Raw genomic sequence first — 137608 nt, forward strand, 5'->3', positions numbered from 1 at the left:
TGAACAAGCAAATGCGCCACATCAATTCAATGACGACCAGTCGGACATCGAATGTTTAGATACCAATAATTAGGATTATTAAACGTAGACTGGAGGGGTGTTTGGATCCCCGGGATAAACTTTAGCCCCTGTCACATAGAATGTTTAGATACTAATCATGATTATTAAACATAGAATATTTACTAATTAGTCCTCTCTCATTCACCGATCGTTAACAACGATACATGGAATCTTATTGTTTGGGGAAGGTGCGAATGAGATTATGGAAACGTGTGGCTCCTTGGCCAAGACATTTGAGTGTATATAACTGAGGAAAATAGAAGCTAGAATTTTGCATGGACATTGGAGAAAAAGAAGCAATGGAGGCATCGAGGAACATGGAGAAGAAGATGGAGCAACTGGCGACCAAGGCGAAGGCCAGGCCGATCAGGCTGCGTTTGCCAGGCCGATTGGCCCAGCCTCCTTTGGTGGCCGCTGCCGCCCCCATTTGGATGGAGGTGAAGAGGTGCGATCCTCTTCCCAAATCTTGGGCAGTGGGCCGTCGTCGCAATTCTTGCAAGTTCATCATCTACTCAAGTGATGAGGAGGAGACGCCCGAGTACCAGCTGTCGGCGGAGTATGGAGTTGATAGTGACTGGGAGGACTACGACGAAGAAGAAGATTCCAACAGGTACTGGGATTAGGCCTCTTTTCAGAAGAAAAGAAAGGAGGAAAATGAACACCGTCAAGGCAAGGGCAAAGAGAAAGTTCTAGTAGAAGATGACGGGCCAGAACTGGAGGAGCATGATTGTACGTGTTGTACCGCTTGTAGGAACAACATCCACTACCTCTTCGATGCCATTGACGGCATCAAGCGTCAATTGCAAGCTCTGGATCGGAAGGTTGAAGTCGATTATTGCCGTCAGGTGGATGACTTCGAGTTCTTGCAGAGGAAGGTGGGGAAGCTCTTCGAGATGTGCGGCAATATGAGGAAGAACAGAGCTAATGGCGAAGGAATCAGCGTGGGTTCCTTGGGCGAGGACTGCGGGAGGCATCACTCGGAGCGTTCAGTTGTTTTTTTTTCCAAAGTTTCAGTTTTGCATATCTTCCTTTTACACTTGAATTAATAGAATGTTTTTATTTATTGACACTTGTATGTAATCTTTCTTTTATCACGTGCGTGCGCACATGCACTTCCAGTAGTTGGAAAAAAGCATCAACGGATTTGGACAACAAATGCGAAATCTAAACACGTTTAACATTTCCAAAATTCGAAATCCTCCACCCCGTTTTCCATTTTGTTTTTATTTTTGCCGAAAATTGGGTTGGCGCCGGCATGCAGCCACTTACCGCCAATTCTTTCCTTTCCCTCCTCCAACTTGGTTCCCGAATGCGCACTCGGTTCCCGAATGCGCGTGCGAAGAGCTGGACCCACTATGAAAAGTACTCTACGCTTTTAGAAACAAAATCTACTCATTGTCCCCTGCCACTCCTGTCACTGCCGAGTGGGCCCATTCGCCACCAGGCCCACACGTTAGTGATATCTGGCCTACATAACTACCGGCGGTGTGGACTCCCGCTTCCAAAGTTCGCTTATGACCCTTCTTCTCTGCCCGCTTTCAATGCGAAATCTATCTCCCCCAACACGTCCCATCGCAATCCCGCACGTGCGCCTCGCTCCCTCTGCTCCGCTTCCCTTCCCACCTTGGCTCACCACAAGAAGATGCACAACCCTAGTAGGCAGGTGCGCGACAAAGCCACCGGGCAATTCAAGAAGAAGGGACTTGGCACCTCCACCAAGGCTCGGCCGAGGCGCTCGATCCCTAAGGAGCTGATGCAGAAAAATTAGATTTAGTATACAGTATATTTCATTTCATGATTTAGTGACATGTTGAACTTTGCGATCTCATGGTAGGTGCGAGTAAGCAGGCCGCGCGACCCAGTGCGAGCCTGCCACATCTTCACCGAGTGTACTCCCTCCGAGGACGAGCGGGACGTCCAATATGACTGGCCATATATGCCAGCAAGTCTCAAACTAGTATGTGTTCTTTATTTTGAATAAGTTCTAACACTATGTGTTGCCATGTTATGATCCTATTAAAACTGAACAACACTTTATTTAGTTGTGTGACCCTATTTTCCCTGTAATGAAGGTCGCTGGAGATACCTGCGAGGTCGTTTTCCCAAAGATGTCATGTACAATGATATTCACTCATGGGAGCGATGATGAGCTGAACGATGGACCTGAGCTGTCTGGTAGGCAGGTGATGTTCCTACCCTTTAAGTTAATCATCAATTGGTTTCTATTATGTGTTGTTTTGGTTTATCTAGTAGTCAGTTTATCTTTTTCACATGCTAAGTAACCCCTTCTTAAATGTCAGGTGCGAGAGATGGCAGAAGAGCTTTGCATTGCTATCAAGCGCAAGCTGCAGAAGGGCTATTTCTACATTCTGGAAGGCAAGGACGACTAATGTGGAGGAGGAAGTAGCTTAGTCCTTGTTGATGTAGAAGTATCAGTACTCTTAGTTATAAGAGTTATGTTAGTTGATCATGTCGTGGATGCCTCTTCTTTATTTTTGTATCATGATAGAGGCATTCCCCAAGTTTATTTTGGTAACATGAGAGGCATGCACCTACTATATCAAACTCAACCCAGTTCGTATGAATTAAGTAATTTTTATGTATGGGAGCTCTATCTTGTCTGGTTTAGCATTTGATAAAGTTCATCACCAATGTAGGCGTCATCAGAATCATCTTCGTCTTAATGTTTTCCAGAAATCAAATGGACATTAGTTCACGAAGTAAACTTTGCAAGTCCAAATTACACAAAGAAAATATCTTCGTCTTCTCCAGGTATATTGACTGGAGCAACAACTCCATCACCAATGTAGGCGTCATCAAAATCATCTTCGTCTTCTGGTATTTCCGCATGATCCGTTTCAGGCATGGGCACAACCTTTTGAAGTACAGATGCATCACTTAATAACCCTTGCACGTCTTGCCTAATCCAGTTTGTCAAAGCCTCCTGATGGTCCTCAACATTCATTTGTTCCACTTCTGTGATAACCAAGTCCACATTTGTATCACCAACACTGTCCTCTACTTTCGGCATGGCAAACAGGGTCCTAGGTTTCATTTTGAGGACACCGCACCATTTAGTACCTTTCTTCCCACCTTTCACATAACACACTTGCTCCGCTTGTGCTGCCAGGATGTATGGATCATCTGAGTAGCGAAACTGAGTGGTATCAATATCAATAATCCCAAATTTATCTTGACTATACCCTCTGGATTTGCTCTTATTTGGTGCAGGAACATCATACCAGTCACACTCGAACAATGTGACTTCATGCTGTTTAGCAAATTAAAGGGTGATGATTTTTTTAATCACTCCATACCATTCCATGCCATCATTGCCCTTGACGACAACACCACTGTTCTGTGTTGATAGATTTTTCTCTACATCTGATGTCCGGAAGAAAATACCCATTGATGGAACACCTGCTCCTCACAGTAACTATTTGTTCTGGACCACGAGATAGAGAGTAAATCATTTCATCTGCTTTTCCCTCTGGATGTAGGTTCCTGATCTACACTCAGAAAATTTTGGAAGATATGTTACGAACATATATAATCAAGTGTGATGAATAATATTGAACAGAAATATATATGACTCACTTTACGCTCGAACCAATGTACAAATTGAGCCTTGTGCCTGCTATGAACATTATGCGTGTCGGTTTTCCACAATTCGTTTATGTGCAAACTAATGAAACAATAATCTTATGTCAGTTTGATATTGAACACAATATAAAAAAATAGGATTACATGAAGCTTACTTTATCCATGGAGTGGCCTCGTCACAGTTGGATATTATGTAGTACCTCATCCTGCACAAGTCAGCAGGAGAAGGTATCTCCATATTGTGCCTATGATGACTAGCTACCTTTCTTTCTAGTGAAGTCCATGCTCGCAAATACACTTAGACCAGCAGGTGGTTCACTAACAGTGCTCCTTTCTTGTCGCTCTGGCCGATTCAGCTTTGTACTAACACCTTCAAAGAACTGAGAACAGAATGTAAGGCACTCCTCCGAGATGAACCCCTCTGCTATTGAACCCTCTTGGTACGCTTTGTTCCTCACATAGCCTTTGAGGGTACGTAGGTACCTCTCAACTGGGTACATCCATCTATAGGAAATAGGGCCCCCGAGTTCTGCCTCCCAAGCAATATGAACAGGTAAGTGCATCATGATATCAAAAAATGCTGGAGGGAATATCATCTCAAGCCTACAAAGGGTCTCTGCAATCGATTTGGTAAGTTCTTTCATCTCGGTTTCCTCAAGCTCCTTTGAACATACCGAACTAAAAAACCTGCAGAGCTCGATCAATGGGATCACTACTTGCTCAGGCAATATTTGGCGCACCATCAAGGGTAAAAGTTTTTGTAATAAAACATGGTATTCATGACTTTTAAGTCCATCAACCTTAAAACCATTGACATCAACACATCTCTTGATATTTGAGGCACAAGCATAAGGCATCTTAACACATTCAAGAAAATTGCACAGAATTTCCTTCTGGTCATCACCTAACTTGTACAACACTGGTGGCAAAGCGTATTTTCCTTTATCGTTCGACTTGTTCCTCCACCACCTGTGGTCCGTAGGCAAGAAACGACAATGGCCCATATAGCAATGCTTTGAACTATATTTTAGCCACAAGTAATCGGTATCCTTGTGATAATAAGGACAAGCAAACCTGCCTTTGTGCTCCAACCAGACAACATCGCATATGCAGAAAAATCATTAATTGTCCGAAGTTGCATTGCATGTAGAGTAAAATTTTCCTTTTTTTTCCGCATCCCAAGTATCAACTCCATTGTCCCATAACTCTTTAAGCTCATCGATCAGAAGCTGCAAATATACATCAATGTTAATTCCTGGAGATTTAGGCCCAGGAATTAGCATCGACATCATCCAATAGGATTGTTTGAAGCACAACCAAGGAGGCAGGTTATAAGGAATCAGGATCACTGGCCATGTAGTGTAAGTCACATTCAACATACCAAATGGATTGAAGCCATCCGATGCAAATCCCAGCATAACATTACGTGGATCACTTGCAAATGCAGTATACTTGGCATCTACGTGCCTCCATGCCTTTGAGTTAGCTGGGTGCCGCACTTTACCATCGTCAACCAATTCTTCCTTGTGCCAACGCATATGCGCCGATGTTGTCTCGTTCATATATAATCTCTGCAGTCGAGGAATAAGTGGAAAATACCTCAGTATCTTATGAGGTAAGAGCTTCTTATTTACTCCACCAGTGCCGTCACCACCACACTCTAAATATGTATCTTTCACATTTTGGACATGCGTTCAGCATGTCGTACTCTTCTCCACGGAATAACACACATTCATTAACACAAGCATGAATCTTTTGGTAGTCCAATCCAAGGTCTCGAACTACCTTTTGAACTTTGTCCAGGCTATCTGGGACACAATGGTCCTTGGGGAGCACATGGCAGAATAATAACAGTACTTGCTCTAGAGCATTGTTGCAAATACCGAACATGCACTTAATCTGATATAGCCTCACAGTAAAAGATATTTGGGTAGCCTCCTCACAACCTGGGTACAGTTCTTTCCTAGCTTCTTCCATTAACTTGAAAAATTTTCTTGCTGACTCATTTGGCTCCTGATCACCTCTAATTTCACCATGCATGGCACCACTAATTAGCGATGAAAGCAGTTCAGTGGATGACACGCAATCATCATGATCACCTTCTTCACCTTCACAAATGTCCCAATCATCATCGTTCATAACAACATGTTTAGCAGATCTGCCAGTATGATGCTGTTTTATGTAATGTGGATCGAACCCTCTGGTATTCAAGTGCAACTCAACAACTTCTTTATTTTGATATGCCATGCGACGACATCGTCTACATGGATAGGGCACAGTCTGTCCTGGTAAGGAGTCAGCATCAAAGGTATCTTCAATGAATTTAGCAACACCGTTTTGCCACGCAGCATCTGTACGTGACAATTCCATCCAACTACGATCCTCATGTTCATGTGTCATATTGCAAAAAACCCAACTAATAATATTTTAAGCTCAGGCTTGTAGTATAATACTATACAAATCCTGAATAACCTGCAAAAAATATAGGTTACTCCATCGGTATTATTACTATCAACTAGTATTATAAAAATTGAATGAATATATGTACTAATAATTGAATAACTCAAGTTTTTCAGCATACACATTAATTAATTAATTAATTGCGATAGGTCCGGATCGATTTTATACCTTGCATTGAGAGGATGGAATCTGACAAGGCCCGTGTCATCCCATGCGTCAAGAGATCATAGAGGACTAACAAGGGGAGCCTTCAATTCCTTGGCACTAGGCAACTGGCGAGCTAGGGATTGGAAGACGACGTACGGCAGGCAGCGACCGCGCGACGAAGGGGAGGAGTAGTGCGAAGAAGGAGGGGAGGCGACGAGAATGTGGGGGACTAACAAGGGGACTCTTCCTTGGCACATGGCAACTCACGAGCTAGGGAAGACGACGGCAGGCGGCGGTCGCGCGGCATCATCACGCGAGGAGAAGCGGAGGAGAGGAGTCGTGCGAAGAAGGAGGGGAGGCGATGCTACGACAACATAGACCAGGATTAGGCCTCTCAGCCCGTGAAAGAAAGGCCTGCCATATGTGTGGGCCAAAATAAAGGCCCACGAACATAACCAAGCTGGCGGCACCCACAAACTCATCTATTGCAACCATGCGTTCCCCTATATTGCAACGACTATATATTATTGCAATAGCACCTCCTGTATAGCAATGGTTTTAGTATTTGTTGCTATAACCAAGATTTCTTTTGCAACAATACCATTTTCGTTGCTATATCTAATACTAGTTGCAACGATTCATATTAGCATTGCAATATCTAAGACTCATTTGCAGCATTGTATATTTTTGTTGCAATAACCGAGATTTCTTTTGCAACTACACTATTTTCGTTGTAATAACCAAGATATCTTTTGCAACAACACCGAGTTCGTTGCTATATCTAAGACTCTTTTGCAACGCACGATAGTACTTATCGCACCGTTTTATAATCGTTGCAATATGGACAACTAATTGCCACCACTATAAAATAACGTGGCAACACGTTGCTGCAATTACAACCAACAAATATTCGTTGCGATATAGCGTGCTTATTGCAACGACTAAGTTGTTGTCGCAACGCTACACAAATAGTGGCAATATGACACCCCTATTGCAACCAAAACGGACTATTGTCATAATAACCCCTATGTATTGCAACGAAAGTCGCCTGTTGCAAAAAAAGTTGGTCGCATTAGTGATAAAACCTTGTAGTGAATAAAGAAAAAAATGTAATTACATCACTCACAAAAAGATACATCACTCACAAAAAAGATACATCATATTTATTACATTAACTCACTCCTCATTTATTAAAAGTTCACAGGCCCCGGCCAACACATGAAGCACAACATCAACAATACCTTTGGCCATAGCTCGTAACTCTTCATCGGAAGGCATGCGCCCTGCACCCGAAGGGGAAAAAGGGAGCATCAGAGTTCTATTCAAATGAAGCGTATGTTGAATTCTCCACTTGTATATTATCTACATCATCTGGACACGAAGGCTTTTTATAAATATATTCAAGGAGGCCTATGACCCCCTCATCCAAGGGTTGAGGCTTCAAATCCAGCAGACTGGTATTAAAAGCACTATAGGGATCCGAGGTTATCCTCTCTATGCGCCGCATGGCGCATGTCGCAGAACGAAAACGAAGGGTGTTAAAACACCTAATGAGATCACTAGAAAATCGAGAGAAAAAAGATTTGGCCTCATAGTTATGTTCCTCGTATTTGCGAATCTTGTAAGACCAGAAGCCATCAAAGGAAGCACTGAGATGGCGAGCGTGCAATTTTTCCCAAATGCCAGAGGACATGAAGTAGTTATCATAATGTAGCATGATGGGAACCACACCTTCGGTAACCTGCGCAGGATCCGATGAGGGGACCTGTGCAGCAACTAGCTTAAGTTAGTTACATCACTTTACACATAAATTGTTCAGAAGGCACTCTCAGCTGTCAAAAGGCATCACACCTCCGGATGGGGCTCAATAGCAGTAGAAGCACCACTTGAAGTAGTGGTCGCTGCAGCGGCGGATCAAGGATCAATATCAACAGGCTTCAGAGGGTCCACAACAGGGGCAACTAGCATTTTGGGGGGAGCTGAGGGAGTCACATTAGGATCCACAACATCGGATGATGGGGCTTTAGTGACCTCGGCAACTTCTTGTTCGTTGCGTGATGAAGGCCCAGTAGTTATAGGCACATCAATGGATGGGGGCGCAGGCAACGTGGTTGCGTTTTCAGGTTCTTGAAGCTTCTGAATCCAGTTATCTTCAAGTCCCTCGGAGGTCAAGGCACCAACACGTTCAGCACATTTCATTTGAAGGTAGGCAGAAAGATCTGCATGGAGACGAGGCTGCAGCTACACAAAACACGAAATATAAGAATTTAAGAATATGAAGAACAATAGAGAAATCTAGTTAACAACATGACAAAGCAACCCTAATTAGAAAGATGCTCAATTTCTTCGTGAGTCAACTGGCCACCCCTCCTGTTGAAGAAATTCATCATAAAGTTCTTGGAGATATTTTTTGGAAGAACGGGCAAGTGATCGGTAGAAAGCTCCATGTCCGAAGGCCACACATGGGACGCTTTACCAAGAAGACGGACATAATTCTTACTCAGCGACTTTTCTGATGAAGAAGCATCTGCAGGGAACAATGAGCACACAGAATGTGCAAGGGCTCGGACACCGTCGACAGCGCCAAGCTCATTGTACATATTCCTAGTTTTGCATAGCGGTTCCACGCAGACGCTAACCCAATCATAGAATTGAAGAATGGAGCAAAATTAAAGAGGAGGGAGTCCAATTAAAGATTTCCAGGACTCGAATTATGTCATCACGCAAGCCCTCGGCACCCTTGACGTGAGAAGTGTGGTACTTAGAATTTCTCTAAAGGTGTAACATTCGTAAAATTTACTAACTCAAATCACCCGCTAAAAATTATTTTAAAAATCTTTCAACCGTTGAGCTCCCGAAAATCTTTCCCTTCCCGGTGACCCCGCCATCCCGGCACCCAACGTCGACAGTCATCTTTCTCTCCCTCCACAAATTTCGCCACGTGCCCGCCAAAATCCGTCGCGCGTGCCCGACCGATTCCGTATTTTTCGCCGACTTCCCCTCTCTTTCCTTTTCCCTTTTTCCTTTTTCCTTTTTCCCCTTCGTTTTTCCCCTTTTCTTTTTCTTCTTCTTCTTCCTTCTCTTTCTTCCTTCTTCCTCCTTTCTCGTTCTCTCTTTCCTCTCCTTCTTTCCTGGCGTGCGCGCTCCCTTCCTTCTGGCGCCTAGCGCCTGGCCCGCCCGCGCCTGGCACCGCTCGCTTGGCCGCCCCCTGCCGCACGCCACCCCAGCACCGCGCGTGCCCGCTCACCCCGCCCCACGCGCCAGCCACCACACGTCACCCCCTTCCTCGGTGCGCCTCCCCACGCCGGTCGTCGCCCCTGTGCTCCTCGCCAACCGAGTCCAGCCCCTTCACACGGAGCTCCGCTCCGGCACGCCACCGGCCGAGATTCCCGGCCACCATTGAAAGCTCGCCGGCCACCGGCCCCTACCACTCGACGCAACCCCCTCCCACCTCCTATAAAAGGGGTCGAGCCCCTGCCGCTCCCCTCCACACCCACTAGCGCTGCCTCCCCCTAGCGCCGCCCCTCCTCCAGTACACCGCCTGCCTCGCCAGAACTCCGGCCCCCCTCCCAACGCCAGCCCCCTCACTTCCCGTCGCTGATTCGCCAAGGTGAGGGCCAAAATGGAGTCCCCACAGCCTCCTCCACCTTTCCCCACCGCCAATCCTCACCGTCGGTGAGCTTAGGCCATCCGCCCACCACTGGGGCGCCCTCCCTAATCTCCCTGTGTCTCTACCGAACCAAGGAAGAAGAAAGCCCCCCAATTTCGATCTAACCCCCTCCTTTTCCATATTCACAAACCAGCCCTCCCACCTCTTTCAAAGTTCTCTCGTGGATATGCCCTTCCACCTTCCAAAAATATTCGCAAATATGTCCCTTGTTCTCGTAGTTTAGTCCTAAACCTTGTTTTAAGCCCCTAACACCCCGTTAACTTGTCATTTCATGCGCCAAACTTCCTCCAATTGATCCTAAATTCGACCACAGCATCCTCCAATATACCTCCACCGAGGCATCTCCAAATTTCATGAAAATTCTCATTCCTTCTATTTTCCATTCGCATTCTCTATTCGAAGCTCAACAGGTTAAACTTTAATTTTCTATTATTTATTGTGTGCTCGATTGTGTGTGCCGTAGATCGCGGAGCACCCGAGGAGGAGCACGAGGAGGAGTTTGACCATGAGCCTGAGCTCAAAGACCAGCACCTTGAGCAGGAACTCCCGGAAGGCTTTGAGGATGGCAAGTCCAATCTCACCCCTTTGATGCATATTTATCCTAATTTTTCAAACACAACCTATTGGCCTATTTTATAAATTGCATATTGTTTTACCGCTGAAACATGGTTGGATAGTCACTCCTTGATTGCTATGATTATTCCTTGATTGTCCTATAATTATCTCTAAATATGATTTGCTCTATTTGGATGATAATTACTGCTAGAATGCTTAGGACCTTGTTACTTAATTCAGTCATGACTGCAATTTGTTTCATCAAAGAATAAATGTGTGAGTGTTCTTAAAAGGGAAAATGGGTTTTCGGAAATAAAGGAAAGAAATGCTTAGATGAGATGGATGGGTGTTTCTTGTGTGAATACCAATAAGTTGGGCTCGTACCTTAGTGGTTGAGCAGGGTTGGGAGATATCCATCTTGTCACAAATTAAGGACCGAGTTGATGTGTCATCTTGCCTAACCCAACCATCGTGCAACCACTCAACCGTTGTATGCGGCAACGGCTTAGCATAAATCCCACTAGCTAGTCTGTTAGTCATCAGGAGAGCTAGTGAGCAACGGGAGACCATGGAGAAGAAGTAAGATCTTTGTAACTTAGGTCCTGGTTAAGACCTCATTGGTAGGTCATTAACCCCTCGGTTGTTTCCGTGTTGGCTGGTCAGGCTTAGCTAAGGTGGGTAATGGCTTTGATAGGATCTGCACTGACACTAAGGTGACCGCGCTGCGGTACCCGACTTGTGGGAAAAGTGTACAACCTCTGCAGAGTTAAAACCTATCCCAGTAGCCGTGTCCACGGTACTGGGCGAGTTAAGGCTTGGTCACATAACTAGTACTTGGAGATGGATAATTTTCATGACGTGTGTTGGATTTTGGAAGTGTCCGACAGTTGTGCCGTGAGCTATCGCGGACGGGGAGTATGGTTGCGTTAAAACTTGGATCCTTTGCATAGGATCAACCCCAATTATTGATTCGGTTACCAAACAAATGTTTGTGAAAACCTTTTCAGAAATGAACCCTTGCATGTGTTAAAATCTAGCTTTATTGCAAATAATCCTTAGCCTTATCCTTGATATAACCTGTGCATATTCTTGATTGTATCCCCCTCAGTGGATGGGATTGGACTTGTTGAGTACTTTTGTACTCACTCTTGTTTTGTTGCTCCAGAGGAAGACCCGGACTTCATCGCCGAGGATTTCGAGTAGGAGGTCGCTTCTACACCCAACGCTGCCTGTGGTGTTGGCCTTTGCAGAATGCTTCCGCTGCCACGTAGTCCCGAGTGCTGTCTCTTGACAGTAGCTTGGCTCGCCGCTATTATTTATTTGCTTATCATTTTGGTGTGGCTTTCGCGCCCACTCCCTTGGGAGTTGTATAGTTTTTGAACCATCTGTTGAATAAATGTGTTATCAGCCTCCTGGAACTAATATTTGTATCATATTTAGTCTCTACTTATGTGGGGATGCTTCAAAAGGTCTCTAGTTCTCTCCGCTAAGTCTTTCGCCAGCGCCTCGAGGTTCTTCTTCATGACATCACAAGACGAAAAAGCATAGTTAATCTTCTCCTGCAGAGTTTTGATCCCATCTTGAGCCTTGGCAATTTCTTCATCAGCTTTAACTTTATTAGCTGACAGCTACTCGTTGAGATCTTCTCTAAAGCCAAATGGGTTTCCAATTCAGCAACGCGATGCTTGGTGCACGGCAACCTCAGCAGACGAGATGGAATTTTCCTTTTCTTTGGCAATCTTGCAAGAGATACATCGAGCAGCAGTAAAACTCTTTAGGGAAAGCTCCCCGCAAGCACCAACCATTGTTTCCAAATCCAAATTACCAAATCTATCTTCCTCATGAGGAAAGCAAAAACTATCTCTGACCTCAGCAAGAAACTGTCATTCGTGACCACCACTCCGAAGGGACAAGAAATCAATCATTTTACAACCAATAAGCCTAGCATCATTTAGCACGCTGATACAAAGAGCGGCCTCTTTCGGGTCTTCCTGGGTGACCAAGAAACCACTACTATCAGGCTCCACTTCATCTTCAGAATCATTGTTGCCTGAGGCGGCCGCCGAAGGAGTAGCAGAATGATGAGTCCCCGAGGAAGATGATGAGGCAGACGACTCTGAGGTAGTAGAAGAATCTTTCTCTACACCACGAGGGCTAAGATCAACATATTTGGATGGAGCGCATTCAGCTATAAAGGAATCAATATGTAATGACCTAGATTAAATAAGCCGAGTTTTAAATCTTAAGACAAGTCCCCTAGTCTGGTCAACTCAGCCTCCTTTGGAAATTCCGGCTGAGTGTGAAAATCGGCCCAACCTGGCACCTTAGAGCGGGTTTATCTTTGGAAAGTTGAACAGAGCATCAAGAAATCCCTTTGTAAAAGTTGGAGAACTAAGTTTCTACAACAACTTTGTTAATTGGACCTTGGTCCAATTCACCTCCGAAGTTTCCCGAATCAGCAGCTCAAGTCAGCGCAGAACCCTGAAAACCAGCCAAGCTACTGTTTTTCCTCTAAGTCCTGAAGACAGGCGTTCCTCCAAACTTTGGAGCTTTGCATCTCCAAATCCACCATGTTTTTGAACTCGGTATTTTTGCAAAAGTTGGACCTTGGTCTGTGTGCTATAACTCTTGTAAAGAAAGTCAACATGGTGCGGTTTGGAAATTGGGAGATCCAGAGGTTTGAAGATGGGCCTAGCGAGGGATCTCACAGATCCGTCGGCCAGACAGTGCCAGAGCGCGCATGCGCCGCGCTCCAAAGCGTCGCCGCCACGTGGCGTGGCCTCACCAGCGAGCGCCGCCTCGCCTAGTTGCCAGCCGCGACAAGATGGAGCAGCGCGCCTCTTTCCCAGTCTCGCACAGAAGCGCCCTGCAGGCCCCTCAGCCCTGTCTCGTCCCGCCCGAGGCCTCGCCTCCCGTGCGCATCCGCCCACCCAGATCCTCGGCCACATGCCCCAACGCCTTCCGGCCCTCCTGTCATACCCCGGCCGCGCTACCCGCGCGCGCGTCCCGCGACGCTGCCGCCTCCGCCAACCGCCGTGCAGGCAGTGATAGCTCCTCCGCCGCCCCGCCAGTAGCGTGCTCCGACAGAGCCACTAGTCCCACGCATGCTCGCGTCACACCGCTCGCCCTGTCACCTCGCCTACAGCATCCTTGCCTGCAGTGCCCTTCCCTCCCTCCTGTCCGCCAATGGTGCCGCCGCCATGGATGGCCGCAACCACACACGCGCACAGATCTAGCAGGGCAACCAGCTCCAAATCCTTGCTGCCCAACCAGGGCAAGATTGCGCCCGAGCTCGCCAATGGAGGCGTCGACCAATCGCCGCCGTGACAGAGCACTTCTTCTCCCTCGATCTTATCCTCGCGCCCGCTTGAGCTCGCTTCCTTCCTCCGAACTCCTCGCGCAGCTATAAAAGGGGTACCGAAGCTTCTTACTAGAGTTCCCTTCACTACCACCACCTTTGCCGCACTACTTGCTCTATTCTTCTCCACCGCACTAGCTGCCGCACACTCCTCTGCTTCGCACTCAAGCGCCGCCTGAGCTCTTTGTGGAGCTCCCCCTTCCGCCTAACACCGTGCCTTACCGACCCCACCAGCCGCTTCGCCATCCTTTCGCACAGCTCTAGAGCTTGCTTGTTGTCCACAAGAAGCACCACCGCCATCGGAGCACCGCTGGACCTCACCACCGCCCGAAGCTTACCGCCTTCCGCCATTCCACTTCGGCTTGTTTCTTCCCGACACCGAGACCTCGTCAGTGGGACCGGAGGTGAGCTGCTGACCCCTGTCCATCTCACCCGACCCTGTCCGCCTCGCCCAAGTGCTGTCTGTCTCGCCCGACCCTATCCGCCTCGCCCGAGTGCTGTCCGCCTCGCCCAAGTGTTGTCCGCCTCGTCCGAGGGCTCGGTTCTGTCTTTTCTTTTGACTGAGGGTATTTCTGTAAAATTTGGAGGACTCCTCTGTATTAAATCTGAGGATCCTGGTGTAGTTATTCCTTAAGTCTAAGGGGCAGATCATAAGTTGCCCCCGATCCGACTCTTTTAACTCGTTTGGAGTCAGCAGAAGCTTGGAATTTCATCTTAAATCGAGGAAAAATCAGAAAAATATGAAATCACTTGGGTTGGAATCCTCGTTCTAAGTAGAATCCAATAAAGTGGGTTTCGCACCTTTTCCTGTAGTTTTGCTATAGTTTTTGGGTTAAATCCTTGCAACCGCTGTTGAAATCACCGTCTAAGTGTCTCACCCTTGCACTGCATTTCGCGTAGAGCTGAGCCTCACAGACGACACCTACGAGCTTCACCCGGCACCAGAAGACGACGTTGTAGCTGAGCCGCCGCCTGCAGGAGTTGAGCCCGTGCACACCGAGGGCCAGTTCGCTACCGCCCCGCTTGAAGGCAAGCCCCAGAGCATAAATTCCTATGTTTTAATTACTTGCAATACATTGCTTGCCTTGTTTGTGCATCTACATTTTAGGAGTTGTTTGAAACTGTAGATGCATGACTTAGTTTCCCTTTGATGTGAACACTAGTACGATAGGCCGAGTAGTCGCAATGCTTAAACAGGACTCGGTAAAAGTCGAGTGATTTCCTGTCACTCGCGAGTTATGAGAGTTGCTTGCTCTCCTTTTTGTTAGAACTATAAGGACGATGGACAAGGCAGGGCTCAGTGAACTATTTTGGTGGTCGGTGGACGGCTCCGTCTGTCTACATGAAATTGGTTTAAGGTCGAAAGATCATGGTGTTCGTGATCAAGTGTTTGAAAGTACTACTAATCTCATACCTAGTATGGGATGGGGAAGCCTAGTACCTGATTGAACTGGGGCGTGGCTTATACCCCTGTTGTCCCTAGAACGAGGTTCCCATGGTGCATCATGTGGGTGCAAGTGCGGTCACAGTGCAGCAATAGGCTGGGACTGTGGAGCATTGCATGAAAAGGGAAGTTTGGACCTGACACGTGCCTGGGAATTGATGGGGATGGCTGACAAGTGAAGCGACCCTTCGAGGTGCGCGGATGTCGTGAGGTTAAGAAATTTGAATCGATTCGTCTGCCTCTCACAGTTTGGGACTGCTTGATCGTTATGCTACACTGAGTAAGATTGGAAGATGATGGTGATCTAAATATTGTTACTTGTTTAACTGCTTGGAAACCATTGCTTGTTTAGTATAGCTGCTAACTTAGATTGGTAAATGAACTTAGAACTGGAAGCTAAAATATTGAAAGTAAGGACCTAATGTAGTCGCTTTTGGCAAAATGACCCCTCAGCCAAAGAGCCTTGCATGTCTAGAAGCTGGTGGATTAGAACCATCCGTCGGTTAAGTCTTTTTGAGCATAGTTGCTCAGCCTTGCTTGTGGCACATCTTTAAGGTGATGTTGAAGCCCCTGAGCTTGCTGCTTGTGGCACTTGGCCTCCCTAGCTTCCTCCTGGGTGGACGGTCGAGTGGGATCCCATCTCGGACGGCGAGGATGGGACTCATTGATGTCATGATCGGCCTCATCGTGACATCCGACCTCGGCGCTAGCTTCCGTTTGTTTACTTCCGCTGCTTAAGAACCCTGCAAACTTGTTTAAATTTCGAATCTGTGTTGAAATAAATTAATGTACTCGTTTAATTTGGATGATCTATTGTATTCTCTGGAACCACTCACCTTCGTGTGAGCTATGCTTTCTCGGTCCTGTGTAGTGGTTTATCGGATGAAATCCGACGGACTGCCGAGTTAACTTGATTAAAGCACATGATCGCATGTCAGGTGACTTAATTGTGTTTTAGCTGAGTTAATTAGGGCGGTTCCACCACACAATATTCACTTCATCTTCCTCATCACTCTCTGGCTAGAGGGGGCTCAACAGAATGAAGAGAGACTCTGTGGGAGAGGATGCCCTAGCATCAGCCAGTGGCGTAGAAGGATGAACTTGATGGGGCTAGGCAACAATAGCACCACTGCCAGGACGAGGATGACTTGAATGCCCAACTTCTTCACCACTACTCCCCTCGAGCACATGCTCGTCGGTACGAGCTTTCTTTGGTGCACGAGATGGTTTCGAGCTGGGGTGGCGACCCTTCTTCGTACGCTCAAGGTGCTTTGTAATTCCAAGTTTCTCTTTGACCATTAGGGGGGGTTGGGTTTGAAGCCTTGGCACCTTTAGCTGCCTTCTTCTGAGCTTTTTTCTCCAAATGCAAAATATTCTTCTTCGTCGCCTCGCAGACAGGAGCATTAATCTTAAAGAAGGAAAAAATACGGTTCCCCCAAAATCCACCAAACTTTTCCTACACTTCCTTGCATTCTGAAGGGGACTTCACCCCAAGAATGAAATCACCTCATTCCTCGGCCTTTACGGCATTTACCTATGCAAGAATAATGAATAGATAAGCAACAAAGTGTCGCAAAAACAATTAGACCCAAGTTTAAACAAAGGAACTCAATGTCTTGGGTGAATCTGAAGAATTTAGTCCAGTCAGGACAATGGTTAGGGCCATCAACTTTGGCCCAATTAGACTCAGGGATCTCCCAGCCGCCTTGGACAAGCCACACACCAACCATATGATACTCTTCAACAATGTCACGAGTGTTATACTTGCGAGCAAACAGATGAAGCATAGAGATAAATTCGTCCCCTTCGGAGCATGGAAGAAGATCAACTTTGTACTCTTTGTGCAGGGCAAGAATTGTCTTGGTAATAAGATGATGAGGATTGCCATTATTTTATGCTTCCACTTCATGACATAGCAAGTGCTGGTGCCAATCATTAGGCTACTTGTTACGATAGGCGGCTACAGGGGACACCACAACAGTGTGCTAAATGAAGTTGAGACATCCAAACTAAGCCTCCTTTCCAATAACAACGCCATAAACCCCACTTATTGATTCGGTTACCAAACAAATGCTTTGTGAAAACCTTTTCAGAAATGAACCCTCGCATGTGTTAAAATCTAGCTTTATTGCAAATAATCCTTAGCCTTATCCTTGATATAACCTGTGCATATTCTTGATTGTATCCCCCTCCATGGATGGGGTTGGACTTGTTGAGTGCTTTTGTACTCACCCTTATTTTGTTGCTCTAGAGGAAGACCCGGACTTCGTCGCTGAGGATTTCGAGTAGGAGGTTGCTTCCGCACCCAACGCTGCTTGTGGTGTTGGCCTTTGCAGAATGCTTCCGCTATCGTGTAGTCCCGAGTGCTATCTCTTGACAGTAGCTTGGCTCGCCACTGTTATTTATTTGCTTATCCTTTTGGCATGGCTTACGCGCCCACTCCCTCAGGAGTTGTACGGTTTTTGAACCATTTGTTGAATAAATATGTTATCAGCCTCTTGGAACTCATATTTGTATCACATTTAGCCTCTACTTATGTGGGGATGCTTCAGGTGGTATCAGAGGTGTCGTTGGCTGTAGGACACGACCATTAGGATCGGAAAAGCCTTTTTTGACAAAAATAAGTGATTTACAAAATTTCTTGCTTCCCCTGGTCAATTGCAAAACTGATTTACACCTCGATTCTTTCTAGATGGCCGAGGAACAATGGGTCAACAGCCACTGCTTGGAGGAGCCTGGTTTTCCTAGGTTGCTGTTCGCCTGCATGGACCGCCTCGGCACTTATGAGCGTTCGGAGTACACCAGCAGGGAGAACGAGGACCATGGGACCCTTCGATGTGAGATGATTATCTACGTTGGAAGGAGTAGCCGCTACCCTGACATCCAGCCATGGAATGTGACTGCCACCGGCTTTCGGCAGAAGGACACTTACCAAGTGGCAGCCCAGAAGGCTCTGCGTTTCCTGTGCTAGATTTATGAGAAGCACGGCCGCACTCCAATGAGATTTTACCCGCCTGTCAAGAAGAACCGCCCGGTCTGGCTGGCCCGGGTGAGGACTTTGGAGGGACGTGGACAGCGCGAGGATGACCCTACCGTGCTCCACATGGCTGCCTACCTTCTCACCTTGGATGAGCTGTCCGACGAGCAGGTTGCAAAGCTGAAGCAGCAAATTCGTAGAGCCGAGGACACAGAGGTAATGGTAAGGAGACTCCAGGTGAAGCTGGCAGCAGCCGAGGCACGAGCTGCGACCGCCCAAAGTAATGAGGCTATCACCATTGAGGCTCTTAAGGAGGCTGAGGATCGACACTCCCAGGAATTGAAGGAATGCCATCTCACGAATCGTGCAAGGAGGAGGATGCGGGTTTTTGAGGATGAGGAGGTCCCGATCCTGGATGGGACTCCCGTAGCCCAAGGACCTGGCAAGCGGAAGAACTCTAATGGTCCGCCAGCACCACCACCTACAGAGACTTTCGGGAGAGGCTCTGAAGTCATTAGGCCACCCTCGGTGGAGGAGGATGTGCTGGCACTCCTCATTCTGCTAGAGGACCACTTCGTTTAGGGTGAAGACTCGCCCCACGAGTAGGATGCCCAACCTAGAGTTGCACCCCAAGCAATGAAGCGGTCTAGAGTTTAGAGTTGTACCCTAGTTGTGTTGTTGTACCGGTTGTGTAGTGCGTGTTTTGGCCTCACCCCAAGTGTTGTAACTGCCCCGATAAAATAATAAAATTGTTTGTGCTTGTTGTTTGTTAGTCTATGTGCTTGTCGATAGGAGGTGGATTCTATCTTTTCGAAAATACAAATTAATTCACTAAGCATCACTTTAAGTCCAAATCCAAGTCTCATGAAATTTTGCTCAATCTGCAGATGCCTCCCAAGCGTGCTACCAGGACCTCTCCAAGTCAGGCCCATGCCACCCCCAGTGCAGAAAGACAGCTGGAAGGGCAAGGACCACCACCTGCAGTGCATCATGAGGAGCAGGAAGTGAGTCAGCCTGAAGGCAGAGGAGAAAGCCAGGTGGGAGCATAGCAACCACAACCCCCACCGGTCATTGATTTGGTCCAAGTGATGAACAACCAGACCCTTCTACTGGAAGCCTTGGCCAATGCCATCACTCGCCAGAGGCAACGCGGACAGAGCATGAATGAGAAGTTGGTGGACTTCCTCCGGACCAAGCCACCCACTTTTGGCGGGTTCGTCAACCCTCTGGATGCAGATGACTGGCTGCAAGTTATTCAGAGGAAGCTGGAGCCATTTGGATGTGAGGGCAGGGATAAGGTTCTGTTGGCTGCCCATTAGCTAACTGGGAGAACTCTAGCCTGGTGGGGGAATTACTGTGCAGCTACCTAGGATGCCTCCACTATCACCTGGGATGAGTTTGTGACAGCATTCTGCCACTATCACATTCCAGCGGCCACCATGAAGCGTAAGGAGGATGAGTTCCGTGAACTGCGCCAAGGCAACAAGTCCGTGGAGGAGTACACCTACCAGTTCATGGAGCTGGCCCGTTATGCTCCAGAGGAAGTGGACAAGGATAAGAAGAAGCAGGATATGTTCAAGAAGGGCTTGAATGCAGAGCTGAGGACCCTGCTTACTCCTCAGATTTACCCTAACTTCAAAACTTTGATGAACATGGCCATCCTGACCGAGAGAGCCAAAGCAGATGAGTGGAGGGACAACAAGCACCGGATCCTGGAAAGCAAGGCTGATGAGGACATAACCTGCTCGGATACAACCACATTAGTAACTTTTGATTCATAGGTGAAACAATTCTTTACCATGATTGTATTTGATACATTTGATGAATCGATCTTGCACCATGATGTGTGTTCGTTGTCAATTTCAGAAATACATACATGGATCAAAAATAGTGTTAAACACACATGGAAGGTATGGAGGACCAAAGAAGTAGATTGGGGGCCAAGTCTAAGTATTTCCAACGTCCTCCACCAGGCCACCACGTCACTTTTGGCCCAAGGAAAGAAAGAGATCCAATCCAACACGTTTTGGCGCTGGATTCGGACTGCAGCTCTACCCCAACTTGCAACGGCCGCCACGACCTCATCCGGACTCCGTTTTGGGCGTTCAAGTACTCCTTGGAATTCTTATGAAGTCTATTTTCATATGGATCCGGACTCATGTCCATATCTATTCTGAGGCGGCCGCAATCATCGAAATACTACCGAGAGGTTTTCTGTCCAGAGGTGCTACGTCGTCTTATTTTGGCCCAATGGGTCGTGTATCAACTTGGATCCATTAGGGACATGTTCTAGGGTTGGAGCACGACCCCAACACCCCCCTGGTCGTCCTCCTAGGTATTAATAAGGATTAGAGCTGCCACAAACAGATTGGGTTTTGTTTAGATCAAGTTTAGCTCTCGCTACTTGCCTGTAAGCGCGCGTGCTGGATCAGCCGCCCGTCTTGCTGTCTTCGGAACCCCACCTTATTGAGATTGAGTTGGAAACTTTCATCTTCATCTAGTAAATTCAGTACTTGTTATACTTGTTCTTGCTAGTTCTTCGATTGCTTGCAGGACGAGTGCCCTAGTGGCCGGGTGACGCGCTCCACAAGATCGCGGCAGCCATTGGAGGTGGTGTATCGGTTGCTAAGGCGCAGCTTGGAAGGCTGTAGTCGGGCCGTGAACGTCGTCTCCATCCACCAATCGAGTTATCTACACCTCTCATCGAAAGATCGGGAATCAACCCTAGCGGGTTCATATCAAAGGCCCACCAGTAGGACCGATTCCAGAAGCCAAGAAGCTTCAGCCACCTAGTACCCAGGTCCCAAGCTCCTATGCAGTACCGGACCAAGTCCCAAGCATCCGGTTCTCATCAACCTAGTACCCCATTTAGGAGCCAGAACCCTGTCAAGGCCCCACAGAATAGTGCCAGTCAAGTTACCGGGAACAGAAGGGCATGCTTTAACTGCCGTGAGCTAGGGCATTTCATCGCCAACTGCCCATATGCCAATAAGCCAGCATCTCAGCCTTCTCCAACTCTGTAAATGGACTGAGGGCAGCATTGTTAGGAGCTCACTGTGTTCCAGTCCATAGCAACAACAACCCCAGCAACAACAACAGCCAACAATGAGGCCGCTCTAGCTGTCATTTTGATGAGCCCGCGTCAACCATATCAGCGCGCAAGAGGCTCGAGAAGCTCAAGGCATGGTACTCGGTGAGTTCCTAGTCAGCTCAGTCTTGGCAACAATACTTTTTGATTCTGGAGCATCACATTCTTTTATATCATCAAGTTTTGTGGACAAGCACAACATACCTACAGTACTACTAAAGTTACCCCTACTAACCCAAATGCCTGGAGCTGACATTCAGTGTCAACTAGGTTGTTCCCGGGTAAGGATCAATTTAAGTGGGGTAGAATTCTTAGCAGACTTAGTGGTACTCAAGTCTAAAGGAATAGATGTGATCTTTGGAATGGATTGGTTAAGCCTACATGATGGTCAGATAGGGTGTGCAGATAAAATAGTACATCTAACCAATCCGGATGGTGTGCGAGTAACTTGTCACACTCGGGGAAGAGGACCAGACCCGATGATTTTTAGCATGGAGGCCAAAGCCATAGAAGAAGTCCCGATAGTTGGTGAATACCCTGATGTTTTTCTTAAAGAACTACCTGGAATGCCCCCAGACAGGGATATAGAGTTCGTAATCGACCTTATTCCTGGAACCTCCCCTATAGCTAAGAGACCCTATAGGATGGCAGCGTTCGAGTTGGCAGAACTGAAGAAACAGTTAGGGGAATTACAACGAAGTGGTTTCATTAGACCTAGCTCATCCCCATGGGGAGCCCCAGTACTCTTTGTCAAGAAGAAAGATGGGAGCATGAGGATGTGCATGGATTATCATGCACTAAATGAGGTCACGATCAAGAATAAGTATCCTGTCCCCAGAATAGATGATCTGTTTGATCAGCTGAAAGAAGCTAAGTATTTCTCCAAGATAGATTTGAGGTCAGGATACCATCAACTCAAGATTAAGGAAAGCGACATTCTGAAGATGGCCTTTGTCACCCTCTATGGACAATTTGAGTTCACCGTGATGTCTTTTGGGCTAACCAATGCACCTGCTTACTTCATGAATCTCATGAACAAGGTGTTTATGGATGAGTTAGATAAGTTTGTTGTAGTCTTTATCGAAGACATACTTATTTACTCCAAGAGTGTCCAAGAGCATAAACAACATCTACGGGTGGTGTTAGAGAAATTGAGAGCCCACTGACTCTATGCCAAATTCAGCAAGTGTGAGTTTTGGCTTGAGAAAGTGGCGTTCCTTGGCCATATTTTGACCGCAGAAGGAGTAGTAGTAGATCCTGAGAAAGTTAAGGCCGTTTTCAACTGGCAGCAACCCACCAATGTTAGTGAAATAAGAAGCTTTCTTGGTCTAGCTGGGTACTATCGAAGGTTTATTGAAGGATTTTCCAAGATAGCCCGGCCCATGACGGAGCTGCTCAGGAACGATAAGAAATTCATCTGGACAAAGTCATGTGAGAGAAGCTTCCAAGAACTGAATAAGAAATTGACGACCGCCCCATTGTTAACCTTGCCTGATATTCAGCGGAACTTCGTCGTTTATTGTGATGCATCCTGACAGGGATTAGGATGTGTCCTTATGCAGGATGGGAAAGTAGTGGCATATGCTTCTCTCCAGCTTAAGGCTCATGAGCAGAATAATCCAACCCATGATTTGGAATTTGCAACCGTAGTGCATGCTCTTAAGATTTGGAGGCACTATCTGATTGGGAATAAGTGTGAGATCTACACTAATCACAAGAGTCTAAAATATATCTTTATCCAACCAGACTTGAATTTAAGGCAAAGAAGGTGGTTAGAGTTGGTTAAGGATTATAATATGGAAATCCATTACCACCCCGGCAAGGCAAATGTGGTAGCTGATGCCTTAAGCAGCAAATCCTATGGACAACCCGGGCCTAGGGATACCCAGTTGCAGGAAGAAATGGCACGGTTAAATGTGCACATTGTTTCCCAACATACCAGCCGCAAGCTAAGTATTCAGCCCACTTTGGAGGACAAAATCCGGGAAGCCTAGGGTTCAGATCAAGACTTAGTGAGAATCCACAAGCAAACTAGAGAAAATAAAGCCCCAGATTTCAAAGTGGATGACAAAGGAACCTTGTGGTACAAGAATAGAATTTGTGTACCCAAGGAAGGTGATTTCCGTCAAACCATCATGGATGAAGCCCATAACTCGGCATACTCCATTCATCCAGGATCCACCAAAATGTATATGGACTTAAAGCAGAAGTACTGGTGGAATGGGATGAAAGCGGACATAGCCCAGTTCATCGCCCATTGTGATACTTGCCAAAGGGTCAAGGCCAAACATCAGAAGCCAGCAGGCTTACTGCAACCACTACCCATCCCGGTTTGGAAGTGGGATGAGATTGGTATGGATTTTGTGGTGGGTTTACCAAAGACTCAGAAAGGAAATGACTCCATATGGGTAATAGTGGACTGACTCACTAAAGTTGCTCACTACTTACTTGTACAGACCACTTATGGTTGAGAAAGACTAGCTCGGCTCTATGTGGATAACATAGTAACGCTGCATGGTGTGCCTAGTAGGATTGTTTCGGATAGAGGAACCCAATTTACCTCTAGGTTCTGGAGGTGTCTGCATAAAGCCATGGGCACCAAATTGGATTTCAGTTCGGCTTATCATCCACAGACCTATAGCCAAACAAAGAGATTAAATCAAATTATGGAAGATATGTTGAGAGCCTGTGTCCTTACTTATGGCAAGGACTGGGAACAGAGTTTGTCCTATGCAGAGTTTTCATGCAACAACAGTTTTCAAGCCAGTTTAGGCATGTCGCCATTTGACGCCCTCTACGGAAGGAAGTGCAGGACCCCTTTGATGTGGTCGAAAGTAGGAGAACGCACTTTAGTTGGACCCATCTTTATCAAAGAGGCACAAGACCGAGTGGCCGAAATTTGAGAGAAGCTGAAAGCAGCACAGTCCAGACAGAAGAGCAACTCAGACAAGAGGAGATGAGAATTGAGCTTCAATGAAGGAGATTTCATCTACCTCAAGGTCTCCCCGATTCGAGGTACTCGAAGGTTTCAAGTACAAGGGAAACTAGCCCCTCGGTATATTGGACTGTACCAGGTACTAAAAAGAGTTGGAGCTGTAGCATATCGTATCCAACTGCCCGAAGAAATGTCAGATATACACCCAGTATTTCATGTCTCCCAGCTAAGGAAATGCTTGAGAGTACCTGAAAAGCAAGTACCGGTAGAAACAATAGACTTGCAGAAGGATCTTCGGTATCAGGAGGTACCTGTCAAGATTTTAGACACTGTCACTAGAAGGACAAGGAATTTAGTGGTACGGATTTGCAGAGTCCAATGGAGTAGGCATGGTGAAGAAGCTACTTGGGAACACGAGGATGCATTGAAGAAGTAGTTTCCCCATCTTTTTAGGATTCAGCCGAATCTCGAGGACGAGATTCAATTTAAGTGGGGTAGGTTTGTAACATCCGTAAAATTTACTAACTCAAATCACCCGCTAAAAATTTGATTCAAAACCTTTCGACCATTGAGCTCCCAAAAATCTTTCCCTTCCTGGCGACCCCGCCGTCCCGGCACCCAACGCTGACAGTCATCTTTCTCTCCCTCTGCAAATTTCGCCGCGTGCCCACCAAAATCCGTCGTGCGTGCCTGATCGATTCTGCATTTTTCGCCGACTTCCCTTCTCTTTCCTTTTTCCGTTTTCCTTTTTCCTTCTTCCTTTTTCCCCTTCCTTTTTCCCCCTTTTCGTTTTCTTCTTTTTCTTTCTTCCCTTTCTTCCTTCTTCCTCCTTTCTCCTTCTCTCTTTCCTCTCCTTCCTTCCTAGCGTGCATGCTCCCTTCCTTCTGGCGCCTAGCGCCTGGCCCGCTCGCCTGGCCGCCCCGACCCCTACCGCACGCCACCTCGGCCCCGTGCGCGCCTGCTCGCCCTGCACCACGTGCCAGCCACCACACGTCGCCCCCTTCCCTGGCACACCTCCCCACATCGGTCGTCGCCCCTGTGCTCCTCGTCGACCGAGTCCGGCCCCTCCTTGCCCTCCACGTAGAGCTCCGCTCCAGCACACCACCGCCCGAGATTCCTGGCCACCATTGAAAGCTCGCCAGCCACCGGCCCCTGCCGCTCAACGCCACCCCCTCCTGCCACCTATAAAAGGGGCCGAGCCCCTACCGCTCCCCTCCATACCCACCAGCGCCGCCTCCCCCTAGCCCCGCCCCTCCTCCAGTACGCCGCCCGCCTCGCTGGAACTCCGGCCGCCTCTTCCCAACGCCGGGCCCCTCGCTTCCCGACACCAATTCACCAAGGTGAGGGCCAAAATGGAGTCCCCATGGCCTCCTCCACCTTTCCCCACCACCAATCCTTGCCGCCGGCGAGCCTAGGCCGGCCGCACGCCGCCGGGGCGCCCTCCCCAATCTCCCTGTGTCTCTACTGAACCAAGGAAGAAGAAAGCCCCCCAATTTCGATCTAACCCCCTCCTTTCCCATATTCACAAACCAGCCATCCCACCTCTCTCAAAGTTCTATCGCGGATATGCCCTTCCACCTTCTAGAAATATTCACGAATAGGTCCCTGGTTCTCGCAATTTAGTCCTAAACCTTGTTTTAAGCCCCTAACACTCCGTTAACTCATCATTTCATGCGCCAAACTTCCTCCAATTGATTCCAAATTTGACCACAGCATCCTCCAATATACCTCCACTGAGGCATCTCCAAATTTAATGAAAATACACATTCCTTCTATTTTCCGTTCGCATTCTCTGCTCGAAGGTCAACGGGTAAAACTTTAATTTTCTTTTATTTATTGTGTGCTCGATTGTGTGTGCGTAGATCACGGAGCACACGAGGAGGAGCACAAGGAGGAGTTTGACCGCGAGCCCGAGCTCGAAGACCAGCACCACGAGCAGGAACTCCCGGAAGGCTTTGAGGACGGCAAGTCCAATCTCACCCCTTTGATGCATATTTATCCTAATTTTTGAAACACAACCTATTGGCCTGTTTTATAAATTGCATATTGTTTTACCGCTGAAGCATGGTTGGATAGCCACCCCTTGATTGCTATGATTATTCCTTGATTGTCCTAAATTATCTCTAAGTATGATTTGCTCTGTTTGGATAATAATTCTTGCTAGAATGCTTAGGATCTTCTTACTCAATTCAGTCATGACTACAATGTGTTTCGTCAAAGAATAAATGTGTGAGTGTTCATAAAACGAAAAATGGGTTTTCAGAAATAAAGGAAAGAAATGCTTAGATGAGATGAATGGGTGTTTCTTGTGTGAAATACCAATATGTTGGGCTCGTACCTTAGTGGTTGAGCAGGGTTGAGAGATATCCATCTTGTCACAAATTAAGGACCGAGTTGATGTGTCATCTTGCCTAACCCAACCATCGTGCAACCACTCAACCGTTGTATGCGGCATCGTGTTGGGGGGGAATATTAACGACCTCATAATGCTCCTTAAACAAACAATCATAAAAGCCCGGGCCAACCTGCAGCGATAATGATCTCCACCGACCCGGCATGGGCAAGGAGCTTTCCACTCTGCCTCGCCTGACCCATGGTCCCGGGGTCGGACATGCCCGACCCCATGATGCGAGGCTCCGCCTTGCCTGACCCACGGTCCTGGGGTCGAATACGCCCGACCCCTCGCCGCCAGGCTCTGCCTCGCCCGACCCAGGGCACAGGGGGTCGGGCTCATCCAGGCCCACAGGACAAAGATCTGCCTCGGGCGCAAACCAGCAAACGAGGGTGCAGATATCGTGGGCCCCCACCAATCTCGCCATAAACGTACCTCGGCTCTGGCGCGCAAAAAGGCGCCCACGCTCCTCAACGTGACCCTCCACAGTACCCAAGCGGAACACTGTAGCCACGACCGCACAGGCTACAGCGGCCGCGGTCTCCCCTGTTCGCCGTAGGGCACTCATTACACGCGCCCCCCAGCACAGGAGGGAGTGCCGCCCAGTTTTGCGCTCTGTCCGGCGACAGAGACACGATGGCCGTGCCCCACGGTTAGCATGCAGGGCTACAGAGGTCAGCCGTCACCCACGACATGCACGGTTGTGGCGGTCGGACATCATCATCCTGCTTAGCGGCAACGGTCGTCCGGAGGATCGCCGACAGGATCCAACAACAGCCGCCCCCCTCCGACAGCCATGCTGACGGGAGACAAAGACCGAAGGGGAAAGCGGCGATGTGGGGACTCGGTCCTTTTCCCTGTATTTTACTTTACTTAGCTTATCTCTTTTACTTCTCCACACGCCTGGCTCACCTGTAATCCCTATACCCTCCTTGCGCTATAAAAGGAGAACCAAGGGGCCCGAGACAGGAGGAATCGGAAGCCAACAGAATCCACACCCTCTCCTCACGAGCATTAGTGCACACCCAAGAGACTTGGGACCAGCTCCCTCTCTTGCCTGTTTGTAACCCCTACTACAGACCCTGCGTGAGTAACACGAGCAGCTCCTCATACTGGACGTAGGGCTATTCCTGCCCGAACAAGTCTAACCCCGTGTCCTCTCAGGCCACCATCCGAAGCCTTACGCGCATAAAAGAAATTTACTTGTCGTAGTCTTGATCCGCTAATCTCGAAATGACAGTTGGCGCGCCAGGTAGGGGACCTTTGCGCGTACGTCACCGGCTTCGGATGGCCACCCGCGACACCAGCTTTGCTCCCGGCTCCCTCGTCCGCTTCAGGAGCTTGGACTTCCTCGCCACGAGGGAGGGAATCGAGCTGATCCCTCTCCTTGCCCTGTCTGCTCACCCCGTCACCTCCAGCTCCGCCGCCAGAAGGGTGGTGAGCCACTGGGCGCGCACCACAGGACCTCCTTCGGCGGAGTCGCCCCTTGGTATGCGCAACGCCGTGGTGACCTACGGGTGTCTCCTGGCGCGGTCCATGATTGTGCCACCCACGAACAACGAGTTCGTGGCATGGCGGGAACAACCTCCAACGCTGGCTCCAACAACGGGAGCCACCACCCCTCGCGCGAGTGCTTCATGGCCGACGCACTCCAAGGGGTCCAATGACAACGGTGCCAAAGGGAGGCAGCGCACTCCACCATCGCGTGCTGCAACCACAACCGGGGCTCTCGCCAGGGCTCTGGAGCGGCCACGTTTGCCAGAGGCGTGCGCGGCGCCCCACCAGGTGGTCGAGCGCCCCTGCAATGAAGACGGGGCACGACAACGGGCGCGCGACGTCCACCGGCGCACCTGCGAGGATGAGGATCGCCCTCAATTCTTCGCCCACGCTAGCTAGAACATCGCCGCTGCGGCGGCCCTGGTTCGACGACTCCCCGAGCCAGCGACACCCGAGGAGCGATGGGCCAACCAGGAGGTGTGCAACCTGCTGGAGTGCACTGCAGTCCAGCAGGCGGAGAGCTCAGCGTCCCGACGACGCGGGCACAACCAGAGGCGGGCGCAGGATCTGGACTATGGGTATTCAAAATTGGAGATGGCAAGAAAAAAAATTTGACAGAATTAAGTGGTAGCATCATTGATTAATAAAATTGATCACAAATTGAAATTGTCCAGCTACTAATGATCAACATATCAAAGTGGCAACATGTGAAATAAATAGAGGCTAAAACAGCAAAATGGTAACAAAGATTACAACTTACAAGCAGGACAACTTTCCGTTCTGCCATGCTTTCAAAATGAGCGATGATGTCCTTATCCTTAGCTTGCATGAAGAATTCCCTTTCAATCCATGTGACCAAGCAACCATTCAAATATTTCTGCCCCATCTTACTTCTTCTCTTGTTCTTTATCAAATTCATTATAGAAAAGACCCTCTCAACACCAGCCGTAGCAACAGGGAGAACTAGCACCAAATTGAGAAGTTTATAAACAATTTCATACCGAGAAACCTTTCCTTGTTTAACTAGCATCATAGACAACTCTGCTAGACTTCTCAAATTTTTGAAGTTTTCATCATTTCTGACATCATTGATATAGTGGTGCAACTGAAAATGAAGCTGGTGTATTTCTTGAAATTCAAAGTCATGTGGATAGAACCCAGCAAACTTAACCAAGTTCTCAACATTAAAAGCAGAAAAGGAATTGGCTGGACTGAATGATGCCATGCATCTAAGTAGCTCTGTGTTTACCTCATCAAACCTATTATTGAGCTCTTGAACTTTTCTATCAATGATACCCAAAAACATATCAGCATGAAACCGGTGATAATTAATAGCACCTCTGTAGAACTGCCTTGATCTTTGCATAGGAATATACTTCCCATTCATGTCAACAACTTTAACATTGTGCTTCTCACAAAGAGAAGTGACCTTGGTAAGGAATTCTTGCCATCCAGAATCTTGTCTCAAAACATCCAGTTCTACCTTTGTGAACTCTAGAAGATCCATTGCATTTACGATATCTTGCTCCCTCTTTTGCAAAGCATTGCACAAGTCATTTGTGTATCCAAATATTTCATTCATCAAGTGTAGCAGGAAAACAAACTCAAAGGACTTAAATACTGTGAGCATAGTTTGAGCTCCATTAGCCTCAGCCCCTTTACTTTCATTCCCAATCCTAAAGAGAACTTTCTTGATTGAAGGATACAAGAACATAACATGCATTACAGTTCTGTAGTGAGATCCCCATCGTGTATCACCTGGCCTTGCTAAGCCCATCTCTTGATTCAATCCTTGCCCGGTTTCAATTTCACCCAATTTCAATGCTTCAATCATGTATTCAGCTTGAGCAATGCGAAGCATGCGGATCTTTTTACAAGACATCCCTAGAACATTCAACAAATAAGCAAGTTTCCCAAAGAACCAATCACAATCAGTATTCTCCTTAGCAACTGCTACAAGTGTTAGTTGAAGTTGATGGCCGAAGCAATGAACATAATAAGCAGAAGGGGACTCATCCATAATTAGTTTCTTCAAACCATTAACATGACCCTTCATATTACTAGCTCCATCATACCCTTGACCACGTACCTTGGATAGGGGTAATTGATATTTGATAAGCAAGGATTGAATTGCTTCTTTAAGGGTCAATGATGTTGTAATAGCTGTCATTTTAGTCATCAAAGTGACTACGAAGAATTGAAAAGCAATTCAAGAAGAAAAGAAAAAGAAATCGGCCAAAAATCAAATTCGGGTCAAATTTGACCGAAATTTGAATTTTTAATTTGAAATTCAGAAAAATTCGGCAAAAATGTGGAATGCAAGTGTAAGAGTAACTAAAACTTAAGGATCAAGAAATTGGAGCCAAACCAGTCCAAAATATCCCAAAAGAATTAAAGAAAGGAATTGGAAAACTGAAATCACTGTTCACCGTCCGAAAACAGGAATTCAGAAAAACAGCCTCAGAGTCCATTTTGGAAATTGAATTGTGATAAATTTTTCAAATAAGTGACTCAGAACAACTACACCCTATTAAAGTGTGGACTTTGTACTGCAAGATTTGGGTGTTATTGATCAAGAATAGCAGAGGGAGCTATTTCAAATAAAGGCCTAAAGTCGGCATCTTGTCACTGTAAACAGCATCACTGAAACGGCTAAGTCTGAAGACAGCAGTAAGTGGCCGACTTTGGACTTGATTTTAGAAAAATGTAGATCAAAAGGAGTAGTTGTTCTTGAGCAAAATGGAAACTTGGGATGTTGTAGAACACAAATGGAGAGAAGTTGGACTGGAAGAAAAGGAATTGGATCACTAAATTGGTTCACCAAGTGAGATCGATGTCACTGTCAGTTAACTGACGAACTGAATATCGAATTCAGTGAAGTTCAGACAAACCCGAGAAACAATTCAAAATTCGACTATGGTTTGATGATTATCTCGGGTCAGAGCCAAAATAAAAAGTGAAGGGTTCAAGTTTATCTCCAACTTCGGTTAAAACACTTGGGGACCGTTGGATTGAAAATCAACCGCAATTTGGATCTGAAGTCACGGGCGTCAGAGAGAAGAAAGGGGAGCTGTGACAGAGCGAACTCGACGTGTCGCCGCCGCCGCTCTCGGTCGCTCGTCAGCGCGACGGCTAGGCCACCTCCTCACCACGCAAGCCTATGGGTAGACCACGGTGGCAACCATGCGTGCGGTAAGTCGTTTGTATAATTACCGCTCCCGCACCGCCGTTTCACCGCCGTTCTTTTTACCGCCGCCAGCGCCTCTGTCCAAGCCATCGCCGCCAGGTAAAATTCCACCACCACACCGCACCTCCCGTCGATTCCCTCCGTCCACACCTCCGCCTACACCCTACCAGCAACCCTAGCAAATTGTTGCCTAGCTTCTTCGCCGGCACGCCTTGAACCGCCACCACTTCTGTCCGCCGTCGCCGCGCCTCCCGCTCACGGTGAGCACCATCTTGCGTTGGTTCCCTTCCTTTTTAAGTAGTCGTAGGCAGGTCCCTAGGATGCCAGGATGGTGTAGTAGCAGTTGATCGAGTAGTTTGTGCCGTCGTCGTAAGTAGTCGCGACCGGCCGAAGGTGTCGCCGCACGCCGCCGTGGAGGGAGTGGCTCCGGCCATCTCCCGAGGAGCTGTTGCCGCGCGCGGGTGCATGAAGGTATAGGGATGCTGTCCTGACCTAGCTTCGCCGCCGGTAGGGCGCCGGCCGGTGAGTCGCGCCGCCCCCTGTCGCGCGCGCGCGTTTTGGCGGGAGGAAGAAGAAGACGCTGGAGCGTCGGGCCCGCGCGGTAGAGAGAAAGGAGAGGAGGAGAAGGAGGCCGGGGCGCGGGCGTTTGTGGGCCGGCGCAGCGGAAGCCCAAGAAAGCCGAGGCGGCCGACCGTGGAGGAAAAAGGGCCGGAGGCCCAGTAGGAGGCAGGCCGCGTTCGCGAAAGAAAGGAGAAAAAGGAAGAGGGCCGTTGGGCCGGTAGTGGACCGAGGAGAGGAAGAATCGGCCCACGGGGCCCGTCCGGGGGAGGAAGACGTCGGCGAGTAGGAGGAATAGGAGGAAAGGTGGGTCCACGCCGCGGGCCCAGCGCGCGTGAGAGAGGGTAGGTTGGAGCCGCGTAAGAAAAGTTTTTCCGGGTGTTTTTCGGGAAAATTAGATTTCCTTTATAGAATAATTAGTTTAAATCCGTTTTTCACCATTTAAATCACAGAAATTTCTAGGAGTGTCCAAAATTAGTGAAACCAATTTTGTTAGGCTTGTTTTATTTTCCTTTATGCATTAAAATTTTTACACCCTAGAAAAAAAAAATTCGGGTATTTATTTAATGCCTTTCTTTTAAGGTAATTAAATAAATACTTAATATTTATGAAATGTATAAAATATGAAATAACATTTTCTTAATCACAAATTATTCTTAACTCATAGGAAATTAGGTTTTCAAGTTAGAAAATAATTATAACCTTTTCTAAAAATAAAAAAAGCCTTAAGTAAGGATTAGGTAAGAAAATAAAAATTGTGGGTTAATCTTTTTGGGTTTTTGTGTGTTGACTTGCAACTTTATCATGATAAATTGTATAGTCCTTGTTGGCTTGTAACTTTATCATGAAGGAAGGTTGTATAGTCTCTTATTCAAAAACTTTGCATTCCTAACCCCTACATGTGTTGTGTTATAGATCCCGAAGCACCAGAAGGAGATTATTTGGAATTTTCAGAAGGATCTTCGGAGTTCGAAGAAGTCTTTGAATTAGTCCCCTGTGAAGCCAACCCGTCAGAGAATACTAACTTTTTAAGCGAACAAGGCAAGCCCCGGTGCATTTATACCTATCTAATTTGGAGTTATTATTTCATGTGCCCAATTATCGGTTATTTGCTATATGTATGCACTAAGTCTAGGAGTTGCTTGAAACCTATTCTTGTGTATGATCATGCCTTGTTTTAAGGACATCTTTGCCACTTGTTCAAACCTTAGAAGATACCCAAGTCTAGAATTGCTTACTTGCTTACATACTTGGTTTACCAACCTTAAGGAAAACTTTTGAGTCATACATGTTGCTTATGGTAAGATAGCTTGTAAATTTGAAAATGGACAGAAGCTAGAGATGTAGTTCTGTCTGCTAGATTAATTTGGTTAAGGCCCGATTCGTTGTCTTAACCTTTGATCAAGTGATAAGCATCTGATCACTTACTGGGTATGGGACCAGTAAAGCCCAGTAGGTTAGTAAACTCTATGATCGGGAATACTTCGTACCCGCGCTTGACGTGCTGGAGATTGGCAGGGGTGTAGCCTGAAACTCACATGGTGATCGGGCCAGACGTGGGGTCCCATGTGGGGGTGCATCCCTGGGTCCGGGTAGTCTTATTCCCAATCATTGATTTTGCTAATCAAAAGGTTGTTATGTACGACCTGGACAGTCGTATAAAGCTGGTGATCAGGGTACTCTCCTGCAGGATGTAAATGGATCCGGATCGCCGCAATTCTCGGCTATGAATGCACTGGATCACTGTTGAGCATCGTAGTATGAAGTCATGAATTAAATATCTTTCCGATAATGTTTGGTGTATGACTTAATATCTATGGTTGCTTTTACTTTCTGCTCATCATTTAGAATGGTTAGGTAATAACTTAACCCAAATAAAAGATAAAACTAAGGCATCACTTGTAGTAAGCTTTTCGGCAAAAGTTGTATCAGCCAAGTACACCAAAAAGCTATCATATACTTCCAAAGAAAGCTATTATATTGGTTAGTCGGGTAAGACTTGCTGAGTACCCCGTACTCAGGGTTATCCCTTGTGGCTATCTTTCAGAAGCTCCGCAGGAGTCTATAGAGGAGGAAGCCCCGAAGCCCTAGGGTATTGTTATGAGTCTCACAATACCCTTAAAGAAGAAGTTTTAAATGCTCATCTCCCCCTGAACTGTTTATGTTTTAAATCTTAAGGACTCTGTCTAACACTGCACTGTTAAGTTTTTTTCAATCTATGTTTTGTAATAACTCGTACCTTTTATATGTATGTAAAAATGTAATGTTTGTTGATGTTATCCCATCGCGGATACTATCCTGATGTATGGCGATGAAATACAACGTGGATCTTTCGAGGAGTCCTAGGGACACTCGACGGACGACCGGACTTATACTGTTTTAAGTGCGTTTCGGATAATTGCTGCATCGGCAGCGATTAGGCGCATTTAAACCAGTCTAAGTTGGACGGTTCCGCCACAGCTGGTATCAGAGCCATAGGTTGGGATAATCAACAGATATTACCTTTTAAAACTGAGACTCTACTTTAAAATAACGAAAATAAGAGTCACAGGTGGCCGTAGTGTTAACCAGTTGCTTGTTTTGTGAATGCTAACTGTTTGCTGCGTGTCGCTAGTATTCGGTAGTCTGTTATTTAGGGAGAGATTACAATGCCACCAATTTCTTTACGAGTGTGTATATGAGTCTGTGAGTCCGTAGGAATCGTTGCATCATGTTGCATAAGCATATTTTAAAAATTTTTGGGTTTGGTGAGTGCCGTTAGATCTGACCTTGTTTCTTTTATAGGATGTTTCAAGAAGGCTACACTGATAAAGATGGATGGACCCGCGGCCATTATTTGGATAAGCCGGGGTTTGTGCAGTTGCTTTGGAAGACGCTACAAGAATTAGGCTTTCACAATCCCCCAAAATATTATTGGAGGAAGGAAGATACCGGTCATAAACAGTACTGCACCGTTTATGTGCATATTCCAGATGACGATACCCGTCCCAATTGGCGTCTCGAAGAGGTGATGGAATCAGGTTTTGAGTTCAATGACACGATGGAAAGGGCGGCTATGACTGCTCTTACCGAGTTATGTGAAAACCACAAGGTGGAGGTAGGGTCGAGCTCTGCTCGGTTCTATCCTATCAAACATCAAGATGACGGGATCTGGAGGCGAAGAATTAAAGCTTTGAAGAACACCTCTCGGGTAGAGCACGATATCTTGGTTGCTGCTGCTTCTGATTACATGACGGCCATGTACAACTTACATCAATCTTGCATCAGAGAGTATTACAACCAGAGGCAGAAAAATGAAGATGCTAAGATGGAGCTGATGGGTGCCCGACATGACAAGGAGTTGTACAAAAAGGCGGTGTTGGCAAGAGAGCACGACATGGAGAAAATAATGAGGGAGCAATCCAGAAGAATTGATGATTATGAAGAAAAACTCCAGGTGATGCAAGGGTTCATAGAGGCCAGCAGGAGCATGGTAGATAGAGCAAGGGAGGAAGCCGAATCCAATGTCAATAGGCTGGAAGCAGAAAGATTCCAGCAGCTGGACGAGATCCTGTCACTTCGTCTGGCTTTGGAGGAGATGCAGGCCCAGGTACCTGCACAAAACATCGTCAATGTTCCACCACCTCCACCACCAGAAGAGCCCCAGCCACCAAACCCAGAGGAAGCGGACCAATTAGTACCTGTGGTAGAAGTGGAAGAAGATCCTGCTCCACCTGCAGTTCCTGAGATTGATCTGTATGCTCATGAGAACCTAGAAGGATTTGATGTTGACATGGAGGACGATCAGGGTGAAGCTCCTGCAGGAAATCAACAATTCGCCTGGGCCAATGCTAACGCCGATGGGCTAGATCCACAAGGCTATGGGCCAATGCAGCAATGGGGAGAAGAGAAGCCAGAAGACGGAGAAGAAGAAGAGGATCCCGAAGAGATGGAGGGAAACTCCGGAGTTAGCACCTCCGCATCGTACACTTCTTACACTTCGAGTGATCCCGGGCCGGAATCCGGAAGTGAAAACTCAGTAAATCAAGCCCCACCCGTCGCTCCTCCAGGGCAAACATTGATGACCGTAGACCAAGATATCCTGCAGGCAGCAATGGCTCGACTGGGACTGAATGCCGAGGAACTAGGCATTTTCCCCTACGATGGTTGAAGTGAAACCTTGTCTGAGAGATGTTGTAATATATTTATGTAAGATATATGTGATGAACCGAGTAGTACGGTGGTTTTTGTAAAAAGTAACTTCAGGGCATGTACTATAAATAAATATGTGTATAAGTGTGGTTTATGTGTGGTCATGCTATGATGTATGAAATATTAGTGTACAGGGAACCGTTGATAAAATGCACCCTAGATATTAATATTCTGTTTACTCTTGGCAGCATGACAGACCCAAGAGGACCACGAGCTTCAGGTTCAGGGGGTCAGGAGGAGAATTTACCAAGAGCACCCACGCTGGCAGATGCTATAGCCAGCCTTATGAACTCAGGGGCAGAACAAGCCCGATTACTGCAAATGATTGTACAGAACACTGGTAACGGTGGAAATCGGCGGGATCCGGAGCGGGGTGTGTCCTACACCTAGTTCCTGGAGACCCGTCCCCAATATTCTTGAAGGCCGAGCATCCACTTGAAGCTAACGAATGGCTTCAAATAATGGAACAAAAGTTTCGAGTAATCCCCCAATGCACCACCACTCAAAAGGCCGAGTTTGCAGGACTCCAGCTTCAAGGTCCCGCAGGGACCTGGTGGACCAGCTATCTGGCCAGGCAGCCAGTTAGAAGGGAGGTTACGTGGGAGAATTTTAAGGAAGCCTTCAGGACACAGTTTGTGCCGGAAGGTATCATGAGGATGAAACTGGAACAGTTCTTAGGGCTACAACAAGGAAACCGCAGTATTCTGGAATATAGCAGTGAGTTTGACCACCTAGCCCAATATGCACCAGAACATGTCAACACCGAGTCCAGAAAAAGAGATTGCTATCTTCGAGGACTCAATGCAAGGATGCAGGAGAAGTTATCCACCTGCACTTTTGCCGACTACAGCTCTGCGGTAAGTACGGCCATTACCGCGGAAGAAAAGATGAGAATTCTAGATGAAACCTTAAAGAAAGAAGAAGCATTGAAAAGGAAGAATATTCCTTTCGGAACCCTTGGGAATGGTCCACAAAGAATGAAGGTAGTATATCGAGGTCCTCCTCGACCCATGTATCGACCTTCATTTCAGCAGCGGCCCTTCCAGCCTTGGAATATTAGAGCTCCCAGTGCTGCTCCTCGTCCTGGAATTGCACCACCTCTCGGGTTTCGTAACCCTACTCCTCCAGGAAATCCACAGGTTTGTTTCAACTGTGGAAAGCTGGGACACTTCGCCCGGGACTGTCGTTTTCCCAGGGTTGGGGGAAACGCAAACTTAAGGGTTCAAACCTCGGGTCAAGGCACAGGGCAAAAGTTTGTCCGTCGTAAGTTCGTGAACACCAAGACAGGACAAGCTCATTATATGAACGTGGAGGAAATTCCAGAAGGAGAGCCTATCCTGGCAGGTATGTACCTTGTTAACAATTACCCTGCCATGGTTTTATTTGATTCGGGAGCATCACACACTTTTATAAGTAGAAGGTTTGTCACGCAACATCAATTAGAAGTACACACCTTAAATGTCAAGTATGCTATTCAAGCTACTGGAGCTACACAGAATACAAATCAAGTAGCTCGCAATGTGATTTTAAACCTAGAAGGAAATAAGGTGGGTGCTTATCCTTTAATTCTGGAAGATCAAGGAATAGATCTTATTTTGGGAGTAAATTGGATGAAGGAACGTAAAGTTCAAATTGATATGGTTAATCGGGTCGTTAGTATGAAAGATGACCAAGGCCACCCTTTTGAGCTCCAATTACCCGCTCATCCTTGTTTGGACCAGATGGTCAAAAAGACTAGAGCAGTGACTCTAGAATCTATTCCTGTGGTTAATGAATTTATAGATGTATTCCCAGAAGATCTGCCTGGGCTACCGCCTGATAGAGCGGTAGAATTTACCATTGAGTTAGAACCAGGCACTGCTCCCATTTCAAGAAGACCATATCGAATGCCACCTAAGGAGCTAGCAGAATTAAAAATACAGCTCCAAGAATTATTGGATAAAGGTTTTGTCCGACCTAGCACTTCACCATGGCGCTGCCCTGCTTTATTTGTTAAAAAGAAGGATGGCACATTAAGGTTATGTGTGGATTACCGCCCTCTGAATGCAGTAACCATTAAAAACAAGTATCCGCTGCCACGGATTGACTTGTTGTTCGACCAGTTATCTGGAGCCAAGGTCTTTTCAAAAATCAACCTTCGGTCAGGATACCATCAGATTAAGATAAAACCTGAAGACATACCTAAAACAGCCTTCTCAACCCGATATGGATTATATGAATACTTGGTTATGTCTTTCGGACTGACAAATGCCCCAGCGCATTTTATGTACCTCATGAACTCAGTATTCATGCCAGAGTTAGATAAATTTGTGGTCGTCTTTATAGACGTTATCCTTGTCTTTTCTAAAAATGAAGAGGAACATGCACAACACTTGCGCATTGTTCTGAGTAGACTCCGGGAACACCAGTTGTATGCCAAGTTCAGTAAATGTGAATTCTAGTTAAAGAAAGTTCCATTCCATGGGCACATATTGTCCGAAAAAGGAATTGAAGTAGATCCCGGAAAGGTCAAGGATATACTGGATTGGAAATCACCAACCTCTGTTCATGAAGTAAGAAGTTTCTTGGGAATGGCCAGCTATTATCGTAGGTTCATCCCCAATTTCTCAAAAATTTCTAAACCAATCACAGAATTATTAAAGAAGTGAAATTTGAATGGAAGCCTGAGTGTGAAGAATCATTTCAAGTCTTAAAGAAATTGCTGACTACAGCCCCAGTGCTAGCTCAACCGGACATAGAGAAACCCTTTGATGTATACTGTGATGCCTCGGGGACAGGCATAGGGTGTGTTCTTATGCAAGAAGGCAGAGTTATTGCTTATGCTTCTCGTCAACTGAAGCGTCATGAAGAGCATTACCCTACCCATGATTTAGAACACGCTGCCGTAGTGCATGCATTAAAGATATGGCGACACTATCTTTTGGGTAGTGAATGTCGTATCTTTACTGACCACAAAAGCTTGAAGTACATCTTTACTCAAATGGACTTGAACATGAGACAAAGACGGTGGCTAGAATTGATTAAAGATTATAAGTTAGAAATCCATTATCATCCTGGTAAGGCTAATGTAGTGGCCGACGCCTTGAGCAGAAAGGCCCAATGCCATTGCACTACCTCCCAGTCTAACCTTAAAACCTTGTGTTAGGAAATGGAAGATTTGAGTTTGGAAATGGTGAAACAAGGCACCCTTCAGAATATTATGATCCAAGATACCCTAAAGGAAAGGATTATAACAGCCCAAAGAGAGGATCCATGGATTAAGATACTTTATCAGCAAAAAGCCGAAGGGAAGGTTCCCGAATTTAATCAAGAAGAAGATGGAGGACTATACTTCAAGGAAAGGATAGTAGTTCCTAAAGATGAAGACCTAAGAAGATTGATCTTAGAAGAAGCACATCTGTCTAAGTTTGCTATTCATCCCGGAAGCAATAAAATGTACCAAGATTTAAAGCAAAGATTTTGGTGGGCCAAGATGAAACCTGAAATTGCAAGGTATGTAGCTGAATGTGATACTTGCCGAAGAGTTAAGCCCATACTACAAAAGTCGGCAGGTTTACTACAACCTTCAGAAATCCCTGTCTGGAAATGGGAGGATATTTCCATGGACTTTATAATTGGATTGCCTACCACTTCAAAAGGGTATGATTCCATATGGGTTATTGTCGACCGCCTTACTAAGTCAGCTCACTTTATTCCAATCAAGACTACTTATCCGGTGTCGACATATGCTAAACTCTATATAGCCCGGATCATATCCTTGCACGGAGTACCAAAGACCATTATCTCTGATCGAGGTTCCCAGTTTGTTTCCAGATTTTGGGAACAGTTACAAAAGGATATGGGCACTACTCTCATTAGAAGTTCTGCCTATCATCCCCAAACTGGAGGACAGACAGATAGGGTCAATCAAATCTTGGAAGACATGTTAAGAGCATGTGTCCTTACCTTCTCTAAGCTATGGGACGAATGTTTGCCCCTAGCCGAGTTCTCCTATAATAATAGCTATCAAGCTAGCATTAAAATGGCACCTTTCGAGGCCCTGTATGGTCGAAGATGCCGAACTCCTTTAAATTGGTCAGGAGTGGGAGAAAGGACACATTTGGGTTCAGACTTGGTTATGGAAACTGAGGAAAAGGTCCAGAAGATTCGCAAACATTTGGAAGTAGCCCAGTCCCGACAAAAGAGTTATTCGGACAAAAGGAGACGATCCTTGGAGTTTCATACCGGAGATTTTGTATACTTGAAGGTATCCCCGATGAAAGGAGTACAACGATTTGGAGTAAAGGGTAAGTTAGCCCCAAGATATATTGGTCCTTCTGAGATTCTGGAACGAAAAGGTCCGGTGGCATATAAGCTATCATTACCAGACCAACTTGCTTCTATACATGACGTATTTCATGTATCCCAGCTTAAGAAGTGCTTAAGAGTTCCAGAAGAAATTCTAGAAGATCTGGAAACTGAGCTTGAACCAGATCTGACCTATGAGGAATGGCCCATTAAAATTCTAGATCAAAAGACAAGAGATACCCGAACTCAGAGTATCACGTTTTACAAGGTACAATGGAAACATCATACTCCAGATGAAGCTACTTGGGAACAAGCTGAGGACCTAGAGTCTAAATATCCGGAATTATTTGAAATCATCAGGAACAGATGAACAAAAGCCACCACCCCACTATCCCTGTACAGAAAAGAGAAGAATAGTTGACCTGACGCAGTTTCCTTTCCACTCTCAAAACTGAAGATTTAACCCCGGGAATCTCGGGACGAGATTCTGTTAAGAGGGAGAGGCTGTAATAGCTGTCATTTTAGTCATCAAAGTGACTACGAACAATTGAAAAGCAATTCAAGAAGAAAAGAAAAAGAAATCGGCCGAAAATCAAATTCGGGTCAAATTTGACCGAAATTTGAATTTTTAATTTGAAATTCAGAAAAATTCGGCAAAAATGTGGAATGCAAGTGTAAGAGTAACTAAAACTTAAGGATCAAGAAATTGGAGCCAAACCAGTCCAAAATATCCCAAAAGAATTAAAGAAAGGAATTGGAAAACTGAAATCACTGTTCACCGTCCGAAAACAGGAATTCAGAAAAACAGCCTCAGAGTCCGTTTTGGAAATTGAATTGTGATAAATTTTTCAAATAAGTGACTCAGAACAACTACACCCTATTAAAGTGTGGACTTTGTACTGCAAGATTTGGGTGTTATTGATCAAGAATAGCAGAGGGAGCTATTTCAAATAAAGGCCTAAAGTCGGCATCTTGTCACTGTAAACAGCATCACTGAAACGGCTAAGTCTGAAGACAGCAGTAAGTGGCCGACTTTGGACTTGATTTTAGAAAAATGTAGATCAAAAGGAGTAGTTGTTCTTGAGCAAAATGGAAACTTGGGATGTTGTAGAACACAAATGGAGAGAAGTTGGACTGGAAGAAAAGGAATTGGATCACTAAATTGGTTCACCAAGTGAGATCGATGTCACTGTCAGTTAACTGACGAACTGAATATCGAATTCAGTGAAGTTCAGACAAACCCGAGAAACAATTCAAAATTCGACTATGGTTTGATGATTATCTCGGGTCAGAGCCAAAATAAAAAGTGAAGGGTTCAAGTTTATCTCCAACTTCGGTTAAAACACTTGGGGACCGTTGGATTGAAAATCAACCGCAATTTGGATCTGAAGTCACGGGCGTCAGAGAGAAGAAAGGGGAGCTGTGACAGAGCGAACTCGACGTGTCGCCGCCGCCGCTCTCGGTCGCTCGTCAGCGCGACGGCTAGGCCACCTCCTCACCACGCAAGCCTATGGGTAGACCACGGTGGCAACCATGCGTGCGGTAAGTCGTTTGTATAATTACCGCTCCCGCACCGCCGTTTCACCGCCGTTCTTTTTACCGCCGCCAGCGCCTCTGTCCAAGCCATCGCCGCCAGGTAAAATTCCACCACCACACCGCACCTCCCGTCGATTCCCTCCGTCCACACCTCCGCCTACACCCTACCAGCAACCCTAGCAAATTGTTGCCTAGCTTCTTCGCCGGCACGCCTTGAACCGCCACCACTTCTGTCCGCCGTCGCCGCGCCTCCCGCTCACGGTGAGCACCATCTTGCGTTGGTTCCCTTCCTTTTTAAGTAGTCGTAGGCAGGTCCCTAGGATGCCAGGATGGTGTAGTAGCAGTTGATCGAGTAGTTTGTGCCGTCGTCGTAAGTAGTCGCGACCGGCCGAAGGTGTCGCCGCACGCCGCCGTGGAGGGAGTGGCTCCGGCCATCTCCCGAGGAGCTGTTGCCGCGCGCGGGTGCATGAAGGTATAGGGATGCTGTCCTGACCTAGCTTCGCCGCCGGTAGGGCGCCGGCCGGTGAGTCGCGCCGCCCCCTGTCGCGCGCGCGCGTTTTGGCGGGAGGAAGAAGAAGACGCTGGAGCGTCGGGCCCGCGCGGTAGAGAGAAAGGAGAGGAGGAGAAGGAGACCGGGGCGCGGGCGTTTGTGGGCCGGCGCAGCGGAAGCCCAAGAAAGCCGAGGCGGCCGACCGTGGAGGAAAAAGGGCCGGAGGCCCAGTAGGAGGCAGGCCGCGTTCGCGAAAGAAAGGAGAAAAAGGAAGAGGGCCGTTGGGCCGGTAGTGGACCGAGGAGAGGAAGAATCGGCCCACGGGGCCCGTCCGGGGGAGGAAGACGTCGGCGAGTAGGAGGAATAGGAGGAAAGGTGGGTCCACGCCGCGGGCCCAGCGCGCGTGAGAGAGGGTAGGTTGGAGCCGCGTAAGAAAAGTTTTTCCGGGTGTTTTTCGGGAAAATTAGATTTCCTTTATAGAATAATTAGTTTAAATTCGTTTTTCACCATTTAAATCACAGAAATTTCTAGGAGTGTCCAAAATTAGTGAAACCAATTTTGTTAGGCTTGTTTTATTTTCCTTTATGCATTAAAATTTTTACACCCTAGAAAAATAAAAAAAAAAATTCGGGTATTTATTTAATGCCTTTCTTTTAAGGTAATTAAATAAATACTTAATATTTATGAAATGTATAAAATATGAAATAACATTTTCTTAATCACAAATTATTCTTAACTCATAGGAAATTAGGTTTTCAAGTTAGAAAATAATTATAACCTTTTCGAAAAATAAAAAAAAGCCTTAAGTAAGGATTAGGTAAGAAAATAAAAATTGTGGGTTAATCTTTTTGGGTTTTTGTGTGTTGACTTGCAACTTTATCATGATAAATTGTATAGTCCTTGTTGGCTTGTAACTTTATCATGAAGGAAGGTTGTATAGTCTCTTATTCAAAAACTTTGCATTCCTAACCCCTACATGTGTTGTGTTATAGATCCCGAAGCACCAGAAGGAGATTATTTGGAATTTTCAGAAGGATCTTCGGAGTTCGAAGAAGTCTTTGAATTAGTCCCCTGTGAAGCCAACCCGTCAAAGAATACTAACTTTTTAAGCGAACAAGGCAAGCCCCGGTGCATTTATACCTATCTAATTTGGAGTTATTATTTCATGTGCCCAATTATCGGTTATTTTCTATATGTATGCACTAAGTCTAGGAGTTGCTTGAAACCTATTCTTGTGTATGATCATGCCTTGTTTTAAGGACATCTTTGCCACTTGTTCAAACCTTAGAAGATACCCAAGTCTAGAATTGCTTACTTGCTTACATACTTGGTTTACCAACCTTAAGGAAAACTTTTGAGTCATACATGTTGCTTATGGTAAGATAGCTTGGAAATTTGAAAACGGACAGAAGCTAGAGATGTAGTTCTGTCTGCTAGATTAATTTGGTTAAGGCCCGATTCATTGTCTTAACCTTTGATCAAGTGATAAGCATCTGATCACTTACTGGGTATGTGACCAGTAAAGCCCAGTAGGTTAGTAAACTCTATGATCGGGAATACTTCGTACCCGCGCTTGACGTGCTGGAGATTGGCAGGGGTGTAGCCTGAAACTCACATGGTGATCGGGCCAGACGTGGGGTCCCATGTGGGGGTGCATCCCTGGGTCCGGGTAGTCTTATTCCCAATCATTGATTTTGCTAATCAAAAGGTTGTTATGTACGACCTGGACAGTCGTATAAAGCTGGTGATCAGGGTACTCTCCTGCAGGATGTAAATGGATCCGGATCGCCGCAATTCTCGGTTATGAATGCACTTGATCACTGTTGAGCATCGTAGTATGAAGTCTTGAATTAAATATCTTTCCGATAATGTTTGGTGTATGACTTAATATCTATGGTTGCTTTTACTTTCTGCTCATCATTTAGAATGGTTAGGTAATAACTTAACCCAAATAAAAGATAAAACTAAGGCATCACTTGTAGTAAGCTTTTCGGCAAAAGTTGTATCAGCCAAGTACACCAAAAAGCTATCATATACTTCCAAAGAAAGCTATTATATTGGTTAGTCGGGTAAGACTTGCTGAGTACCCCGTACTCAGGGTTATCCCTTGTGGCTATCTTTCAGAAGCTCCGCAGGAGTCTATAGAGGAGGAAGCCCCGAAGCCCTAGGGTATTGTTATGAGTCTCACAATACCCTTAAAGAAGAAGTTTTAAATGCTCATCTCCCCCTGAACTGTTTATGTTTTAAATCTTAAGAACTCTGTCTAACACTGCACTGTTAAGTTTTTTTCAATCTATGTTTTGTAATAACTCGTACCTTTTATATGTATGTAAAAATGTAATGTTTGTTGATGTTATCCCATCGCGGATACAATCCTGATGTATGGCGATGAAATACAACGTGGATCTTTCGAGGAGTCCTAGGGACACTCGACGGACGACCGGACTTATACTGTTTTAAGTGCGTTTCGGATAATTGCTGCATCGGCAGCGATTAGGCGCATTTAAACCAGTCTAAGTTGGACGGTTCCGCCACAGATGTAGTATCTTCAACTTGGACAAGACCTAGAAACCGCTCAACTGGTTCTCCTTTTTTATTGACAAAACGCAAACAAAGAGCCAATTGTTCCAGTAGGTATGCATCACTTGACTCATCAGCAAGAATTGCAAAACACTCATCACCAAGTTCGTCAATGATAAATTTAGTTGTTTCATGAGCACAAGCATCAATGAGTTATTTCTGGATCTTGTGATCTATCATCTGACAGTTTTGTGGTGCATTCTCTAGTACCACCAGATTAACCTCTTCAAAGTTTCCTGCTAGCCATGCTAAAAGTTCCCGAAAATTCCCCTTGTTGAGTGAATCCTTTGTTTCATCATGACCCCTAAAAGCCAACCCTTGACGCAACAGAAATCTTATGCACTTAAGTGACCATGTCAAGCGAGCTAGATACTTAGCCTTGAACTGTGTAGTGTTTGATGCAACAGATTCACGGATTGATGCCTTAGGTCTCGTGAACAATCTATATTTCTCTTCAGCTTCACTATGAGCACTATCGATAGCACCAAAATGCCTATGAATTCTCTTTTTCATATTCCAATTTCTAAACCCTTCAACAACAAAAGCATCTCCACCAGGAAATTTGCAGTTATCTTTGAACAAATAGCAACCAAAGCAAAATGCAGCATCTTTATTCACACTGTACTCAATCCACTTAAATTCAGCAAACCACTTATGTTGGAAGCGACGCATACCTCCACAATCATATTGCGGGAAAGCATCCCTCTTCATCTTTGGTTGACATGGTGTGGCGGATCCACTTCGGATTAGCTTGATTAAGCAGGGTTAAGCCGCCTAACATGCGACACTCCTGCCTAAACCGAGTTAATACGAAGTGCCGTCGGATTTCATCCGATTTAACCACTTAAACAGGATCGAGTTTAGCAAACCCACACGAAGGTGAGCGGTTACAGAGAATACAACGAGTCCACTGAGTTAAACAAGTTTTACCCATTTAGTTCGGCCATAAAATCCAACAACAAGGTTTTACAAGGTCCAAAAGAAACAACAGAGAAAAACACTAGCGGAAGACTTTGTTGGGGTCGGACATCCCTGGTGAGGCCAACCGGGATATCACTGGTTCCTCTCCTCGCCGTCCGAGGAAGGGTCCCACTCGACCGTCCAGCCTGGCGGAAGCTGGGGCGGCCAAGCACCAACCAGAGAGGGGTCGGGAACAGCAGCTTCACCTGGAGAAACAGAAGCCACAACAAGGCTGAGCTACTAAGCTCAACAAGACTTAACCGATAGGAGTAAAAACTACTCCTCCTTCTAGACATGCAGGGCTTTTTGGCTGAGGGGTTTGTTTGCCAAAAGCACTAAGTAACCCTATTTTCAAGTTTTAGCTCCGGTTCTAGGTTCATTTACCAGTCTAGGTTGTGCCACCTATTCTAAGCATTCATAAAACCAAACAAGAGATATAGATACATCAATAAACATGTCATCATCAGATTTCCTCATTTACTCAGGGTGACATAGCGATCAAGCAATCTCAAACTGTGAGAGGTAGACGAATCGATTCGAGTTCTTTTAACCATGCTTGGTGAACCTAGCCTCACGACATCCGCGCACCCGGAGGTCGCTTCCTGTGTCGGCCTTCCCCATCAATCCCCTAACCCATGTCGGGCCCATTTCCTTTGGTGCAAGGTTCCACAGACCCGGCCTCTGCCGTTTTGTGACCACGCTTGCCACCACGTGCGACAACCAGCAGGGGAAACTCCGTTCCAAGAACAATGGGGCGACCGCTCACGTCTAGGTTCAATCAGGTACTAGGCTTCCTCATCCCATACTAAGTATGAGGCTAGTACTTTCAAACACTTGATCACGAACACCACCACTGTCGGGCCTTAGCAAGATTTCATAGACGGGCGGGGCAACAAACCGTCCACCAAAGAGTTACCCAACCCTGCCCCGTCCATCGTCCTTATGGTGGTAACAGGAGAGTAAACATGCAACTCCTACAACTCGCGAGTGACAGGAAATCACTCGACTTTTACCGTCTCCTAGTTAAGCAATGCAACTACTCGGTCCAACAGCTAGTGCTCAGATCATTGGGATGACTAAGTCATGCATCTAGGGTTTCACACAACTCCTATACGTAAATGCACAAGCATGTTACAGAAGGCATGCGCAAGTCTGGTAAAACACGTAGGATGTTCATGCAACCGAGGCTTGCCTTCAAGCAAGGAGGACGGGAACTGCTCGACTTCGGAGGCGACTTCGGCTTCGAAGGACAGGAGCTCGGCTACAGCTTCTTCTTCTGGTGCCGGGTGAAGCTCGTAGAAGCCGTCGGCGAGGTGCAGCTCTACACGAATGCAATGCACAAGTTAGCATAGACGGTTATTTCAACAGCAACACTGGCTCGCCTGAGCCCAGAAACTTGCGACAAAGAGCAGGAGGTTATGGTGGTTCAAGAGAGCTGATGATGATCAGGAGGTAAGGGTAGGAAAGGAACTTATGATCTGATCCTTGAACTAGAGGATGTGATATACTGGGGGTCCTTAGACGCAAGCGCTGAAGGGTTCCCCAGTTTTACACATACACCCTCGGGTTGAAGAAAAAGACCACAGCCGAACCCTCGGGCGGGGCGGATAAGGGTCGGCGGAACAGATAGGGTCGGGCGAGACGGAACCGGGTTCGGGCGGATAGGAGGGGTTGGGCGAGGCGGACTGGGGTCGGCAACTCACCTTCTTCCTGAAAGGAAAGCTTGGGGTCGGGAAGAGGCAGACTTGGGCGGAGGGACTGAGGTTTGAACAGAAGCTAAGATCGGAAATGCTCCGGCGGCGGCGCTGCTTCTTGCAGATCACAAGAGAGCTTTTACGCAGCACGGAGGAGCAAGCTGCTGGGTGACTTGGAGAAAACTGAGAGAAGAACTCTTCAAGAACTGGGTGGGTGGCGCTATGAGCTTGAGCAGAGAGCGAGAGAAGGCTGAAGGCAACAATGGCGGAGGGAACTCCGGCGACGAGGGCATTCCTTTTATAGCTGCTGGAGCAGAGGAAAGGAAGCGGCGCGGGAGAGAGAGAAGGGGAGCGGCGCGAAGGCCGGGGAGAAGCAATGGAGTGCGCTGCCGGGGTGGTGATTGAGCGAAGAGGGCGGTGGTGCAGAACTCCGGGGGTGACGCCAGTGATCATTGCGTTCTGCCGTCAGGGCGGCGTAGGAGCGGGTAGACTGGTGGTTGAGATTTGGCGGAAAGCGGGCGTCGCCGTGCGGAAGATTTGATAGAAGCGACCAGTTTAACGGCGCTAGAATCGAGGGCGCACAGGTGAGAAGACAGGCGGACGCGGGCGCGCGGGCGAGCGCGGAACAACAGATTGTCGAGCGGCTTCTGACAGAGCGGGGGAAAGGAGCTGTCGCGGCCGCGGTCGGGGTTGGCGGTGGAGGAATCGTCGTGTAGCGGCGACCGGGCGACGCGACTGTGGCTGAAGGGACGGAAAAGACGGGCGACACCGGGCTCTGGGGCCGGGATCTGGCGGCGTGATGATGGGCGCGGGAGGCGAGGCTCTGCAGAAAGGGGTGCAGAGGGGCTTCCGCCGCCATTGGGGAAGGGGGCGCGAGAACCCACTCGGTCGCTTGCCAAAGACAAAACTGAGCGGCTGGCGTTGGAGAAGACGAGCCACGCGGCAGGGCGACTCTGACGCGGCCATGCAACTCGAGTGCGGCTGTCGCGGGGGATCTGGGAAAAGATCTCGCGGGTCCACCGGTGGATAGAACGGATGGTTAGGGAAGACTAGCAGGATCCGACGGTGGGCTGTGCTTGCCGGGGTCGGGAGAGGAACGAAGCGGAGAGGGTTGGATCTCAGGGGTCGGGTCCGAGCGGATAGCTGAGCACTTTGGCGCGGTCGAGCAAGGCAGATGACTGGGATCCAGGGTTCCGGTTTAGATTGACTCGGGAGATTAGGGGTCGGTCGTTACAGCCTACCCCTCTTAAAAATAATCTCGTCCCGAGATTCAGAGATCAAGGGGGTGTGCTGTCCTTACCTCCTTGATGGGATAGAAAACCTGGGAAACACTTGTTCAAATACTCGTCCGTTTCCCATGTTGCTTCATCTTCGGTGTGGTTTCTCCAGAGGATCTTGTACATCCTTACCACTTGGCATCGGGTGTGCCTTTCCTTTTGGTCAAGAACTCGATCTGGGTACTTGGCGTAGGTCAGGTCGGGCTCTACCTGAAGCTATTCTTGCTCTAAGATCTCTGCTGGAACTCGGACACATTTCTTCAGTTGAGACACATGGAAAACATCGTGTATGGCCGATAGCTGTTCTGGGAGTTGGATCTGATAAGCAACGGGTCCACATATCTCCACAATCTCATAAGGGCCAATATAGTGGGGAGCTAACTTGCCTTTTATTCCAAACCGTTGCACTCCTTTGGTCGGGGAGACTCAAAGGTACACATGATCACCAAGGTTGAACTGCAGGGGTCTTCTCCGCCGGTCGGAGTAACTCTTCTGTCGAGATTGGGCAGCCTTGAGATTAGCTTGAATTACCTTCACTTGCTCTTCGGCTTCTGCCACTAAGTCAGGGCCATAGACCTATCTTTCCCCTGGTTGGGACCAGTTCAAGGGTGTCCTGCATCTCCGGCCATACAGGGCGTCGAACGGTGCCATCTTCAAACTGGCCTGGTAGCTGTTATTGTAGGAGAATTCTGCTAAGGGCAGACACTTGTCCCAATTTTTATCATAGTGGATAACACAAGCTCTTAACATGTCTTCAAGAATCTGGTTGACTCTCTCGGTTTGGCCATCGGTTTGAGGATGATAGGTCGAGCTTCGGATGAGCTTGGTGCCCATAGATGCTTGTAGCTGCTCCAAAAAATGTGCCACAAACGGAACTCCTCGATCAGAGACAATAGTCTTGGGTACACCATGTAGGGAAACTATACGGTCGAGGTACAACTCCGCATACTGCTTGACGGTGTAGGTGGTACGAACAGGAAGGAAGTGGGCGGTCTTGGTCAGACGGTCCACTATAACCCAGATGGAATCATATTGTTGTGTTGTAAGGGGTAATCCAACTATGAAGTCCATGCTGATGTCTTCCCATTTCCAAGAGGGAATAGGTAGCGTTTGCAAGGTTCCTGCTACCTTCAAATGACTGGCTTTGACACGTTGATAGGTGTCACATTATGAAACGTACCGAGCTATTTCTGGTTTCATTCTACTCCACCAAAAGGTTTGACGGAGATCATGGTACATCTTATTGCTGCCAGGATGGATCGAGAACTTGGAGAGATGGGCTTCATCTAGGATTTGCTTTCTCAACTCGGGGTCGGCGGGTACAACTAGCCGGTTTCCATAATGCACACCTCCCATTTCGTCCTGTCGGAATTGCCTATATCCCTCATCCTTTACTGAGATCTTACTGAGGATCCGTTGTATTTCCTTATCTCTTACTTGTGCTGACCGGATTTGGTCTTCCAAAGCTGAGTTAAGGAGGATGTGACCAAGGGCTCCATGAGGAATAATCTCCAGACTTAGTCCTCCCATCTCGTGGCACAGAGTCTTGGTGAAGGCTGTTGACAACAAGCAATTGCAATGGGGTTTGCGACTGAGGGCATCGGCTACCACATTGGCTTTGCCGGGATGATAGTGCACTTCCAATTCATAATCCTTTATCAACTCCAGCCATCTTCTCTGATGCATGTTGAGGTCGGCTTGAGTGAAGATGTACTTGAGGCTCTTGTGGTCGGTGTAGATGTTGCAGTGAGCTCCCATTAGGTAGTGCCTCCATATCTTCAAGGCATGTATCACTGCTGCCAACTCAAGGTCATGGGTCGGGTAGCTTTGCTCATGAGGTCGTAACGCCCGTGAGGCATAGGCAATGACTCGGTTGTCTTGCATAAGAACACACCCAAGTCCAGTGCTAGAGGCGTCACAGTATACGTCATACGGCCTAGAGGGGTCGGGCTGAGCCAAAACTTGGGCTGTGGTCAGCAAGTGTTTCAGGGTCTTAAAGGCTTCTTCACACTTGCTGTCCCACACAAATTTGACCTCTTTCTTCAACAACTCGGTCATTGGCTTAGCTATCTTGGAGAAATCCAGTATGAAACGCCGATAATAACCAGCCAGTCCAAGGAAACTTCTGATCTGATGTACTGAGGCAGGAGACTTCCATTCCATGACTTCTTGCACCTTACTAGGGTCAACGGAGATACCATCTTTGGAGATAGTGTGTCCCAAAAACTTGACACTATCTAACCAAAACTCACACTTGGAGAACTTGGCATAGAGCTGGTGATCTCTTAGCCATTGGAGAACTATATGAAGATGGTCGGCATGCTCTTCTTCGTTCTTCGAGTACACTAGGATATCATCAATGAACACCACTACAAACTTGTCCAGCTCGGGCATAAACACCGAGTTCATGAGGTACATGAAATAGGCGGGTGCATTGGTGAGTCCAAAGGACATGACTAGGTACTCGTACAGTCCATATCTGGTAGAGAAAGCTGTCTTGGGTATGTCGCAGGGTCGAATCTTTATTTGGTGATAACCAGAGCGAAGATCGATCTTGGAGAACACTTTTGCTCCGGCTAACTGATCGAACAAGACATCAATGCGTGGCAGTGGGTACTTGTTCTTAACTGTCACAGCATTGAGGGGTCGGTAATCCACACACATACATAGACTGCCATCCTTCTTCTTCACAAACAGGGCAGGGCGACCCCAAGATGATGTACTGGGTCGAATGAAGCCCTTTTCCAACAGATCATGCAACTGGGTCTTCAACACGGCTAACTCAGCGGGTGGCATCCGATAGGGTCTCTTAGATATAGGGGCTGTGCCAGGGATCAACTCTATGAAAAACTCAACTTCTCTATCTGGTGGCATACCCGGAAAATCTTCTGGAAACACATCAGGGTACTCCCAGATAACAGGGAGGTCTTCTAGACGGGCTCCCAAGAGAGGGTAGGCACAAGGAAACGCAGACTCAGGATGGGTCAAGGATATGGTAGAACTGCCATGGGAGGGTGAGCTGATACAGAGGGATCGGGCTGATGTATCTAGAACCACTTGATGTCGGGCCATCCAATCCATACCAAGGATGACATCTATGCCTTCTAGGTCAAGGATGATAAGGTTTTCCTTGAAGAGGGTGGGACCTAGCTGGAGAGGTACAAGAGCAACGACCTGATCCGACGTTATCCTTCCTCCAGGAGTGGCGATCACATAGGGTTCCTTAGTGTGACCGACACTTAGCCCACATCGTTCCCTAGCCTTACTCCCGATAAAGCTATGAGAGGCTCCCGAATCAAACAACACAACAACAGCTTGATTTAAAATAAGGAAGGTACCGTCATTACTGGCGCACCTTCGGGGAGTTCGGTCAAGCTGGTGTAGTTGAGTCGGCCTTGTCGGACTTGCACCTTGGGCCTTCTTCCTCTGGCTGCCATGGGGTTCTGACCTTGCTATTGATTCTTGTTCCTGGGGCAGTCCTTTGCAAAATGTCCTTCCTTGCCGCAGGTAAAACAACGGTTACTGGCTGCCGGGCGAGGTGGCGTTGGCAGGGTCGGCCGGGGCACTTGCGGTTGGAAGCCTGGAAAACGAGGCATTGTTGCCGGCGGGGGTCGGGCGATCCATTTCCCTGACTGCTGGGGTCGGCCAGGGGCTTGTGGAGGGACCATCCGGAACCTTCGAGTCGGTGGACTCGGAAATGCCACAGAGGCTTTCCTCTTCTGGTCGGCCTTGAGAGCTTGCATGCAGTCTTCTTGGGAAATGGCCAGGTTGACCAACTCATTGTAGGTATCCACCTTGATGGGGTTCAGCCTTTCCCTGAGCTCCAAGCTCAGTCCTCGGCGGAATCTGTCCCGCTTCTTCTCGTCTGTGTCCGCATGATAGCCAGCGTAACGGCACAGGTCGTTGAAAGCTTGCGCGTAGTGCAACACATCCCGAGTTCCTTGGGTGAGGGCCAGAAACTCGTTGAGCTTGCGCTCCAGGAGACCTTCTGGAATGTGATGCGCCTTGAACGCCGTCTTAAACTTGTTCCAACTGACCATGTGGCCAGCCGGTAGCATAGCATGGTAGTGATCCCACCAAAGCCGTGCGGAGCCACGCAGCTGCTGAGCTGCAAACCGCGCCTTGTTGTTGTCGGGGCATGGGGCGGTGAGAAGCTCGAACTTGGATTCGATCGTACGAACCCATGCGTCGGCATCGAGCAGTTCTTGTGTCTTTTGGAACAGAGGGGGCTATGTCCCCAGAAAGTTCTCATACCGTGCGATATGCGGCGGCGGCGGTGCTCTTCCACCATGTGGCTGTTGTTGTTGTCCTTGCACCAGATGCCTTAGCAGCTCAGTTTGAGTTGCTAGGATTGCCTCCAATGGCGATGGGGGCGGGGGCGGGGGAAGATCCTGTCGCTGATCGCTACCGCTGGGCACAGAACCAGACCTAGTGCGGTGCGCCATCTGCAAGAGTTAACGCCCCATTAATTTCATAACCTTAGGTGTACTCCAACAAAGGGAACGTATAAATTAAATCCCTTAATGCGACTCTTGCCAATGGTGCAACACACGTCCTCATAGAGAAAACACATTTCCTCTCATTCTCAGCACAGATAACCTCTACTTGACCTGGTACTCCACTTCAGGCAACACATGTCACATACAGACTCCTACGATCTGATCCAACTCAAGCCAAGGGGTCGGACCACGGTCCAACTTAAAAAGGTCGGACGGGGCGAAAACTGCCTCAAGGGTCGGCGCACTCTGCTTCGCAAACTAGGGTCGGCCAACTGAACAGGCTCCCCGAAAAACGGCATATGGTCATGGCGCAACTTACTCAACCTAGCATCCACGCCATACAAAGATGAAAAGGGCTATGCACCAGAATCAACCTTATATACAACAGTGTTTCAACACAGGGAGCACTCAACTCTAGGCTAACCTATTACAACTTTTCCAAAATCTAGGCTGCCGAGGAGTACAACAACAAGATGGTTCCCTAAGAACCCTTAATCTACCAATGGACACTATGAGTCGGAGAAGGGGCGCCATCTTCCTCTATATCCATGCTGGACGCTCCCTCGTCTTCCTCAGGGTCCTCCTGAGCTTCGAGCTGCATGTTGAGGGCATGCATATCTTCGAGCTCAGCTTGGTGCTCCTCCAGATGGGCATTGGCAATTGCCAACTCCATTTCCACCTCCATCTTCTCCTCCGAGAGCTCTGTCATGCCGTCCACGAGGTCGGCGACTTCTCCTTCTAGCTCGGAGATCCGATCTTGCATATCGTGGATCTGGATGCCCCGTTGGATCAGCTGGTAGGTTTGGCCTACCATATCTCTTCTTGCTGCCTGGAGGTACCCGTGGTTATCTGCCGCCGTCCAGGCGAAGAGGGTCATGGCTCTCCCGTGAAGCTCTATCAACCGGTAGAGAGCGGCCATGCACCGGATGTTGGTGGAGATGGTGACCATGGCGCAGGTGGTGGCTAACACCTCGATGTTCCCGACGCGGTCAAGCCATGCCGGGTCTAGCCGGTTCCTGACGGGGAAGAGGCCGATCGGGTCGAGCGTGATCTCCACGGGATGCAGTTGACAGAACTGGGTGAGCAACTGAAGGGCGGCGGACTCCCAGGTATCTTCCGGAGCGAGACCATAGGCTATGATGCCAAGAGAGGGCCAGTCGGGCCGTGCAGGGGGAGGTGGTACCAGCACCTGTACTTGGCACGTCTGAATGCCCTGTTCCAGATATAACCGCCCAGCATATAAGGGCGGGGACTGGTACCCAAACCACTTCAGCGTATCCCATAGAATCGCGGGAAACCCCTCGAAATGCAGGCACGTCGATTGGAAGGTACCGTCCGCTCCAAAAAGAACATGTCCGGGAACAGCCATCTGGCACCAAGAACCAAAACCACGTGAGATAGATTCCAAGGGTCAGGGGTCGGATAGAGAAGCATACTGTTTTAAAAGAGAGCAACTAAGAGAAACTAGAAATCCTTAGATCCCAAAAGAACTCTTCCGAACAAGGTTGCTGTTGAGAGGGAAACATTACAGATTTTTAGATATGACGCATGCACGGCCTACCTTACACTTAACCAAAAACAACTGCCCGGAACTTTGGGTCTTACGCGATCAGCGCCGGTGACAAGGCAACAATACGTCTCTCCCTATAATAACTAGTCGGTTCTAGTAACGTCTCCTATACGAACGTGGTTAGCATACCTGCAGAAAACACCACAAACGAACCTTTCGTGCCAGCACCCACGAAAGCATTCCCAAACATTACCGCTCACTATAGGAACGGCACCCATGCGTTCAAGGCTGCATGGACAGCACTCAACCGTGGAAATAGGTTCCTTTTGAATGGAACCGTATAACCCTTCGCATGCTCGTGATGCGGAATCGGCACACGTATGACAAACGTGGCGAACCAACCATGCTGATAGGTTCATTGGAATCGAACCGTACCAACCTTCGTATGGAGCACATACGGAACCTGCGCACGTGTGATAGACGTGGGCGAAAACAACCGCGAAGATAGGGTCCTTTGAATGGAACTCCCTATCAACCCTCGCATGCTCGCGATGCGGAACTCGGCACACGTATGACAGACGTGGCGAAGTGCTGGAAGGGTTAGAAAAATAACCAAATACTTATTAGTCACCTAAAACAACCCCAAAATCTCCTAGGGCCTCTCGCACTAAGTCATCCCTAACGATCGTACGAGATTTTCAAAAGTTTCTTGCAACTTTTATCCTTTCCAAAGAAGTGTTTAGGGCTTGTTGGGTTCTCTGAAATGCTAAACACGGCTCTGATACCAGCTGTGGCGGATCCACTTCGGATTAGCTTGATTAAGCAGGGTTAAGTCGCCTAACATGCGACACTTCGCGAGTGACAGGAAATCACTCGACTTTTACCGTCTCCTAGTTAAGCAATGCAACTACTCGGTCCAACAGCTAGTGCTCAGATCATTGGGATGACTAAGTCATGCATCTAGGGTTTCACACAACTCCTATACGTAAATGCACAAGCATGTTACAGAAGGCATGCGCAAGTCTGGTAAAACACGTAGGATGTTCATGCAACCGGGGCTTGCCTTCAAGCAAGGAGGACGGGAACTGCTCGACTTCGGAGGCGACTTCGGCTTCGGAGGACAGGAGCTCGGCTACAGCTGCTTCTTCTGGTGCCGGGTGAAGCTCGTAGAAGCCGTCGGCGAGGTGCAGCTCTACACGAATGCAATGCACAAGTTAGCACAGACGGTTATTTCAACAGCAACACTGGCTCGCCTGAGCCCAGAAACTTGCGACAAAGAGCAGGAGGTTATGGTGGTTCAAGAGAGCTGATGATGATCAGGAGGTAAGGGTAGGAAAGGAACTTATGATCTGATCCTTGAACTAGAGGATGTGATATACTGGGGGTCCTTAGACGCAAGCGCTGAAGGGTTCCCCAGTTTTACACATACACCCTCGGGTTGAAGAAAAAGACCACAGCCGAACCCTCGGGCGGGGCGGATAAGGGTCGGCGGAACAGATAGGGTCGGGCGAGACGGAACCGGGGTCGGGCGGATAGGAGGGGTCGGGCGAGGCGGACTGGGGTCGGCAACTCACCTTCTTCCTGAAAGGAAAGCTTGGGGTCGGGAAGAGGCAGATTTGGGCGGAAGGACTAAGGTTTGAACAGAAGCTAAGACCGGAAATGCTCCGGTGGCGGCGCTGCTTCTTGCGGATCACAAGAGAGCTTTTACGCAGCACGGAGGAGCAAGCTGCTGGGTGACTTGGAGAAAACTGAGAGAAGAACTCTTCAAGAACTGGGTGGGTGGCGCTATGAGCTTGAGCATAGAGCGAGAGAAGGCTGAAGGCAACAATGGCGGAGGGAACTCCGGCGACGAGGGCATTCCTTTTATAGCTGCTGGAGCAGAGGAAAGGAAGCGGCGCGGGAGAGAGAGAAGGGGAGCGGCGCGAAGGCCGGGGAGAAGCAACAGAGTGCGCTGCCGGGGCGGCGATTGAGCGAAGAGGGCGGTGGTGCAGAACTCCGGGGGTGACGCCAGCGATCATTGCGTTCTGCCGTCAGGGCGGCGTAGGAGCGGGTAGACTGGTGGTTGAGATTTGGCGGAAAGCGGGCGTCGCCGTGCGGAAGATTTGATAGAAGCGACTGGTTTAACGGCGCTAGAATCGAGGGCGCACAGGTGAGAAGACAGGCGGACGCGGGCGCGCGGGCGAGCGCGGAACAACAGATTGTCGGGCGGCTTCTGACAGAGCGAGGGAAAGGAGCTGTCGCGGCCGCGGTTGGGGTTGGCGGTGGAGGAATCGTCGTGTAGCGGCGACCGGGCGGCGCGACTGTGGCTGAAGGGACGGAAAAGACGGGCGACACCGGGCTCTGGGGCCGGGATCTGGCGGCGTGATGATGGGCGCGGGAGGCGAGGCTCTGCAGAAAGGGGTGCAGAGGGGCTTCCGCCGCCATTGGGGAAGGGGGCGCGAGAACCCACTCGGTCACTTGCCAGAGACAAAACTGAGCGGCTCGCGTCGGAGAAGACGAGCCACGCGGCAGGGCGACTCTGACGCGGCCATGCAACTCGAGTGCGGCTGTCGCGGGGGATCTGGGAAAAGATCTCGCGGGTCCACCGGTGGATAGAACGGATGGTTGGGGAAGACTAGCAGGATCCGACGGTGGGCTGTGCTTGCCGGGGTCGGGAGAGGAACGAAGCGGAGAGGGTCGGATCTCAGGGGTCGGGACCGGGCGGATAGCTGAGCACTTAGGCGCGGTCGAGCAAGGCAGATGACTGGGATCCAGGGTTCCGGTTTAGATTGACTCGGGAGATTAGGGGTCGGTCGTTACACATGGCCCCAATGCAATGTATGCCCTTCTAACTGAATCTTGGTCATTGACATCATAGCTTGAGATTGGAGCCCTCAATCCAGGATCATGCTCAATGCCATAATCATTCTTGTCTTCATCACTAGAATCATTTTCTTCCACAGGTATGGATTCACCATCTTCTGTTGTACCGTTCTCTGGAGGCTGGTTGGATCTCATTGGTTCATGTGGTACCGTGCTTGTTTCACTACCGCTCTGCCCTTGCAATAACACTAGTTGCATTTGGCTTTTATTGCAAGATTGATTAACATTCTCCGGTTCAGGTTGTCTCTTCTTTGCAGCAGCCCTTGCCATGAAAATCCTCAAATCAGTAGCGGCACTACCCTTCCTCTTCATGGTTCAAACCTAAAAGTTACACAATTTCACATTGAACTAAACTCATGAGCATCCACATTTCGCAAGTTGATGTGCTATCCTAATTTGACAAACAATTGAAAATGCTCACCTCAATTCACAAACAATTAGAAATAGCAGTTCACAAATTCCTCAAATCAGTAGATAGTAGGGCTCGGCCGACTGGACTTGCGGAGGGCGGAGCCGGCGAGCCGTGGCACCGAACGGCCAAAGTGTGGCGCACTGGCGCGCCCAGCCGCCCACCAGTAGCGTGCTGCGCCTGCGCGCCCGCCACCACCGGCCCGTGCCCGTCGGCCGCCGTGGCGCGCTGGCGCCTCCGCTCGGCTCCAGGCGCCAACCGCGCGTGCGGCCGTGTGCGCAGGCCGCCGGCCGCCCTCGGCCCTCCTAGCCCACCAGCCGCAGACTACCGCCGGCCCGTCGGCCGCCGTGACGCCTCCTGCGCTCGGCTCCAGGCGACCAGCCGCCAACCGTGCGCGCGGCCGCGCGGCACGCGCAGGCCGCAGGCCGCCCGCCGCCTCCTAGCCCGCCAGCCGCGGCCTCCCGTCGGTCCGCCGCCGCCGCCGGACGCCCTAGGGTTCGTGCGCAGACCTGGAGCCGTGGTTCGTGTGAATGTGCTCACGCGTGGGGTGGGCCGGTGCGGGATTGGGGGCAGTCGAGTGGGCATGCGCAGGCCGGATGGGCCGGATGGGCCGGATGGGCCAGTTGGGCCAGTCGAGGGACAGCAAAGTTGGCCTCCGGTGGGCCTTTTTGAGTGAAATGTCTATGTTAGCTTCTGTATTTTTGTTTTTTTCATACATATACCTAAAATACACTATATATATGAAATTTTTTTGCAAAAATAATGGGTATTCAATTGAATACCATTGAATCTAAGTGGTCCCGCCCCTGGGCACAACGCTAGCAGGGCAGCACCCACCGTGCCTCCCGAAAGGCGTGGGGAGTCTATCCACCAGCCTCCCCCCGGTGGGAACCGGGCCACGCCCGCTCGACGGACACCACCACCCACAGGAGGCGAAGCCCAGTCCGTCCACCGGCGTATCGGTCCCGTCTGTGACGCCCGCGACACCCTGGACGTGCGGAGGTGCTCCCGCGCGGACAGGGAGGATGGGGCGGACCGCGGCTACTACGTCCACCATGGTGGCCGCTACGACAGCGAGGAAGATCGTAGCTCGAGCCCCGACCCAGCGGGGCCCAGGGCCTTCTCCGCACGCATCCTGAATGCGTTGATCCCAGCACGCTTCAGGCAGCCCACGAATGTGGCCAAGTACTCTGGGGAGACGAACCCCGAACTTTGGCTCAGCGACTACTGGCTTGCATGTCAGGCTGGTTGGGCGGATGATGACCTTTTCATCATTCGCAATCTCCCACTATTTCTAGCCGACTCGGCGCGAGCCTGGCTGGAACACATCCCCTCGAGTCGGATCTGTAACTGGAACGACCTGAAGGAGATCTTCGTGGGCAACTTCCAAGGCATGTATATGTGCCCCGTAAACTCCTAGGACCTCCGAAGTTGCTGCTAGGGGTCGGACGAGTCCCTCCGCGACTACATCCGGCGCTTCTCCAGGAAGCACACCGAGCTCTCCAACATCACGGACGCCGACATCATTGGAGCCTTCCTGGCAGGAACTTCCTACCGGCCCCTGGTCCACGAGCTGGGGCGCAGGGGCCCGCGGATCACGGAGGAGCTCCTCAACATCGCCACCAGCTTTGCCTTAGGTGAAGAGGCCGTTGGGGCGATCTTCGACCGCTCCAATGGCAAGGCAAAGCGGGAGGAGGACGCCGACGAAGGCACCTCCAACCGCCAACGGAAGAAGAAGAACAAGCAGCGGCGCGAGGCTCCCCTCGTGGCCGTTGCCGAACGCAAACGGGGACAACCGCCCCCTGAGGGCACCCCCGGCTTCTTCGACAAGCTGCTCGAGGGACCGTGCCCGAACCACGAGTTCCCCGCCAAGCATGCCTACAAGGACTGCAACCTCATGAAGAGATATTTTGTAGGCAACCAAGTGAAGGGCGACCGGAGATGGAAGCCCGAAGAAGAAAAGAAGGGCAGCTAGGAGAAACAAGATGGCTTTCCCAACGTGGACGGCTGCTTCATGATCTTCGGCGGGCCGACGGCTTACGACTCCAAGCGTCGCCGAAACCTGGAGCGCCACGAAGTCTACATGGCCGAGCCCGCCACCCCGACCTTCCTCGACTGGTCGAGATCTGCCATCACCTTCCACCAGTCCGACCACCCGGGGTGTGTCCTGCAGCTAGGATGCTACCCGCTCGTCATCGACCCTATCATCGGCACAAAGCATCTCACCAAGGTGCTCATGGATGGGGGCAGCGGCCTCAACATCCTCTAGGCCGAGACTCCAAGGTGCTCATGGATGGGGGCAGCGGCCTCAACATCCTCTACGCCGACACTCTCGATGCCATGGGGATCGACCGATCCCGCCTCCGTCCCAGCGAGGCGCCGTTCCACGACATTGTGCCAGGGAAACGAGTGATGCCTCTCGGGCAGATCGACCTTCCCATCACTTTTGGGACTCCTTCCAACTACAGGAAGGAGACCCTCACCTTCGAGGTGGTGGGTTTCCGTGGAACCTACCACGCCATCTTGGGGCAGCCATGCTACGCCAAGTTCATGGACATCCCCAACTACACCTACCTCAAGCTCAAGCTGCCGGGGCCCAACGGGGTCATCACCATCGGCACATCTTTGCAGAAGGCGTACGAGTGCGACGTAGAGTGCTGCGAGTACGCCGCGGCCATCACCTGCACAGAGGACCCCGCGGTCCAGCTCACGGAGAGCGTCGAGGACCCGCCCGACTCCAAGCAGTCCGCCACCTCCTTCGAAGCCATGGAAGGTGTCAAGGAGATCCCCCCCGACCCCAGCAGCACCAATGGCAGGACGGTGCGGATAGGCGCTACCCTATCTCCCAAATAGGAAAAGCGCACTCGTCGACTTCCTCCACGCGAACAGCGACGTTTTCGCGTGGAAACCCTCGGACATGCTAGGCATCCCGAGGAAAGTCGCCGAGCACTCCTTGAACATCAAGGCTGGCTCCAAACTGGTGAAACAAGGCTTGCGCCGCTTCGACGAGGAGAGGCGCAAGGCCATCGGCGAGGAGCTCTAGAAGCTTTTGGCAGCCGGATTTATCAAGGAAGTGTACAACCCCGAGTGGTTATCCAATCCTGTTCTTGTACGAGAAAAGAATGGGAAATGGAGGATGTGTGTTGATTATACGGGTCTCAACAAAGCGTGTCCAAAGGATCCGTTTCCTTTGCCGCGTATAGATCAGATAGTCGACTCAACTGCAGGGTGCAAAACCCTCAGCTTCCTTGACACGTATTCCGGCTATCATCAAATCCATGATGAAAGAGTCCGACCAGCGCACGTCTTCTTTCATCACCCCTTTCGGGCCCTACTGCTACGTCAAGATGCCGTTCGGCCTCAAAAACGCAGGGGCTACGTTCCAGCGATGTATGCTTAACTGTTTCGGGGACCTCATCGGGCGAACCGTTGAGGCCTACGTAGACAACATCATGGTTAAGTCCAAGAAGGGCGACCAGCTCATCCCCGACCTCGAACTAGCCTTCGAGAGGCTGAGAGACAAGCGCATCAAACTCAACCCTGAAAAGTGTATTTTTGGGGTTCCGAGGGCCATGCTACTTGGCTTCACCATCTCCGTGCGCGGCATCGAAGCTAATCCAAAGAAGATAGCGGCCATTAGCGATATGGGGGCGATCCAAAACCTAAAGGGAGTCCAACGCGTCACGGGATATCTTGCGGCCCTGAGCCGCTTCATCTCGCGCCTCAGCGAACGGGGGCTCTCTCTCTACCAACTCCTAAAGAAGACCGATCGCTTTGAGTGGACCGCCGAGGTCCAGGAGGTGCTTGACCGGCTCAAGCACCTCCTGACGAAGGCTTTGATCCTGGTTCCGCCGACCGACGGGGAGCCACTCCTGCTTTACATCGCGGCGACCACCCAGGTGGTTAGCGCGGCTCTAGTGGTGGAGCGAGAAGAAGAGGGACACGCCCTCAAGGTGCAGCACCCGGTGTACTTCGTCAGTGAGGTCTTGTCCGAGTCCAAGGCCCACTACCCTTAAATCTAGAAGCTCATCTACGCAGTACTCGCTGACTTTGTTGCAGAATGGACGGAAATCCAGATGCCATCAGCGCCGGAGAAGCAGGAATACTGGATGATGTATTTCAACGGGTCGTTGTTGAAGGCTCGCGCCGAAGCGGGTCTGGTCTTCATCTCTCCTCTCGGCGTGCGCATGAGGTACATGATCCGCCTCCACTTTCCTGCCTCTAACAATGTCGCTGAGTACGAGGCTCTCCTCAATAGGCTTTGCATCGCCATCGAACTGGGCATCCGGCGGCTGGACATACGGAGCGACTCTCAGCTAGTCGTCGAGAAAGTCATGAAGGAGTGGAGCTGCCACAACCCCAAGATGGCGGTGTACTGCAATGAAGTCCACAAGCTCGAAGACAAGTTTGACGATCTGGAACTCAACCACATCGCAAGACGTTTCAACGAGGCAGCGGACGAGCTGGCGAAGGCGGCATCCGGCAGAAAGCCCGTCCCTGATGGCATCTTCATTAGCGACCAATACAAGCCCTCGATCCGTTACAAGGAGCCGGGAGGGGTCGGCAACGTGTCACCTGTCTCAGACTCGAGCGCCGACCTCTCGGGTCGGCAACGCGCCACCTGTCCCGGACTTGAGCGCCGACCCCGGAAAGGTCGGCAACTCGCCACCTGTCCTGGACTCGAAGGTCGATCCCTCTGATCCCGAGGTCATGGAGATCGACACAAACCCAGCAGAGGGGCCCGACCCCCCACCTGACTGGAGATCCCCGTACCTCGACTACCTCATCCGCGAGTCTCTCCCAACGGACAAGATGGAGGCGCGCAGGATTGCGCGTCGCGCCAAATCTTTCATCATCGTCAACCAGGAGCTCTACAAGCGGAGCCACACCGGCATCCTCCAGCGTTGCATCCCGATCGAGCAGGGAAAGGCGTTGATACAGGACATCCACGCCAGAGCCTGTGACCACCACGTCGTGCCAAGAACCCTTGTCGGGAACACCTTCCGACAGAGCTTCTACTGGCCAACGGCGGTAGCCAACGCCACCCACGAAGTGCGCACCTGCGAGGGGTGCCAGTTCTTTGTGCGCCAAACCCATCTGCCCGCCCAGGCTCTGCAGACCATCCCCATCACGTGGCCCTTCGCGGTCTGGGGACTGGACCTCGTCGGACCCTTCAAGAAGGCGCCCAGGGGCTTCATGAACCTACTTGTCGCCGTCGACAAGTTCTCAAAGTGGATCGAGGCGTGACCGGTCGCGCAGATCAAGTCCGAGCAGGTGGTACAATTCTTCACCGACATCATTCATCACTTCAGAGTCCCCAACTCCATTATCACAGATAATGGCACGCAGTTCACTGGGAAGAAGTTCCTCAGGTTTTCTCGACGACCACCACATCCGAGTGGACTGGTCAGCCGTAGTGCACCCCCGCACGAACGGACAAGTTGAGCGGGCCAACGGCATGATACACTAGGGTCTCAAGCCGCGAATCTTCAACCGGCTCAACAAATTCAGCGGCCGATGGGTCGGGACGCTCCCCGCGGTCATATGGACCCTGAGGATGACCCCCAGTAGGGCAACTGGCTTCACCCCGTCCTTCATGGTTTATGGGTCTGAGGCAATCCTCCCCACCGACCTGGAGTACGGGTCGCCGAGGGTCAGGGCGTACGATGAACAAGGGAACCAGACATCTCTCGAGGACGCGCAAGACCAGCTCAACGAAGCGCGCGATGTGACCCTGCTGCACTCGACCAAGTACCAGCAAGCCTTACGACGGTACCACAGCCGCAAGGTACGAGGCCGACCCTTCAACGTCGGCGACCTGGTGCTTCACCTCGTCCAAGACAACAGAGGTCGGCACAAGCTGACCCCTCCATGGGAAGGTCCTTTCATCATTGCGCAAGTACTACGGCCGGGCACGTACAAGCTGGTGACCCCCGACGGGCAGATCTTCACCAACGCTTGGAACATCGAGCAGCTAAGACGTTTTTACCCTTAGCTATTGTTTCTAAGTTTGTACATACATACTTCTGTCACCTTTTAATTCACGGATAGGGGTAGTTTTGAGTCAATTTCGTTCGAGTTTCGTCCCGAGCTTAGGGATATCCGACCCTAGCTCTGCCCTAGGGTCGCATATCCCTCGGGGGCTATCAGGAGCTCCCGCCCAAGTCACTTGGTGTCTTCTCAAAACACCATTTTTTTCCGAACCGACCCTCTTCCTAAACATTTGGGCGTGAAAAGGAAAGAGTGCATGAACAACGCTCAGGAAAGACTGATCAGACCGCGAGAAACCTACGCCCCAGCGGCTACGGTGCCTTCGCTCATCGGTGCTTACTGACACGCCCGACCTGCACTCTAATCTTTCCAAACCCAAAAAACAGAAAGAGGATTGAAAACTTTTTTCGACAAATTATAGAAAAGGCCTATGCGGCCATCACAAAAGCGAGTTCAAAGTTAACTAGCATATTTACACACTCTTGGGCGTTTGAGCCCGATATAGCTAACTCGTTCCTGGGTCCTCTAGCGGGATGGCCTCATCCTCCAGAAGCTTTGCCAAGGCCTCCGCTGGATTGAGCACTGATGCGTCGATCTCATCCAGCTCGGCCTCGGAGTAGCCAGAGGAGTACCCCCCGCTCATCCCGGCGAAGTTGATGCCGGAGTAGTGGGAGCTGAAGATGCCAAAGGCCTGCCTCACGCCGACGTGGAGCGCCTCCCAAGCGATCTCACGGGCCCGCCGGTACGTCCCGAGGACACGAGCCGCCAACAAGCTCATCCCCTCTCCCTGGACCATGCTGAGGCCATCGCAAACAGTGTGGACCGCGTCCCTAGATTGCCGTGCTCGGTGAACTCCGCATCGAGGACCTCTCTCAGCCGGGTGAGGTCATCTGCGAGGCCCATCCAGAAAAGTCCGCCAAGTCAGAAACCACCGCAACGCTGCAAAACAAAGGAACAACAAAAACCTTACCCTCAGATTGAGCCTTCAGCTGACGCTCCCAGTCAAGCCCCTAGGACACGGCTGTCTGAAGCCCCTGCACCTGCACATGGAGCCGACTAACCTCCTCCCCAAGGCCGGCCGCCATCTTCTCGGCCTTAGCCTTCCGGCTCACCTCGAAGTCGCGCTCCTGCCAAGCCTTGTGCCGCTCATGCCGGATACGATCGACGGTTTTCTAAAGGGCCTCGTGGTCCTCCTTCAACCGTGCGAGCTCCTCGGCATCACGGCGGGCCTTTTCGGCAATGGCATGGGACTCCTTAAAGTCAAGGCGAACCTTCTTGACGATGGCTTGGAACTTAGCCTCCGCCCGCCGCGTGCCGTCCCGCGCCTCCTGCTCACGTGCTCGTAGGTCGGCAACACTCTGCTGGGCGGCGGTGAGCTATCCGGTCAGCTCCCCGGTCCGTTGCCTTTCCGCGGGAAAGCGTTCCCAGAGCTCCCGTTCGCGCCGGAGGAACTCGAACTTCCCCTGGCTGCATTCCTGGAGGCTCTGCAAAACAATTTACAGTCAGGAGCTATCGGGAGAGACGAAGAAACGAGAGGAAAATAACCACCAAGGAGAGCACCATACCTAGCCACCGGGGACGACAACGCCGTACAGCTCCCCCATCGCGGAAGACAGGGCAGCACGGACATTCGCAAGCCCGCCCTGCACCGCATGCCACTTACCCCCCACCTCGGCATCGTCCAGCATGAAGAGGGGCCTCTGTGGGTCCTCACGGGACCTCCAGCGCAGGGTCGGCCCACCCCACGCATTGGGGTCGAGTTGAACCGGGACAAGGGCGGAGGTCGTTCTGGCCTACCCCGGCGCCGCCGACCCCGACGTCGCCGCCGGGGCAGGCGCCACCGCCCCTGACGCCGCTGGCCCCGTCGATGACCCCAGCGCACGCGTCGCTGTCTCCATCATCGTCGCCGCAGCCGTCAACGCCGCCGTCGCGCGTCCCGCTCTCTTCGCCGCCACCACCGTCTCCACCACCGTCGCGGTCTCCGTCGAGAACCGCTGGGGCACGCGTCCCCATCTCCACCACCGCCGCGGTCTCTGTCGCGGCCGTTAGGGTGGGCGTTCCCATCTCCGCCGACGCCGCCATCTCCGTTGTCACCGTCGGAGCAGGCGCCCCCGTCTCCATCACTGTCCCCTTCGTGGCTGATGCCCTGGACGCCGACGCCCCCCCCCCCCCCCCCCCCCCCCCCGCTGGCTCCTCTTCCGCCTCCTCGTCGAGGTTTATCACCTCGCCGGGCGGAGGAACCCCAGGGGCAGTGTCTTGTCCCGTAGGGTCGACTACGAAGGCAGAAGGGGGAACAGGGGTCAGCCCCTGCCCCGTGCCCGGCTGCAGCATCTCTCCTCCAGTCGCCGCCGCAGAGGCCATCTCTGTGGGAGGCCCCGCGGCCTCTCCAACAACTCCGCCGCCCGCCACCGGCGGAGTCACAGTCCGTCCCGCAGAGGCGATCGACACCCGGAGCGCCTTCTTCGGCGCCAGCGGCAGGACGAAATCCCGAGGAGCGGCGCTGTGAAATGACAAATTCATCAAAAACAGCTCGATGCCAGGAAAGGAATAAGGTACGCGAGGACTTTTTGTTTACCTTCCCCTGGCGCGAGGACGATGAGCGCGCTTCGCCTCCGAGCTCGACGCCGACCCCGGGACGTCCGATAACTGCCGCTTGCCGCTACTCCTCTACTCGCATGGCGCGGGCAGAGGGTCGGGGGTCGGCTCTATCGACCTCAGGGGGGCGTCCCTCGCCGGTCCCTGGGGCGCGCTCCCAGAGTCCCGCGGGGTTGGGTCCTGAGCGAGCGGCCCGCTCGACCTGTCCTCCATGGCTGGTTGGGGGTGCTGCTCCCAGATGACGAGCGCACCCGGCCGGGGGGTCAGAACATACTCCTCCTCTTCCTCCTCCTCGGTCTCCTCCTCCTCTTCCTCATCATCATCGTCATCGTCGTCGTCCGACACAACCGCGCCCCGCAGCCACCTTTGGAGCTCCTTGGCGGCCCTCTTCTACTTCCTCCCCGTCTCTTTGTCCTTCCGCTTTTTCTACTTCTCGGCGAGGAGGCGGTTCTGCCGCTACCACTCTGCGTCCTCTAGCACCGGCGGGTGCGAGTCCATGACTCGGGTCATATTGCCCTGCAGATACAAGAATTCCGCGTCAGAACGATAAACCAAGAAATGCAGGAAAGAAGAACGAGAGTGCGGGATCCTCACCAGCTGGACGAAATTCTCATCCGGGCGCATCGGAGGGTGACCGGGCACCAGGTAAACGGCGTCCTTGTCATCCAGCGCCTCCCGGACACGCTGCTCGACCTCGGTGTCTGCAAGTACGTCTGTCGCAAGGATGGTGCCCTCGGTCGGCGTGTCAGGAACCATGTCATCAAGTGAGCGAGCCCAGAGCATCAGCGACACCACCCTCCGAGCGTGGTACGCCCCGATAACTTCGGCCCTGGTCAGGCCCTTTTTCTTCAGGTGGTCGATGGCCTAAAGAAGACCGATGATCCGCTTCTTCTCCTTCTCGACCGGACCGTACGACCATAGGTCCGGCGCCACTTCAGTGACGCGGCCGGTGAACTCTGGCAAGGGGGACTCAGGGTAGTTCTTCACATAGAACCACTGCTGGTGCCACCCCTTGTGAGACGCCATGATCTTTATCGCCATATATTCCTTGGCGCGGTTCTGGCGGAGGTGGATGCCGGCGCACCCCATCGGCACCGGAGTCATCCGTGTCAGGGCTCCCCTCTTCTCGGTCCTCTGATACAGGCTGACCCTGAAGAAGTACTTCCAGAGCGAGAAGTTGGGCTCGATCCCCAGATACCCCTCGCACAGCTTGACGAACGCCGCGATGTGCTGGATCCCGTTGGGATTAAGATGCTGTAGCTCGAGCCCGTAGTAGTGCAGCAACCCGTGGAAGAAGGGGCTCGGCGGACCCTCGAACCCCCTCTCGTGGAAGTGCGCGAACGAGATGATGTAGCCGCCGTCTGGATTCGGCGCATCTTCCCTCCCGGGCAACCACCACTCTCACGAGGCCATCGGCGCGCAAGGTACCGAAGCTCGAGCATGTCCAGGACTCCATCGCTAAGGGGTGGAAGGCTCAACGGCGGAGGGCGAAGAAAGCTATTGCGCTAGGCGAAGGAAGGTGAAAGGCGCGCGAGAAGGTCAAAAGGCTTGGGAGCTGGTGCAGGCGGAACCGGCGAGGCAGACTCCCCCGTCTTATAGGGGGGCGCGGGAAGCGAATGGGGCGGTCCCATCGCAGTTATTGCAGCGCCAGGTGCGCCCCGTCACCCCCGCCTTTTTGGGAAACCACGCGCACGATCTACTGCAGAGAACATCTCCGCTTCCCTCGTTTCGCGAGCCAGCACCCTCGGCCACTTCGCCTCCCGGAGAATGCACGCACGCGACCTCTTCCGCATCCGGCCCGGAGCCCACCAACAGGTAAAAAAGGGATACGGGGTTGAAAACGATCAAACGGACTCGGGAACTATATGAACTGACTAGCCGGAATCTGGGGTACACCACCATCTTGGCCCAAGCCGGACCCCCCGAACGGGGACCAGGACCCCACTCGAACCGACCTGCTCGCAGCTCAACGAGCACCACGGTTCGTCCGGCGAGGATAGCGCGGCACGGCTCACCCCCTCCGTCCCAGCGAACGGACGCATGAGGGGTAACGATCAAAAGTCGATCTAGCCTCCTGATCAGTCTCCTGCAACGCGCGGGGGCTCGAGGGCTAGCATCGCAACCAACGACCACACACGTGACCAAACTCCCCGGCCAAGCTGAACGAATGAAACTCCTTATCCCTGATCACCTGCAGCTTGCAGGACAAACAAAGATCCCCGACGAACGACGAAAGCAGCCTCTGGAGAGCATCTTTGCTCCACCAAAGGCTCAGGGGCTATTGTTAGGGGGGGAATATTAACGACCTCCTATTGCTCCTTAAACAAACAATCATAAAAGCCCGGGCCAACCTGCGGCAATAGTGATCTCCACCGACCCGGCATGGGCAAGGAGCTTTCCACTCCGCCTCGCTTGACCCATGCTCCCGGGGTCGGACACGCCCGACCCCACGATGCGAGGCTCCGCCTCGCCCGACCCACAGTCCTAGGGTCGGATACGCCTGACCCCTCGCCGCAAGGCTCCGCCTTGCCTGACCTAGGGCGCAGGGGGTCGGGCTCATCCAGGCCCCTAGGATAAAGATCTGCCTCGGGCGCAAACCAGCAGACGAGGGCGCAGATCTCGTGGGCTCCCACCAATCTCGCCATAAACACACCTCAGCTCTAGCGTGCAGAAAGGCGCCCGCGCTCCTCAACGTGACCCTCCATAGTACCCAGGCGGAACACTGTAGCCACGACTGCATAGGCTACAGCGGCCGCGGCCTCCCCTGTTCGCCATAGGGCACTCATTACACACGCCACCCGGCACAGGAGGGAGCGCTGCCTAGTTTTGCGCTCAGTCCGGCGACAGAGACACAACGGCCGTGCCCCACGGTCAGCATGTAGGGCAACAGAGGTCAGCCGTCCCCCACGACATGCACGGTTGTGGCGGTCGGACATCATCATCCTGCTTAGCGGCGACGGTCGTCCAGAGGATCGCCGACAGGATCCAGCGATAGCCGTCCCCCTCCGGCGGCCACACTGACAGGAGACAAAGATCGGAGGGGAAAGCGGCGACGCGGGGACTCGGTCCTTTTCCTTGTATTTTACTTTACTTAGCTTATCTCTTTTACTTCTCCAAATGCCTGGCTCACCTGTAACCCCTGTACCCTCCTTGCGCTATAAAAGGAGAACCAGGGGCCCGAGATAGGAGGACTCAGAAGCCAACAGAACCCACACCCTCTCCTCATGAGCATCAGTGCACACCCAAGAAACTTGGGACCAGCTCCCTCTCTCGCCTGTTTGTAACCCCTACTACAGACCCTGCGTGAGTAACACGAGCAGCTCCTCATACTGGACGTAGGGCTATTCCTGCCCGAACCAGTCGAACCCCGTGTCCTCTCACGCCACCATCCGAAGCCTTACGTGCATAAAAGAAATTTACTTGCCGTAGTCTTGATCCGCTAATCTCAACAACGACACAACGGCTTAGCATAAATCCCACTAGGTAGTCTGTTAGTCATCAGGAGAACTGGTAAGCAACGGGAGACCATGGAGAAGGAGTAAGATCTTTGTGACTTAGGTCCCGACTAAGACCTCGTTGGTAGGTCATTAACCCCTCGATTGCTTCTGTGTTGGCTGGTCAGGCTTAGGTAAGGTGGGTAATGACTTTGATAGGATCTGCACTGACACTAAGGTGATCGCGATGTGGTATCCTACTTGTGGGAAAAGTGTACAACCTCTGCAGAGTTAAAACCTATCCGGGTAGCCGTGTCCACGGCATTGGGCGAGTTATGGCTTGGTCACCTAACTAGTACTTGGAGATGGATAATTTTCATGGCGTCTGTTGGATTTTGGAAGTTTCCGACAGTTGTGCCGTGAGCTATCGCGGACGGGGAGTCCGGTTGCGTTAAAACTTGGATCCCTTGTGTATGATCAACCCCACTTATTGATTCGGTTACCAAACAAATGCTTTGTGAAAACCTTTTCAGAAATGAACCCTCGCATGTGTTAAAATCTAGCTTTATTGCAAATAATCCTTAGCCTTATCCTTGATATAACCTGTGCATATTCTTCATTGTATCCCCCTCCGTGGATGGGGTTGGACTTTTTGAGTACTTTTGTACTCACCCTTGTTTTGTTGCTCCAGAGGAAGACCCGGACTTCATCACCGAGGATTTCGAGTAGGAGGTCGCTTCTGCACCCAACACTGCCTGTGGTGTTGGCCTTTGCAGAATGCTTCTGCTGCCGTGTAGTCCCGAGTGCTATCTCTTGACAGTAGCTTGGCTCGCCGCTGTTATTTATTTCCTTATCGTTTCGGCATGGCTTTCACGCCTACTCCCTCGGGAGTTGTACGGTTTTTGAACCATCTGTTGAATAAATGTGTTATCAGCCTCCTGTGACTGATATTTGTATCACCTTTAGTATCTACTTATGTGCTATCTCTTGACAGTAGCTTGGCTCGCCGCTGTTATTTATTTCCTTATCGTTTCGGTATGGCTTTCATGCCTACTCCCTCGGGAGTTGTACGGTTTTTGAACCATCTGTTGAATAAATGTGTTATCAGCCTCCTGTGACTGATATTTGTATCACATTTAGTATCTACTTATGTGGGGATGCTTCACTGCACCATTACTTTTTAGGGTCGTAAGTTCGGCCCATCAAGGGAGATGATGGCCCTCGGTGACGAGGGGCTACTATTGGGGAAACCAACTTCGGAATACCCTTCGAAGGAAGAAGTCCCTTGAGAATTAACCTTACCGGCTCGTTTTCTGCACTTAACAGATTCTAGGTGTAGAAAAGAGGAAGATGATTTTGAAGGTCCTTGAGCGTACAAGGTGTCCTTTGGAGCACGACGATGAAGAGCCTACCCTCAGGACTCTAGTGAGGGGCATCGCGCATCTCAACTACGCCTCAGTCTATCCCTGAAATGAAGAACAGGGGTGCCTGACGAAGAGCACCTCGACCTCCGATGGACCGTATGCGTTGAGGACCACGTTGTTTGCCCCATGGAGTGGCGAGGCCGTACGAGGGGCCATCTGGAGGAGTTCGTACGAAGGCTGTATTTACCGTTGTACCCTGGAATATTCTTGGAATCTAGCCGTTGGGTGACGGTAAAGTGTAATGAACTTTGTGGCGGTTGATCTCCATATAAATAGAGGCGTCACTGTAACTGATGGGACGGCTGGTCCGAAGTTAATGAGAACAACGTGCATTTACTATTTCACATTTATTATTCTCTCAGCATTCAACTTCGAGTCGAAGGAAGGAGTTAGAATAGATACAAAACCGATTCGGCTTCGTTTGAGGGGGACTACTGGACTACCACCTCTTCAGAGGGAAATACCTTGACTGTTGTTGATGGGTCCATTCTGGGGTCATCCTCCACCAACAATAGAGAAAAAAAACGAAGAAAAAAAATGACAGGACGTATAATGTTATCAACTTATGGTCTTACAGTAATAGGGTGCTAAGAGCAACTCCAATAAATTATCCATTTTGAACTCTCTATTTGACTCTGTAGCCAAGTTAGCAAAAAGATTCCTCTCCGTATTGAGTTACCATCACAACAGACCATCCATTTTCTACTCTTCAAATCTCAGTAATTAGGTTCCTCACTAAAAATCTATACTCTCCATTCACTCCAACAGCCTTTCCATTTCACACTACAACAGACTATCTACTTTACGCTCTCCATTTTGTGTGCGGGACCCACATTTGGTAAGTTAAATTCGCTTGCCAAGTTTGGAGAGTGTGGAGGAGTATTCGGCAAGTTGGATGGGATGACAAGTCGCATGGCAATCCTATTGGAGTGTAAGTTTTTTTAGCAGACTTGCTAAAATTTTATCTTGGAGAGTGAGATAGTTCTCTGACAAAAAATAGTTTAGTCGTCGACCGGCAGAATGATTCCTGTGGTCGACTGTTGTAATATTAGTTCGCGGTTGGTTTTTGATATCGCTTCTTCCCAGATCCTTCTTCCGCCAAACTACTGTTCTTGCATTTCATCGAACACTTCGACACCCTGGGCTCTCTGCTCCGAAACCCACCACTCTCCTTGTCCACCACGGCCACCGCCCGATGGAACGCCGTCATCCGGCGTCGCCTCGATTCCGGCCTCCCCACGGAGGCCGTCTCCGCCTTCGCCGACATGCTGCGGACCGGCGCCCGCCCCGACCCCTTCACGCTCCCGCTGCTCAACCGTGCTGCGGCGTCGCTCCCCCGCTTCGTCGGCGCCGCCCACTGCTTCGGCATCCGGGCCGGCTTCTGCGGAAACATATACTTCTGCAACACGCTGCTGGAGGCCTACACGCGGCACGGGTTGGTGGGGCCCGCACGCCAGGTGTTCGACGAAATGCTCGAGCGGGACGTAGTTTCTTGGACCACGCTGGCGTCCGCATATGCTGGCGCCGGGGAGCCGCGGGAGGTATCCCAGCTGGTGACGGCGATGAGGACCAGCGGTGGCTGCGAGCCCAGTGCAGTCACGCTTTCTGTGGTGCTCCGGGTATGCACGGCCCTAAGGGACACTGCCGGCGGTAGGCAGCTGCACTGCTACGCCGTGAAGAGCGCGTGGGCAGGTGATTTCCTAGTTTTCAACTCAATATTGACGCACTATAGCCGGACTGCCAGCTTGGAGGACGCAGCTATGCTGTTCGAGCAGTCCCAGAGAAGTGACATGGTTTCGTGGAACATTATAATCTCAGTGTATTCTTCAGAGGGGAATGTTTCTAAAGTCGCTGATATGTATGAAAGGATGAGGGCAGAGGAAGTGTATCCAAGCTGTGAGACATTAACTTCCGTTGTTGCTGCATTCACCAAGCACAGGTTTCTTCTGCAAGGCAAGAAGCTGCATTCCTTTGCAGTTAGAAGTGGGCTCATGGACACAATCTTGGTAGCATCGTTTGTGGACTTCTATGCGAAATGTGGTGAGTTACTGTCATCAGTTCAGTTGTTTGAGGAGTTCAGGGGGGCAAGCAGCTGCCTATGGTCGGCCATGCTCTGGGCCTTTATCCACCATGGAATGTTCATAGACGCAATCCGTCTGTTTGAGAGAATGATGGACTATTTCTGCGTTCCCAGTGCTGATATGCTGCGAGGACTCATAATCTGTTGCACTGAAATAGGTGCTTTAAAGTGCGGTAAAGCAACTCATGGATACGTCATAAGAAACAACTATGCTGCAGAATCTAAGAGTAGTTCCTTGGAGACATCCATTGTTATGCTCTATGCTAAATGTGGGTGCATTCTTCTGGCAGAAAGGTGCTTCAGCAGAATCCTTTATAAAGATCTAGTCTCATGGAGTTCAATGATTGAAGCATTCACAATCCATGGTCATAGTAAGGAAGCTCTCACAATGTTTAATCGGATGCTGGAAGAAGGAATAAAGCCAAATGGAGTGACCTTCCTGAGCTTGCTGTCAGCTTGTAGTCATTCAGGTCTTGTAACTGAAGCTCGCGAATTGTTCGATTGCATGACAAAAACCTTCAGACTTGCACCCGATCTAGGACACTATACCTCTATGGTAGATGTTCTTGGCCGCTCAGGTAATCTAGAGGAGGCTCTACAAGTGATCAGTGACATGAAAGTTAGTCCGGATGGAAGAATATGGGGTGCTCTCCTTGCATCATGCAGGATGCACTCAAACTCTAAGCTTGCATGTTTTGCTGCTCAGAAACTTGTGGAATTGGAACCGGATAATGTTGGCTATCATGTGGTGTTCAGTAATGTCCATGCTGGAGGTGGTAGATGGGCTGAAGTGGAGGACATTAGAAGCTCCATGATAGGAATGAACATGGAGAAATCCCCTGCTTGGAGCTGTCTTTCTAGCATTGGTGTTCCTTGATACGTAATTTTCAGCACTGCATCAATGGTATTTCTCTTGAAAAATCCATGCCGTTTTGGCCAAAGGAGGACCAAACATTTATTCAATTCAGCATTGCATGGATGTTTTGCTCACAGGCTGGACAAGCAACAGGCTGTAACATATTAGCAGTGTGTTGATGTCTTAATTTCTTGGAATGTGAGATACTTCTTATGCATTGCAAGATGATAGATTCATCATCAGAATACAGAAGGGATTAAGTGTGCATATCTTATCAAGAGATTAATGTATCTAAGCATTCTTCTGTACACATGTATAGGACTGGTAAGCTTTCTGTTCATCATTTTGTAATGTCCAGTGCAAAGAAACTTCACTTTGGAACCATAGTATTATAAAGTGATACTTTTGTGTCAATTCACCTGTTTAGAAGGGCAGGATTTGCATGATATTAGTAGAACTTTCGATTGTATGAAAATAAAGTAAACTCTCGACATTGGAATCCAATGTTTTCTGTAACTTCCAAGATTTATTGATGAGCAAATGTAAGTTTTCTAATAATGTACATGTTACAGGTAGCATAATTAAGCTTTCTATTTTCTGTATGCAATCTCAATTTACTAATTTTGCCGATTCTTGTCCTTCAATATGCCCATAAATTTATTTTTGTTATGTCAAACTGTACAATTATTTTGCATCATGAATGGATAAATTTAACTTTTCGGTCGCATTTACTTGCTGCAACTGCATATAGTATAACTACATTGTCAGATATTTACATTTACTTGTTTGAATACATGTTTAAGTGTGATTCATGAACAAAATGATTGCAATGAATAAGTACCAGATTCAATTTTTCCTGTGCACACACTATTGACTGTGGAAAATACATTATCATTTTAGAGTTATTGTTTTTGTATTTGTTCGATATGACATTGTGAATGTGAGAGGTACTGTTCAGAGTCCAGTTAGTGTTAAACTGTTAATCTTAGAAGCATTGGAAGTTTTATGAAGGTTATAATATATGCTCCCTCCATTTCTAAATATATGGCATTTAGGAAAAATTAATTAGTTCAAAAAATGAACTAATTAGCTTGTCTGAAGTGGTCATATATTTGAAAATAGAGGCAATATTTCTACAGGCACAGCAGGTGCCACCATTATGAACACTCATTGTGCAATTTTAGTGTAAGAAAGCTATGAATTTATTATAATTTACAGCTGAATGATACTTCTTTTGGGGAAAAGAGTATTGGAAACTCTGCTCTTCAAAGATCAATTTACGAAATTATCTGAGCACTGTTGCGGTACTTTTGGGATATACATTTAAGTATACACAATTGGGATGTCATACATTTTGAAGCAAAGTCTCAAACAATGCTTCACACTCGAGTGCACATCTCACGATTTTATTTATCTTTCTTAGCGACTAGTGCACTTCCAATGGAATATTTGGTCATGATATGTAGAAAATCACACATTGGATGGATGGATAAGTATTGATGATTTTCAGAGTACAACATCCTTCATTTAGCTATGAGGAAAACATCCTTCTCATTTGGAGATAAGAAAGGTAATATCCTTCATATTTCTCTCTGATACAATCTGGGCTCATGTCCCAAAATAATGTATTGTCTTTTCTGTATAACCTACAGTTTATACTGTTTGTTTTCCGGAGGTCTAAATGCTAACAGGCAGAAAAACAATCAAGTTCTAAAAGACAAACTCTACAATATTCCAACTCAAGTAGTCGATAATTAGCATATGGAGGTACAGTTGTATGAAGCACCTGTCACCAATGAAACAATCTTCTCAGAGGTATTGCTGTCAGAGTAGTAAATCAGGGTCAGGGTGATGAACCAACCAGCCTTGCTGGTGCTCAATGAGTTAGGCCATGGTACAGGCTTCCATGCAAAATCAAAAGGCAGAGTCTAGTAGGATCGATGGCCATCAGTGTAACCATCCAAAAGCACAGCAGCCATGCAAGATCAAATGAGGGATTGACAACCATGGAATGGCATGTTAATATGTTTGTGAGAAAGGCAGTGGAACTGGGAGATGTAATAGTCTGAAAAGATTTGGATCAGTGGAATTTTCAAGTCAATGAAGAGTGGTCAGTTCAAAAATGTCTGTTTACTTGAGAAGTCATTCTCTTGGTTAACATGGGAACTAAAATGTTGGTTATCATTGGATGGCTGTGTTTAGTAACAGGAATTATCGGATGGTTAAAAATATTGATCACGTGGCTCAACCATTCGTCTTCCATTGTCTTCAATAATATAGAGCAGATTGATGTGGTCTTCTGATTTTTTTTTCCAGACAAATTGATCAGAACGACAGAAGAGAAGCCAGAGCAGAGAGGAGATCCCAATTCCAATGCATTTGCATGCTTCGGTGCATTATTTTGTGCACACTGCAGTACGCCCTAGTCTGTGAAAGCAAGTGACCACTTAGGCTTTCAACTCCAAATTTTAGAGGTTGAACTAATACTGTGAATTGTAACTGTCAAATTTGGGAAAATCTACTCAGGCCATGTTTAGTTTCCCCCAAATTCCAACTTTGGCACTATGCAAAAAGAAGATTTCCCATCACATCAAACTTGCGGTACATACATGAAGTAAAAACTAATTGCACAGTTTTGTTGTACTTTGCGAGACGAATCTTTTAAGCCTAATTAGTCAATGTTTGGACAATAATTGACAAATACAAACGAAATGCTACAGTTGCGCATTTATGACAAACTCCCAACTTTGGCACTCCTAAATTGGGAACTAAACAAGACCTCAAACTATCATCTTTGTTATTAATGTTACTAATATTAATTGCAAAGAGGTCATACTTTCTTTTGTTTTTAATGAAAAATCTCATGGGAATACCTAAACCCTTATCCATGCAACATGGCCTACGGAGCTGACACGCTGCAGAAAGAAGTTCCGGGTGGTGGCTGATGAGTGGCCCTTGGTAAAGTTGCTTTCCTCGTTGGTCGTTAGGTCTGGGGAGTGGAAGAGGACTCATAGGGGCTCGACAAGGCTATTAGGAATGCAACTCAATCTATTCTATGGTAAAAGGGCAAGATATATATATATATATATATATATGTATGTATGTATATATATATGTATATATATATATATATTAGTGTAGAACCCCTCCAGGGAAAATACATGTAAGTATACACATCTAAGGCATATATCTAACACTCCCCTTCGAACTCATGGGTGTCCACAACACTGAGTTTGGAGAGGAAATAGATGTGTTGGGCCCTTGTATGCGTCTTTGTGAAGAAGTTGGAAAGCCAACCGATACTTAGAAGGGACATAGTAATGAAGGCAATCTAATCATGCACTTGCGATCTCATGTAAGAAGGAAGCATCAACACAGATGTGGTTGGTGAGTTCATACTTCACGGGATCTTGAGCAATACTGAGCCCACTAATGCTGTTAGAGGAGAGAGGAGTTGGTGTAGAAGGCATCTCACCAAAATACTCAAGTAGCCACTGAAGCCATGTGATCTCAGTTGTGATAGCCGCCATAGCCCTCAACTCAGCCTTAGCACTCAAACGAGAAACTGTTGTCTGCTACTTAGTTTTTCATGCTATCAAGGAGAACCCAAAGAAAACACAATAAGACGAAAGAGAGAGATGATTAGAGTGATCAGTAGTCCATCTGACATCAGGGTATGCCTGGAGCTAGAGGGAACTAGAGCAAGGGAAGAATAAGTGACGTGAGATGGTGCCACGAAGGTATCGGAGAACACGAAGAAGGTGAGCATAGTTGAGCTATGTGGGAGCAAAGACAAACTAACTTAGAATATGAATAGCATGAGAGATGTCAGGATAAGTGGTCCAAAAGGTAAACAAGGCTCCCAACAAGATGACAATAGCTAGGACGATTATAAAATGGCTCACCACCAATAGACCATAGGTAAACATTTAGCTCCATAGGTGTATCCGTAGTGTGCTGAATGGTGAGAGCAGCACGAGAAAGAAGATCCTCAATGTACCTCTCCTTGGAGAGGTAGATGACATCACGCGTGAAAGAGACCTCAAGACCAAGGAAGTAACGAAGAGGACCTGCAGATCAAACATCAAGAACTTATTACTAAGGTACTTCTTCACAAAGTCAATGAACTAATACTCATCAGCAGTAATGATCATGTCAACATCATAGAGAAGAAGAAGCGTGCAACCACGAGGGAAAAGTATGAACAAAGAGAGTAGGGTTGTGGTTGCTGGGATTAAAACCGGCATAGTGCCAATAGAGGACAATTGCTCAACCTATGCCCGGAGAGCCTACTTGAGGCTATAAAGGGAGCGACACAGCCAACAAACCATGCCATCCAAAACAGAGTATCACGTGGCTTCATGTAGACCTCCTCACATAGCTCACCACTAAGAAAGGCATTCTTGACATCAAGTGGTCGAACAGAAGCAACAATGAGAAGAGTCTGGGATGTGGTCATGTGAGGAACTTGAGCAAAGATCTCATCATAATCGCGACCTTCCTCTTGCTGAAAGCCATGTGCCATAAGACGGAGCCTTGTAGCACTCAAGGGAGCCATCAAATCGAGTCTTGATCTTATAGACCCACTTGCAAGTAAAAGGAGTCATCTGAGGCGGCAAATGGATAGGATCCCATGTACCATCTCAAACATGGTGTGTTGCTAGTCTAGGTGGACGATGGCCTCTTCGTAAGTGGGTGGCTCAGCAAGAGCAGCAGCTGTTAAGCCATAGTGATTTGAAGCATGGAGAGTACTACGGTCATGAAGAGCATACTGAGACAATGGCTTTGGAGGAGGTCCAAAAAGTGATGGAGGGTACACAAGTGGAGGGGGAGGCTATTGAATTTACTCCTGGCTGGGTATGTAATGGCTCCAATCAGCAGTGACTGCATTTATTCATTTGCGTGTCTTCTTAGTGGTGGTGAGTGGTGAGTGCAGGTAGCACTTGCATGCATGAGTGTGTGTATTTCTATTACTTGTAATAATGATCATGGGTCAGTTAGTGACCCTATGAACTCCTCTGTGCGTTCTATATAAAGAGAAGCCAGAACCTGTATGAAAGCAGCACGCATATTTGAGAGTCCAAATAAAGAAGCATGATCTACTTATTCGTTGTGTTGTTCAGATATTTGGGTATGCATTCCCGGGTGTTTTCCAACATTTGGTAATCAGAGCACAGTTTGTGCATGCCCAAGTATCCATGTTTCAACATCATGTCGCTCGTCACTCAAGGACAGTCGTCGTAGAAGAGCAGCGGTGGGTCATTCCAGTATCCACAATTGATGCCAACGAATTACACCAGCTGGGTGATTCGTGTCTAGACCATGATGGAGTGAAGAGTGGCTGCAGTCGTTGAAGAGTGACTTCGCTGCCTTGGGCGTGCAAGAGGGGGAGACCCTGGACCAGTACGTCGGCAAGCTCACCGGCATGTCTGTCAGGTATAGCAACCTCGGTGGAACTCTGAATGATGCTACCCTCATGAAGAAATTGTTCGACACCGTGCCTGATCGCTTTCTTAGTGTGATTGCCGGCATCGAGCAGTTCTACAATATCAACACCATGCTTTTCGAGGAGGCCATGGGGCAGCTGAAGGCATACGAAGAGCGCACGCGTCCACGTGCATCTAGCGGCGGACGCATTGCCGATGGGCAAGTGCTCCTCACTCAGGCTAAGTGGGAAGCATGTTCTAAGAAGGATGGCAGGGACTCATCATCTCGCTACAAGAACAAGCCCTCCATGGATAATGGAAATTGTGGCTGGGGTGGCCGCGGACGTAGCAGAGGTTGTGGCAGCAGCGGTCGTGACAAGAGTCATATTCGTTGTTTTAACTGCGATGAGATGGGCCACTATCAATCTCAGTGCAAAGCTCCCAAGAAGCAAGAGGTGGCGCATCTTGTGCATGTTGAGAACACCGAGCCGGCACTGCTGCTTGCAGCTCTGGAGGAGCCTCTTTCAGTGGCCCTTGCATGGCAGGAGGTTATGTTACTTAGTGAAAAGAAAGTGATGCCACAGCTTGTTGGAGGTATGCCCTAGAGGCAATCATAGAGATGATGATATTCCATTTGTATCCATGATTTGTATATTGTGTTCATTGAATATCCATTAAAGGCTACTTGAATTGATTTGCAATTATGAGAATTGTATGTGAAACTCTTTACTTGTATGGTTATTCTAAAGTTGTCCCTAGTCGGAGTTCATGTGAGGACACACATGAATATTAGACTAGCACATGTATTAGTTGATGACTATGTTTCACAAGTCATGGACATGGAGATGTTGAACTAATAATGTGGACACATGTGGAGACATATGCTAGGACTGACCCAACACGAGAAGTAGTTCTCTCTTTAAACAACATATACGCTTTGTCCTTAGACCTGAGATTGTCGCATGTATTCTAGATGTGGATCGACCTACTTAGGGGCTATCAAACGCTACGCCGTAACAGGGTAGTTATAAAGGTAGCTTTCGGGTTTGTTAAGAAGCATGCTATGAGACATGGTCAATCAAGATGGGATTTGCCCCTCTCTGATTGAGAGTGATATCTTTGGGCCCCTCGAGTGATCGGATCCGAAAATGCATGGCCATGCTATGTACGGTTAAGAGTTAACCTACAAAGGGATTCCGAATCACAGGATCGAGAAAGAGCGGTCGGCTTGAAGCTAGACCAAATATCGTGAGGCAAAGGGAATAGCATGTATATTATGTTGTGATGGTTCGTCTGATATGATCTTCGTGTGCATATAGGAGTCTGGCTTGCGACGCTTCCTCCCTGCACGTGTGGATACCTTGGAGGTGTTGCGCCTGCAGCACTTGGACAAGCCGCCGACGAGCCGCCGACGAGCCACGACGAGCCGATGACACACCACGGCACGGGAGGCGATCTTGCTGCACGTGGACGAGCTGCTGAGGAGCTGCTGGATGTTGACGTGATCGACTACGTACGACTACGTTGATCGACTACGTACGACTACGTGATCCTCTTCACTGCATCGACGCATATCTACATCTTCCGCACCAGTAGTGCGTCGAGTGGTAATCCCGTGATCCTTATACGACAGTTCTTCCTAATTTTACGCGGTAGAAATTTTGATTTGCGCTAGTGTAGCCTACCTCGTATCCCAACACAGCTGCACTTGGCTGAAGAAGATGCATGTACTGGGGATGTCTGGTATTTAGACAATGGTGCAAGCAACCACATGACTGGAGACAAGGTGAAGTTCTGTGAACTTGATGAAAGTGTCACTAGTAAGGTTAAATTTGGTGATATATGGCTCCACGGTGCAAATATTGGGAAAACGTTCAATTTTGTTCTCGTGCAAGAATGGAGATCAATGGATGCTCCAGGAGGTATACTACATCCCTAGACTACGCAGAAACTTGGTGAGTCTCGGCCAACTCATAGAGACTGGACACAAGGTCATCATGGATGAAGATGAGCTTGAGGTGTTCATAAAAAATCCCTGGCGTCTCCTAATGAAAGTTAAGCGCATGCCAAACCGTCTATACCACATTGATTTGCAGCTAGCATGTCCAGTGTGCCTCATGGCAAGACTTGAGGAACCAGCATGACTGTGGCATGCACAGCTTGGATATGTCAATTTTCAAGTGCTCAAGCTCCTTGTTGACAAGCAGATGGCAACCGGAGTGCCTCATATATATTGGAAAATTAGACAATTGCACGATTAATTTCCGAACTAGATTTATCATGACAAGAGTAAAACCTAGCATCCAATTCTCTAACATACTAAGCAACAGCAAGCACAACTTCATTATCTCAGAAAACATGCTGAAATAACAGATCGGATCATGGCATACGTACTTAGCGAGTGCAGTCGTGATGACAAGCGGTGATGGCGAAACAACAACGGTGTTGTGGATGGAGCGCAGCAGATGATGTCGAAGATGATGGTACGTCGCAACGCCGGACTTGGATGGAAGACGAGCCGTGGTGAAGACCTTGAGCAGTCGTGCGGAGCGCTTCCCAAAAACCTTATTCGCCCTCTTCCGGTGTAGGATCACAAGAGCGAGAGGTTCCGAAGACCTGCTCTCCCATTCGCCGGTGCACGCCGGTGCTCGGGATGGAGTTGACTACGATGGTGGCGCAGCAGCGAGAAGATGCAAAACCTAACTCGTATAGACAACCTTGGGGATACCCTAACCTAGGGGCCTTCCCGTATAGTAGTCTATGGTGCATCTTTTCCATGAGGGAGATGGTCCGTATATATAGGGAGGAAAACCCCCAACACCCTCATCTATTAGCAATATGGGACTAATAGATGGTGTACCCCCTGTTATGCTAATGGGCCTTTGAGATTTATTCAGAATTATTTATATGGGCCAAGCTCATATATCTAACAATCCTCCACCAGATCTCAAATACCTATTTAAGTGTTTGGCATGTTTCTCACTACTGTTTGATATACTAGGGTTTCAGCAAGGACTGTTAAGTTGAACTCTTGCCTAGAGTTTCAAGCTACATTCATCCACAACTTGAACAATGGACTAAGCCTTGAATTGCAAGTTTTGCGCGGACAAGTTTCACTCAAAGTCAAAACTAGTACCTAGATGCTAGTAGCCTACCCCGAGGGTGGAGCATATTCATCATACTCCTTGGTTTCTTCATGAGATTATTAGAGATCACCTAAGTCTCATAGACTGCGACATTCTACAGTCGGGCTCATATAGGTGTGTTCTTTCAAGAATGCTCTGTAGGACAGCATCTTCGCTTAATCAAGCCAATAGAAGCATATTAAAGCATATTGCTAACCTTCCTTACAACACTTGAGAGTATTGCATCATCACTTAGAGAGGGTTTAATAATCACTCTCCTCAGTCAACCGACAGCTTGTTTTTCCCAGATCCTAATTCATAGGATCTCCAATCACATAGGTTGGGTTACCACTGGGACAACTCAAACAGGTCTCGTACCTATCTCTCTCGATGCACATTCTATCACATTCCATGATAGCCCTTTTGTAAAGGGATCTACCAGGTTTTTGTCTATTTGAATATAAGTCACATTTATTACTCCAGAGTTTCTCAACTTTCTGACAGACTTCAGTCGTCTCTTGACATGTCTTGATGACTTCGCATTATCCTTAGCACTGTTCACTTTGACTATCACTGTTTGATTGTCAAAGTTCATAAGGATTACCGGCACTGGTTTATCAACCACAGGCAAGTCTATCAAGAGATCATGCAGCCACTCTGCCTCAACAGTGTCTGTTTCTAAAGTAGTAAGTTCTGCTTCCGTGGTTGACCTCGTCAGAATGGTCTGTTTGCAAGACCTCCATGATATTGCACCACCTCCAAGGGTAAACACATACCCACTTGTGGCATATAGGTCATCAGCATCCGAAATCCAGTTCAAATCACTATATCCCTCAAGCACAGCAGGATGCCCGAAATAGTGAATCCCATAATTCATAGTACCCACCAAGTAGCGCATAACCCTTTTAAGTGCATGCCAATGATCAATTCCCGGGTTTGACATGAACCTGCTCAATTTGCTCACAGCAAAAGATATGTTGGGTCTCGTTGCGCTAGCTAAGTACATGAGTGAACCGATAATCTGAGAATATCTCAGTTGGTCTTTCGCAATTTTCTTATTCTTTCTGAGTATCATGCTGGGATCATAAGGTGTTGGAGAAGGTTTGTTGTCCATATAATCAAAACGGTTCAGGATCTTCTCCACATAATAGGATTGCGAAAGAGTAATGTCATTCTCATCCTTAATCAGGTTGATGTTCAATATAACATCAGCTTCTCCCAGATCTTTCATATCAAAGTTCTATGATAGAAAGGACTTGACCTCATTGATCACATCAATGTTTGTGCCAAAGATCAGTATGTTATCCACATACAAGCACAATATAACTCCTTCGCCCCCACCATGGCGATAGTACTCACATCTATAAGCCTCATTAATAACAAAGCCCACAGAAGTTAAAGTTCTGTCAAACTTATCATCCCATTGCTTAGGTGCTTGTTTCAAGCCATATAAAGACTTTAACAACTTACACACCTTGCTTTCTTAACCCTTCACTACAAACCCGTCAGGCTGATCCATATAGATCTCCTCATCCAACTCTCCATTTAGGAAAGCTATCTTTACATCCATCTGGTGGATGATAAGACCATACGAGGTAGCCAGAGAAAGTAATGCTTGAATAGAAGTCAATATAGCGACAGGTGAATAGGTATCAAAGAAGTATTCACCTTCTTTGTGTGTGTAACCTTTGGCCACAAGTCTATCCTAAGCTTCTTCTTGAACACCCATTTACAACCTACTGGTTTGCAACCATAGGGTCGTTCAATGAGGTCCCATGTCCCATTAAAAAGAATCGAATCCTTCTCACTTTGGATAGCTTCTTTCCAATCATCTGCATCTGGAGATGCATATGTCTCAGTGATGGACTTGTAAGTATTGTCCACAAGGTACACAGTGAAATCATCACCAAAGGAATTTGCAACCCTCTATCTCTTGCTCCTTCTAGGAGCTTCACTGTCATCCTTCTCTAGGACATCCTCATGCTCATGCTCATCGGGTTGTTCAAAAGACTCAATAGGTGCAGTAGGTTCAGGAGTTATTTCAACAGAAAATCTAGAGTTACTATGCATATCTTTAAGAGGAAACATATTCTCAAAAAATGTTACATCACGAGATTCCATAATAGTATCAACATGCATATCAGGGACCTCAGATTTAACCACTAAAAATCTATAAGCAATGCTCCTCTGAGCATATCCTAGAAAGACATAATCCACTGTCTTAGGTCCTAACTTGCGCTTCTTCGGAATGGGTACATTAACTTTCACCAAACACCCCCAATTACACAAATAAGAAAGTGATAATTTTCTCCCGATCCACATCTCATATGGAGTTTGATCTTTATTCTTGTTCGGAACTCTATTCAGGACATGACATGAAGTCAATAGAGCCTCCTCCCACCATGCCTTAGATCAACAAGCAGTATCTAATATGGAGTTAACCAAGTCAGTCAGTGTGCAGTTTTTCCTCTCAGCAACCCTGTTGGACTTGGGCAAATAGGGAGGCATCCTCTTACGAATGATACCATGTTCCTCACAGAATTCACCAAAGATTTTTGGGAAGTACTCGCCACCACGATCAGACCTTAGATGCTTGATCTTTCTCTCAAGTTGATTCTCAACTTCAGCCTTATAGATTTTAAAGTAGTCTAATGCTTCATCCTTAGTTTGTAACAAGTAAACATAGCAAAATCTAGTTGCATCATCAATCAAAGTCATGAAGTATCTCTTTCCACCTTTTGTCAACACACCATTCATCTCGCACACATCAGAATGTATGAGTTCTAGAGGTGCCAAGTGTCTCTCCTCAGCCACCTTGTGAGGCTTCCGATGTTGTTTCAATTGCACACAACTATGGCACTTAGAACCTTTAGCAATGGTGATGTTTGGAATTAAACACATGCTGGAAAGCCAAGACATTAAACCAAAATTTATATGACACAAACGTCAATACTAAATACTCGCATCATCACTAACGTTGCCACAAATATGGTTCACGGACTTATTACAAAAGTCTGCAAGGGAAATGCGGAACAAACCTCCGCGCTCATAGCCTTTACCAACAAATTATCCATGTTTTGACACGACTAATTTATTGGACTCTAACACTATCTTAAACCTGTCCTTGCACAGGACCGAGCCGCTCACAAGATTCTTGTTGATAGTAGGGACATGCTGCACATTCCTCAGCTGCAGGATCTTTCCCGAAGTAAACTTCAGCTCTACTGTACCAATACCATGAATAGTAGCATGTGACCCATTCCCCATCAGCACGGAGGAATTATGAGCGACTTGGTAAGAAAAGAACATAGATATGTCAGCACACACATGAACATTAGCACCCGTATAAAGCCACCAACTGGTAGATTGAAAAACTGAAAGAATAGTACATAATAAATTACCATAGCCGTCTCTAGTGTTGCCTATGGTTACTGTATTGACATCCTTGGATACAAATCCATGGTTAGCCCTTTTATGCTTGCAATATGCGCGATCTGGATAACCCTTTGAGAGTTGTTCCAACTCGCCACAAGTATTGCAAGACAACTCGGGTTTGTTCATCTTCTTCTTCTTGGTAGTCTTAATGACCTTGTTTTTTCCTTTATTCTTGTTGAGGTCCTTCAAAATGCATTGTACCTCATGTGCATGCTCTACCACAGAACGGTTGTTCACCGTCTTGTAGTCATGGGAGCTTTCTATGAGGTACAGTCCCTGCCTGTATCTGTTGCACCATACTTTCTAACCAAAGCATCCCACAGTGCCTTCGCATATGTCATGTCTATGTGGACATCGACCAGATGGCCAGATATAATGCTAATGATATATCCCACGAAAAGATTATTAGCATGCGCGAACTTCTGCTACTGCTCAGCAGTCAGTTTGCCTTCTGGTTTGCCTTTTCCTGTGTCCCAGATGTGCATCCCATTAAGCTACAGATGGACCTTTGTTTGCCATCTCTTAAAGTTTACACAGGTAAATTTTTCCAGCCTTAGTGACTCAGTAAAACTAGCCATACCAAAATCAACAGATTGCTTATAATAAAGTTTTTGGATTGTTGGAAAATTAAACAACTACATGATTAATTTTCAAACTAGATTTATCATGATAAGAGTAAAACCTAGCATATAATTCTCTAACATACTAGGCAACAACAAGCACAACTTCATTATCTCAGAAAACATGCTGAAATAACAGATCGGATCACGACGTACGTACTTAGCGGGTGCAGCCATGACGACAAGCGATGCTGACAAAACGACAACGGTGTTGCGGACGGAGCACAGCAGACGACGTCGAAGACGATGGTACGCCGCAACACCAGACTTGGACGGAAGACGAGCCGTGGTGAAGACCTTGAGCAGTCGTGCGGAGTGCTTCCCAAAAACCTTATTCGCCCTCTCCCGGTGCTGGATTACAAGAGCGAGAGGTTCCGAAGACCTGCTCTCCCGTTCGCCGGTGCACGCCGGCGCTCGGGATGGAGTTGACTATGGTGGTGGTGCAGCAGTGAGAAGAGGCAAAACCTAACTCATATAGACCACCTTGAGGATACCCTAACCTGGGGGCCTTCCCGTATAGTAGTCTATGGTGTGTCTTTTTCATGGGGAAGGTGGTCCATATATATAGGGAGGAAAATCCCCAACACCCTCGTCTATTAGCAATACGGGACTAATAGATGGTGTACCTCCTCTTATGCTAATGGGCCTTTGAGATTTATTCAGAATTATTTATATGGGTCAAGCCCATATATCTAACAAGATCAAGCATCCCCATCAGCTTTGCCATGCATGCCTTGCAGCAAAGTAGGCAAGGCTACCATATCTAGCAGCAACAAGATACCGAGTAGAGAAGCCACTCGAGCTGCTTCACATCGATCTATGTGGGCCAATCACTCCATCAATGATTGCCGGTAACAAGTATTTCATGTTAATTATTGATGATTACTCAAGATGGATGTAGGTGTACATGTTGAAGTTGAATGACCAGGCATGCGCTGAGTTTGTCAAGTTCAAAGCACAGGCTGAAAACACTAGTGGATACTGCATAAAAATGGTGCATTCAGATCGTGGTGGTGAATTCCTATCGGCAGTGTTCGCCAATGTCTGTGATGAGGCAGGCATCAGAAGGTATTTCACAGCGTCCTACACGCCACAACAAAATGGTGTTGTGGAACGCAGGAATAGGACAGTCATGGCAATGGCGCGGTCCTTGCTCAAGAGCATGAACGTCCCGGCAAAGTTCTAGGGTGAGGCTGTGCGGCACCCAGTATTCTTATTGAACCGCCTGCCGACCAAAGCAATGGGGAAGTGCACCGTGTTTGAGGCCTGGAATGGGAGGAAGCCGGACCTGGCGCACCTGCGGGTGTTCAGCTGCACAGCACATGTAAAGACGGTGGCGCCGCACGTGAAGAAGCTTGACGACCGAAGCCAACAGATGGTGTACTTTGGCATCGAGGATGGATGCTCACCGGCTATTCGACCCTCATCGCAGCAAGATCATTGTAAGTCGTGATGTAATCTTTGAGGAGAATTTGGAGTGGAATTGATGTGTAGGCACAAGCACCAGAGAACCAATGGAGTTCGTGGTTGAAGAAGATGCACATGTGAATCCTTTGGTGTTGTCTGCTACTGAAATACCAACAGGAGTTCTGGTGATGTAGCCTACCGCAGCTGCAGTCCACCCAATAGTGGGCGAGAGGATAGGGAGTTTGATGAGGCACCAGCAACATCCGTTGTGGTTTCTCCACCTGCAGCAGTTACTAGGGCGTGAGCGGCTGCACGCACAAGACGAGTGGCAGTCAACACCTCGTCATCACCAGCCACTCCCGTACTCACGCCATTGGTGGAAACAATAACGACCTTGTCTAATGAGGAACATGTTGTTCCTGTTTCACCAGGATCCAACAGCTCAGATGAAGGAGCACTATCACGACTTGGATCATATCTAGCAGAACACATCCGAGGTGGTACTGCATTACAACTATGATGAAGCAGACATGCTTGTAGAGATGGAGGAGCCGTCTTTTTTCATGAAGTTTGACTTCTGCTCCTTTCATTTGTAGGCTAAAATATTGAAAACAATCCTTGGAGTTGCAATACCAAATTCTAATCTTCATGATTTGCAGTCAAGTCTCTTCCTTGATTATGTGGTCATACAGCTAGCCTCAGCTACAAGCTCAAGATTTGAAGTTTCTTTGGGAGGGCTACAAGAAGTTGCAGAACTAGGGCAACAAGTTGTTGAACAGGAGCAAATGTTGAGCAACTTGAAGATAAAGGCACAACCTTCAGATGCAGCAATGAAAATGCAGTATGAGGAGATTGAGAGTTTGAAGAAAGCAGTAAGAGAAACTAAGTATCTCTTTCATCAACTGCTAAACTTCAGAGGGTAAGGTCAATGTGTTTATTAGGCATATGCTCCTATCCTCTCAGCTGCTTGTGCTGGTTTGTGAGTATTGTGGTTTGTGCTCAATGTGTTTCTAGGCCAGCTTTGTTCTTAGTCAAAGAGATATCATATGTAGTGGTTTGTGATCTCTTATGAATAATATGCTTGTGCTTGTTCTTTGGTCATGAATCATAATGTGTGAAGTGTGATGAGAAATATTTATCAGGCCTAAATCAATATATGACGACAGCAATTATTGGGCTCGGTCCAACAAGAACTAGGCATAATTCAATATATGACGAAATAGTTCATCACAACTGTCATGGCACATCAGACTGTGGTCCGACGTGGCATGCTACGCAGGAGACAATTTATGACAACATGTGGGATGAATTTGCATTCATCATTATGTAGTTGTGGTTTACGACGCTCGATAAGTGACGAAGGGTTTTTGTCACTCGAGCCTCATAAATCAAATCACGATTTATGACTAAAAACACATTTATGACACTTATCGTAGACCGGTAGATTTCTGCAGTGAGACTGAAAGCAGGCGAACTAGACACTTGATTAGCCATAGAGATCGAAGGAAGATGCAGCTAGCCAATGCAAGCTCCCACAGGCGACGAGAGTCAGGAAGCCCAGGCCTTGTACCCACCAGAAGCCCCGTACAGAGATCCTGAACATAGCAAGAGTTAGACTTAAGTTGAGCTTTTGCCATGAGACAAGTAGGGGCAGAGCTTAGTTAAGATTTGAGACAAAGGTGGGCAACGGCCCTCCTGGTACAACCTAATGTCCAGTGAATAAACAGTGTAATTTTAACGGGTGTTGGAAGCTTAATTATATGACTGCTCTGCCTGCCTTCGAGGCCCTCAAACTCAGACATGATGCTAATGGGCATGGGCCAATCGAGAAGGGAAGTTTTCTATTTGTTTTCTTTTTTCTTTTCCTTTTGAGAAGGGGAAGATGGAGAGCGATCTGGTTGTGAATTGGCTAGCTGAGCTTAGCTTGTAGTATTGCGGATTGCTTCGGGTGAAAACTGTACTGCGCATTCTACGGATGCAAATAGCTCCAACCCAGGTGCAGCGTAGACTAGTCTGTCCACACATTTTAAATGGTTGTCTTTTCCATCCTTCCATCGTTAGATAGGAACTCTTCATTGAAGGCGTCAATCAAATAGTTAGTCAATTCCTCAAAAAAAAAAGAAATAAATGAGAACAGATACACTGAATGCTTCATAAGCCTCGTTCTACTGCTCCTCCTCTGCTCACAAAATTAAGCTTGCTATAGATGAGCTGCCTAAGCATGTCATGTTTATGCCTCCTACTACTGCTCCTCCTCTGCTCGAGAATCTCCTGCTCCTTTGCGTCGTCGGCAGCATGCAGCCGTGACGTTACCAACTACAGCTTCCATTATTCCTTCAGCAGCGACTCATCTGACGGGCTGGTGCTTCTCAGGGACGCTGAGATCAGTAATGGCGCTCTCCATCTCACTCCAGGGCCGAGGAATAGCAACAGGTCCGGTGCCGCGCTCCTGGCAGCTCCGGTCACACTCTGGTCCCAAAACTCCGAGGGGTTTATGCAAAATGCTTCCTTTGATACCTCCTTCACCATGAACTTCCCGTACTCATCACCGGCCGGGCAAGAAGCTGCAGGGCCGAACGGAGAGGGCCTTGCCTTCGTTGTCGTGCCCACCCTCAACAGCCCACCGCTTGGCATCCTGGGCCTCAGGAACAACCCTCCCAAGGATACCTCCTCTGCCTCCAGAGGCACCGGCTTCTTCCTCGTCAAGTTCTTCGACATGGACGACAACCGCAGCAGGCTCAACATCAGCATCATCACCTCCGCAGCCTCACTTGTAAATACTATGAGCATCGCAACCAATCAGACAACTACGAAGAACTACAAGATCAGTATCAAGTACACCAGGCAACATGTAGGGGTATACATGGATGACAAACCCGTCCTTGAGGCAGACCTCAACCTTAATGACAACGTCCTGCAGAGAGCCTTCTTTGGTTTCTTGTTCAGCTCCGAGCTCCATTCTATCTTGAGCTGGGAGCTGACGGTTAAACTCCCTGGCAATGACAACAAAGACATCGACTGGAAGGTGACACTGCCTGCAGTTCTTGGGTGCATTTCCGTTACGGCCATCATGAAGATGTTCGTCGCCGCCTTCTACTTCAAATCCAAGTACAACAAGCTCAAGATGGAGCTGGTGCTGTCGGAGACTCTCCGGCGGCTCCCCGGCATGCCGAGGGAGTTCAAGCACGCCACGATGAGGAAGGCCACCGACAACTTCCACGAGGCGAGGAGGCTGGGCAAAGGCGGGTTCGGCGCCGTGTACAAGGGCACGCTGTGGTCGGGGAAGGACGGTATGACATGCGTGGAGGTCGCGGTGAAGAAGTTCACGGGGGACGAGAACCGGCGCTACGACGACTTCCTTGCCGAGATCGATATCATCAACCGACTGCGCCACCGGAACATTGTCCCACTAGTTGGTATGTTCACCATTATTCAACTCTGAGATTTCTAATTTCAAATGGATGTGATGTGCCAGTCAAGTCCTCCATCTGACATGATGGAAAAACGAGTCACCATTGACTACGCCCTTGTTTACTTCACCCCCAACTCTCAACTTTGGCACTATGCAAAAAGAAGATTCTCCATCACATCAAACTTGCGGTACATGCATGGAGTACTAAATGTAGATGAAATTAAAAACTAATTGCACAGTTTTGTTGTACTTTGCGAGACGAATCTTTTAAGCCTAATTAGTCAATGTTTGGACAATAGTTCACAAATACAAACGAAACGCTACAGTGTGCTACAGTGCCAGCACAGTGATTTGGTGCCTCCCAATTTGACGAACTAAACAAGGCCTACCTGCATTGGAAGAAAAGTCACTTCTCTTTATCCTCAACTATAGACTGCAAAAGAAAAACGAAGTAATTTTTGTATGGAGGAGAATTTGTGCTTTTACTGATTCCTAACGAGCCCACCATCATCGTCAAACTGGTCAAAGTATAAATAGAACTAGACAGTTTTCCGACGCAATAGAGAAGAAATAGTCTTTAACTGAGTGCTTGACCAATTTTCCTCATTCATCACATGATGAGAGGGACAGAAATATAAGCCTGCCAAACTTACTTTTAATTTCTTATTTTCTGTATATATGCATAAAATTATCTATCTAAAATTTAAAAATCTATGGCCATGCATCGAGAAATTATAATGAGTCCGTACCTCATTTCTCAGTATAAAATTTATTTATAATAGTATTCCTAAACAAATGTTTTGGAAAAAACATTATCCGATGCTTATGCATGTGTAATAGGTATTGCAACACACCGTACCTTAGAGTGTAATTCAACATTCTTGTTGAAGTCAGGAATCAGGATACCTATACATACTACCTGGAGCTTTGTACATCGTTAAAATACAATTGTGAAATCTCAATTTATTATTATAAGAAACGGATGTGAATTTGGTCTTAACAAAACTTAATATATATCAAACAAACCACCTACAAAATCAGATAAGTTTTACCTATATATAGTACATGGCAGAACGTACTGCCCACTCATCGTCCCCTGCAGCCTACATATTCTCTACTCTGTTAGCAATTAAGAGTTTGCCCTCGTATTCAAACAATCAGCGCACCAAACATATAGAGATTGATCAAAACTTTGCTTGCGAGCGCATTGCCACCGGAGATGTCCGTGTTCTTGATGTTCCGACGAGCTCTCAGTATGCCAACATCCACCAAAAGCCTGTCTTCTTCAGTATTCACGGAGTTCATGTTTGAATGTTCAGACTGTCGACGATCAGACTGCAGGGCATATTAGATATGTATGTGCTGTGTGTGTGTATGGGCCTGGTGTGTCTCAGGCCAAGGCCCAGGCCGGCTCCCTGACGTGCCTAGATAAATTAGGATAGACAGGCCAAGGCCCAGGCTGGCTCCCTGACGTGCCTAGATAAATTAGGATAGACATGTTATCCATTGATTGGTTATGATTCTATAAACCTCTCCCAAGGGCTGCCTATATATTTGTACACCTTGTATACCCTAATCAATCTATTATTCCACGCAATCTCAATTGCTCTCATCCACGGACTACGAAATTTATTAGACCTAGAACTAAAGCCTCTTTAGTCTTGGGTCCAATTCGTTCCGAGATTTTTCGATGAGGATCGAATGTCAGTTTTCTGCTAGTGGGCGGTGCATTTAATAGCAATGCATAGCGCAGAAATATATTGGAGATGATAGATTTTAGTATTATCTTAGAGACATTTGAAAAAAAATTATATAAAACAAGTAGGAATATTTTTTCTGTAATTTATATCTGAGTTTTAGACAGAGAAATCGACTTATCAGTTTCAAGTTCTCCTATCAAACATAGTTTTTGTGTGTTTAGTAAAATTTTATCTTCACAAAATAAACTTAGCTTGACATCAAAACAACCACCTATGAAGTCATATAAGCTTATCCTATAGTACATATCAAAACTGTCCACCTCGTAAACAAGACAGTTTCCTTGACCAAACTGGCCTCCCTCTAGATATAAAGAACAAGTGAGTTCATTTGACAAATAAAGAAGAAATAGTCTTTTAACTCAGTACTTGACCAATAATCCTGATTCATCACATGATGAGAGGGACAGATATGGTATGTGGTTGTCAATCTTTACTTTTAATTTCTTATTGTCGGTATACATAAAATTATCTAAAATTTAAAAATGTTTATATGTCATGCATGCAAGGAGAAATTGGAATACATCGCTACCTCATTTCCTATATTAAAATTATTCATAATAATGCCGTTAAACAAATGTTTTGAAAAAACAGTTTGTTATGTTAAGCATATGTAATGGGTAGTGCAAGCTACCTTAGGGTGTAATCCAGCACTGTTCTTGAAGTTGGGATACATATACATAGTCCATGGAACTTTGTACATTTTTTAAAATTTCAACCGTGAAATCTAAATTTGTTATTAGAAGAAACAGATGTGAAGTATAACTGATATGTCTGATGTGAATAGAAGAATTCCTGTTTTCCTAGATTCACCATTTGCAAAACTGCCCACTCATCGTCCCTTGCAGCTAGCCTACATATTCCGTACTCATCATGTTAGCAATTAAGAGTTTGCTCACCTATTTAAAGTGTTTTCCAGGTTGGTGCTACGAGAAGGGCGAACTCCTGCTAATCTACGAGTACATGCCCAACGGCAGCCTTGATCAGCACCTGTGTCCCAAGGAACAACCACAACGCATCCTCGGATGGGCTACCCGCTACGACATTGTCGCGGACATAGCCGCGGGGCTCCACTACGTTCACCATGAGCACGAGCACATGGTGCTCCACCGCGACATCAAGGCGAGCAACATCATGCTAGACTCCACCTTCCGCGCCCGCCTCGGCGATTTCGGCCTCGCGCGCATCGTGGGCCTGGACAAGAACTCCTACACCGACCTCGGCGTCGCCGGCACCTGGGGCTTCATTGCGCCGGAGTACTCGGTGAGCCACAAAGCGACGCGGAGGACGGACGTCTACGCGTTCGGGGTGTTGGTCCTCGAGATCCTCACCGGGAGACGAGCGCTCTGCGTGTTCCAGGACACGTTTCAGCTGCTCACCGATTGGGTCTGGAGGCTCCACCAGGAAGGGAGGCTGCTTGAAGCTGTGGACAAGAAGGTTGTTTCTACGGAAGAGTACGATGCAGATGGCGCCACTAGGTTGCTGCTCCTTGGGTTAGCGTGCACCAACCCTAACCCGTTGGATCGTCCGACCATGGCCGAGGCGGTGCAGGTTGTGGCCAAGTCGGCGCCGGCGCCGGACGTGCCACATGTGAAGCCATCGTTTGTGTGGCCACCGGAAGAAGGGATGCCTCAAAGCTTCGATGACATAACTGAGATGAGTGATCTCGATGAGAGTCACTGGGAGGAGACATCAAGCAGCGATGCGCTTGCTGTAAGCGCCATCATCAGACGCAAGGCGCGGGTTTCTTCAATCGGTTGAGCTGTATTATCTGTATAGTTGTGTGAAACTTCTGTTTCCACTTGGTAATTTATTGTTAGCTGTTACCTGTTAGAGACATCGGTAAACTTCGGCAGACAATCTTTCGAAAATTTTAGCTCAAATAGGTATAAAATTATATATGGATTAAAATGATTTGTTATTAAACTCTGTTTTCCCATTTATAATCTTAGCAGAGTCATGGGATATGTATAACATGATATCTATAAAAACATGATATCTATACAAACATGATATCTCAAAAATATGCATTGAGAATGGTGAAAATTTAGACCGTGCGATGCTACACGACACCCTGAGTAAGGATTCCATCGCCACGAAGAACCCTTTGTATAACTCATTAGATTCTGATGGAAATGTATTTCTAGAGAATATATTTATTTTCAACATTGTAACGCGTGATGTGAGATTTCGAATATAACAAATTTCATTATTTTGTTTTATCTATGTAAATCTACACAAGTTATGATCTTACTTCTGTGGTCAAGTCATATGATCCTCATAGAAAAATGGTACAACCTAGAATCCTTATCGTGAAAACGTTGGCTTCCGTTTTTGCTTTACTTTTGTCTCAATAAAATTAACGAGTCCGGTTGCGATGAATTTGAAAATCCTATTTTCAAAATAATTAACCGTGGATCATAAGTACGTAATAAATCAATTAATCTCATGAGCAAGGGAGCGGAAATTTTTTCCCCTTGCAACATAGAAATACAGGTATATTTGCTAATCTTTAAAATTTGACAAAAATTTATCAAAGTCCGCGCGCGCGGCCCTGAAGCCTAAGTCCGCGAGCGGCGCCTCAAGGTATCTCTCCTGGAGGCCCCGGAACGTGTTCCAGAGGTAGCTGCTCCTGAGCCCCTCGGAGACGTCGTCGCCTTCCTTGAACGTCCGGTACAGCGCCGACATCTGGCGCCACGGGAACGCAGGAGCGCCCGGTAGGTCGGGGGAGGTCATCGGGCTCTCCTCATTGTCCTCGTCCTCGTGCCTGGGCATCCGGCGGAACAGCGACTGCAGCACGGCGGTACCGAACACCGCGCACGGCGAGAAGACGAACCTCGGGACGCCGAGCTCGGCCGCGAGCGACTGCGTCCACCCGCAGAAGAAGCAGGAGATTATGGCGACGACGCGGTCCGGGCCATCCGACTGCGCACGGACCCACGAGTAGAGAGGCCCCCGGAGGCCGTCGAAGGCGACGATGAGCGCGGGGAAGAGCGCCGCGGCAGGTGCTTGGCGCTCTCGACGCCGGCGGTCAGGGCGTGGTGGGCGGGAAACGGAAGGGTGAGCGCGAGGACGGCGCTGGCAAGGTGCGCGGCCAGGAGCGGCGCGAGCTGCGGGGCGGTGGCGGGCGTGGCGACTACAGTGAGGCGCAGGCCGCAGGACGCGAGGAGGCCAGTGAGGTCGAGAAGCGCGAGCATGTGGCCCTGCGCCGGGCACGGGACCACGAGGATAGGAGACAGATGTCCCCCCCGATGTCCGTGGCCTTAGCATTTTTGGATAGGAGACGATGTCCCCCCCGACGGCCCGACACAGTCGCCATCTTGTGCGCGGTGGGGCATCGCACCAATTGCTTGCCCGTATATCGCTCGATTACATATTTACATTGCCCAGAGCATCAGATCATTCAGCTGAGAAAACAACAAAAACAGTGAAAACATACTATGCTGACAGCTGACTAGCGAAGACGCCATGGCCCCAAGCAGGAAAATCCATCTTTGGATTAAAGCCGGAGCCACAAGATTAGGTTGTCTAAAACATGAGGAGTACACTAGGCTAATCCATCTTTTCAACTATATGGAATGATGAACAAGTTGGGACTGGCACCATCAACACAGCTTAATGATGTGGCTGTTATAAAACATGGACCCATTAGACCATAATTTGTGATTTTGGTGATTAAGTAACAACATATTTATTGGAACTAATGGTTTATCAAGCATGTACCTTGTAGGTTTTATAGATCCTAAGAATGCAAACCAAACCATGGCAAGATCTAAATGATGATATTTATGGTACCCAACTCATGGTATTCAAGTGTTCAAATCATGGTATATATCTAGAATTATTCTATGGTATTTAAATATCCAAATGATGGTGAAAATCTTGAGCTAAGTGACAGTATTTGAGGTGTTCAAATGGCGGTATTCAACTTGGAAAAATTAGTAGCACCAGATGATTAGACTGCCCATAGGAGCAACCATCGAAGCAATTGTTACAACTGAGAAATCAACTTGAGTTGTAGCAAGCACTGGATGATCCAACGAGGTCCTTGTTACAAGCGTCAGAGCAATGCGCACAAAAGACAGAGAAAAATCCACAGCATCGGATGTTCTGATGGCTTGAAGATAAATGCGTGAGACTAAGTATATTTACTCTGAAATCGACCATAAAGTTTTGGGAAAAATAGCCTTCAGCACTGAATGTTCCGATGCCCATCAGATGCATTTTGTGTCTCGGGTGAAAGAGAAGATAGGGTACCGGATGTTCCGACGGTGCATCAAAAGAAGCATCGGATGAAGCGTCGAATGAATTTTGGCAGGGGGTCCAACAACTATATGCATCAACAGGGGTACCGGATGATCCGATGCCTACCCCAAGTGGCCATCAGATCATCCGATGCTCATAGATTTTACTAGCCATTGGAGCAACGACTCTTTGAGGTTTATGGGCTATTTATACCCCCCTACTCGCCCATTCAGGATTTTTGGAGTGTGCAAGAGTTCATTGGAGTGCAAGACATATCAAGAACACATTCATGCCACCAAAGTGCTAAAGTGGTCATCAAAAGGAAATTAGTACAAGCTTAGAGAGTGATTAGTGCTAGGATAGGCCTATAGTGACTGAGTGTAAACCTTGCGATTGGTTCTAGGAGTGAAACACTATTTGTAATATTGGTGCACTGGCACCTTGGAACCATGGTGGCTTGCCGGCAAGTCTTTGACCCTCCAACTTGGTGTGGAGCAGCAACGATAATTGTGAGACCCCTTCCTTTGTGGAGAAGCTCCGTAGTGGAGACAGCGTGAAGGTGATCGGAAGAGAGGAAGTGGTGAGTCTTACTTTTGTCGCAAACTTCTCTTTCGGTGGCGAGCCCAAGGCCTTGACCGAAAGAGACTTGGTAACCGGTAGCATATTCTTGGTGGAGCTTCAATAGGGATTAAGGGTGGTATTTGCCGACCAGATAAATCGTCATGCCGAGTTTACATCCTTCCTAACTCACTCATTTCCGTTTCCGCATTTCTTACTTGCAACTTGCGTGCCTTTACTTTCATAGAGTAGTTCTTGTTAGGATTGGCTCTAGGTTGCAAAACTCTTTGTGGGCGGGAAGTTTCACTAGATCAACCATAGATGCAAATTTAGATAGAATGATCTAGTCTATATTTTTATGCAATGAGTCATAGGCTAAAGATTTTAAATTTGCTTAATTCACCCCTCCCATTTTAGACTACAGGCACCGATTCTAAATAGAATGATCTAGTCTATATTTTTATGCAAAGATTTCAAGGAATGCTTGATGAGGCGCAGCTTGTTCTAGAGGACATGGTTAGTGAGGGATATTATTGTCTATATAAGCACATCATTTACTATCTGAGAGGGCGATGCAGTCCGTGCTTTGAAATGTTGGAATGATATGGAAAAAATTAGTCTGCAGCCATATTTTATTGCCTTCTCAGCATATGTCAGTGGCCTATACCGATTAGATTACGTAAGGCATGAGTCATATTAGCCATTTGCTGAGATGACAACAAGAGGACTTGTACCGAACATATATTACTTACGACTCCATCATATCTGACTTTTGTCGGGCAGGCAATGTGGCTGAACTTTGAAGTTACAGTAGAAGAAGAGGCAGAGTGTCCTTGTTCCTGATGTTTACACGAGCAACATTCTAATCGACGGTTTGTGCAGAGAAGGAAACTTGAAGATGGTGGACAACCATTTATTGGACATTTGGATTTTTTTTAGATAACGGAAAAGGCATCCGGCTTCACCCTCTTTCATGAAAGGAGGAATCAGACCTTAATTATACAAGTAACTACAGTCTCGGGCGCGCCTCCAGCGCATCAATTTTCTGACCAAATTTTCATTAAAAGAATTAATATTCATGTATTAGCATTAAGAGCGTGATATGTCTTGGGAAAAAATCAAATTGGGTGGTACCAATCAGGCAGTTGCATGCGCTTATATTTAGATCTTTATATTTTGATGTGACAGTAGAAATTATGATTTTAATAATGACGATTAATGTCTGCATGTGATAGTATAAGCATTAACTTTGAAGGAGTTGCATAATTAATTCTACATATTCATCCGTGCATAGGTAAGATATTGGAATGGGACTCGAGCAGGATAATTGCATAATATTCACATTCACATTGCCTTTGCTCGTATGGAAAAGTAAACCAGTTGTTACTGAAATAAGTGATATAGTAACATAGTACATAATTACATAGTAGTGATAGAAGGCGTGTATTAAAATAATTAAACACATCTAACGGCAGTGCTTGTTGACTAAATGGACAAACTGGTCAGTAAACATCTCAAGAGTAGATTTTGGAGGAGTATTTCCTGTGTATGTAAGTTTGACAGTATTCGAAGCAGTAGCATTGCCTGTATTTGGAGGAATTGCAAGAGGAAGTACGTTGCTGCAGTCGGCGGATAGCTCTGCGATGTCAGCATGAAGTTGCGATGTTGATTTTCTATCTTTTTCAAGCGTTTCATGTGAGCAACACATGTGTCCTCAAAAACCCATGCCCAAGACATAGCTGATTCCTTCTCTTTCTAAGTCTTCAATAGGTTCGCATGGTTGTGATCAACCAAAGTTAATTTCCCTTCGCTTGTGATATTGTGAATGGCATCGTCATAGGTTGATTCTATTGCTCCGCCTACGGTATCTACGAAATTGCTGAAGTAAGTTGCTTTCTTATTATGCGGAGGAGGTGTACCAGGAAATCTTCATTTTAGCATTTAGGTCCTTAGAGATGGCAGCACTACATTTCTTTAGTTCAAATGGATGGTCCTTTAGTTTGAGAATTAGTTTTTGAGACGTTTGCTTTTGATCAAAACTCTATGTGTGGGTGTGGCAGTGCGCTTACTACATGTAATAATGTTGGACTGATGCTCCTTTCTGAGGAGGCTTAAGCCAAAACTTTATCCATTATCTAAAAAAGTAAAAATCCAGAGATAGTATTTTCTAAAGCATCCAAATGATGGTAATGAAGTTAGGACAAATACACGCAAAGAGTTGAAGCGAATCCTGTAGCAAATATGCATCAACACATTCCACCAATTCATACAGTTCCATTTGCAAGTCACCGAATCAGTCGGTGACAAGAAAAATCAGTAGCAGGGCAAAGATAGGCATGTGCACTATGTGCACCGATTCATTCGGTGCCAACAATGGCCATCAGTGAATCAGTTAATGATCATCGGCTTGGCTCGGCATCGGCTTAGTTTCAGCTCTGGATGTGTTTGAGATACTCACCGATTCATACAATGGTAACAGTAACCGGGGTAGTGAATAAGTTTGTGATGGACGTCACCGAATCAACTGGTGATGTTTGTGGGGCCTAGCCATCATTGGCTCAACGGCTAGGTGGAGTTGGACCACCGATTCATTCGGTTGTGCACAATGAGGGGCACTGAATCAGACAGTGATCACAGTTTTTGTGATCGTTAAAGCAACGGCCGGTTCTTGGACTTAGGGCTATTTATACCCTATTTCTGGACCATTTGAAGAGGGCTAGAGCTTGGAGAAGCTATAGGCTTGGTTTTCACACATACACAAGTGTTCTATCAACCAAAGTGCTCAAGAGAATATTAAGGCAATTAGTATAAGGCTTAGTCTTGATTATTGATATTTTAGGTCAATTAGCACATTGCTTTAGGGTTTATCCTAAAGTTAGGCAAGGTTTGCACACCTCTTTGTTATTGGTGCTTACATGCACCAAAAGTTGTAAATTTGGAGCTTGTAAGTCTTGTAAGACCCTCCAACCACGTTTGTTGAGTGGCCGCCGGTGCATGTGAAAGGGAGGATAGGACCGTGGTATTTTGCTGAAGCTCTACTAATTGAAGAGCGGCGATGAGCATCCGGGAGAAATAAGACAGAGATCCACTTGCGTGTATGGAAGGCCTGTCGGCTATCCAACGGAGTTACTTGATCGGTGTTGTCCATACAATTATGGACCCACCAGAAGGTTTGGACAGTCCTAAATACAGGGTAGTACACTGAGATGTGTCAAACATGAAGACTACGGTGCAATACGGCATGGTCTACGTGGAGGACAAGAACTAGTCGAGGATTAGAAAACTACTCGTAGCAATTAAACTAGGACTCACTAGTCGAATCTGACTAGTACTCTTGTAAACAACTGACCTGTAACCCTACCCTGACAATATAAGGCGTTTTACTTCCGCATCTGCATGGAGGCGGGCCACTCACATGGCTCGAGTCCCTAGAGAAGAACTCCATCGACACGTGGAAGGACCTCAAGGTGGCTGTGACATCCCGGGTCAACTAAATATGAATTGAGCCCACTAGAGGCCCATGTGAGTGACATGGCATGTGTGTGGATAATAGTCTCACCTTACTAGTTGAGGGTGGGTTTCACCAACATATAAACCTAAGTGCCAAATGCATTCCAACCCCCAGGTTAACCCTTTTATGCGAAGCGAGGATGAAAGTCTAAGCGGGGTTGATGCGAGTGCCTGTTTTACTCTCCGTGCGCGTAGGACTAAGCCCTATTTGGGACTAGGGCGTTACAGCGGTGTTCACAAATAACTTCGCAGGGGTAATGCAGCATCCTGGCAACAGGATCGACTTGTCCCAAGTCAAGCAGAAACAAGGCGAGACCCTGCATAGCTATCTACACCGTTTCTTCGACAAGAAGGCCACTATCATGGACATCACGGAGCGTGATGCCATAGATTGATTCTAGAATGGTCTCTATGACAGCCGGATGTTCCTAGATTTTGGCAGGAGACGCCATCCTTGGTCACCGTCTCCACCTCTTGGGTAGTTTGCGCAACGACGGGGTTGACCCTAGCAACGGAAGGTTCTTCTTCATCATCAATGTCGATGACCTCCTTGATCATTGGCAGCTGCTGCTGCACGACTTCTATAGTCATTTTCTCCACCTCTATCTCCTCCCCAACTACCTACAATCTACCAATGTCATATTGAGTAGACACGGCGGTAAGGAAATTACTTACGAGTACTTGATCCTCAGGATCTTATCCTTCTTCAAATGTGATTATCAGAGGAGGGACGTCCTCGACAGTGAGCGGCTTCTTCGCCACACACTTAGCAGCGATGGTGCGCCTCTTCTTCGACAGCGGCACCAGACTGGCCTCCAAGTCATCTTCAGCTGCACGCTTGGATGTCCCGGAGGAAGACCCAGCCTTGTGTGACGGCTGGGCCTTGATTACATACTCTTCAGCAGCCTCAGAGTCAGAGCTGCTGAAGGACGAGAACCCCTTCAACTCTTCCTCCTCTTCCTCGACTACCTTCTATACATTGGCAGCCGTGTGTACACGTGGAGCGGCATCAGAGCCATTCGATCCAGGTGGAGGAGGAGCAGAGCAGAACAAGTGAACTTCCTGCATGAGAAGATAAGTCAGAATATCAACAAGTACAAAAATTAGTACTCAGTGGCTGAGGCCACGGGTACTTACACTACTTGGCGGGTTGGCAGCACAGTACTCCCGCACGATTGTTGAGATTGCGCTCCTGTGCTTAAATAGATGCCTCAATCACGCCATAACATCATCCACGGAGATGTCATCTGATGTCATCCGGGATAGATCATTGGGGCTGGAGTAGTCGTATCCCCAAGTGCACCACAGTTGTAGTGGTTGGATTCACCTCTTCATAAAACTAAAGGCTACCTCGACTCCAATCAGCCCTTGCTGCTTGAGTACAGCAATCTTCTCCAGCAGCTTGGGTAGCTGCAGGCTATCTCCATGTGTAGGCTCATCCAACCACCGGTTGTTCCAAACTGCGCGGTGGCCTGTCACCTTGGGTAGTCTTGGCTCATGGTTTCCAATATAACACCACCTCTCCTTCTAGCCCGAATGCGAGTCAATCAACTTGTACTCCAAATATAGGCCTTTCGCCTTCTCCTGCATTTGGATCCCAGCCCCACCGACTACTCTGTGTGTGAAGATCTTTCGGAACAATTGGAAGTGCGGCTAGATTCCAATAAAAGCTTTGCAAAGATGCACAAAAATCGCTACGTGCAGAATCTAATTGGGGTTGAGGTGCACTAATTCCAACTTATAGTATTCCAAAAGCCCGCGGAAGAAGTTTGATGTGGGCAAAGCCAAACCGCGCTCAATAAAGTGCATGAAGATTACCGTTTCATGGATGTAGTTCTCGATTGGCCAGGGGTTGCCGCAAGCCACCCTTCAGTTGATGAATTCTTGGTCTTGAAGAAGATTGGCAGCTACCAATGTGAAAGGATCTAGAGTGTCGACTAGAGGGGGGTTGAATAGTCAAATTTGAAAAAATTGCACTTAAAAACAAGCTGATCAGACAATTCCGGAGATTTCCGGAGATTGTTCCGGAAATTCCCGGATGTCCGGAAATTTCCGGAGAAATCTCCGAATTATTCCAGATTCCTCCGAAAACAACTACAACTCTAAGAAAAAACTATTAGAAATTAGATCGATGAATATAAGTTGTTCAACAAGATGTTCTAAGACTATTCAGCAAGATGGAACAACTCCAAGCAAGCTAGAAAAGTAGATCTAGAACAAACCCTAAAAAGGTGTTCTATCCAAGAATATGAACGAAAGCAAGAACAATATGCGAGAGTGACACAAGGATTTGTTACTGGAGTTTAGCTTCACACGGCAAAGCCTACGTCTCTGTTGAGGACCCACAAAGGGTGGGCTTATATCACCAAGCCACTTTCCTCCCTCTAGCGACCACAAAGATCAAGCTAGAGTTACCTAGGGGTAATACAAACTTCCCGGGGCAGCCACAAGCTTGGATGCTCATCCGGGCGATGCCTAGCTGGCTAGGAGCTTGAAGCTCCAAGAGTAACAAACACGAATCACTGGCTTGATGAAGAACGAAGATTTCCGGAATCCCGAACCTCCGGATTTTTCCGGAAAAACCTCTGGAGTTTTCCAAAAAAACTTTCGAAAAAATCCGGACCTCCGGAGACTCTCCGGAAACTCTCCACTTCCGGAATACTCTGGAAAAACTTCGGGAAATTTCCGGATTTCTCTGGTTAGCACTTCTAATTATCCCCAAGTGATGTGCAAGTGCAAATGGTGTCCCTCAAAGGTTTTGTTAGGTCATTTTGAGCACCTTTTTCATCATCAAGACCAGAGATTACGCATCCCTCTTAATAGTGCGACTTTCCTATACTCAAATTCAAACCGAGAATCAATTTAAACTAGATAGTATGTCACTTAATATTTCATTTCCTTTGAGGGGTCTGTCACAAGTGCTCCATGACTAATAATCTATTTAAACCTACTCATGCACTTGAAACTTTATTAGTTACTTAAGCTTTTATCATCAAATCACCAAAACCCACTTAGGGAGTCAAGATACTCTTCACAATGTCTGGATGTCCGCCTCCTTCAGCACGGATTTCTTCCAGGCTCATGCTTGAGTTGGCGGAGCCAGTTGATCGGTCTTGCCATACTTAGGAGGTGGCAGATGGATCTCCTTCTTCTTTTCTGCCTTCCTCTTCTTGCTCTCCGCCGCCTTACTAGAAGTCACCTTCTTCCCCATTCGTGCTACCATGAGGGTCTTCTTGCACATACGTTCGGGGACTAAGCGGTAGGGGATGGCAGTGCTCGAGCTCAAGGAATGTGTAGCGGCGGCGCTAGGGCTACAATGTGGAGGATGGAAGAGCAGATGGCTCGGGAGAAACGGGAGGGATGATTTCCTCTGTTATTTATAACCGCAGCACAGGTAACAAAGTGGCGAGATTAACAGGAATATTCCATTTTAAAACACCCAAAGGTTTCGCACCTGGCCGTCAGTTTCCAATTTTCTTGGAAGAGATAAGTTTACTGTTGGCGAACGGTCATGTTGACCAGAGGTTGACCCTTATACCCAAACTAGTCGTGTAAACGGCTTGGGGGCTGTGTGCTACATGCCCATCGGCTAAAAAGTTTTTTCTTTGGGTTTTAAGGGGAAAAGAGATGCAAAATTACAAATTGACCCTCAACTTGATTCTTCGATTCAACCTAGGGCTCGGGACCTACTCCATATGGAGTGCGACTTTCGTCGCACTTCTATATAAATTCAAGATTGAAGATTCAAGACCAAAGTAAATGAGGCTTGAGCACATTCTAGCCGCATGGCAGTACTTGAGTACATTTGAATACTCAACTCGATGGAGTTCTCGAAGAGCACCAAAAACTAGTCGGAGAAGCCTACAAAAGTACTCGGGACTGCTACAATTGACTAAAAAGTACTCAAGAGCTTGTCATCCATATATATGTGGGTCCACTAGAAGGTTTGGACGGTCCTAGATACAGGGCAGTACACCGAGACGTGTCAGACATGGAGACTACGGTGCAGGATAGCGTGGTTTATGTGGAGGACAAGAACTAGTCGAGGATTAGGAAACTACTCGTAGCAATTAGAGTATGACTCACTAGTCGAATCCGACTAGTAGTATTATAAACAACCAACCTGTAACCCTGCCCCGCAATATAAGGCGTGGCAGGGACCCCCTCTGAACAAGTTCAATCCAATACAATACAACCAATACACAGGACGTAGGGTATTACGCTATTCAGCGGTCCGAACCTGTCTAAGTCATGTGTTCGAGTTCACCTTCGAGTTTCTGATCTCGGCGAGCTCCACGCATAAAACACTACCTTGGGCACCCCCTCGGTTGGTTGCCAGGTCTAAACACCGACAATCGGGGAGCTTAATTATGCGCTTGCACAAGCATTCCCTTGACATGGGCTCCAATTACGAGGACTAGTGGAAAGGTTTGCTTTCCGATACCTTGGTAAAAAACACCATGTCGGGAGTTTGTATTTTCTACCCTTTACCTTCCGCATTTCTATTGCACTTACATTCCGCGTTTAGTTTTCCTAGAATTGCCATGTGTAGTTTATAGGATTGAAACCTATGCAAAACTCTTCGCGGTAGAGATAGCAACACATAGAAAAACTCTGTACACATCTAGACATAAATTGGCATAGGTTTTTATATGTGTTTGGAGTCTTAATTTTTAGAACACCCAATTAACTACCAAATCCCTTCAATAACCACATAAGATTCTATCACATCTGCAACTAAAAGAACAACGTGAAGTGCTCTGCCATAGGATCGTTTGGTATTCAAGTTTCCATATATGTTATATTAACAACTCATGACTCGGATCGATAGAAATATGTACTCCCACTAGCAAGTGTAGCACTGGAGGTACTTGCCTCGAAATATTCCACAATCATTAAAGTAGGAAACCTTCATGTTCCTCCTGCATACTTTTGTATTTTGAAAAGGAACAAGAATATTGGAAGTATGGTTGGTGTGAACGTATTTCAAAACAAGCGCGGACGACTAAACTTAAGCGTGGTTTGGGGTCAATCGCCCGATGTGCAGTATCCACGAAGTCGCGGCGTCGATACCCAAAATTCCGATAGGCATATATCCCCCAACCATAATTCCCTCGTCTCCATCGATTTGCATCGTTTACTCCACGCGAGACAACTGCCGCAATCTTTGTGAGCCCCTTTTAAAACAAACCCGGGCACAGCTCTATCTCTATCTCTACTGGCGCCCGTGCAGCCCCGCCCGAGTCAACTCCTCGTTCCGTCTCGTCTCGCTGGCCATCTCGCGCGCCACGGCGCCGCCACGCGTATTGGCCGCTGATAAAACGGCCGGGAAGCCGCCCCGGGGCTAGCGTTCCACGCTCCGTCTAGAGAGCAAAGAAAGATACTGCTGGTCTACTGCCATCATGGGGCCGGGAGGCGTGGCGCGGCTGGCCTGCGTGCTCCTCCTCGCCGCCGCCGCCGCGGGGCACGCCGGCGTGCAGCCGCTGTCGCGCATCGCCATCCACCGCGCGCGCGTCGCGCTCGACGCGTCCGCCGCGGTGCGGGCCTCGCCGGCGCTGCTCGGCACGCAGGTATGCCTCTCTGTCCTCCTTGATCCGGATGCTTTCTGCGTGTGCTGTCCCGGCGTGCTTGGACTATATGTGTGTGTTCTTGCATGTTCGGCCCGTCGCCTACCATCCATGGATTCTTCGCATTTGCATCTAAACAGAAAAGAAAATCGTCCGTTCCGTTTGTTAGAGGAAGAATCGTATGGAAACCATCTGACAAATATACCTAGCTCCTGGCCCCATCTATATATCCAAGAAGAAAAAAACATTCAGCAACTGTCAGATATACTCTCGATCGTTAGCTTAGAGGATATGAAACTCCCTCGGCTTCTGGGAGGATCTCGTGAGCGCAAAGCAATGCAAGGCCTTCCTTTGAGTACACTTGATCTCAAGCCAAAGCGGCGGCGGCGTTAGTTTCCAGTGACCCGCCGCCGAGGGGCAAGGAGTTGAGAGCGAGAGGCAAGCTTTTTGTCCAGGTCATCTCAAGTCAAATTATGTGGAGTCAAACGCAGGCCGACTAAAAAAAATGCATCTGCAGACCGACAAACTATTCCTTGGCGCATGTCACATCCGCGGTGTGCCGTCAGAAAGTCTCAGCGAATATTCCCGCCGCATGCATCAAGTATCGCCTCTCCATGTGTTCATACTTTGCTTTTTCAAAAATGTGTTCATACTTTTAGTTAATTGTTGGAGCGAGAAGAGTTTATATAATTAAATATAAGAAATTAACAATAGAGATTTTTTGTAGTTGTGCCTCTAGCTTGTTCCTAATTAATTTGGACAACTGCAATTAAAAAAAAGCCTAGATATTCCTAAATGGTTGTCTGGTTCTACCTTCTAGTGGAGAAATGTAGCATGCAGTAAAGCTTAGGTTTTACCGTACGGTAGTGACATTGTGGATCTGCAGTTAGGGAAAGATTCCACTAGTCAGCAAGACGCTGCTTGAGCCAATAAATTTCCAATCAAAGCCTAAGTTCTGAAAAAAAAAAACTCGGTTCAGATAGCTGTTCCTTATGTAAATTCAAACGTGTTCTCACTTTAATGTCTTTTATCGTTTATACATTGCGCGAATTGCAACAAAAACTAACTTCTACTTACAGGAGCCACCCTTACTACCCAACAAATAGCCAATATACATCATTGTTCTAAAATGGCAACGATAATTAGTACAAAATATGAATATTGTCACGTATGGATTGATACCATTAGTAGACATCTTTAATATTGTGAACCCCAAGCCAGCTCAGCAGCTGCCCTTTTCTGACCATCGAAACCAGGATGTGCAAAGTGTCCAATTCTCGATTCTGACATGGCTGACCCTCTGTTTTGGGTTGCTTTGCTTCGTTCTCACCCTTTGACGATTGCCACAAGGACAAGGTGTTTCTTGACGGAGGCATCTTTTCTGGGGATGGAACGGAGTAACATCATTTGCTATAGGGTCAGAATTCAGCATTAGATAATCCATGCGTGGCCGAAAAATTCGGTGGTGGACCATGGGTATCCCAATGCAGACGATATCTTGGACCAAATTGAGCTGCAGAATTGCACCTCTCCCTGATTCTTGTTTGTCCATACTCGTTCATTCAAATGTGGTCACATGGATGTCTGTTCCCACGCATTCTGATAATAATAACAATGGAGTAATATACCTGGACTCACATATGCAGCATGTCATTGCTATCATTCTGGTTTCACACTACTTGTCAATGAGAAATTACGTAATGTTTAACGGATGATAATTATAACTGTATTTCAAATAGGAACCTTTTTTACTGTTCCCGTAAAACTGTTTTCTTAAGTTCTCTAATTCAAGAGGTGTGGCCTTTTTCGTTCAATTGATTTAAGGCTTTAAATTTTACATGGGTCATACATAAATGATGGGAACCACATCTTAGTGTGGAGGCGCGGCTTATGCCTTTGTTTACTAGGTTTCAAATTCTGGTGTCCACGACATCCACGTGATTGTCTAAGTGTGGTATGTATGCGTGTGTAGTGGTGTATGTGCGCGTGCATCACTATGTAGAAAAATAAACAACGGTGTGTATAGCATTCTTTTCTATTTTAGGGAAAATATGTATAAAATGTATTTTAGTACATTACAACAATAGGAATTTACCACACCAACATTCAAAAACGAACTTGCCGAACATATCGGTAGATCAAAATACTACTATTTTATTTCGTTGCTGTGTGAAAAAAGAAGTCTGACAATGTTATCAACACAGGGTGAAGATACAGCTTGGGTAACTGTAGATTTTGTTGCTCCCCATCCCAGCGGTGATGATTGGATCGGCATATTCTCTCCGTCAAACTTCAAGTACACTTGCTTGTTTACATCATCCAAACAATAAATTTAGATTACAGGATATTCATTTTTATGGTGAGTTTTATGCTGATAACCTGCCCTGAAATGCAATGCACTTTCCTGCAGTGCATCCACATGCCCTGGATCTCATGGATCAGGCCCAGGTCCTGTCATATGCTCAGCACCGATAAAGGTCAGATGAAACAATGAGTAACCTTCAGATTTTTCTGATGAACACTAGGCTTAAAATCTTTTATTCTGCTTTCAGTATCAGTTTGCAAATTACTCATCAGATTATGGCAACTCTGGGAAAGGAACCCTGAAGTTTCAGCTGATAAACCAGCGGCAAGACTTTTCATTTGCATTGTTCACTGGTGGACTCTCAAATGTATGGTACTGAATAAGACATTGTGGTGTTATCCTGTCCATATGCTATCATTTATTGGAAAAGCACTGACTGTGTTCACCTATACATTTTACAGCCAAAACTGATCGCCGTATCAAATGCGATCGCTTTTGCGAACCCAAAAGCTCCGGTTTATCCACGCCTAGCACAGGGGAAATCCTGGAATGAGGTTGGTTGTTCTCTCCACTATGTCTTATACAAGTAAATCTAGCTTAAAAGTTAAAATTTTATACGCATCATAAATTAGGTTGAAAGTTCCAATCGCAGCCAGACTCAAATTTGTTCTTTGTGTTCCGTTAGATGACTGTCACATGGACAAGTGGCTATGACATAAGTGAGGCGTATCCCTTTGTTGAGTGGGGCATGAAAGGGAGACCTGCTGTACGCACAGCAGCTGGCACAATCACTTTTGATCGTGAAAGCATATGTGGTATGGCTACTATAAAACATTCTATATAGTGGCACAGATGAAATATTGTCAACAAAGGAAAATGTAAAATTCTAATTCTTAAAGATAAGCTGGAGTATAATCCTAACTTTGTTAACTTGCTGTAGGATTTAGTTTGAATTTATCCAATTAGTATTGCCAAAATTATTTACCTGATATCCATGCAACAAATATGCAGGATCCAGATAAATTTTCTATTGGGGAACAATGTAAACTTGGATGAAATTTTGTAAACTCAAACTAGTTTCCATTTCTAAGTTGTAGCGTCTCACATTATCACTGTACTTGTGAAGGAGAACCTGCTCGTTCTGTTGGTTGGAGAGATCCTGGTTTCATACACACAGCTTTCCTGACAGACTTATGGCCAAATAAAGAGTAAATTCTTGCCTCGTCAAGTCCTACAGAAAGTTGTTTAAGATTTAAATACTGATATTCTGAGTTATAAATATATCCAACTAGGTACTACTACAAAATTGGGCATATGCTGCCTGATGGAAATGTCACATGGGGCAAGTTTTCTTCCTTCAGAGCACCTCCTTATCCTGGTCAGAAGTCACTGCAGCGAGTTGTCATTTTTGGAGATATGGGAAAGGCTGAGAGGGATGGTAGCAATGAGTACAGCAACTACCAGCCTGGATCACTTAACACTACCGATACACTGATCAAGGACCTCGACAACATAGACATAATGTTTCACATTGGTGATATTAGCTACGCCAATGGGTACATTTCACAATGGGATCAGTTCACACAACAAGTCGAGGCGATTACTTCACGGGTTCCATACATGATTGCAAGGTTTGTAAATCTTGTTCTGCAATCCACAGTGCCCTTAGAAACTTACAGAAATAATCTTCAGTGTTTTATATAGTTTTCGTTGCCTGATGCAGTGGGAATCATGAACGAGATTGGCCCAACAGTGGGTCATTCTTCAATGGAACAGACTCTGGAGGGGAGTGTGGTGTGTTAGCTGAGACCATGTACTACACCCCAACAGAAAACAGAGCAAACTACTGGTAAATAGCTGTATCGTTTAGTTTCCTAACCTGTTCATGTGTATTGCCAGATCGTAAACAGTAACCGCTCCGCTCTTGTTCAACAGGTATTCGACAGATTATGGAATGTTCCGGTTCTGCATCGCGGACAGCGAGCACGACTGGCGGGAAGGCACGGAGCAGTACAAGTTCATCGAGAACTGCTTCGCCACAGTCGACAGGAAGAACCAGCCATGGCTGATATTCATCGCTCATCGCGTTCTTGGTTACTCTTCCGGTTACTTCTACGGCATTGACGGGGCTTTCGCTGAGCCAACATCCCGGCAAAGCCTCCAGAAGCTCTGGCAGAAGTACAGGGTGGACATGGCGTTCTACGGCCATGTCCACAACTACGAGAGAACATGCCCAGTCTATGAGGTAGAACCTATTATTCCCCCTGTGCAAAGTTTAGTTTCGTGCGCAAATACATGTGCTAATGCTAATTTTTGCAGGAACAATGCATGAGCTCGGAGAAGTCGCACTACTCGGGCACCATGAACGGCACCATCCACGTTGTTGTCGGAGGCGGCGGTAGCCACCTGAGCAACTTCACCACCGAGGTCCCGGCTTGGAGCATTTACAGGGAGATGGACTACGGCTTCGTCAAGCTAACGGCGTTCAACTACACGTCCCTTCTCTACGAGTACAAGCGGTCCAGTGACGGCAAGGTGTACGATAGCTTCACTGTGCACAGGGAGTACAAGGACGTGCTGGCGTGCGTCAAGGACAGCTGCCCTCCGACGATACCAGCGACATGATATTGATTTGCAGAGGGTCGCTTGTGAGGTGGTGGGTTCTGCGTGTAACTGTGACTGACTATTATCTGGAAAACTGAAGGAGAAAGGATTGCACAACATCTGTTCGTTGACAGACCACCATTAACACAGCACCTATAAATACAAATTCTGCATTGAAAAACAGGGGCACTTCTACAATGAAACATACTACCAATCAGGAGCACTCTCTCTATTTTTAAATTTGCCTGGTCTAGTTACCTTGGCCAAAAAGTCATATTTAAAAACAGAGGAAGTAGCATAAACATGTGTGCATCAAAATATCACGGATGACAGGACTACAGCATCAAATAATTTAACAAATCACGGTTGCTCAAAACACAAAGTTAGTTGCCTTTGGCAGGGTTTCTCGAACGGCTTCTCTACCGGCTTCTCTTGAAGCCCTGCCAAACACACAAAGATGAAATGGCTTCACCGGAGAAACCCTATAATTTCCTCTAAGACGAGCCAAAAGGAGACAAGAAGCCCAAAAAGTCAGCTCCCCGTGGCTTCATCCCCTCCACGGGGCTAAAGTCCCCAACTTACCCCTTCGGCGCGGTGCGGTGCGACCCGTTGACGCTAGCAGCACGGGGTTCCCGGAGGACGGTGACGGCGCGGGCGAAGGGTTCCTCGAGGACGGTGACGGCACGAGCGTGGGGTCCAGAGGATAGCGGCAGCCCCGGTGTGGGGGATTCAGAGAAGAACGAGAGGCGGCGACGTGGGCGTGGGGGCCTGTGGACAGCGGTGCAGGTGCGGGGCTGGAGGGTGGGCACGGGCGCCGGGAGAGAAAGAGAGCTGGAGAAGAGGAAGGCATGAACGGATAAGGAAAAAATAAAGAAGGAAAAAGAAAGAGAGCGAAGAAAAATGAAAAGAAAAGAGAAAAGTAAATTAAAACTAAAAAAAGAAAAGGGCATTATAGATATTTCACTTTTTTTACTACCAGGAGAAGCTGTTTTACCAAATATTTTTCTAACCAGACCAGTCGGAGCTAAAAAAAAAGCTGCTCCATCGGAGGATCTCTGGTAGAAAACTGACTATTAGTGCCCGTTGGGAAGGAGCATATCTCTCCAATACCCAACCGAGATTAATTTGTCGAGATAAAAGGGGTCCTTTAGTCCTGGGTGGATGACCCGGAACTAAAAGTTCACTTTTATCCCGGTTGGTATTCCCAACTGGGATAAAAAAAGTTTTCAAAAAAATAAAAAAAAGCTCCGCTGGCCGCCCCACGCCTCCTCTCCTCCCCGCCGGCCCGGCCCCCTCTGCCTTGCCCCGCCTCCTCCCCACCGGACGCATGGCAGGTATGCTTCTCCAAGCGCCACGCGGGGCTCTTCAAGAAGGTCAGCGAGCTCTCCATCCTCTGCGGCGCCGACGTCGCCACCGTCATCTTCTCCCCGGCCGGCAAGGCGTTCTCGTTCGGCCACCCCTCCGTCGAGTCCATCCTCGACCGCTTCCTCGACACCTCGCCCAGGGCGGGGGGCGGCCTCTCCTCTGCAGGCGACCACGCGGTCTCCGAGCTGAACCGCCAGTACGGCAAGCTCCGCACGCAGCTGGACATGGAGAAGGCGCTGCAGGAGCGCACCCCGTGCCTCCTCTTCCCCGCGGCCCAGCCCCCTCTACCTCGCACCGCCTCCTCCCACCGGCTGCCTCGCGCCTCCTCCTCCACCGCCCGCTCCCGGGCCGCTCCACCTACTCCGCCCGCGCTCCACCGCCCGCCCTCACCCCGCTACCGCTCCTCACTGCCATTGAGGGGGGAGCAGAGGGGGAAGGGGAGGAGCAGCAGAGGGAAGGAGAGGGGCAGCGGCGGAGGCTCACCTGGAAGCTTCTGTGAGAGAGGGAGGAGGAGAGAAAGAGGAAGAGGATAAGGAGAGAAAGAGAAGAAGAGGATAAGAAGAAGAATGCACGGAAGAGAGGAGGAGGGAGAGAAAATTAAGATAAGGAAGAGGGAGGGGGCGGTGGCGGGTGGGGAGGGGCCTTTTATCCCGGTTGGGAATCCCAACCGGTATAAACCCCCTTTTATATCGGTTGGGATTCCCAACCGGGATAAAAGGCCCCTCCAGTCCCCAGGCCTTTACAACCGAGACTAAAGGGGCTCTTTAGTCCCGGTTGGTGAGTCCCTCGCCAGTGGCTGAGTTTTAGTCCTGGTTGGTGAACTTTTAGTCACGGACCAAATTTAAACTGGGATAAAAGGGGTGGATGAAAGGTGAGTTTTCTACCGTGGATCCACAGCTGTAGCTGTTTTAGCCACAATCGGAACTCTGCCAAACGAGTCCTTAATTTATATCCTGTTGCATATTGGTAAGCAGTAACTCAACAGTTATAGCATCTTCTCTATTACGATTTCTACTTTGAATTGTATGGTATCAGTCGATATTGGTGTACTTAGGCAACGGAAACAGTAGTTATGTGTGCTTGATTCTTAATGAGAGACAATAATGAGGCAGGGAAGAGTTACATAGTTTACCTGAATTTGGTAAATTAAGGAGAGATGAAGCACTGTACATCAAAGCAAGTGATGCAGACAAGTCTATGGTGGCAAACAAAACTAAGGAACATGCAGATAATGGGCTAAGACGTTCCATGTATATGTATGCATGCATCTGCGAGACATGCTAGTCTGGTGCTGAGGTGCCGAACTATGGTCCAATGGTTGGGGGATGAAAGAACTCTGCTATTTGAGAGGGAGGACGAAAACTAAACCTCCTGGGGATAGTTGAGGAACCCAAAATAGACTAAATTCGAAAGAAGACAAGGTAGTCATAATTGATAATTCAATTTGCTGAGAATAGATACAAGATCCTCTTCTGTTCTGACTCAATCAACTTTTGATTTCTACGCACGTATAACGAATTGGAAGCATGCCAAGCGTGCTTGTCAGGGAGGGCCTATCGAACTGTATTGACGTTTGAAAAGCAAGCTGCATTTTGTCTGACAGTGTCACTAGTGCAGGTTTTAGTTCTCATAAAAACTGTCCCTTTTAGTTAGTTTGTGTTCACTACTAGCAAATGAATTTGTCTGTTGTGTTAATTTAGCGTCACCTAGTTGGACAGGAGAAAAAAAACCATCTGTGGACCAGCTTATTCTGGGGGCAGTCAATTGGAAACTGTCAAATGGTTCTCTGAGTCAGAGGAGGTCAGGTTAGACTGCTCTCGAAACATGAGCAGCACATGTACCCAAACACAGATGGATATGTTCCACCATAATCTAAATAACTAAGCTATACTTTACAAATATTACTCGCAGGGACTTCCTTGTTCGAAGTTAAGCAATGAAATGAAAGGGTAGCTTGACAAGGACCCTGCAACTACGCACAAGTTCGAAGACTAGGCGGCAAGGAACCAAAGTATTGCAGTCCACAACACATTTATGTGGTACAAGACTGTCACAATCTACGAGACTGGCTACACGACATTTGCCACACAAATGACTGACCTTGTCTCATGAGTTAAATGAAGAAACAGGGACATTTAGAAAGAGGCATGATAGATTCCCAGTCCACTTGATAGTGCTTTAATATTTAAAAAAACTCAAAAAAGTTACATGTTCAACAGAAAATGCATTGTCCGGGAGCTTAGGCTATCTCCGTTTATAGGTGAGTGCTTGAAGAGAGTAAAAGCATTGACATCATATCCTGGGCATTCATGTAAATTACAAGAGTTCGATTTTAGCTCTTAAACTCAATATCACGCATGCGACAAGGAAAAAAAAGAACCCACCTCCATGGTCCTGATGCTAAGATGGTGAAACTATCTCCATGTCAGCTAAACCATCTGCAAAAAAGAATAAACTTGCAGTAATACCTGATTTTGAATAGGTGAAAGCTAAAGTTGTCTGGTCACTACTCGAGATCAGTCCCGATTGGTAGGGGTCAAAGATCCCAAAAATCCATCCGAGACTAATTACTCGAGATAAAAGGGAGTCCTTTAGTCCCGGGTCATCCACCCGGGACTAAAAAATTTCAAAAAAAATAAAAAAATGCACCGACGGCCTCCACCCGCCTCGGCTCCCACGCCGCCCGTCGCCTCTGGCCTCCGCCGGCCGGCCACCCACACCTGACTACCCGGCCGCGCCACCCCCACCCGCGCCGGAGCCTAGAAGAAAAGGAGAGAAGGAGTTAGCGCTGGGAGATAAGGTGGAGAAGGAAGGTGGTGGGGGCGCGCGTGTGAGAAAAGGTTCCGGTTGGAAATTCGAACCGGGATAAAAGGTCCCCTTGTCCCGGTTGGAATTTCCAACTAGGACAAAAGGTCCCTTGGAATTTTTAATCGGGACTAAATCTTTTTGTCCCGGTTAGAATTACCAATCGGGACAAAAGGAGGACGTCTTTTATCCCCATTGGAATTACCAACTGAGATAAAAGCTCCCATCGTCAGTATTATATTTTTTAGCCGTTACAACCGGGACTAAAGGGGGGTTTTAGTCCTGATTGGTCTTTACAACTAGGACTAAAGCCCCTCTCGTGTGTGGCCTTCGGTGCCTCATTTTTAACTCAGGACTAAAGATAAAATGTCAGTTGGGTATTTCTCTCGTTGTAGCTCAGGGCTCAAAATGGACTTTTTCTTTTTTTATGGTTTTTTCGAGGAATTTTTTTATGACATATAAGCACTTGCATTGAAGTTGTCTAGATGTTACTCCCTCCGTCCCAAATTACTATTCGTTTTGGTATTTCTAGATGCATAGATTTTGATATGCATACTATGTCTAGATACATAGCAAAATTATGTACCTAGAAAAATTAAAACGAATAGTAATTTGGAACGGATGATAGGGTATCAAAATGCGTACATCGACCGGCAACTTTTATTTTTGAAGTATGCATTTAAATCCAATTAAATGATGTTATTACAAAAATACTTATCACATGTGTGTGCGCGCGTGCTTCCTCGATGTAAACGAAGATATCGCCAGCCAAATTCATTTGGTCGACAGCATGCTCACCAAAAATCTGACTACACTTCTGTGGATCTCCTCAGCATAGGACCCACCTGATGGAACGTTCAAAACCTTGTATTCGAGTCACAGGATTCTGAATTCGAGTACTATATTGAGGCATGATGACCATATAGTACGTTGTTGTGACGGTGCAGTAGCCCAGTAGCTTCCATGGCTGTGAAAACCTTGTGCTCATCATGCTCAAGCAGCAGACCTCATCACCAGCTGCTTGTGCTCTTCTTCTGCTTGGCCGTGTCACTGGTACACGTCCCTCGTGCCAGATCTCTCTCCTTCAGCTACAAAGCCTTCAACCCCGATGACTTCCATCCGGAAGCCGACGCGAGAATCAAAGATGGCAGGATGGAGCTCCTCGGCGACGAGTACACGGACCGCGCAAGGGGCCGGGCGTACCACAAGCACCCGGCGCAGCTCTGGGATGGCGCCACCGGCAAGAACGCCAGCTTCGCCGCGAACTTCACCTTCATCATCGAGTCGGTGCCCGCCGGCATGGGCGCCGCCGGCGTCGGGCACGGTATGGCGTTCTTCCTCGCACCCTACACGACAGACCTGCCACAGGAGTCCTACGACGGCTGCCTCGGCCTCTTCGACGAGAACAAGGTGCAAAACTACGCGACGGTCAAGGCGTCCGGCGACGAGAGGTTCGTCGCCGTGGAGTTCGACACCTACCAGGACATCTGGGACCCGAGCAGCCGGCACATTGGCATCGACGTCAACAGCATGGACTCCGGCGGCGACTACACGGTCTTGCCCAACGGCAGCCTCGTCGACGCCGGCGTGATGTCGGCGACGGTCACGTACGACAACGGCACGAGGAGGCTCGACGTCGCCCTGATCGTCGGGAGCGACACTTACACCGCTGCGGCGACCGTGGACTTGCCAAGCTCGCTGCCGGAGCAGGTCGTCGTCGGCTTCTCGGCGGCGACCGGGAACGCGTTCGCCAGCAACCACACCGTGCTCTCCTTCTCCTTCCTCTCGACGTTGCCAACCAAGAACGGCACCTCCTTGTCTGCGTCCTCCAATAAGACAACCATGGAGCTCGGTGCCGGGGTGGCAGCGGCGGCGGTGCTGGTTCTCCTACTCGCCGCCGCCGTCGCGGTGCTACTAGTCCGGCGGAGGGGCAAGCGACCATACGACGACGAGGAGAAGCTGACCACCGACGGCGACGACTCCCTCGACGGCGTCGACGACGGCGACTTCGAGTCCAGCACGGGGCCCCGGCCCATCCCCTACGCGCAGCTCGCGGCGGCGACCAAGGACTTCGCAGCGGAGGGGAAGCTGGGGCAGGGCGGGTCCGGATCGGTGTACCGGGGCCACCTGAAGGAGCCCGGCCGCGACGTCGCCATCAAGGTGTTCTCGAGGGGCGCGTCCATGGAGGGGAGGAAGGAGTACCGGTCCGAGGTCACCGTCATCAGCCGGCTGCGCCACCGGAACCTGGTGCAGCTCATCGGATGGTGCCATGGCCGGAGGCGGCTGCTGCTGGTCTACGAGCTGGTCAGCAATGGCAGCCTCGATGGCCATCTCTACAGCACGGAGGCGACGCTGACATGGCCGACGAGGTATGCGCGTGTTGCTATCTGACGGTCGCATTCTTAGCTTCAATTCTGATGATCATTTTCATTCATCACCATGGGCCACTTGACTTGGGTTTGGACGATGCAGAATGCGTGTACGTAGCGATACGCCGGTCGCACGCTTAGTTTGTCAGGGTCTAAATTTTTCTCTCCGGGGTAGCCCATAATCAAATGCTGATTTGGACTCGCCAAAGAAAATTGGCAGACCAACACTCGCCAAAAGCACAAACATCTGCATCCCAAGTGGAAATGTCAAATCTAATGAGTCATAGTATGCCTTGAGACAGCGAAACCTTGACAGAGTGAGGAATAATGGCTACAACTACAATATTTTCGGTATGGCCGTGTTTATTGTACTATCTTGCCAACTAACTTAATGAAGAGGACTAAAAGGCAATAGCAAGGCCATGGAGAAAGAAAAGCTGCTAAGCAATTCGAGAGAGGATCGGGTCTACGCAATTCAAAATGCGAATGTGCGAGGCCTATCCCGATAGATGTTTTGCTTTATCTTGAATTAAAAGAGCTTAACGAGCTCACTTGCTCTGTTTCCCAAACCTTCAAACTGTGGCAGAGGCGCAGAACAGAGTATGCGGTGCCCTTCAAGGCTTCAAGAGTGTGTTGTGAGACTGAGCTTTGAACAGAGTATATAACTTGTTGGCATTTAACTACGTAAAAGCTGAAGTGCTCAACATTGCTCAGAGTGTTGGTTTCACTCGCGTTCTACCATGTAGATCAATGCTTTCCATTAATCTATCGGGCAGAACTCAATTTGATTTCCACTCTTGAAATAGTTGTTTTATGAAAATTCGGATGACCACCGACATTCATCGAACCAATTCAAAGCATCAAGATTTACTGAGTGTCTTGACCTCAATTTTGAATTTTCAGATACCAGATAATTCTTGGACTATCTTCGGCCGTGCTGTACCTCCACCAAGAATGGGATCAGTGCGTCGTCCACGGCGACATCAAGCCGAGCAACATCATGCTGGACGAGGCCTTCAACGCCAAGCTCGGCGATTTCGGCCTGGCGCGGCTCATCGACCACGGCATGAGCCTGCAGACCATGACCGCCGTCGCCGGCACGCCGGGCTACCTGGACCCGGAGTGCGTCATCACCGGCAAGGCCTCCGCCGAGTCCGACATGTACAGCTTCGGCATCGTGCTGCTGGAGGTCGCCTGCGGGCGGCGGCCCATGGCGGTGCCCACCGGCGCCGGTGAGGGGAAGGATGGGCAGGCGGTGTTCCGGCTGGTGGAGTGGGCGTGGGGCATGCACGGCCGCGGCGCGGCGCTCGAGGCCGCCGACGAGCGGCTCGGGGGAGCCTTCGACCAGTGGGAGGTGGAGCGGGTGATCGCCGTTGGGCTCTGGTGCGCGCACCCGGACCCCAAGATGCGGCCAGGGATCCGGCAAGCCGCCGAGGCGCTGCGGTCGAGGAAGTTCAGGATGCCGCTGCTGCCGCCCAAGATGCCGGTCGCCGTCTACCTGCAGCCGTTCGGTGCCTCCACCATGCAGTTCAGCGATACCACCGCCTCTGTCGGGTCATCTGTTACCATGCCGTACACTTCGACGACAAGCCATGCGACGGCGACGTCCAACTCCAGCTCGGCGGCGGCGGTCACTGAACACCTGAGCCCAAGAGCATAGACAGAGGGTATATTGATATGTGTGTAGTGTAATTTTTGTACGTATTCGGACATTCGGTAGCCATGTTGGCATAAAACAATTGGAAACTAGGTAAGGCAAGTTTATATTTTGTTTTGGTGTTAGACTGACAAATGAGATTAGTAGTAAAGGGACTTTGTCCTTGCAAATGTTATCTGCAAATATTAAATACACCACATTTAAAATGTTGAAATGGTTTTTAGAAAATATAGAATCAAGCCTTTTAAAATGTTGAAGTATGTCTGGAAAAATATTGATTAAAATGCCGAACTTCCAAATCCAAATCGTTGAAACAGTTTTAACAAATATTGAATCAGTTTTTTAAATGTTGAAATGAACAAAGCAGGTACCTAATACTCCGTACATGATATGATACAACATAGGGGCTTGGAAGAAAAAGTGAAAGGGTATTTTATCCTTACCAAGTGGATCTTGTTGGACCCGGTAACAAAGATGTATAAACCATTTCTCCAAGTATGTGCCTGGAGAGCCCAAAGTCTCGCTCGATAGTTAGCTCTAGATCTTTTTCTGGGCTCAAATGGGCCTGCTATCACCAAAACGATCGGGCTGTTTGGACGTCCCGCGGAATATAGTGCTTACTAGCATGCATTTGAGAAAATTATTTAGTGCAACCGCGTCCTGGAACAGAGCGCTCACGGGAACATTACCGTGCCAAAATTAACAAACTTGTACTTAGCCTTCAGTTCTTTGATAAGTGCTTTCTCTGTTTTCAAATCATGTACCGTTTTAGTTTTATTCTAAGTCAAAATGTGTCTAGTTTTGATCAAATACATCATATATTGACATATAGAATATCAAGTAAATGCATTATTATGATTCATTTCATCGATCTATTAATGGAATTAATTCGATGTTATAAATATTTGTGTATTTTTATATAAGTTTCATCAAACCTAGAAAAAGTTTAATTTAGAATAAAATTTAAAGGACATTTGATCAGGATTGGAGAGAGTATAAATTAAAAGAATTATGGAGCCATTTAAATTTCATATTCTTCGTGCTAGTGGACTTCAAATCCATCTTAGAGGCCTGTTTGGTCGCCACCATCGATCGCACGCCACACTTGTGGCGGCGCCGAAAATCGACGCCATGGATGTGGCGAGAAAATACACTACGAGTTGTATAGAAAAGTTGTGGCCGCCGCTACCTATGAGCCAACCAAGCACCTGCGTCAGTTTTTGTGCCGCCGCCAAAATGTGGCGTGGCGAGCTATGGTCATGAGCCAAGCATGCCCTAAACCTGTGCACATAAGATCCAACGAGAAGAGCGGTGGGAACACAGCGCAGAAAGTCACACCCCCGTGGAGCAGTGGGACAAGCCCAACTACCCCACCACCCGCCCGAGCACACTCCACTCCAAGTCTCCAACCAAAATCAAGAGGAGAAGATGCACTTTTGAGTTTTGACATATGCTCTTGCAGCTCCACTAGTTATCCTTGCCCCACAACGCCACTTGCAACCGCTGCCATGCAGCAAGGGATCCATCCAAATTGGGCTGGGTTTGGGTCTCAAGTCTCCCAACCCACGCCACTCGCACTAATTGTCACGCCACCACTGCCGCATATCTGTCCCATCCTCCATTTGCAGCCAAGATTGGCAGAGAGAGAAGCGGCAAGATGCTAACTTGCCAGTTGCCACTGGAGTGATCTACTACATGCAACAGCCAATAGGCATGGGCTCTCGAGAAGCTAATGGGCACGAGCGTCACATGAGAAGGTTAGGGAAGAGATCCATCCAGGGACTCAGCTAGTCAAACTCGTACCATGCGGATTCATCTTTTTGCACTATCTCTATAGCTAAAAAAAATCAAAGAGGGGACTTTTTTACGGTCCGTCCCGTGAAAACCCCCCGGTCGTCCCTCCAGTCGTTTCCAACCCTCAGATTGCTCCATCAGCCTCCACTCTCCTCTCCGCACTCTATTTTTTCCTATCCCCATCCTCCTCCATCATCTGTCGGTGTTCAGACCGAAACCTACCGAGAGGGTACCCGAGGTAGTGTTTTATGCATGGTGCTCGCCGAGATCAGGAACTCGAAGGTGAACTCGAACATACGATTTATACAAGTTCGGACCGCTTATATCGCGTAATACCCTATGTCCTGTGTGTTGGTTGTGTTGTATTGATTGAACCTGTTTGGAGGGGATCCCTGCCTCGCCTTATATTGTTAGGGGCACGGTTGCAGGTTGGTTGTTTACAAGAATACTAGCTAGATTCGACTAGAGAGTCCTACTCTAACTGCTACAAGTACTTTCCTAATCCTCGATTAGTTCTTGTCCTCCACGCAGATCACGTCGTCCTGCACCATAGTCTTCATGTCTGACACATCTCGGTGCAGAGCCCCGTGTCTAGGACTGTCCAAACCTTCTGGTGGGCCTATAGATGTATGGCTGACAAGCCCCCGAGTACTTTTTAGTCAAATGTAGCAATCCCGAGTATTTCTGTAGATGGCTCTGACTAGTTTGTGGTCCTCTTTGAGTACTCAATCGAATTGAGTCTTTGAATATACTCGAGTACTGGCATGTGGCTAGCACTTAAGCCTCATTTAACTTGGTCTTGAATCTTCAATCTTGAATTTGATATGAAGTGCAATTGAAAATCAGACTCCATATGGAATATCCCCCGAGCCTTAGGTTGAATCGAAGAATCAGGCTGAGGGTTAATCTTGTAATTTCACATCTCTGTTACCTTTAAACCCAAAAGAAAAAGCTTTTTAGCCAATGGGCACTGTTACACGACTAGTTTGGGTATAAGAGTCAACCACTGGTCAACGTGACCATTCGCCAATAGTAACCTTCTCTCTTTCCAAAAAAATTGGAAACTGTCAAGCAATAACTTCGAGCTTTTAAAAATAGAATATTCCTGTTAATCTCGCTCCTGTTTTAACTATGCCATGGTTATAAATAATGGAGGAATTCATGCTTTCCGTTTCACCCGAGCCATTTGCCTTTACATCTTCCACACTGTAGCTCTAGCGTCGGCACTTGCGCTCATTGAGTTCGAGTGCCACCCTCCCCCACTGCTTAGCCCCCCCGCACATGTGCAAGAAGACCCTCGTGGCAATACAAATGGGGAAGAAGGAAACCTCAAGCAATGCAGCAGAGAGCAAGAAGAGGAAGGTGGCAAAGAAAGAGAAAGAGATCCAGTTGCTGGCGCTGAAGTATGGGAAGATTAACCAGACGGCATCATCGAATCAAGCATGTGCCTGGAAGTAGTCTATTAAGAAAGAGGCGGACATCAAGGCTCCATCACCTAGAGAACAACATGCGGCAACCCGTGGCCCATGGAGAGCTACACCCATGAGACAGTGATCTTCGCACACTTTATCGAGTGAGGTCTGGCTCTGTCCACATCGGATTTCTTCCACGGGTTGCTGAGTTACTACAAGTTGGAGTTAGTCCTCCTCAACCCCAACTCAATCCTGCACGTAGCCATTTTTGTGCACTTGTGTGAAGCCACACTTCCAGCTCTTCCAGAAAATCTTCAGAGTGAAATGCCACCCTAGAATGGACCATACAGAAATAGTGGGGGGGTAGGAATTTAGCTGCGGGAGCTAGTTAAAGGCTTGTACCTGGACTATGAGCTGATAGACTCCCACTCTAGTTGGAAGGAGCGATGGTTTTACATTGGAAACCATGAACCTCGACTACCCATGGTCATAGGCCACCGCCCAGTCTGGAACAATCGCTGGTTGGATGAGCCGAGCCATACAGATAGCTTTCAACTACCTGAGCTTCTGGAGAAGATTGTGGTACTCAAGAAGAAAGGCTGACCGGAGTAGCCATAGCCTTCAGCTTCATGAGAAGGTGGATCCAGCCACTACAGCTGCGCTGCACCTGGGGGTACAACTACTCGGGCCACAACGACCCATCCCAGATGACATCTGAGGACTTATTTGTGGATGAGGTTATGGTGTGATTAAGGCGCGTCTTCAAGCCTGCGAGAGAGATCCTGACAGTCGTGTGAGAATACTGCGCCGCCAACCTGCCAAACAGTGTAAGTACAACCCCCGAGTACTAATTTTTGTACTTGTCAATTTGCTAACTTGTCTTCTTTTGTAGGAAGAACTCCACTTGTTTTGCTCCATTCCACCTCTACCCGGATCGGATGGCTCTGATGCCGCTCCGCGTGTATAGACAATCGTGGCTGTATAGAAGGTGATCAAAGAGGAGGAGGAGGAAGAAGAGTCAGAGGGGTTTTCTTCATTCAGCAGCTCTGATTCAGAGACTGTTGAGAAGTATGTTGTCAAGCCCCGGCCAATAGACAAGGTGGGATCTTCTTCCAGGATATCCAAGTGAGAAGCTGGAGATGACCTGGAAGCCAAATTAGCGCCACCCCCGAAGAGGAGGTGCACTGTCACCATGAAGCGCGTGGTGAAGAAATCGCCCACCACCGATGAAGTCCCTCCTTCGGTAATCACATTTGAAGGAGGACAAGATCCTAAGGATTGAGTACCCGTAAGTTGTTTTCCTTACCACCATGTCTGCTTAGTTATGACATTTGGTGGATTGCAAGTAGTCAGAGAGGAGATAGAGACGATCAAGATGACTACTGAAGTCGTGCAGCAGAAGTTGCTGGTGATCAAGGAGCTCATCAAGCTGGAAGATGACGAGGAGCCTCTTGTCACCAGGCTAACCCCGTCATGGCGCAGACTACTCATGGGATGGAGACGGTGGCCAAGGCTGGCGAGGATACAGCTACGATCCTACAAGCCACACCGAAGAAGCCATCTCCCACTGTCAAGTACACGCACTTGGCGGGGAAGCCCTCTATAAAGATAAAGAGGTCCACCAAGTAAGGGGGTGTTTGGATACTAGGTGCTAAACTTTAGCAGTGTCACATCGGATGTTTAGATACTAATTAGGAGGACTAAACATGAGCTAATTATAAAACTAATTGCAGAACCCTGTGCTAATTCGCAAGACGAATCTATTAAGCCTAATTAATCCATCATTAGCAAATGGGAACTGTAGCATCACAATGTCAAATCATGGACTAATTAGGCTTAATAGATTCGTCTCATGAATTAGACTCCATATGTGCAATTAGTTTTGTAATTAATTTATGTTTAATACTCCTAATTAGCATCCAAACATCCGATGTGACAGGTACTAAACTTTAATGGGGTGTATCCAAACATCCCCTAAGTACTGGAATTTTTATCCTAGTACTGATTGTGACCTGTCTTTGTTTTGCGATATATCTTGATACTTGTTGTTTTTAGCAAATCCGCCAGCATGGATATTGGAGGATCAAGCCCAAAGTCTGCCACTAATGGCAGTAGCCACTCAACCCAAGACCCTATCCCAGCGGCTTCAATTCCACCGCTAGAGGAGTAGCCTGCAACACATATTTGAGTTGTTCGCCTATGGGAGAGATTAAGAGTACTCCTGCGCCAGCACCCTCGAGCTTCAGTGATCCATCAAAGTACTTGACCCAATGCTCTGGGTGTTCTGGCAGTGTTGATACTTGATTTTCCCGCCACTCTACCTGAAATCGACTAGTGCTTGCGACTTGATGGCAGTCCTTGACCTTAATTCCAGAGACAAGGCTCTGAGTTCTACTGCCCACTTGGAGAATTTTTCTGTTGTGTCTCGATTGTGGAGAATTTCTCCTAAGGGGAAGTCTGTGATGACGGAGATATTACGCTCGTGGAAGTAGTGTCGTAGCTTTTGTGATGTGAGTAGTGTTGCGGATAGCAACTTCTGAACCGGCGGGTACCTACTTTTGGAGTCAGAAAACACCTCACTGACAAAGTAGACGGGCCTCTGTACTCTATATACATGGCCTGGTTCTGGTCTTTTTACCACAATCGCCGTGTTGACGACATTAGTAATCACAGCGATATAGAGCAGCAAGTCTTCATTGGGAGTAGACGCCGTGAGGACTGGTGGCTTTGATAGGAAGTCCTTCAACTATTGAGGGCTTGATCTACTTCCTCGATCAACTAGAATTTATCTTGCCGCTTGAGTAGTTTGAAGAAGGGTAGTACCCATTCCCCAAGCCTTGAGATCAATACCCCTCAGTGCAACAGATAGCAATTGTGTCATCAAGATGTGGTAGTCATAAGCCTTTAGATTTATGAATTTGTTCTCTTTAAAATTTATTATTGCCTGTATATTCGAGGAGTATCCTGATGGGACTTTGATACTATTTAAGCATTCAAACATATTTTTCTTCTCTTTCTTGCTGAGAGTGTAACTAGTAGGCCATCTCATTGTTTCATACATTTCAGATCCCGACGTGCTTCAATTGTATCCTTTGCCTTTCCATATGTACCCAGGAAGCCAAGCACGTTCATGCAAAGATTTTTCATCAGGTGCATCACATCGATTGCATTACGGACCTCAAGGACTTCCCAATAAGGTAGCTCCCAAAATATAGACTTCTTCTTACACATAGGTGCATGTCCATCCTCACCGTTCGGAATAGGTTGTCTACCAAAACCCTTGTCAAAGACTACCCTCACTTCCTTTATCATAGAAAATACACGTTTACCATTACGGTGAATGGGTTTAGTTACGTTTTTCTTCCTCCCCTTCAAAATGTTTCCCTTTCTTTCCTAACGGGTGCTTAGTAGGAAGAAATAGACGATGGCCCATATACACGACCTTCCTATAGTGTTTCAGCTACATGTTGCAAGTATCATCTAAGTAGTGTATATACGTTCGATATCCCTTGTTTTACTGTCCGCACAGATTACCAAGCGCCGGCCAATCATTGATGGTTACGAACAACAATTCTCATAGATTAAAAGTCTCATTTTTGTCCTCATCCCACACACATACACCTTCTTCCTTCCATAACACTAGAAGTTCATCAACCAATGATCTTAGGTAAACATCAATGTCGTTGCTAGGTTGTTTTGAACCTTGGATAATTATCAGCATCATAATAAACTTCCACTTCATGCACACCCAGGGCGGAAGGTTGAACATACATAAGGTCACAGGGCAAGTGCTATGACCACTACTGAACTCACCGAATGGATTGAATCCATCTGTACTTAAATCAAACCGTATGTTCCTTGCATCCTTTTCAAACTCAATAAATTCTCTATCAATTGTTCTCCACTGGAACCCATCAGTGGGTGTCTGCTCATTTCATTTTACTTATATTTTTCTTTGTGCCAACGCATCAACTTTGCATGTGCCTTGTTTCTGAACAAGCGCTTCAACCATGGTACTATAGGGAAATACCACATTACCTTCACAGGAACTTTCTTCTTGCTAGCCTACCCCTCAACATCACTGGGGTCATCTCTTCTGATCTTATAACGCAGCGCTTCGCACACTGGACAAGCCTCCAATTTCTCGTATTCCTCACCGCGATAGAGGATACAGTCATTAGGACATGCATGTATCTTTTGTACCTCCAAACCCAGAGGGCAAACACATTTTTTGTTTCGTACGTTCGGGATGGCAATCCATTCCCCTCGGGAAGCATATTCTTTATGATTTTCATTAACTCATCAAAACCTTTGTCAGAAATTTCATTTTTACATTCCATTGCAGCATTTCCAGTGTGGTACCCAACTTTTTGTGCCCCTGTTTGCAGTCTGGGTAGAATAATTTCTTATGATCATCTAACATACGCTCAAACTTTTTTGACTCCTTCACATTCTCGCAGTCTTCCTTTGCATCTTGCAACACCTGACCTAAATCATCGATAGGACCTTCTGCCGCACATATCTCTTCTTCAACCTCGCCCATTGGAGCATCTACAAAGGCACCTCCTCGAATCCAGTCAGGAATGTTGTCATCTTCTTCATCATCATCATCTTCCATCATAACTCCTCTTTCCCCGTGCTTGATCCAAACAAAATAGTTAGGCATGAATCCAGAACTGCATATGTGGGCGTGAATAGTCTTTCTGGATGAGTAATCCTTCTTTTGCAATTTCTTCATAGACAACAAATGAAACCGAATGGTGGTTCGTTGGATTCTGCTAGATCGAGAAAACCACGCAAGCCATTAATGTATTCCATGGAGCGTTTGTCTGTGTTGTACATCCATTGCCAATTCATCTACAAAGTATTACCAAACCAAATATATTCTGATCATCCATACAATTATAAATGAAACATAACAAACATGATACAAATACCATTAAACTCAAATGTTGCTAAAAGTTTAGATAAAAATACACAAATTTAAATTTCAGACCCAAACAACATGATACAATACGACAAACTCAAATGTTGCTAAAAGTTTAGATAGAAATACACAAATTTAAATTTCAGACACAAACAACATGATACACTATGACAAACCATTCACTGAGTACTATCTAGGAGGACTTTAAGCATCCTTGGGCGGCAAAGACGAAGGTTTCGCTGATCCAGCCTCATCCTGTGGTTTATTTGTGCCTCCTGCAACGGTAGTACTAAGTGGACTTGAAACACCCAGGACTGGCGGTGGAGCATAAAGACCACCAAAAAGATATTCCTAACCCGCCGCAATAGTATCTTCATGACATCTTTGCAAATAACGAAGCATTGCTTTCTCCCACGTGCTCATTTTTTTCGACTTATCATGAGGGCCAACTATAGTTTTCCCCTTGCCACGAGAGGAACGGTGATTGCCCCCACCATCGCCACTACCTCCAGCAGAAGTCATCTCTATGTACCATAATTTATTTATCTCATATTTGCAAATGACTAAACTATGAACGAATTATATATTTTCCTAATTTACTTAGCTCAAACATAACATAGAAATGAAAAATTTCTCTATTGTAGCCTATTCTAAAAATGACTAATTACATACCTCTATTTCATCTTATTATCTCTATGTACCACAATTTATCTCGCTCACATTCGCTCAAATTTGCCTCTAACCATAATTTATCTCGCTCACATTTGTCTCTATTTCATCTTATTCTAAAAAGTTACTAATTATGTACCTCTATGTACTAAACTATGAAATTATTTTTCTAACCTCATAACAATTTATTTGACTAATACGAAAACATAGCATCCAAAAAATTGTAGCTTACTCTAAAAATCATAAATATTAGCTCTAAATAACACATGCATATAAATAAAAAAATTCTCCATTGTACCTTATTCTAAAAATCACAAATTACTCTAGCTCTAAAGCATAAAACTTAGTATACTAAACATGTATCAAGGGAGGATGAAATTTCTAACCTTTAGAACACTTGAATGAGTGAAAATCCCACAAAATGTTCTTCAATCCGGCAGCACCTCCCCTATAGTGCCATGGATAGGATGAAGTTCGAGCTGTTGTGAATGGCTCGGGCAAGAGGAAGAAGGAGGCGGATTTATAGGAGGGATTTTAGTACCAGTTGGGGGCCCAACCGGTACTAATGTGTACCTTTTAGTACCGGTTGGTGCCCCCACCCGGTACTAATGGCCCGGTGGCACATTGATACCGGGTGGAGGGCACCAACCGATACTAATGTGTACCCTTTAGTACCGGTTAGTGCCCCCAACCGGTACTAAAGGGGTCACAGGGCGACCCTAGGGGGCTAACCGTTAGACCCGATACTAATGATCACATTAGTACCGGGCCCAATTGCAACCGGCACTAATGTGCTGGACGAAAGGTTCTTTCCCCAGTAGTGGTTGGGCCCTCGTATTTGAGTGGATGAGAACTGGGGCCCACATCTAATGGTGAGAAAACATCGTCCATCCCATTCCTTCCTAAAAAGCACTCCAACCAAACATTCCTTCCTAAAAAGCACTCCAACCAAACAATAAACCCTCTAGGCTCCAACCAAACAACCAGTAGGATATCCCTAGCAGGGATGACCCTCCAACGAGAAGATGCCACGTAGGCTGAAAATTGTATAATGTGGCTACGTAGGCTGAAAATACCAGCCCAGGAGATCCGAAAGAGAAGACACGACACCCCGAGACTCCAGTCGCACCCACGCGGGGCTCCTGTACCGAAATCAAAAGGAGAAGATGCCTTTTGACCTATGCCCTCACGGCTCCACCGTTTATCCTTACCGCAGCGCCACTTGCATCCGCCGCCGCTCAACAAGAGGTATCATCCAAACGGTGCTTGGTCTTGGGTTTGGATCTCGAGTTCAAACACGCCACTCGTGCTAATTGCCCTGCTGCCGCCGCCGCGCCGCATATGTCCATTCCGTCCTAAATTTCCAGCGAGAAACTGGCAGAGAGTGAGAAGCAGCGGAAGACAAATCGGAAGATGCCACTGGAGCAATCCGCTAGCAGCATGGGCTCTCAAGAAGAGCAAGAAGGTACGGACGATCACATCAGGGACCAGCGTCACATGCCAAGATCGGGATGACCGTCTAGTCAAACACGTATCATGCACATTCGTCTTGTTGCACTACAAAAAAGTGATTACTATTTTGTTTAGATTAATCATCAAGAATTATTCTTCGCGAAGACCTACTAGTCACTAGAGAGAGAGAGAGACTCCTCAATCTTGGACGTTGGAACATGAACTGCGGTAGGTTCAGTCAGTCGTACCCGTTCGCACTAGCGGAGTGTAAACTGTAAAGTGTACGAGTAGCTGATCAAGTTCTTGTTTAGTTGCCCAACTTTGGGCAACCAAAATTACTGTAGTGCAACTGTAGTATTTCGTTTGTATTTGTGAATTATTATCTAAATATTGACTAATTAGGCTCAAAAGATTCATCTTGCAAACAAAACTGTACAATTAGTTTTTGATTTCGTCTACATTCAGTACTCCATACATGTACCACAAGTTTAATGTGATGGGGAATCTTCTTTTTGCAACTAAACACCCAAGCCATATAGCATGTACACACGCAGCTGAGATTTGGTCCTGCGACCGACCCCAAACGTGCACAATCTCTTGGAGATGGGATGGATTCGTGGGTGCACTTCTAAACCCATCCTTAACCACGCCAGCCGGGACGCGCGCGACTGGCAACCCGACCCCGCCAGGTGCGGTGGTGTGGACGCAGCAGCCCCGCCGCGCCGCACTCCCCAGCCAGCCGCAGCCGCGCAGGCACGCAAGCAAAGCAAAGCAAAAACAAACGCAACCGGCCGCAACCCGGCCAGGCTGACACGAGTCAACGGCGGCAGCGGCACGCGCCCCGGGGTGATGCGCGGGGCCCACCCCTGCCGCGTTCCTTGACCTCGTCCCCGCACCCGTCCACGTCTCCCTCTTCCTGTCGTCCGTCCCCACCGGGGGACCGAGACCCAAAGCCGCAGCGGCCAGCGTCCCGTTGTTCAACCGCTGGGCCCCACGGGCTTTTGACTCCCGGACTCCAAATCCCCCGGGGCGTTCAAATCAAATCCGGCTCTGGAATAGCGCGGGTGGAGTCCACCCACAAAGCGCGGTCAAAATCCCGCCCACCCGCACCAGCACCACTTCTCTTCGCTTTGCCTTTTTCCTAATTTACCCTTTTCTTCTCCGAGCCTCGGGCTAACACATCTTTCATCTTTTCCTAATTCTATTACAAGCTGCTAAATGAACACATGAGGTATTGAGAAATTTGGAGCTGCTAAACCCAAGCCTAATGGTGATTTTGATTAAGAGCTACTAGTACTAGTAATTGACAGAGAAGGTATGCCGAAAAAAAAGAAGATGAAAATTTTAATGGTTGGGCAGCTCCGGCAGCGGGGCGAGCGGCGGCGGGTCCTGGCCGGCGGGGCTGTGGCGGTGCTCGCCCTCGTAGGTCACGATCAGCATCGACGGCTCGCCGGGGTCGCGCTCCACGTGCTTCCGCGCGGGGCAACCGCGCACCGTGCTGCACTTGTAGTATCCCCTGCAGATTCCCATGTCAATCAGCGACGATTCATTCGGCTGTGGGTTGGATTGGAATTGGATGGAGCCGTCGCTGCTCAGGCAGGCACTCACCGCGGGTATGGAGATCCCTTGATGGGCTTCTGCCCGTACTTGCGCCACGAGTACTCGTCGGCGGGGATGTCCGCAACCTTCGGGCTGATCGCCGGCACGCGGATCGTGCGCTTCACCCTGTGCTTCCTGCTCAATTTCACAAGATTCAGTTGCTCAATCGACTGATTGATTCGGTAACAATCAAGCACCAGCAGCAACAACGGATTCGATTAATTACCTGCGCTTGGAGCAGTGGCATCGCCCGCCGTTGGCCCCGTACTTGCCGCCGGCGACGTTCTCCGAGTGCGCGTGCTCGTGGCACCTGCGCTTCTGCCCGGCGCCGGACGACGACAGGGGCGGCTTCCCGCAGCTGGCCGCCCCGGCCGCCGGCGGGAGCATCAGCGACGACGACCCGCCGCCGCCGCGCCCGTTCGACACGCTCCCGTCGCCGGTCGTCACCGACGACAGGAACGACGAGCTGGCGCCGGACACGCTGAACCCGGAGTCCCGGCTGTACCCGGACACCGACTTGGTGAAGTCCAGCGTCACGGGCCTCGCCGCCGGGGCTGACCGCGCCGGGAGCGCCGCGGGCTCGGAGCAGGCGGCCGCCGGGCCCGGAGACTGCGCCACCATGGGGCCGCGCCGGAACCGGGCGTGGCCCGTGCGGTTCAGGATGGAGATCACCTTCTTGAACTTGGACACCGTCATGTCCGTGATCTCGCGGCAGTCCACCTGCTGCTGCGGGTGGCTCTGCTCCGGCAGCTGCTGCTGATGGTGCTGCGCCGGAGCCGTCCCTGGCGGCGGCGACGACGGCCGCTCGCCGGTGCCGGCACGGGAGAGCTGCGAGATGAGGTGCTCCATCCCGCGCAGCCCAGCCGCCGCCGCCTCCTGGATGGCCACCTGTTCGTCCACCCGCCCGTACCCTCCCATCAGGTCCAGGGTCATCATCGCGCTCACCGGAGTGCTCGTCGCCGCACAGGAGCGGAGAACAGGGAAGGAGGAGAAGTGGGAAGGAGGCCAGAGCCGCAGGGGCAGGGCTATAAAGAGATTCCAGGTGGTAACTGGCTGTAGCCGGTGGCAGGCAACCCGCGGACCGGCTAGAGTCAAAGGTAGTTTCGATCCGACGGCTGTGATCCGGTGCTGACCCGCTGGATGGTTCGCGGGCGACAGGCGGCAGCCGGGCTGCGGGGTGCCGGCCGTTGGATGCGGCGGACGGCTGGGATGGGAGGAAGAGTTGACCATGGAACAGTGGCCACAAGGCGAGTGGGGGCGCTGTGGGTCACGGGACTAGTTGGTTCCAACTACACGACGAGTGACCCGCCTCGCGCGCAGCGCGTGTACCGTCGCCTTCGGCGCAGCCTCCACTGACCTGTGGGCCCCGCCACGGTTGAAGCACAACTGGACCCACGGATCAGTGGATGCAGTGCGTTCGTGATTGCTGAACACGCGAGGGAGAGGAGGGAAGACATCTGGGGAAACGAGTATTCGTGAACCTTTTTTTTTGCATCGCAAATTGGGAAAAGAAAACGAAAGGTGATTTGAGAGGCTGTACGACAAGAGAGATTTCTCGTCATTTTAAATTCTTTTTAATGAGCGGGTTTATTGTTTGGATCGGATGTGCCGTGTTGGATGTGGGTGCGAGGAAGTCAAACGTGAGCATGAATAGGGGAGCGGAAAAGTCGTTGCATGAATTTAATTCGAGATCATGGGTTTTGACTTTTCATTTGCGGTCTCCCCAAAAGGAAAATGGGGTCCCTTCTAGTAACCCAAGTGCCCAACCGAACTGCTCTTTTGATTTCTTGACGAGGACTTGTGCGGAGTCACGGGCAAGTTGCATGGAGCCACACATTTTTAGGTGTGGTTTTGACTTGTAGCTACATTTCGTACACTTATTCTTTCTCCTTTTTTTTCGTCTTTTGCATTGGGCTTCAACGTGGACCTAGTTTTTTTTTGGATCAATTGGATGGAATTTGATTTCTTTAATTACTTAATGCTAGGTGTCCCTTTTGTAACACGTGAAAAAAGCAGATTTTAAAAGATGTCGACACTAGTAAGAAAAGTAAGCCATTATATTTTATCAATTGGAGTGTTTTTCGTGTAGTAATAGTATTAGAAAGATGTACTCCCCCATTCTAAATTAATATTCCTTTTGGTTTTTTCTAGACAACAAACTTTTGATATGAATCTAGATATATGTATGTCTAGATACGCAGCAAAGTTGTGTCTGTAAAAGTTAAAATGAATAGTAATTTGGGAGGAGGGAGTAGTTGGTCAGAATTAAGGCCTCATTTACATCATTGAACTAAAAATTAGTCTAATGTTTGTCGGTGTTTCGTACCGCCAATTAGTGATTATACGTCACGCTCTCCTTACTTCCGATGGCCAGCACACAAGAGAAAAGAAATTATACTGGTTTGGGAAGATCTCTACGTCCAGTCTCCTTACTTCCGATGGTTAGCACACAAGAGACAAGAAATTATACTGGTTTGGGAAGATCCCTACGTCCAGTTTCGGCAGGAGTCATGTTCCTTGGATCGAGTGCACTAGGCTTACAACGGGGTACTTGCAAGCAAGCGTTCGTGCGATTCGTGGGTGCGTGTGTGTGGATGCATGAGAGAGAGAAGGAAGGCCCAATTCCTCTTATATAGGTTAGGGACCAGGAGACAATGTTTGGAGAAAGTAGGGGTTCCCCGACCTAGAGATCGGGGGTCGTGGCATGGTCGGAGTGCCCTGGCTCCTCGTTGCATCACGGGGTTTCCCTGTCCTGTCCTCTTCGTCGGTCATGGGCTTCGCACGTCCTGTACGGTGGTTCCTGTGCGACGTGAGCCACTTATGCACAGCTCGCGCCCCCATCCCATCCGCTAACCCCGTGGCAATGAATGGGACAGAAGTTGTTGCTAACATTGGTACCTGGTATAAGTAGGTAGGCCTCAGGTCATCGGCCGGGGCGAGGCGTGCCACTTCCCCCGGCTTTCCCCGACCTCTCCAGCGTGTTCACGACTGCTCTACACCGTGATGCCTGATGCTGGGTCCCGCCTCTTCTGTGGGCCCGTACTAGGCCTGACATGGCGGCCTGACCTTGATTGCGGCGGGTCATCATGATGGAGAGGGAGATGATGATGTCGGGGCGCGTGAGCGCGTATGGTCCGCGTGGCCTTGTCCTGTCCTGGGCGGTCTAAAGGGCGTAGCCTCACCCTTGAACCCCCTGGCTAAAGGGTGGCTCCCTCCGCCAGGTCACATCCCCGCGTGGGGCAGAGGCCACGCCCCGCATTTAATGCTTCCGATACGGCACCAGTTGCCCTTAGTCAAGGGGTAGGCGAGGTGCTGTGGGCCCCTTGCGAACCCCTTCCCCGAGTCGGTTAGTGCGGTGAGTCATATTCTTTATCTCCCGACCTAGGGAGGTCGGGAGGTGGGCCACGGCGTTACGTGGGCCGCCTCCAATATGCTTCTCGTTGTTGGGCCCTTGGCCTTTTCACGTGCAGTCGTCTTAAATCCCTTTCCCGAGAGTACCCCTGGTACAGGAATCGATCAGTAGCCCCGAGACTTCGTCTGAAATTATGGTCGGGGGAAGGCTCCTTCATTCTTCTTTTGTGCCGTTTGATATCTGAGACGTCCTGTGGGTTTGTGCGAGAGGACCCACTGGGTCTAGCCCCCGAGCTTATGAGGGAATCGGGGATTCGCTCAAAAAGTTATTAATGCGGGCGCCGCTCGGTTTTTGTTGTCGCTCGGCGCTATCAGGAGATCCCTCCTGGGCCCCTGATCTTTCCACGGTCTCATGCCTGTGTGTAGCAAGGACCGGTCCGCTCGGGAGGTCGGGAGGTGGGCCGCGGCGTTACGTGGGCCGCCTCCAATATGCTTCTCGATGTTGGCCCCTTAGCCTTTTCACGTGCAGTCGTCTTAAATCCCTTTCCCGGGGTACCTCTGGAACCCTTCAATGTTTAGATGCCAATTAGCAGGATTAAATATGGACTAATTGCAAAACGAATTGCATAAGCCATGGCTAATTGGTGAGTAGAATTCATTAGTTCTAAGAGCATCTCCAGCGGTAGAGTTGGTGAAAAAAATAGTGCTTCAGCATACTCCCTTTACTTTTCCTTTTCCCAATAATTATTGGGATAACTCGATAATTCACCCCAACTCTCCGTAAATAAAGGAGGAGTTGTGGCTCTCCTAATACGGTAGTTGGATTGGATGAGATTATTGGGGACTGCAAAAGTAACTCTCCCAGTAACAATAAAATAAATATTAGGATATCCCTATTAACTAATTATTAGGAAATATTTATTGGAAGACTACTAATTATTAGGAAATATTTATTGGAAGACTGCTGAAGATGCTCTAAAGTCATGATTTATTCAATTAGTTTCATAATTAGTCAATTTTTAATCCTTTTGAGAATATTCTCAAAACGTAAACCTCAGGGATTACAAATAATAAAAAAAAGATTTATATTTGAAATGGATGGAGTTATATGTAAGTGAAGTGTTGATCGGCTTAAATATACAAATGTACAGAGAAAATCACTGCAAATGAGAAAAAAAACCCTTCTATTTGGAAATGGATGCAGGTATATGTAAGGGAAAGTGCTAGTCGCTTTAAATACAGATGCAGAAAGAAAGTCACCAGTATTAATTTCAGTTTCTCTTATATGCGCAAAAAATGAAAAATCAGTTGCTCTTTATGAAGTTGGGTCGTCTCTTATAACTCTCTAAGATCCAAGCTGACTTGGCATAAGGTAACCATGCGTGTCCATGCTAAATGCAAAGCGGTTTGTGAAGTTTAAGTCTACATAGCCTTGAATGGAAAGGTCTCCCAACTTTAATAATCTGCTGCATCATCTCTGCAGTAGCATAATGGATGAAATTGACCAAGAATTCCGTCGCAGAAGAGCAAATTCCGTCGCAAATTTGGATTTTCTCGAGTTCAAGTACAAGAATGAATGGATGGAGGACAGATAGTCACTTGATTGCGCGTATTTGCCCGTGTACTTTGTG

At 48.0% G+C, this 137608-nt stretch overlaps 8 protein-coding genes and 1 pseudogene across 10 annotated transcripts; 5 read left to right on the plus strand and 4 right to left on the minus strand.

The window, feature by feature from the left end:
* Positions 1–2800: 2800 nt before the first annotated feature.
* On the minus strand, positions 2801–30068 carry LOC140223432 (uncharacterized). The gene is made up of 2 exons (XM_072295273.1): positions 28947–30068; positions 2801–3331 (listed from the first exon to the last, which is right to left on the minus strand). Exons 1-2 carry the CDS (start codon positions 30066–30068, stop codon positions 2801–2803), a joined length of 1653 nt encoding a protein of 550 aa, XP_072151374.1.
* Positions 30069–30129: 61 nt separating this feature from the next.
* Positions 30130–58129, minus strand: LOC140223354 (uncharacterized; annotated as a pseudogene).
* A 14470-nt stretch (positions 58130–72599) lies between these two features.
* On the plus strand, positions 72600–77194 carry LOC117862767 (pentatricopeptide repeat-containing protein At4g33990). 3 transcript variants are annotated; one of them, XM_034746278.2, is made up of 2 exons: positions 72600–76176; positions 76259–77194. In XM_034746278.2, exon 1 carries the CDS (start codon positions 72936–72938, stop codon positions 74625–74627), a length of 1692 nt encoding a protein of 563 aa, XP_034602169.1. In that variant the 5' UTR covers positions 72600–72935; the 3' UTR covers positions 74628–76176; positions 76259–77194. The 3 variants fall into 3 exon arrangements, with proteins under 3 accessions (XP_034602169.1, XP_034602171.1, XP_034602170.1); XM_034746280.2 differs by having other exon boundaries at positions 76282–77194; XM_034746279.2 differs by having other exon boundaries at positions 72600–74930; positions 76030–77194.
* Positions 77195–90707: 13513 nt separating this feature from the next.
* Positions 90708–95714, plus strand: LOC117865161 (probable L-type lectin-domain containing receptor kinase S.5). The gene is made up of 2 exons (XM_034749297.2): positions 90708–92035; positions 94708–95714. Exons 1-2 carry the CDS (start codon positions 90826–90828, stop codon positions 95547–95549), a joined length of 2052 nt encoding a protein of 683 aa, XP_034605188.1. The 5' UTR covers positions 90708–90825; the 3' UTR covers positions 95550–95714.
* A 579-nt stretch (positions 95715–96293) lies between these two features.
* LOC117864598 (UDP-glycosyltransferase 89B2) lies at positions 96294–96985 on the minus strand. The gene is made up of 2 exons (XM_034748726.1): positions 96722–96985; positions 96294–96653 (listed from the first exon to the last, which is right to left on the minus strand). The coding sequence occupies exons 1-2, from the start codon at positions 96983–96985 to the stop codon at positions 96294–96296; spliced, it is 624 nt and encodes a 207-aa protein (XP_034604617.1).
* Positions 96986–107295: 10310 nt separating this feature from the next.
* LOC117865547 (nucleotide pyrophosphatase/phosphodiesterase) lies at positions 107296–112694 on the plus strand. The gene is made up of 11 exons (XM_034749767.2): positions 107296–107671; positions 109873–109964; positions 110079–110145; positions 110221–110340; positions 110435–110527; positions 110659–110788; positions 111100–111181; positions 111266–111604; positions 111697–111822; positions 111909–112218; positions 112293–112694. The coding sequence occupies exons 1-11, from the start codon at positions 107504–107506 to the stop codon at positions 112596–112598; spliced, it is 1833 nt and encodes a 610-aa protein (XP_034605658.1). The 5' UTR covers positions 107296–107503; the 3' UTR covers positions 112599–112694.
* Positions 112695–113034: 340 nt separating this feature from the next.
* LOC140223433 (uncharacterized) lies at positions 113035–115875 on the plus strand. Its single transcript, XM_072295274.1, has 4 exons — positions 113035–113107; positions 113823–114351; positions 115661–115747; positions 115854–115875. The coding sequence occupies exons 1-4, from the start codon at positions 113035–113037 to the stop codon at positions 115873–115875; spliced, it is 711 nt and encodes a 236-aa protein (XP_072151375.1).
* Positions 115876–117535: 1660 nt separating this feature from the next.
* LOC117865545 (L-type lectin-domain containing receptor kinase IX.1) lies at positions 117536–120943 on the plus strand. The gene is made up of 2 exons (XM_034749766.2): positions 117536–119116; positions 120020–120943. The coding sequence occupies exons 1-2, from the start codon at positions 117711–117713 to the stop codon at positions 120774–120776; spliced, it is 2163 nt and encodes a 720-aa protein (XP_034605657.1). The 5' UTR covers positions 117536–117710; the 3' UTR covers positions 120777–120943.
* Positions 120944–132210: 11267 nt separating this feature from the next.
* On the minus strand, positions 132211–133632 carry LOC117862477 (WRKY transcription factor WRKY51). The gene is made up of 3 exons (XM_034745958.2): positions 132853–133632; positions 132636–132761; positions 132211–132543 (listed from the first exon to the last, which is right to left on the minus strand). Exons 1-3 carry the CDS (start codon positions 133560–133562, stop codon positions 132372–132374), a joined length of 1008 nt encoding a protein of 335 aa, XP_034601849.1. The 5' UTR covers positions 133563–133632; the 3' UTR covers positions 132211–132371.
* Positions 133633–137608: the final 3976 nt, after the last annotated feature.

Source organism: Setaria viridis, chromosome 7 (genome assembly GCF_005286985.2).
Source record: "Setaria viridis chromosome 7, Setaria_viridis_v4.0, whole genome shotgun sequence".
Taxonomy (NCBI): domain Eukaryota; kingdom Viridiplantae; phylum Streptophyta; class Magnoliopsida; order Poales; family Poaceae; genus Setaria; species Setaria viridis.

Excerpts from the sequence above, each read along its gene's own strand:
- LOC117865545 (XM_034749766.2), top strand. The coding sequence starts at position 117,711 with ATGGCTGTGAAAACCTTGTGCTCATCATGCTCAAGCAGCAGACCTCAT. Across the intron at positions 119,117-120,019 it reads ACGCTGACATGGCCGACGAG|ATACCAGATAATTCTTGGAC; the intron begins GTATGCGCGTGT and ends TTGAATTTTCAG.
- LOC117862477 (XM_034745958.2), bottom strand. The coding sequence starts at position 133,562 with ATGATGACCCTGGACCTGATGGGAGGGTACGGGCGGGTGGACGAACAG. Across the intron at positions 132,762-132,852 it reads TGCCACTGCTCCAAGCGCAG|GAAGCACAGGGTGAAGCGCA; the intron begins GTAATTAATCGA and ends GAAATTGAGCAG. Across the intron at positions 132,544-132,635 it reads AAGGGATCTCCATACCCGCG|GGGATACTACAAGTGCAGCA; the intron begins GTGAGTGCCTGC and ends GGGAATCTGCAG.
- LOC140223432 (XM_072295273.1), bottom strand. The coding sequence starts at position 30,068 with ATGTCTTGTAAAAAGATCCGCATGCTTCGCATTGCTCAAGCTGAATAC. Across the intron at positions 3,332-28,946 it reads AACGGAAAGTTGTCCTGCTT|CATGAAGTCACATTGTTCGA; the intron begins GTAAGTTGTAAT and ends TTTGCTAAACAG.
- LOC140223433 (XM_072295274.1), top strand. The coding sequence starts at position 113,035 with ATGAAATGGCTTCACCGGAGAAACCCTATAATTTCCTCTAAGACGAGC. Across the intron at positions 113,108-113,822 it reads GGAGACAAGAAGCCCAAAAA|CTCCGCTGGCCGCCCCACGC; the intron begins GTCAGCTCCCCG and ends AATAAAAAAAAG. Across the intron at positions 114,352-115,660 it reads CCCCGCTACCGCTCCTCACT|GAGAAAAAAAACCATCTGTG; the intron begins GCCATTGAGGGG and ends CTAGTTGGACAG.
- LOC117864598 (XM_034748726.1), bottom strand. The coding sequence starts at position 96,985 with ATGCTCGCGCTTCTCGACCTCACTGGCCTCCTCGCGTCCTGCGGCCTG. Across the intron at positions 96,654-96,721 it reads GCCTCTCTACTCGTGGGTCC|TCGCTCGCGGCCGAGCTCGG; the intron begins GTGCGCAGTCGG and ends GGGTGGACGCAG.
- LOC117862767 (XM_034746278.2), top strand. The coding sequence starts at position 72,936 with ATGCTGCGGACCGGCGCCCGCCCCGACCCCTTCACGCTCCCGCTGCTC.
- LOC117865161 (XM_034749297.2), top strand. The coding sequence starts at position 90,826 with ATGAGCTGCCTAAGCATGTCATGTTTATGCCTCCTACTACTGCTCCTC. Across the intron at positions 92,036-94,707 it reads GAACATTGTCCCACTAGTTG|GTTGGTGCTACGAGAAGGGC; the intron begins GTATGTTCACCA and ends AGTGTTTTCCAG.
- LOC117865547 (XM_034749767.2), top strand. The coding sequence starts at position 107,504 with ATGGGGCCGGGAGGCGTGGCGCGGCTGGCCTGCGTGCTCCTCCTCGCC. Across the intron at positions 110,789-111,099 it reads TGATCGTGAAAGCATATGTG|GAGAACCTGCTCGTTCTGTT; the intron begins GTATGGCTACTA and ends GTACTTGTGAAG. Across the intron at positions 111,605-111,696 it reads GTTCCATACATGATTGCAAG|TGGGAATCATGAACGAGATT; the intron begins GTTTGTAAATCT and ends TGCCTGATGCAG.